Raw genomic sequence first — 127,954 nt, forward strand, 5'->3', positions numbered from 1 at the left:
CCCGTCCATGTTGCTACAAAAGTTGGATATTCATCCTTTCTGATGGAGGCGTAATAACTCCATAGTGTATATGGACCACATCTTCCTTATACCCAACTTTTGTAGCAACATGGACGGGACTGGAAGAGATTATGCTGAGTGAAGTAAGTCAAGCAGAGAGAGTCAAGTATCATATGGTTTCACTTATTTGTGGAGCATAAGGAATAACACGGAGGACAAGGGTAGATGGAAAGGAGAGGGGAGTTGAGGGAAATTGGAAGGGGAGGTGAACCATGAGAGACTATGGACTCTGAAAAACAACCTGAGGGTTTTGAAGGGGCGGGGGGTGGGAGGTTGGGGGAACCAGGTGGTGGGTATTAGGGAGGGCACGGATTGCATGGAGCACTGGGTGTGGTGCAAAAACAATGAATACTGTTAACGCTGAAAAGAAAAAAAAAAAAAGAAAACAGTTGAATAAGATTAGACGTAACTATTTTAAAGAATTGGAATCCTAACCTTGCCATTCACTAGCTATGTGACCCTGGACAAAGTTACTTAGATATTCTTTGTTTTATTTTCTGTATGCATAATTACAGTTCATAATAAACCACTTAACACAATGCCTGACATATAGTAAGTACTCAACAAACGATTAGTTATTTTAACCTGGAAGTTATTTTTAATTCAACATTTGTTCCTTCAATGTGTGAGTCACTAACATCTCCTGTCCAGATTAATACTCAAATATGGGAATTCTATGAAGATGAACACATAGATAAATGCCAACAACTAGGTAGGAGTGTTTGATTGGATTGAATGAGTAGTTTAGACTAAAGGAACACTTTAGTTTGCCCGTGAAGAGACATTACGTCTGGTTTGAAATTGGTAGATGTAAAAAGCCAGTTAGGAAATCAAGGCTTATTAATATTGTGTCTGAGCAGTCACATGTTTTGCTAAAATCCAGAGATAAGAGAAGTAGCTCTTATGCCCCATAGTCCAACACTTACTTGGGTTATTTTGCCATGTAGGAATTCAAGAATCACTCTATAATTTTGAAAGGGCAGGTTGAATATGTCCTTTGTGTATATATGTGACCATTTCTTAAATATTTTTAAATGATTGTGAAAGTATTACTTCGGCTAACAGATGTTTAAACTAACATTTCATAAAAACATACCTTATTTCATGACTTTGTAAGTCATCAATAGATGTGGTTTTAGAGGCAAGTTACTTAAACTTTATTGCCTTTGCTTAATTACCTAGAGATGAGCACAATATTACTGTAATGACAAGTACTACTACCATTACTCCTGGTCATGATACTACTTCTAATAGTACTATTAATGTAAGTTATTAGGACTAAATGAGGTAATATATATAAATATGTGTAATATATGTGAAGTGCTTAGATATGAGAGTTTGTTATGATTATTATCATTCTGGATACTTCTAATAGTCAAGGAAAAAATATAGAAGAAAAAAATAATTAATATAAACAAAGTTTTAGGAAACTGCAATTTCTACTTGTAATAACCTATACAAAATTATTATTTTTCTTGATGAGTTAATTTAGAAACACATGTTCGTTTCTCCCGCTTAGGGGTTTTCCAAAGGGCTTTTCTCAAAAGTTAAGGCATTACAAAAAAACCCCAAGGCAGACCATAAAGAGGAAACACAACATTCTAAAATGCGTCTTCCTCATGCAGACTCCTGACTGTTTGCTCCCATAGTGTCCATGTGACTCCACGGTGAGCTTCATCTATTGTGGGAGAATTTTAGAAAGCTCTGTCTGGACTGTGTGCAGGATTGGGGCACCTAGCCCATTTTTGGCTTTCTCCTTTCCCCATTTAGGCCTTCCAAAACCTATTTCATAAAACACAGATTGCAAAAGCTAGAAAGCCCTTAAGGATGATTTTGTCAGGTTTGTTCATCATACAGATGAAGAAACAAAGGTCCAGAGAAAAGGAGAGATTTGTCCAAAGTTACATAGGAAGCCGCCAAGAATATAATTTAGTTGTTCAGACTAGCAACCAGTCTAGTGCTCTTTCCACAATATATCTTTGCCTTTTTCAAAAAATATTTTTTCCTATTGTCATCTAAGAACAGCCGTTCATACATCAAGTACTCACAGGAGGAATATAATTACAAAATTATTTCTTATCTCTAGCACAAATATTGACTTATTTTTAGAATCTAAGGCACAGTGTCAAGAAATAATACATTACATATGCGATTATTATAGCTAGAAAACATACCTTCACAAAAAGCTCAATTTCAGGATCTGCCATCTTTCTGTTTTTACCACCAGTTGTCAGTCCCCTGTCTCTTGCAGAGTTCACAGTACTCGTGCACTATTTTCTTCCAGTTTTGTCCGAAGGCTCGGATAAAGCTTGTGCTTTAAGAGGAGAGTCCAGCTTGTAGTAGACTGAGTCAGAGCTGGGGCCAGTCTCTTCTCAAGAGGTGGGGTGCAGAGAATTCTAGATTGTTGAGAGCAGTTCTTGGATTTGTTTTCCTTCTTCCTCTTGACTTAACATTCGAATCAAGGAGGAGCTGAAGGGCTGTGTGTAAACTGGCTGGCTACAAAGGTGGGGGTGTTTCCAGAAAGACTTCAATGCCATGAGTCAGCATAGGAAAAACACATACACACAAATACACACATGCAGTGCTGGCTTCTATATATCAAGCAGACCAGATGTTCTCTAGAGCCTCCCTTTGAGTCCTGGGCTTCATGCCCAGAACATGGCCTCTTATTGCTGTTCCTGTAAACTGACAGCAGCAAAAAGCTTTTCCAGGAAAAGGGCCAGAAATTACTTGAGTTGTATCACTGAAAAGGATGTTTATCTAATGATATTGTCTAAAAGGGGGTTAAAAAATTGTACTTCATCAAATGTCTCCACCCCCAATTCTACTGCTCACGCAGCCAGATTTCCCTTCGGAATTATAACTTTCACTTCTCTTCTGTAACCAGGGAATCTTTGCTGGGTTTGTTGAGTCAAGGGGTGGGGAGCGGCATCCTTTGCATGCCCCATCCCATTCTCATTTCTGGGAAATCTACACTGGGACAGAGCACTTCCTGGTTTGGGTATCTGTACCAGAAGCCACAAGCCGATCTGGATCTCGCTTGTCGCCCCTGGGAGAAGCAGTAAAATACCCAGACGGACCCTTGGAGTCTGTAGTGCTGCTGGCAGCGGTACTTTTTGCCTGCGGGCATGAGGGTGGGGGCAGGGGCCGGATCGACAGGCCTCTTTGGTGCGAAAAGTCTCTCTGGGGTGGAAGCCAAAGTGAACAGAGAGATCCACCAGCTGGGTGCCATCGTGACCCTGCTTGGACGACACCAAACGGCCCCTGCGCTCGCGGGGGCCGTACAGGCTGCCACCGTGCTCCCCCAGAGGACTCGCAGGATGACAGGCTCTTGGCCAAACCCGGCCTGGGCCGCACCTGCGGGTTCCAGGCAAGGGGTGCCTGATAGGGAGGTGGGGGTCCTTCTGGGCACGGGGCCTGGTGATTTTCCAAACTGTTGACAAACTGAGAGGGAAACGGTGACACACTTCTGCCGGGCCGACCTCGAGGGTGACTTTAGGACCGGCTGTTTGGCAGGCACCGATGAATGCTCTGGCCGCGTTTCTACTCTATTCATTTATTCTCTCGCTCCAAAGACGATCAATGAGTGCTTGCCCGGTGCCAGCATGCTGATCCACTCACGGAGATTAGCGGCGAGGGAAGACAGTAAGTTTGGGAGGAGAACAGGGACTCCGCTTTAAGCACGTTGACTCGGGGGCATCTTCTCTCCTCCTGATTCCCACTAGACAGTCCGCTCAAAATCTTGCCACTTCTGCTTCCTGAATATTGTTAAACCCGTCCGCTTCTCTTGGCCCCCACTGCCACTCCAGACTTTGAGCCAGCAGCATGGTTTTGTATGCATCTACTTAAAAAGACTTTTTGTGTATCACCGAGGGGTAATTGATATACAGCCTTCTTTTCAGGCGTACACCATACTGATCGGACAATTCTGTGCTCTACTCAGTACTCACCAGGGTAAGTGGAGTCACCCACCGTCCGCCGACGCACAATGTTATTACGATATTATGGACTCTGTTCCCTGTGCTGTACTTTTCATCTCCGTGGCTTACTTGCTTCGTGATTTTAAAGAATTTTTTTTTGTTTAATTTTCAAAGATCCAAACCATTGCTTGACCCTCGGCCCTCATGGGAAAACCACCGCTCCTTATCAACACCACAGCAACCAGAACACTGCACAACAGCCCAGGGAGCTCTGTGCGATCCCTAACAAGTTGTGGAAGAGATGAGCTTCCTTTTCTTTTCTCTACTGCCCAGAGGGTCTTTAAAATTTCTTCTACTGGGACAACCTGGATGCACCTAGAGGGTATGGTGTTTACTGAAACAAGTCAGACAGAGAAAAACAAGGACTGTACAAATTCCACTTATATGTGGAAGCTAAATAAAAAAACAAAGACAAACACAAAAACACTCCTTTTAAAAGTTTTTATTTAAATTCCAGTAGATAACATCAGTGTAATACTAGATTCTCACGTACAATATAGTCATTTAATACTTACAAGGACACCCAGCAGTCATCACTAGTGCCATCCTCAATCCCCATCACCCATCCAACCCATCCCCCCAACCACCTCCCCTCTGTTAAGATCAGTTTGCTCTCTGTAGTTAAGAGTCTCTTTTTTGGGGGCGCCTAGACGGCTCAGTGAGTTGGACCTCTGCCTTCGGCTCAGGTCACGGTCTCAGGGTCCTGGGATCGAGCCCCGCATCGGGCTCTCTGCTCAGCAGGGAGCCTACTTCCCCCTCTCTCTCTGCCTGCCTTTCGGCCTACTTGTGATCTCTCTCTGTCAAATAAATAAATAAAATCTTAAAAAAAAGTTTAACGACTAAATGAAAATTTAAAGAAAACATTATAAAAATAGCTTAAAACATTAAAAAAATAATCTCTTTTTGTGGGCGCCTGGGTGGCTCAGTCCATTAAGTGTTGACTCTTGATTTCAGCATTGGAATCTATGCTGGGTGTGGAGCCTACTTAAAAAAAAAAAAGAGTCTGGGGCGCCTGGGTGGCTCTGTTGGTTAAATGACTGCCTTTCGCTTAGGTCATGATCCCAGGGTCCTGGAATCGAGCCCCGCATTGGGCTCTCTGCTCTGCAGGAAGCCTGCTTCTCCCTCTCCCACTCCCCCTGCTTGTGTTCCCTCTCTCACTGTCTCTCTCTTTCAAATAAATGGATAAAATCTTTAAAAGAAAAAAAAAGAGTCTGTTTTTTGGTTTTCCTCTGTCTTCCCTTACCCTATGATCATTTGTTTTGTTTCTTAAATTCCATATATGAATAGAATCATGTGGCATTTACCTTTCTCTGACTTATTTCATCTAGCATAATACTCACTAACTCCAACCACATTTTTGTAAATGGCAAGATTTCATTCTTTTTATGACTGAGTAATATTCCATTATATATACATACCACCTCTGCCTTATCTATTTATCAGCTGATGGACATTTGGGCTCTTTTCATAATTTGGGTACTGCTGATAATGATGCTGTAAACATTGGGGTGCATGTATACTTTAAAATCAGTATTTTGTATTATTTGGGTAAATGCTTAGTAGTGCAATTGCTGGATCATAGAATAGTTCTACTTTAAACTTTCTGAGGAACCTCCATGCTGATATCCACAGTGGCTACACCAGTTTGCACTCCCACCAACAGTGTAAGAGGGTTCCCCTTTCTCTGCATCCTTGCCAACACCTATTGTTTCTTGTGTTGTTGAGTTTAGCCATTCCAACAGGTGTGAGGTGTTATCTCATTGTGGTTTTGATTTGTATTTCCCTGGTAATGAGTAATGTTGGGCATCTTTTCATGTGTCTGTTGGCCATCTGGATGTCTCCTTTGGACATATGTCTGCTCATGTCTTCTGCCCATTTTTAAACTGGATTATTTGTTTTTTGGGTGTTTAATTTTATAAGTTCTTTATATACATATATTTTTAAAATCTTTATATATTTTTGATACTAACCCTCTATCAGAGATTCAGAGATGTCATTTGCAAACATCTTCTTCCATTCCTCAGTCTGCCTTTTAATTTTGTTGATTGTTTCCTTTGCTGGGCAGAAGTTTTTTTTTTTGTTTGTTTGTTTTTTTAAATGAAGTCCCAATAGTTTATTTTTGGTAAAAATAGTTTCTTAATTTCACTTTCAGAATAGTCACATTAGTACATAGAAATACAATTTTTTTAAGACTCAAAATTGGTCTGTTCTGATGGCACATTAGGCACTCAGCAGTGACTATATTCGCCCTGGCCTAGATGAGTGGAAATCCACATTAGTGAGCCTATGCATGAGCCCCATCACTACTTTGTTCATGAGCCTGTTGGGCAATGGTGGAGTGGCTGGGGAAAGAGGCAGACTTGTATCCACAGAACAGTTCATCGTATCCACTTGAGTATGAAAATCCTTCTCTGCTAAGGTCACCCTTTGCTGAAAATTCACATGGGGCATGGATATCATCACATCTTCCCCTGCCCATGTAGAGACGCTTATCCATATATGACTTCATCAGACTTCCTTGTCATCAATTTTATAATTGTATTCCTTAGAAATCTCTGACCATCCAGGGGCACCTGGGTCACTCATTTAGTTAAGCATCTGATTCTTGATCTCAGCTCGGGTCTTGATCTCAGGGTTGTGAGTCTGGGCCCTGTGTTGGGCTCCACTTGGCATGGAGCCTAGTTAAAAAAATAAATATTCCCTGACCACCCAGCCAAACCATTGGCCACTGCCCATGAGTCAGTATATAAATACATCTGGCCATTTCGCCCTCCAAGCAAAGTGAACGGCCAGGTGCACAGCTTTAAGCTCTGCCCACTGGGAGGATTTCCCACCATCACTGTCCTTCAGGGATGTCCCAGAGAGGGGCTGTAGTGCTGCAGCTGTCTACCTGTGGATGGCTCCTGCAGATCATATAAAACCATTTGAACACCAGGCCCAAGTCTTTTATTCCTTTGTCAACTGATCATAAGGAACTCCTGATAAAGCCATAGGTGAGGAGAGAGAAAATCATGTAGTATAAGTGGGGACCATGGGCATTTGGGTCACTTCTCTATTATCTGTGCCTTCACAGCCAACTTTGGCCCCATCTCATATATATCACTTCCATTTGATGATGGAGTGCTGTTGTGCATGCCTAACTTTACTAAAAAAAAAGGCTTGGTGTGTCAAAGGACACCCAGTTTATGATGGGCGGTTCAAACAGCATGGTAATTTGGTGGTCCATGGTTAGGCACTCAGTCTTTACCAAGGCCCAGTAACAAACCAAAAACCATTTCTCAGAAGGAAAGTCATCATCTGCAAAGAGAGAGGCTGCAGACAAAAACAATTCTGTTCATACCTTGATCTTGGACTTGTAGCCTCCAGAATTGTGAGAAAAAATTTTCTGCTGTTTAAGTCATCCAATCTGTGGTATTTTGTTATGGTAACCCTAACTAAATAATGTATCTTCTATCTACTTCACTTCTAGGAACACTGTGATCAACTAACCAACCTAGATCTCCAAGAATCAGACTATTTTGATTGCTGTTTCATCTGCTGTCCATTATAGTAACCTATCTTGCCTTTGGCTATTGAGGGCCTGCCACTTGGCCCCTGCCACCCCGGGGTCTATTTACTCCTATTGCATTTTGATTTCCCAGTTCAGTGGCAGCAATTTATACTGTTAAGTCCTGGCCTACAGATACAAGTGCTCATGATAGCCCCTCAAATATACTGGGGCTCCCTTCACAAATTGATTTCCCACAGTCATGATGAAAGGTGTGTCCTCTAAACCTTCCAAAGGTGGATGAGTAGATGTTAAATGACAAATCCACACCATATTGCAAACTCATTTAAGCTTCTGAATCATTCCTTCTATAGTATACCAAGGCAGATCTAGTATTTCAGGTTAATTTACCATGGGCCACCTTTTGGTCCATGTTTCAGCCAAATAACCAAACAAAGTGCTAGAGCCCTTTTTTTAAATTCCACAAGCTGCAGTACTGAATACAGAATCACTGTCTAGGGGGTGCATATCAATGTGTTTGGCTTAATTCAACTTTATGTTTCTTCCACCATTACGCACACTCTTAATATCCATTCCCACACACACTCCCCAGATTTGTCTGTATAAATTAGAAAAATCAAGTAGTTCTTTGGAGTGTAGCACACCTCCTCATGGATCACACTTTGTGCCTCACCTGTAGGGTTTGCTGGGACTTGAGTGTAGTTATAGGTCTAGAAACAGAAAGGGGTGGTGGAGGTCCTGTGGATAAATGGCAGTGTTTTGCAAGGCAAGTACCTCAAGGAAGGCTATTACACTTTTCCCCAGAGTGATGCAGGTTTAATCTCAGACAGGGGTAGAGAGGGTGTTTCTACTGGCAAGGAAGACATCCGAATCTAGGGGTTCAAAATCCCCAGCTTCATCAAGGTTTACCTATATACCTCCATTTCAATTTTCACCCACACTTTAACAGTTAACATTCTTCAAGTTTGGGAATTCAATTTTCATTGCAACTCAGTCACTCCCAGGATGAGTTGCTGGGTTTGGTTTTCAGTCACCTCTGTGGCTATGTGAAATAAAGGTCCCTTCAGCACAGATGGAGAAGCTTTCAGGTCAGTTATGTGACACTTGAGTTGGGAATTTGAATTCCAGAGCTCATTCATTTATTCCCCACTTTGTCTACTTACATTACACTGCCAACTCATTGTGTTCATTAGTTTGAAAAAAAGGTTCTAAACGTACATAGTCACCCAGAAACTTGCCTCTTATTAGTGTTTGATTACTAATATCCAGTGGTGATATTTTGTATATCTCTATTGGATATCATGTCATGGACCATCAGTGTTCTCTTTACTACTTGCAATAGACTCATTAGTAACTTTAAATCTAATCAGACTTCAGAACCATTTCCAGAAATGCCAGAACCAAATTAGAAAATTTATTCTTAAGATTCTGTTGCTCTAGAGCCTCTCTTAGTACCAAAATCCGTATTACTCGAAAGACACAGAAACAATGGAATGTGTGTATGTGTGTGTGTGTACAAAGCGAGGGAGAGAGAAAGAGACATTGTGAGGAATTGGTTCATAGTATTGTGGAGGATGGCAAGCTCCAAATTTTCAGGCTAGACCACCATGCTAGAGACTTAGGGAAGAGTTGATGTTGCAGTTCAGGTCCAAAGAAAGCTGATAACAAAATCTTTTCCTTGTGGGAGGACAGTTTTTTCCAAGTAAGGCCTTAAACTGATTGGATGAGAATCACCCACATTACGGGACATAATGTGTCTTACTGAAATGTTATTTATTTGTTTATTTATTTATTCACATTTTATTGGCTACAGGGGAGAGGGTGAAATTCTACTAATTTAAATGTTAATCTCTTCTAAAAATACTTCAGAAATACCTAGGAAAGTGTTTTACAAAATAACTGAGTACCATGGCATACCAAAGTTGACAGAAAAAGTTAACCACCAGAGTTCCCTAAATATGGCAGTAAAGCACAGCCACAAAAGAGGACGAGGAGGGGGGGGAGGAGGAGGAGGAAGAGGAGGGGGAAGAGGAAAAGAAGGATGAGGAGGAGGAGAGGAAGATGGGGAGGGTGTGAGGGAGGGGAGCAGGAGGGGGAGGAGAAGGAGGGGGAAGGGGAGAGGAAGGAGAGGATGAGGGGGAGAAGGAGGAGGGGGAGGGGGGCGAGAGAGAGGAGGGGGAGGAGGAAGAGGAGGAGGAGGAGGAGGAGGAGGACTTGGGGAGGGGGAGAAGGAGGAACCGTGTAGGCCGGGAAAGGCCGAAACCCCCGCCCCAGGACGGGAGAAGCATTCGGCAATCACACAGGCGACAAGGGCGTCTCCGTCCGGACGCCTAAAGAACACTTTGAACTCAGCCACCCAGAGGCGGACAGAGCCGGGCCCAGCACGGGAGCCGACAGACGTGCCTCCCACGCGCGTGCGCAGGCGCCCAGGAGGCCCGCGGAAAGCCGCCCCCCGCCGTTGGCCGTTAGGGACGTGCGAGTCCACAGCCCCGGGAGGGGCGCCTGCGTGGCCCGGCGGGTGGAGCGTGCGGACTCGGGCCCTCGGCTCAGGCCAGGCCCGTTCTCTGGGTTGTGAGACCCGGCCCCGCGTCAGGCTCCACGGCGGGCTCTGCGCCGGGCACGGAGCCTGCTTCGGCTTCTCCCTCTCTCTGCCGCCTCCTGCCCCTCCTCCACTCCCCCTCTACGAGGGCGCGGGGGGGGGGGCGACGTCACCGTGAGATGCCACTTCGCCCCCCGTAGGACGGCTCTTCTAGGCCCAAGAAAGTCCAACCAAGCGGGAAACGACCAGTCTGGACGAGGACGGGGAAGCACCGGGCCCCTGGCCCGCTGCTCCCGGGATGGGGCGGTGGTCCAGCTGCGGCGGGAGCCACCCAGGCGGCCTCTCGGGAAGTGAGCCAGGGAATGACCCTAGGACCCCGCGACCCCGCTCCTAGCTGCACAGGGCAAGGCACGGGAAACAGGGGCTCAGACAGAACCGTGCAGGCGGCCGTCCGCCGCGGCGCCGTGCCCACGGGCCCGGAGGTGGACATCACCGCGAGGCCGGTCCCCTGAGGACCGGGGTCCACGACTCGTGGTCTCGCCGTGCCGTGGCCTCCTGTCCACAGCCATCAGAAGACACCAGGTGCAGATGGGTGCCACCACATGCAGGAACCCGGGTGAAAACGTGGGTGCCGAGGGAAAGCAGCCCGACCGACCCGACCCCCCCGCCCCCGCAGCCCCAACCACCTGGTCGTCGGACGATCCCATCTCTAGGTCCGTCTCCAGAAGAGGCCAACCTGTCCGAGCAGGAAGCAGAGGAGGGGTTGCCTGCGGGGCTACGGGGGGGGGGGGGACAGGTGCGGAGGGAGGGGGGTGCCGTGGGGAGCGTCTGCCCGCCAGGTGCGGGGCTGCCTTTTGGGGGCGGGGCCCATGCTGCGGAGCGGGATGGGGTGACGGTCGCCCCACACGTCGACGGTCTGCTTGGGGCCACGAGGTCCTCCCCCGTCGGGGGTTTCTTGCGTAGGACGTGCCAGTGGGGCGGACGGTGAGCCTCCACCTCCTCTGAGAGGCGTCGTGGGAGGCCGTGGGGGGAGGGCGTCGTGGGAGGCCGTGGGGGGAGGGGGGCAGGCTCCCGCTCGCGCCATTTCTCGGCGGGCTCGAGCTCCCGGCAGGGGCCGATGGGAAAGCGGTGACCTCACCGGATCTACGTGTCCCGAAGTGTGTGGCCCCCGACCAATGACAGGGGTCGGTCCGTGGTCGCTAGGAGACGGCGGCGTAAGGGCCCGAGTCCCGAGTCCCAACCGGGTGGCTGGAGAAGTTGGGACCCGCTGAGCCCCGCTGAGCCCCGCTGAGCCCCGCTGAGCCCGCCGAGCCCCGCCGAGTCCCGCCGAGCCCCGCCGAAGCCGTCGAGCCCCGCCGAGCCCCGCTGAGCCCCGCCGAGCCCCGCTGAGCCCCGCCGAGCCCCGCCGAGCCCCGCCGAAGCCGTCGAGCCCCGCCGAGCCCCGCTGAGCCCCGCCGAGCCCCGCAGAGCCCCGCCGAGCCCCGCAGAGCACCGCCGACCTAGGCCCGTCGCCGAGCTAGAGCGCAGCCGAGGCCCAGCATGCCAGCCAAGAGGAGCGGTCGAGGGTCGTCCGGAGGCCAGAGGCAGGCCCGCTCCCGCACCGCCCGAGCCGAGCTGCTGTTCTCCGTGAGCCACGTGGAGCGTCTCCTGCGCGAGGGCCGCTACGCCCGGCGCCTGGGCTCGTCCGCACCGGTCTTCCTGGCGGCCGTCATCCAGTACCTGACGGCCACCGTCCTGGAGCTGGCGGGCAACGAGGCCCGCAACTGCGGCACGACGCGCATCACCCCGGAGCTCGTGGACATGGCGGTCCACAACAACGCGCTGCTCAGCCGCTTCTTCGAGTCCACCACCATCTCCCAGGTGGCCCCGCCCCACGACTAGCGGCCGTCCCGCGCCACCCGGCCGCTCGGCCCGCCCGCCCCAGCCGGGCCCGCTCACCGCCGGGGCGGCCCGGGACGGGCTGGGGCCTCGGGCCCAGTCCCGCCCAGTCCCGACAAGGGGCTCAAGAACCCCGTGCGTCCAAGCAATAAAAGCCAAGGAAAGAAACCCGCGCGCGCGTGTGTGTGTGCGTGCGTGCGTGCGCTTCGGTCCCTCGGTGGGCCACGTGCTTCGGGGACGTCCCTCTCGTCGGAGGGACGAGGCAGGGTCTGGCAGGGGGGCGGGGAGGGCACACAAGAGCCCTTTCTCTCGGGGACGGTGCAGGGGAGTGGCCCCGGGTGGGTGGGACAGGCTGCCTGGGGGTGGGGCGCACAGAAGAGCCGTATCTCTCGGGGACGGTGCAGGGGGGTGGCCCCGGGTGGGACAGGCTGCCTGGGGGTGGGGGGGCACACAAAAGCCATTTCTCTCGGGGACGGTGCAGGGGGGTGGCCCCGGGTGGGACACGCTGGCTGGGTTGGGGGAGGCACAGAAGAGCCGTATCTCTCGGGGGTGGTGCAGGGGCGTGGCCCTGCGTGGGACAGGCGGGATGGGGGCGGGGGTCGCTGGCGCCCCCGAGACCCCCACATGGGCGCCGAGCAAGCCAGAGCCCGGGACCGTCCCGGGAGGGACGGGGTTCCTGGGGCTGCAGCTCAAGACCAGGACCGCGGCGTCGTGGTGGGGACAACGTGCGAGGGCGATCCCCCGGGGGTGGGATGGAGGGGTGGACACACCTGTCGGCGTGGACGCTGGTAGGGCAGGGGCTTGGACCCGAAGGTTGAGGAGGGACGGTGCGGGGGTGGCGGGCGGGGAGGGGGTGGGTTGGCCACCGCGAACCGTGCAGACTTGGCGGGGTGGACACACTTGGGGCGGCGGGCGGGGAGCGGGGACTCGGCCCTCGCGAACCATGCGGACCTGGCCTTAGGGCCACGTGGCGCCGCGGCTGGAGTTCCGCTCGGCTTCCGTTTAGAGACGCTAGGGGACGCCGGTACTAGCAACCCGGGCCGGCAGGCTGTCACCTGGCAACAGCCGGCCCCTGGCCAGGCCCCGCCCCAGGACTGGCGATTTGCATAGACAACGCCCCCCCCCCCCCCCCCGCCGGCGAGGCTTCTCGCGGCGGATCCCGCGCTTTTCCTAGCGCCGGCGCGGCAGGGCGCGCGCGCACGCGCGGTGCTGCGGCCTCCCCTCCCCCCGCCTCACCTCCACGGAGCGAGCGGGGCGGAAGGCACGTCGCTTCCAGGCGCCGCCGCGCCCCACCGACTGCGTCAGCGAGCAGGCGACGAACAACATGGCGGCGTCCGCGGCCGGCCTGGGCGGCGGCGCGGGCCCGGGGCCCGAGGCCGGGGACTTCCTGGCCCGCTACCGCCAGGTGTCCAACAAGCTGAAGAAGCGGTTCCTGCGGAAGCCGAACGTGGCGGAGGCGGGCGAGCAGTTTGGCCAGTTGGGCCGCGAGCTGCGTGCCCAGGAGTGCCTGCCCTACGCGGCCTGGTGCCAGCTGGCCGTGGCGCGCTGCCAGCAGGCGCTCTTCCACGGGCCCGGGGAGGCGCTGGCGCTGACCGAGGCCGCCCGACTCTTCCTGCGGCAGGAGCGCGACGCGCGCCAGCGGCTCGTCTGCCCGGCCGCCTACGGGGAGCCGCTGCAGGCCGCGGCCAGCGCTCTGGGCGCCGCCGTGCGCCTGCACCTCGAGCTGGGCCAGCCGGCCGCCGCCGCCGCCCTCTGCCTCGAGCTGGCCGCCGCCCTGCGCGACCTGGGCCAGCCGGCCGCCGCCGCCGGCCACTTCCAGCGCGCCGCCCAGCTGCAGCTCCCGCAGCTGCCCCTGGCCGCGCTGCAGGCGCTCGGCGACGCCGCCTCCTGCCAGCTGCTGGCGCGCGACTACAACGGCGCCCTGGCCGTCTTCACGCGCATGCAGCGCCTGGCGCGGGAGCACGGCAGCCACCCGGTGCGGCCGCCCCCGCCGCCGCCGCCGCCGCCGCCGCCGCCGCCGCCCCCGCCCCCGGGGCAGCAGGTGGGCCCCGGCGCCGCCCCGGCCGTGCCCGCCGCGCTGCTCCCTCCCGGCGCCGCCTCCGCGCCCGGCGCTTCCCCCCCCGCCACGCTCGGAGCCTTCGCGGACGTGTTGGTCCGCTGCGAGGTGTCCCGCGTGCTGCTGCTGCTGCTCCTGCAGCCGCCGCCCGCCAAGCTCCTGCCGGAGCATGCCCACACCCTGGAGAAGTACTCCTGGGAGGCTTTCGACAGCCACGGGCAGGAGAGCGGGGGCCAGCTCCCCGAGGAGCTGTTCCTGCTGCTCCAGTCCCTGGTCATGGCTACCCACGAAAAGGACACGGAAGCCGTCAAGTCGCTGCAGGTGGAGATGTGGCCGCTCCTGAGTGCTGAGCAGAATCACCTCCTTCACCTCGTCCTGCAAGAAGCCGTCTCCCCCTCGGGACAGGGCATCTGACGAATCACTTCGACCAAGTGACTCTGGGCTCGTGGCAGAACGTCGTGCATCTGCCCTGGCCTTTGGGGTGAGGGGCGGGGGGGGGGGAAGGGAAGGGGGTCCGAATAAAAGACAGGAATCCTAGCAGTTCTGCCTCGATCTTATTCCTCTTGCCTCCTTAGGCATTAAGTTGACTACAAGTTACCTGTAGTCCCAGAACTTACTGCCGAGAGAGACGGTGGGAGGGAAACAACGTGATAGGATCCATGGAGGACATGGCTCTCTTCCCCCAAACTGCCCACATACAAATAAGAACCCCCTGGGGCGCCTGGGTGGCTCAGTGGGTTAAGCCACTGCCTTCGGCTCAGGTCATGATCCTGGAGTCCTGGATCGAGCCCCGCATTCGGCTCCCACCTCTGCGGGGAGTCTGCTTTGCCCTCTGACCTTCTCCCCTCTCATGCTCTCTCTGTCTCTCTCTCAAGTAAATAAACAAAATCTTTACCAAAAAAAAAAAAGACAAGTAAGAACCCCCTTTGTCCCTTACCTCTTCTTCCACCTGACACCCGCCCCCTACATCTTTGTTGCAAAGTGAAGATTGGATTTTGCACAGCGCCCAGTACTTAAGCTATAGGATTTTTTTTTTTAAATTGTGATTTGATTTCTTAGCACAGATCGGTGTCTATCCAAGTGACCACCCAAGTTCTTTGTTTCGTCCGCCCCACACCTATTCGTGGGGATGATTCGACGACCTACGCCGTTGTGGCTACGGCCCCAGGTCCCTAAGGAAGCCCTTCGGATGCTCCTAACGTGGGGTTTAGCTTTCCTTCCATCTGTAACACGGGAACAGCTTCTCCACATATCAGGAAGCAGAAAGGAGAAAAACAGATGGCTGTCTTTCAGGTCCATGAGGTAGTCATCCCTTTGACACAGACAGTGTGCCTAGTCCTCAGGCTGTGCCAGGCCAGGAATCTCCAGAGACCCTCTGCCACGTGGACCTCTCAGAGAGCTGCAAGGCCGCTGGGTCCCGGGCAAGGGGCGGGGGCGTGTTCTAACGCAGACGGGCCCAATGTGCCTTGGAATTCACCATTCCGGTTCTAGGTTCTAGCCCCAGAGGTATGCCTAGTCCACGTGACGACTTTTATTTGTAGTAGGGATCTCTCTGCAACTCTTCCTTAACACAAATGTGTGAAATCGGCATGGTTCTTTCCTATCGCGTGGTCGTGTCTATGCGGGACGGTGTCTTTGTTCCCCAAGAGCCGGAGAGCAACCCATTTCAAAATACTACATTTACAGAGATTCTTGGTCCACATGTTACATGCAAATGTTACAAACTGGGTGTTTTTAAATTCAACTTTTTTCTCTTCACAGTTGTGAGAGTGATCAGGAGAACTCTTCAGAATCTAATCTCCCTCTCCAGTCATTCAGCTTTGGGAAAATGCATCCTCTAGGCTGAAGCTGTATACAGTACTCATCTTTTGGGGTGCCATTTAAGGACACGGTTTGGCAGATTTCTGTTTTGCCTTCAGTGTGTGTGTGGGGGGAGGGGGCTATGTTGAGGGTTGTCCCCATGCCTTAAGTGCCTCAAAATGGGTGGGACTTTCAGGGTAACCTTGACTACCTCTACTTCAACCATGTGCAAGCAATAGGTAAGGGAATGCAAGCGAGGCCCGCCTGAGACAGAATCAGCTACCATTCCCATGCTCTCACTTGGCTGCCTGTGATGAGGGAGCAGGAGGCTGGCTGAGGACAAAGCAAAAGCTGGCACCTTGCACCCCCTCTCCACCCGCTCCCCTCCCCTCGGTACTATAGGTGACATTCCTCAGGCACCCCTGACTGCCATAAATGAGAAACAAATAGTTAACTTGCAGAGATCACAATCCTGCAAGGCAGGAGTCTCCCTTGGTTTACAAATGTCCTTGAGATTTACAACAAAGAAGTTACCTTATCAATAGCCCAATTTCCAGAAGCACATAACTCAGTTCCTCAAGCCCTAACATCACCCTCCCCTCCATAAAAACTGAAGGAGGCTGAGGTAGAAGGATAAGTAAATAAAGTTAAATCGCTTCTAAACCTAAATCTCACTAACAAGGACGCTTGATAGCAGGAATGCAACATTCCACCAGGAGACTCCCAATTGTCTTTATGTCAGTGCCTCATTAGAGGGAAAGCGGCCCTGACTGGATAGTAACAAGGACTTCAATATCCTGACAGTCTTCTTTACCCTGATAGCCCTTCTGAACACCCCCTTTGTCCTCACCTACCTAACTCCTGTGTATATAACCAGCCACTCCTCACATCCCCGGGGCAGCTGCATCTCTGCCTGCCCACGGGTCCTGTCCCCGTGCTTTAATAAACCACCTTTTTGCACCAGAGACGTCTTAAGAATTCTTTCTTAGCCGTCGGCTCCGAACCTCACTCCACCGAACCTGACCTAGGTTCTAGAACTTCATCACCTGGAAGGGTCTTTCGGAGCCCTAGAAGCCCTGTCTCACTTACTGCAAAAGTGGGTAGGGTGTATCCTCCTTTGTGCTTTTGCTTTTCCTGGTACACTCCTCTAAACCTGGACTGTGGGCCTGGCCACTGCCTTACTGTCTTAGGACTGGAATGCTTAGGAGTTATGGAATATGACTGGCAATATTATTTGGGTTGGGTTTAAGGAAAAGCTAGGCCTCTGTTCTAACTCCTTGTTTTGGGGACATGGAGTGGAGGGATATCAGAAAGCCTGGTGTTGGGTATATGAGCAGCATTAGAGTTCTCCAGAGAAAATCAACAGAATCTCTGTATTTGTATGTGTGTATATATTTATATGTTTGCATATACATACATATACATGTGTATGTTTATATCTACATATAGATTGATTTTAAGTTATTGGTTCACATGATTGTGGAGACTTCAACAGCCCAAAATCTGCAAGATAGGCCAGCAGCCTGGATACCCAGAAAAGAGGGGTTGGAGTACAAAGGCAGTTTGCAGGCTTAATGGCTGAATTCTCTCTTCTTCCAAGGATGTCAGCCTTTTTTAAATTAAGGCTTTTAACTGATTGCATGAGACCCATTGACATATGGTGGGGAGGGGTAATACACTTTACTCAAAGCCCACTGATTAAATATCAATCTCAATTATACAATACCGTACAGAAACACCAAGAGTAATGGGTAACCAAATGCCTAGATACAATGGCCTAACCAAGTTGGCACATAAAATTAACCATCACGGGGTGCCTGGGTGGCTCAGTGGGTTAAGCCTCTGCCTTCGGCTCGGGTCATGATCCCGGGGTCCTGGGATCGAGCCCCGCATCGGGCTCTCTGCTTGGCGGGGAGCCTGCTTCCTCCTCTCTCTCTGCCTGCCGCTCTGCCTATTTGTGATCTCTCTATCAAATAAAATCTTAAAAAAAAAATTAACCATCACAAGTACACCCTTTATCAACTTGGCACCCACACCCATCTCCTTTAAACATTCTTAAATTCCTACTAAAGATAATGACAAGGGGTGCTTGGATGATTCAGTGGGTTAAGCCTCTGCCTTCGGCTCGGGTCATGATCTCAGGGTCCTGGGATTGAGCCCCGCATCAGGCTCTCCGCTCAGCGGGGAGCCTGCTTCCCCCTCTCTCTCTGCCTGCCTCTCTGCCTACTCATGATCTCTCTCTCTGTGTCAAATAAATAAATAAGGTCTTTTTTAAAAAGTTAGTAGCAAGGTTCTACTTAGACCTAACATGGTGCAACTATCCCATGTACAACCAAGAACACCAATAACCCTTTCCCCAATAGAGGATGCATGGTCCTTAAGTAAAATTTACTCTTTTCCTTGTCATCCTGAAACTTAAATACTATGATGTAAAGTTAAGAATACTTAAATACTGGGTGCCTTAGTGGCTCAGTCAGTTAAGCGGCTGCCTTTGGCTCAGGTTATGATCTCAGGGTCCTGGGATCGAGTCCCACATTGGGCTCCCAGCTCAGTGGAGAGCCTGCTTCCCCTCTCCCTCTACCTGCTGCTCTGCCTACTTGTGCTCTCTATCTCTCTGTCAAATAAATAAATAAAATCTTTAAGAAAAAAGAATACTTAAATACTATGATATGAATTCAGTGTGCCCTATATTATATAATAAGAGGATAAAAGAGGGAAGAAAACAGATATTTTATGCACGCAAACTCACAAACATACTGATAATAAATGAAGGAAAAAATGCTCATGTCAATTACAATCCCTGTTTCTATAACTGATCACATAGCCATAGCTGGTATTCATAATCCTGCACAATTACACTTTTATGATGTATCTAAAATAGTCAAATTCATAGAATCAGAGAGTGCAATGGTAGTTGCCAGGGCCTGAGGGGAGGGCAAAATGGAAAGTCGCTAATCAATGGGCATAAAGTTTCAAATAAACAAGATAAATAAGTTCTAGAGATCTGACATAGAACATTGTACCTATAGTCCACAATAATGTATACTAAAAAATGTATTAAGAGAATAGATCTCATTTTAAGTGTTATTAAAATGCAATTAGATTTTAAAAAGAGATGCTCTTCAAATATAAAAACAGAAAAATCGGAAGTAAAAGGATGTATAAATATATATCACAAAAAGAGAAGGCATAGGGAAACTGGAATGGTTCTTTATTTTTTTTGACGATTTTATTTATTTATTTGACAGAGATCATAAGTAGGCAGAGAGAGGCAGGCAGAGAGAGAGAGGAGGAAGCAGGCTCCCTGCTGAGCAGAGAGCCCGATGCGGGGCTCGATCCCAGGACTGTGAGATCATGACCTGAGCCGAAGGCAGAGGCTTAATCCACTGAACCACCTAGGCACTCCAGGAATGGTTATTTAGATATCAGAAAAATTATAATCATGTTGGAAATTTTAACATCACTCTCTTGGAAAATTGAAATGTGCTCAATATCTTTCATCATTAGTTAATTGTAAATTATTATTTTTTCAAAGATTTTATTTATTTATTTGACAGAGAGCACAAGTAGGCAGAACAACAGGCAGAGGGAGAGGGAGAAGCAGGCTCCCGGCTGAGCAGGACCCTGGGGATCATGGCCTGAGCTGATGGCAGACGCTCCGCCAACTGAGCCACACAGGTGCCCCAGTTAATTGCAAATTACAACCACGGTGAGGTATGACTATATATCTACCCAATGTAGAATGGTTAAAACTAACCAGCTGACCACACGAAATATTGGCAAGGATATGGAACAACTGGGTCCCTCACACAGAGTGGAAGCGTAAAATGGTACAAACACTTTGGAAAATAGTTAAACAGTTTCTTATAAAGTTAGATATACAGCTAACCTATTACCTAACACTTCCACTTTAAGGAATTATCCACAGAAAATGAAAGCCATATTTGCATACAAAATCTTGAACATAAACATTTATAGTAGCTATTTTCATAATAATAAAAAACTAAAAACAGTCCAGATATCCATCAACAGTTGAATATATAAATAAAGTGTAGTTCATCAATACAGCTAAATAACACTAAATGATGAAAAAGAATGGATCAGTGATACATGCAAAAATATGGATGAATCTCAAAAAAGGCTTCACTGAAAGTACTTGCATGCCTGATTCAATTTATCTGAAGTTCTAGAACAGGCAAACTAGTATGTGGTAGGAAAAAATAAAATCAAAGTGGTTACCTGTAGGAAATGAAGATGACGTTAATTGGTAAGGGGACTGAGGGAACTTTTGATTTAATAGTTTGAATCCTTAGTATTTGCCCTAAGGAAATGAAAATTTATGTTTTTTAAAAATTCTTAAATTAACAAATAATGTATTATCAGCCCCAGGGGTACAGGTCTGTGAATCGCCAGGTTTACACACTTCACAGCACTCACCATAGCACACACCCTCCCCAGTGTCCATAACCCAACCACCCTCTCCATATCCCCTACCCCCAGCAACCCTCAGTTTGTTTTGTAAGATTAAGAGTCTCTTATGGTTTGTCTCCGTCCCGATCCCATCTTGTTTCATTTATTCTTGAAAATTTGTTTATGCAAACCCTATCCATAAATGTTTACAGCAGTATATTAAAAATTTCCAAATCGTGGAAACCAAAATGTCGTACAATATGCAAATGATTAAACAAAAGGTGTTATATCCATATAATGGAATAATACTTGCTGACAAAACATAATTATTGGGGTGCCTAGGTATAGATACAGAAAGTTTGTCAGTGTGGTTACCAGTGGTTGTGTGGAAGGAAAAAGTTGACTATGAAGGGACAGGAGGGAATTGTTTTTGCAGTGATGAACTGTGCTATCCTAGATCTTTGGGTGGTGGTTACACAGATAGATGGATTTATCAAAACGCAGAAGGATGGGCGCCTGGGTAGCTCAGTCGTTAAGCGTCTGCCTTCGGCTCAGGTCATGATCCCAGGGTGCTGGGATCGAGCCCTGAGTTGGGCTCCCTGCTCAGTGGGAAGCCTGCCTCTCCCTCTCCCCCTCCCCCTGCTTGTGTTCCCTCTCTCACTGTCTCTCCCCCCTCTGTCAAATAAATAAATAAAATCTTAAAAAAATAATAACTATTGATAAATTCTAGATGAACAATCTAGATAAACTTCAAAAGCAATATGTTGAGTAAAAGGAGTCAGTTTTAAAGGTGACATACTGGATGAGCATATTTACAAGGTATTCTGGGAAAAGCAGTTCAACAGAGATGGAGAACAGGGGCCTTACGCAGACTGTAACCTGCCCTCAAGTGCATGCCCTAGATGACAACCAGCAGAGTCCCAAGTAGGTGTAAGCACCTGATAATGACTCTCCCAGTTCCCCTGGTGTTAAACAGTCTCTCCTGCCTCCCAGCTCCTCCCTTTATGGATCCCTTAGATAGGACTCCCACAGAGCTTACCAAAACACCACTCTTTTTTGTTTGTCAACCCAGCCTTAGCCCAGAAACCCCAGAAACATTTCACCTATGAACTTTAGTAAGGCATATGCCCCAGGCCCTGCTGCCCCCTTTCTGCTTGTGCCCTGCCTTGATTTCTGCCTTGATTTCCCGATGTGTTGGTCCAGAAATGCTGAGTACCTCTCCTAGGAGGTATGAGTGATACACCTCTCTGTTTCCCTTTCTCTTTCAATCTTTGTTGAACCTTGGTTCACCATGCAACACTTTTAGCCCAGGCTCTTCTTAGAAAGTGTTAATAACCAAAAGGACCACAACTAAAAAGGGACAGGAGTACCAAACCAGAGACTTTTCTGGGATGATGGAGCTGTTCCATGTCCTGACTGTGGTGGTGGATACCCACGTCTATGCAGGTGCTAAGTTCATAGAACTGGGCTCCAAAAAGGTTGATTTTATTGGAAAATACAAAAACTAAAATAAAAAACACAAAAGAAATAAATTGCATGGACTGCATACAGTACCAATCCCGTCTAAGTAAATTCTTATTTTAGCACTATATTTTTATAATTTTAAAATGTATTTTATTTATTATACAGACATGTATGCATATAATATTTTATATATTTAATTGCTCCTTAACTCTTCTAATCACTACCTAAAATGGAGGACAGGTGTTATGTTGTCATTATAACAGGCTACGGCCATACTACACTGAACACTAGATCTCGTCTGCTCTTATTATAACAATGAAGAAATTAAAGTTTCAGTAAAACACCACTACACTAGCAGGAAATCAGTAGCCATAAAATTTCTTAATAAAAATTCAAACTACATAAGGCATAAAGAAATAACCCTAAAAAACGTAGGTCTCATACTCACTTATTACTCCCGCTTGCAGACCCTACCTCCTAGTGCAAGTTATGAATGCAAATTAAGGTTCCGGAAAAGCCTTAACAGAGACAAAGTTCATATGCAAGAAAGCTGAGACTAGAGGCCTCGCCCCGGAGGAGGGGGAAGGGGAGGGCGTGATGCCCCGGTGGTGGGGGGGCGGGGCACGACGCGGGAGGGTGGGGACGGGGGCGCACGACCGCATGTGCCTGTGCTGGCACTAGGCAAAAGCGCTGGATCCACCACGAGAGGCCTCGCGTTGTCTATGCAAATCGCCAGTCCTGGGGCGGGGCCTGGCCAGGGGCCGGCTGTTGCCAGGCGACAGCCTGCCGGCCCGGGTTGCTAGTACCGGCGTCCCCTAGCGTCTCTAAACGGAAGCCGAGCGGAACTCCAGCCGCGGCGCCACGTGGCCCTAAGGCCAGGTCCGCATGGTTCGCGAGGGCCGAGTCCCCGCTCCCCGCCCGCCGCCCCAAGTGTGTCCACCCCGCCAAGTCTGCACGGTTCGCGGTGGCCAACCCACCCCCTCCCCGCCCGCCACCCCCGCACCGTCCCTCCTCAACCTTCGGGTCCAAGCCCCTGCCCTACCAGCGTCCACGCCGACAGGTGTGTCCACCCCTCCATCCCACCCCCGGGGGATCGCCCTCGCACGTTGTCCCCACCACGACGCCGCGGTCCTGGTCTTGAGCTGCAGCCCCAGGAACCCCGTCCCTCCCGGGACGGTCCCGGGCTCTGGCTTGCTCGGCGCCCATGTGGGGGTCTCGGGGGCGCCAGCGACCCCCGCCCCCATCCCGCCTGTCCCACGCAGGGCCACGCCCCTGCACCACCCCCGAGAGATACGGCTCTTCTGTGCCTCCCCCAACCCAGCCAGCGTGTCCCACCCGGGGCCACCCCCCTGCACCGTCCCCGAGAGATACGGCTCTTCTGTGCGCCCCACCCCCAGGCAGCCTGTCCCACCCACCCGGGGCCACTCCCCTGCACCGTCCCCGAGAGAAAGGGCTCTTGTGTGCCCTCCCCGCCCCCCTGCCAGACCCTGCCTCGTCCCTCCGACGAGAGGGACGTCCCCGAAGCACGTGGCCCACCGAGGGACCGAAGCGCACGCACGCACGCACACACACACGCGCGCGCGGGTTTCTTTCCTTGGCTTTTATTGCTTGGACGCACGGGGTTCTTGAGCCCCTTGTCGGGACTGGGCGGGACTGGGCCCGAGGCCCCAGCCCGTCCCGGGCCGCCCCGGCGGTGAGCGGGCCCGGCTGGGGCGGGCGGGCCGAGCGGCCGGGTGGCGCAGGACGGCCGCTAGTCGTGGGGCGGGGCCACCTGGGAGATGGTGGTGGACTCGAAGAAGCGGCTGAGCAGCGCGTTGTTGTGGACCGCCATGTCCACGAGCTCCGGGGTGATGCGTGTCGTGCCGCAGTTGCGGGCCTCGTTGCCCGCCAGCTCCAGGACGGTGGCCGTCAGGTACTGGATGACGGCCGCCAGGAAGACCGGTGCGGACGAGCCCAGGCGCCGGGCGTAGCGGCCCTCGCGCAGGAGACGCTCCACGTGGCTCACGGAGAACAGCAGCTCGGCTCGGGCGGTGCGGGAGCGGGCCTGCCTCTGGCCTCCGGACGACCCTCGACCGCTCCTCTTGGCTGGCATGCTGGGCCTCGGCTGCGCTCTAGCTCGGCGACGGGCCTAGGTCGGCGGTGCTCTGCGGGGCTCGGCGGGGCTCTGCGGGGCTCGGCGGGGCTCAGCGGGGCTCGGCGGGGCTCGACGGCTTCGGCGGGGCTCGGCGGGGCTCGGCGGGGCTCAGCGGGGCTCGGCGGGGCTCAGCGGGGCTCGGCGGGGCTCGACGGCTTCGGCGGGGCTCGGCGGGACTCGGCGGGGCTCGGCGGGCTCAGCGGGGCTCAGCGGGGCTCAGCGGGGCTCAGCGGGTCCCAACTTCTCCAGCCACCCGGTTGGGACTCGGGACTCGGGCCCTTACGCCGCCGTCTCCTAGCGACCACGGACCGACCCCTGTCATTGGTCGGGGGCCACACACTTCGGGACACGTAGATCCGGTGAGGTCACCGCTTTCCCATCGGCCCCTGCCGGGAGCTCGAGCCCGCCGAGAAATGGCGCGAGCGGGAGCCTGCCCCCCTCCCCCCACGGCCTCCCACGACGCCCTCCCCCCACGGCCTCCCACGACGCCTCTCAGAGGAGGTGGAGGCTCACCGTCCGCCCCACTGGCACGTCCTACGCAAGAAACCCCCGACGGGGGAGGACCTCGTGGCCCCAAGCAGACCGTCGACGTGTGGGGCGACCGTCACCCCATCCCGCTCCGCAGCATGGGCCCCGCCCCCAAAAGGCAGCCCCGCACCTGGCGGGCAGACGCTCCCCACGGCACCCCCCTCCCTCCGCACCTGTCCCCCCCCCCCCCGTAGCCCCGCAGGCAACCCCTCCTCTGCTTCCTGCTCGGACAGGTTGGCCTCTTCTGGAGACGGACCTAGAGATGGGATCGTCCGACGACCAGGTGGTTGGGGCTGCGGGGGCGGGGGGGTCGGGTCGGTCGGGCTGCTTTCCCTCGGCACCCACGTTTTCACCCGGGTTCCTGCATGTGGTGGCACCCATCTGCACCTGGTGTCTTCTGATGGCTGTGGACAGGAGGCCACGGCACGGCGAGACCACGAGTCGTGGACCCCGGTCCTCAGGGGACCGGCCTCGCGGTGATGTCCACCTCCGGGCCCGTGGGCACGGCGCCGCGGCGGACGGCCGCCTGCACGGTTCTGTCTGAGCCCCTGTTTCCCGTGCCTTGCCCTGTGCAGCTAGGAGCGGGGTCGCGGGGTCCTAGGGTCATTCCCTGGCTCACTTCCCGAGAGGCCGCCTGGGTGGCTCCCGCCGCAGCTGGACCACCGCCCCATCCCGGGAGCAGCGGGCCAGGGGCCCGGTGCTTCCCCGTCCTCGTCCAGACTGGTCGTTTCCCGCTTGGTTGGACTTTCTTGGGCCTAGAAGAGCCGTCCTACGGGGGGCGAAGTGGCATCTCACGGTGACGTCGCCCCCCCCCCCGCGCCCTCGTAGAGGGGGAGTGGAGGAGGGGCAGGAGGCGGCAGAGAGAGGGAGAAGCCGAAGCAGGCTCCGTGCCCGGCGCAGAGCCCGCCGTGGAGCCTGACGCGGGGCCGGGTCTCACAACCCAGAGAACGGGCCTGGCCTGAGCCGAGGGCCCGAGTCCGCACGCTCCACCCGCCGGGCCACGCAGGCGCCCCTCCCGGGGCTGTGGACTCGCACGTCCCTAACGGCCAACGGCGGGGGGCGGCTTTCCGCGGGCCTCCTGGGCGCCTGCGCACGCGCGTGGGAGGCACGTCTGTCGGCTCCCGTGCTGGGCCCGGCTCTGTCCGCCTCTGGGTGGCTGAGTTCAAAGTGTTCTTTAGGCGTCCGGACGGAGACGCCCTTGTCGCCTGTGTGATTGCCGAATGCTTCTCCCGTCCTGGGGCGGGGGTTTCGGCCTTTCCCGGCCTACACGGTTCCTCCTTCTCCCCCTCCCCAAGTCCTCCTCCTCCTCCTCCTCCTCCTCTTCCTCCTCCCCCTCCTCTCTCTCGCCCCCCTCCCCCTCCTCCTTCTCCCCCTCATCCTCTCCTTCCTCTCCCCTTCCCCCTCCTTCTCCTCCCCCTCCTGCTCCCCTCCCTCACACCCTCCCCATCTTCCTCTCCTCCTCCTCATCCTTCTTTTCCTCTTCCCCCTCCTCTTCCTCCTCCTCCTCCCCCCCCCTTCCTCTTTTGTGGCTGTGCTTTTGCTGCCACCGTATTTAAGGAACCCTTGCATAGGGGCACCTGGGTGGCTCAGTGGGTGAAGCCTCTGTCTTCGGCTGAGGTCATGATCTCAGGGTCCTGGGATCGAGTCCCGCATCGGGTTCTCTGCTCAGCAGGGAGCCTGCTTCCCTCTCTCTCTCTGCCTGCCTCTCTGCCTACTTGTGATCACTCTCTATCAAATAAATAAATAAAATCTTTAAAACAAAAAAGGAACCCTTGCATAACCAAAGCCACCAGGATTTACATCTCTGTTTTATACCAAGGGTTTCAGAGTTTCCTCGTTTACATTCAGGCTTGTGAGCCATCTGGGGGGTTCAGCTTGGGTTTTACCCTGGACTCCACGTTCTTTCTGGTGTCTGCGGATATTCCGTTTTCCCAGCACCATTCCTGGAAGAGATTGCTCATTCCTACATTGAATGGCCTGGGCACCCTTGTTCGGTACCAACTATTCACAAATCCGTGGGTTTATTTCTCACTCTAAGTTCCTAATCGTTGACCTACATGTCTACCATTGTGTCCGTACCACACTTTTTGGGATCGCCCGCTGGAGCTCAGAAATACGTTTTGAAATTGGAAAGTGCGAGTCCTCCGACTTTGTTCTTTTTCCAGATAGATGGTTTTGGCTATCTGTGTCCCTTGCAGGACTTGGCTTTAACATTTCTGCAAAACAACTCATTGAGATTTTGATACGGGTTGTATTGAATCTCTGTATTGCCTTGGGGATTACGGCCATCTTAACAATATTACGTGTTCGGTTTACTGAGGCAGGATGACTTTCCGTTTATTTGCATCCGCTTTAATTTCTCTCAACACTATTTTCCTTTCAGCAAATACAACTCTTGCACATCTTTTGTTAAATTTATTCCTCATTGTTTTATTCTCTTTGATGATACTGTAAAAGGAATTCTTTTTTTTTTTTTGGTAAATTTTTATTTAAATTCCAGTTAGTCAATATACAGTGAAACATTAGTTTCAGGTATAGAATTTAGTCATTCAACACCTACATACACCCCCCGGTGCTCATCACAAGTGCCCTCCTTAATGCCCATCACCTATTTAACCCATTCCCCACCAACCTCTCCTCTGGTAACCATCAGTTTGTTCTCTATATTTAAGTGTCTGTTTTTTGGTTTTCCTCTCTTTTTTCCACTCTATGTTCATTCATTTTACATCTTAAATTCCACATTTGAGTAAAATCATATGGTATTTTTCTTTCTCTGACTTATTTCGCTTAGCATAATACTCTCTAGCACCATCCAATGCCATTGCAAATGGAAAGACTTTATTATTTTTGATGGTTCAGTACTATTCCATTGTATTTATATACACCATATCTTCTTAATCCATTCATCAATCCACAGACATTTGGGTACTTTCCATAATTTGGCTATTGTAAATAATGTTGCTGTAAACGTTAGGGTGCATGTATTCTTTCAATTAGTCTTTTTGTATTCTTTGGATAAATATCTAGTAGTGCAATTGCTGGATCATAGTTCTATCTGTAAATTTTTAGGACACTCCATACTGTTTTCCACAGTGGCAGCACCAGTTTGCATTCCCATCAACAAAATAAGAGGTTTCCCCTTTCTTCACATCTTCACCAACATCTGATGTTTCCTATGTTGTTCATTTTAGCCATTCTGACAGGTGTGAGGAAATACCTCACTGTAGTTTTGATTTGTATTTCCCTGATGATGAGTGATGTTGAGCGTCTTTTCATGTGTTTGTTAGCCATCTGTATGTCTTCTTTGGAGAAATGTCTATTCATGTCTCCTGTCCATTTCTTAACTGGATTGTTTGTTTTTTGGGTGTTGAGCTGTATAAGATCTTTATGCATTTTGGATATTAACCCTTTATAGGATATGTCATTTGCAAATATCTCTTTCCATTCTGTAGGTTGCCTCTTAGTTTTGTTAATTGTTTCCTTCACTGTGCAGAAGCTTTTTCCTTCAATTAGTCCCAATAATTTATTTTTGCTTTTATTTTGTTTGCCTCGACAGACATATCTGGGAAAAAGTTGCTATGGCTGATGTCAGACAGTTTACTGCCTGTATTTTCTTCTAGGATTTTTATTGTTTCAGGTCTCACATTTAGGTCTTTCATCCATTTTGAATTTATTTTTGTGTATGGTTTAAGAAAGTGGTCCAGTTTCATTCTTTTGCACGTGGCTGTCCAGGTTTCCCAACACTATTTATTGAAGAGAATGTCTTTTTCCCATTGGACATTCTTTCCTGCTTTGTCATAGATTAATTGACCATAGAGTTGTGGGTTTATTTCTGGCTTTTCTATTCTGTTCCATTGATCTATGTGTCTAGTTTTGTGCCAGTACTACAGCTTTGTAATTTAACTTCAAGTCTGGAATTGTGATGCCTCCAGCTTTTCTTTCCTTTTAAAAGGTTGTATTGGCGATTCAAGCTCTTGTGGTTCCATACAGATTTTAGTATTGTTTGTTCTCGCTCTGTGAACAATGCTGTTGGTATTTTGATAGGGATTACATTAAATGTGTAGATTGCTTTGGGCAATACAGTTTTTATTTTAATAATATCTGCTCTTCCAATCCATGAACATGGAATGTTTTTTCATTTCTTTGTGTCATCTTCAACTTTTTAATACGTGTTTTATAGTTTTCAGAGTATAGATCTATTACCTCTTTGGTTAGGTTTATTCCTAGGCATCTTATGGTTTTTGGTACAATTATAAATGGGTTTGATTCCTTAATTTCTCTTTCTGTTGCTTCATTATTAGTGTATAGAAATGGAACAGATTTCTGAATGATGACTTTGTATTCTGTGACTTTACTGAATTCATGTATCAGTTCCAGCAATTTCTGGGTTGAGTATTTCAGGTTTTCTATATAAAGTATCATGTCATCTAAAAAGAGTGAAAGTTTGGCTTTTTCCTTGCCAATTTGGATGATTTTATTTATTTTTGTTCTTTGATTGCTGTGGCTAGGTGTTTTACTACTATGTTAAATAACAATGGTGAGAGTGGACATCTGTCTTGTTCCTGACCATAGAGGAAATGCTCTTAGTTTTTCCTCATTGATTATGATATTTGCTGTGGTTGTTTCATATATGGCTTCTATTATGAGTAGGTATGTTCTTTTTAAACCTACTTAGTTGAGGATTTTTATCATGAATGGATGTTGTACTTTGTCAAATGCTTTTTCTGCATCTGTTGAAAGGATCATATGGTTCTTATCCTTTCTTTTATTCATGTAGTATATCACATTGATTGGGGAATATTGAACTACTCTTGTAGCCCAGGAGTAAATCCCACTTGATTGTGGTGAATGATTCTTTTAATGCATTTAACGGATTCGATTTTTTTAGTATTTTTATTGAGGATTTTTGCATCATGTTCATCTGGGATATTGAGCCATAGTTCTCTATTTTTGTGGAGTCTTATCTGGTATCAGGGTAATGTTGGACTCATAGAATGAATTTGGAAGTTTCCCTTACATTTTTATTTTTTGGAATAGTTGGAGAAGAATAGGTATTAACATTTCTTTAAGTGTTTGGTAGAATGCCCCTGTGTAATCATCTGACCCTGGACTTTTCTTAGATTTCTTATTATTGATTCAATTTCTTTGCTTGTTATGAGTCTGTTCAAGTTTTTCTATTTCTTCCTGTTTCAGTTTTGCTAGTTAATATGTTTCTAGAAATTTATCCATTTCTTCCAAGTTGTCCTATTTATAGGCATATGATTTTTCATAATACTCTCTTATAATTATTTGTATTTCTGTGGTGTTGGTTACTCTTTCTTGTCTCTCATTTGTGATTTCATTTATTTGGATCCTTTCTCTTTTCTTTTTGATAATTCTGGCTAGGGGATTATCAATTTTTATTAATTCTTTCAAAGAGCCAGCTCCTGGCTTCATTGATTTGTTCTATTGCTTTTTTAGTTTCTATATCATTTATTTCTGCTCTAATCTTTATTATTTCCCTTCTGCTGGCTTTAGGCTTGGTTTGTTGTTCTTTTTCTAGCTCCTTTAGGTATATGGTTAGATTTTTTTATCTCAAAATTTTCTTGCTTCTTAAGGCAGTCCTGTATTGCCATATACTTCCCTCCAAGGATAACTTTTGCTGCATCCCAAGGTTTTGGCTGTTGTGTTTTCATTATCATTTGTTTCAGTGTATTTTTAAGTTTCTTATTTCATTTTTCTGGTTGACCTATTCATTTCTTAGTAGCATGTTGTTTAACCTGCATGTATTTGTGGTTTTTCCAAATTTTTTCTTGTGGGTGACTTCAGGTTTCATAGTGCTGTGGTCAGAAAACATGCTTGCTATGATCTCAAATCTTTTTATATTCATTGAGGCCTGATCTGTGACCCAGTATGTGACCTATTCTGAAGAATGTCCCACGTGCCGTTGAAAAGAATGCATATTCTGCTGATTTAGGACGGAATGTTCCTAATATATGTTAAATTCATCTGGTCCAGTGTGTCATTGAAAGTCAGTTTTTCCTTGTTGACTTTCTGCTTAGATGATCTGTCCATTGTTAGAAGTGGGATGTTAAAGTCCCCTACTATTTTTGTATTATTATCAATGAGTTCCTTTAGGTTAGTTATTGTTTTATATATTTGGGTGCTCCCAAATTGGGTGTATAAATATTTACAATTGTTACATCTTTTTTTTTTGGATTGTCCCCTTTATTATTATGATATAGTGCCCTTCTTTATCTCTTGTTATAGTATTTGGTTTAAAGTGCAGTCTGTCTGATATAAACATTGCTACTCTGGCTTTCTACATGCATTTGCATGATAAATGTTTCTCCAGCCCCTCACTTTCAATCAGCAGATGTCTCTCAGTCTAAAAGAGTCTCTTTTTGGCAGCATATAGATGGGTCTTGCTTTTTAAAATCCATTCTGACACCCTATGTCTTTTTTTATTTATTTTCAATGTAACAGTATTCATTGTTTTTTCACCACACCCAGTGCTCCATGCAATCTGTGCCCTCCCTAATACCCACCACCTGGTTCCCCCAACCTCCCACCCCCCGCCCCTTCAAAACCCTCAGGTTGTTTTTCAGAGTCCGTAGTCTCTCATGGTTCACCTCCCCTTCCAATTTCCCTCAACTCCCTTCTCCTCTCCATCTGCCCTTGTCCTCTATATTATTTGTTATGCTCCACCAATAAGTGAAACTATATGATACTTGACTCTCTCTGTTTGACTTATTTCACTCAGCATAATCTCTTCCAGTCCTGTCCATGTTGCTACAAAAGTTGGGTATTCGTCCTTTCTGATGGAGGCATAATACTCCATAGTGTATATGGACCACATCTTCCTTATCCATTCATTCGTTAGAGGGACTTCATCGAGATCAAAAACTTCTGCACAGCAAAAGAAACAGTCAACAAAACAAAGAGGCAACCCACGGAATGGGAGAAGATATTTGCAAATGACAGTACAGACAAAAGGTTGATATCCAGGATCTATAAAGAACTCCTCAAACAACACACACAAAACAGACAATCATATTAAAAAATGGGCAGAAGATATGAACAGACACTTCTCCAATGAAGACATACAAATGGCTACCAGACACATGAAAAAATGCTCATCATCACTAGCCATCAGGGAGATTCAAATCAAAACCACATTGAGATACCACCTTACACCAGTTAGAATGGCCAAAGTTAGCAAGACAGGAAACAACGTGTGTTGGAGAGGATGTGGAGAAAGGGGAACCCTCTTCCACTGTTGGTGGGAATGCAAACTGGTGCAGCCACTTTGGAGAACAGTGTGGAGATTCTTCAGGAAATTAAAAATAGAGCTTCCCTAGGACCCTGCAATTGCACTGCTGGGTATTTACCCCAAAGATACAGATGTAGTGAAAAGAAGGGCCATCTGTACCCCAGTGTTTATAGCAGCCATGGCCACGGTCGCCAAACTGTGGAAAGAACCATGACACCCTATGTCTTTTGATTGAAACTTTAGTCCATTTACACTCAGAGTAATTTTGATAGATATGTATTTAGTGCAATTTTATTCCTTGTTTTGTCATTGTTTCTGGAGATTTTCTCTGATCATTTCTTGTCATTGTCACTTTTGGTCTCTCCTTTCCACTCAAAGCGTCCCATATGTATTTCTGCAGGGCTGCTTTAGTGGTCACTAACTCCTTAGTTTTTGTTTGTCTGGGAAACTCTTAACTTCTCCTTCTACTCTGAATGATAGCCTTCCTGGATAGAACTTCCTGGCTGCAGATTTCTCCCATTCAGCATGTTGAATATACATGCCACTTTCTCTTGGCCTGCCAAGTTCCTGTTGATAAATCTCCAGCTAGTCTTATGTGTTTCCCCTCATAAATGAAGTACTTCCTTTGTCTTGCTTTAAAATTTTTTTTCTTTATCACTAGATTTTCCACATTTAACTACAATATGCCTTGGTATTGGCCTGCTTTTGTTGATTTTGAACAGATTTCTCTGTGCTTCCTGGATCTGGCTGTCTGTTTCCTTCCCCAGATCAGGGAAATTTTCAGCTATTATTTCCTCAAATAAATGTTCTGTCCCCTTTTCTTTCCTTCTTTTGGATCTCCTATAACATGCATGCTATTATGTTTGATGGAATTACTGCTGCTGCTGCTGGACTACTTTGGGAACCACCACAACACATCACAGTTCATGTATCTTTTTTCCTTTTCACTATAGACTATACAGGTTGTGAGGTTGTGATTCACAAGCATTTGGACAAAAGTGGGAATCACTGATGAACACTAAAGAAAAAGACATTGCTAGCAGCAGGAAAATAGGGAGACCAGTAGTCCTGGTTTATGTGGGACTTTCCCAGTTTTAACACTAAGTTCTGCAGCCCAGAAAACCCCTCAGTCCTGAACACACTTGAATGGTTTGTCACTTTAGATGAGGGTAGACAAAATTCAGTGCTGGTTAACTGCTAAACACAAAAGGACATCCTTACAGAAAACATGGTAATATCTGATAAATTTGTTTGAAAAGGATTCATTATTTTATTCTTATTCTAACAAATGTGTAATGACATGACTATGTTAGGTGCTGTGCTCCTGACCTTACTGATCCCATCCCACCTTAGCAAAAGGTAAAAGTAACTCTACAACACTGAGTTTGGTAGACATGGACCCATGCTTACATATTCAGGGACACCAGAAAGAGATGTAAAAAAATTTTTTACAAAATAGTTTTCAATGCCCCATGATCAGCACTCAAATAACTCCCTTACTTCTTTATTCCTATGAAGGGAGTACATTATAGAAAAGTACGGACTGAAAATTTAGGAAACTGAGGGTGAAATAATTAATGAATCAAGGTCCCAGGGGAAACAAAAGGTAATGGTGAGGAAGAAGATTGATCTGTATCCTTATCCCTCCAGGAAACTGAATATGTCCTTTCCTTGTTATATATCAATGCTGACCACAGTTAAAATATAATTTTTCAAGGCTAAGTTATGGAAAATTTCAAGAAGGGTAAATATCCAGAGGAAGACTAATAGTGACATATTTTAGGAGTACATAACAATAGGGAGAATAGATTGCATGTTAAAATATTACTTCTGTTCTGACTGCTAATGGATATATTCTTTAAGACCTAGGCTTAATTATCAATCCTTTGACCAAGGACAACAAATTTCATGAAGACCACCAAAGATTCCTATATAGTACAAACAAAATGCAGAATTATTTTGAGTCGATAAGATGATGCATAAACTACTAAATGTGTACTAGGGACTCTTTGTGAATATCAGATTAGACTTTATTCTCTGTCAGAGTACTGACTTTGCTTTATGACTTCTAGCCTCACTAATGATGCTTTTTTCCCTCTTCTGCACATCCTGGCCTAGATTGGCTTTCATCATTCTATAGTGCTCAATGCAGTTATTGTACAGCTTCACTTTAAATGAAAGCTAGGGGAAAATAAGCCTCATACCCATCTCTCTGTCCCTGCATCCATAAATGAAGAGAGCCATTAAAAATAAAAGAAATAGGTATTATACTTAACCCAGTCAAATCTTAGCAATTAACATGTATAATATGTTTTTTAAAGATTTTATTTATTCATCTGACATAAAGATAGAGAGTACAAGTAGGCAGAGCGGCAGGCAGGAGGAGAGGGAGAAGCAGGCTCCCTGCTGAACAGGGAGCCTGATGCGGGACTCGATCCTAGGACCCTGGGATCACGACCTGAACCAAAGGCAGAGTCTTTAACCCACTGAGCCACCCAGGCGCCCCTAACATGTATAATATTTTAAGACAAGAAAAAAAAAGATTAGCAGAAATGAAGGAAATAGACTGCATCTTAAATTTCATCAAAAGCAAAAATGCAAGGTTGGATAGTAATTTCCAGTTCTTTGGAGGCACATCATTTGTCATGATGAGTTCACTGAACAGTCTTATAGACTAACCCTCTGTACTGTCTTGTGGTGTATGTGTGTGTATATGCATTATCATATGGAACCTCTGAAGTCTCTAAAATTTTCTACAATGATCCTTCACACAATTATTGAACTGATGGATTTATTCCACAGGAGCTATTGTGGCTTCCTAGTTTAACTCTTCAAGAGATGTCTTGGATGGAGATAATCCTTCTTGTAAGATAAAACACTGTTCATATTCAGTTACTATCTTATCACTAAGCTTGTGCTATCAAGCAATTTCTATAATATCTGTAGTTCTAGGACACTGTAGATATAAATCTAGGATTTCAGCTAAACTCTTTAATCCATAATCTATGTACAAGACTGTCTTAAGGTATCCTCCAGCCCAATGGTTCTTAAAGCGTGGTCTGAAAACACCTGGAGGGATCCTTGAGCCCTTTTCAGTGGGCCTGTGGGTTAAAGATATTTTTTATAATAACACCAAGATGATATTTTCCTTTTTCACTCTTAGTATCTCACAAATGTACAGAGGGCTTTTCCAAAGGCTATATGGCATGTGATGATGCCATCTCTCTGATAAGGAGGGATGTGTGAATTTTAAACATTTTTCAGTCTTAATATTTATTACAGTTAGTATCAATAGATATAACCCAAATCCAAGAACACTTTGGGGTCCTCAATGACATTTAAGAGTGTTAAGGTGTTCTAAGCACCTTGCAAACTGCTACTTTATAAAGACTTTTGTTCCTAAAATGCATTTCCTTCTAACTAGTTCTAGTTGCAACTTCTGTTTTGTGTGATGAGATAAGGAGACAATTTGAGGTAGGTTTTGACACAATATTATTTTGCTGATATGAAATTCTGGTAGCCAGGGTACCAGGTGTGTTCATAATCTTAATGCTGTCAATTTTAAGCCTGAAGCCCCAAGAGACGAGCAGTGTTTAATACATCATCCCTTGTTAAATAGCACCCACAAAGTTGGCGGTAGCCAGTGAAGGATTCCCTGCCATGTAGGACACGCCAGTTGTCTATAAATAGGACCTGTGAATGGGCGAAAAGAGAGAAAAAAAACACCATCAGAACAAAAGCAGACCAAAGGAACTCTAAATCAGAAAAGATCACTTAAAAGAAAACCTTTAGGTTGTTCTCTAGTTACATTCAATGAGGTATCTTTCTTTTTGAGATTAAACATTTGGAAATTAGGATGTACATAGCCCTGTAGTAGGCTGCATGGAAGTTACAAAGGCAATAGCAGGTAATTAGGCCCTGCACTTGAGGAGCTTATGTTTCTTGAGTAATTATTCTCATATCAAAGCAAATCAGATAACTGGCTTCATTTTCTTTTCTGCTTAATTTTTAATATATGCTTTCTCAAAGAGTTAAATTATTTCATTATGTTTTATGCTAAGCTGAAGATATTCTTCATTCAGAGGCTATAACAAGAGCAAAAAATAAGTTCAACCCCCTCATTATACATATAGAGCCATTGAGTCACTGATGCCTACATATATTGTGGGACCTGCTTCCAGATAATTCAGTGAATGGCAGGATCAGATCCAATACCTGGGACTCTTTTCACTTTACCTTTGCAAGGCTGTGATTCACATATTAAGAATTACCGATTATTCACTGCTTCAGTATAACAAGCTTACTTGACATCTTTAGCACTGGGCACCCACCCTGCCAGGCTTTAGTTTGACCCAAAACTCATTCTCAGGTCTCCTCAACTCTACTGTCAGAGTCCGGTGTGCTGCATACCAACGATGGACAACATCATAAGGTACAGTATTGATGACAGCTCTGTCATAGTTGTTGTATCTAAGATGGAATCATGAGAAGAAAAGATATCCTCAAACACATGTTAAAGACACCTGTTGCTTATTGAGCAATTTTATGTAAGGCTTTGTCTATATTCATTACTTGTCGTAGAGATAAGGTGAGAATAAGTTAATGTTCTCTTGGGAATTATAGGATTGCAGAAAGGAGCACTATTGCATGTTGACCATATATATATTTTTTCCTTTGGAGAATCTGGAGGTAGGAGATAGAAGTAAGTTCCAGCTGGTTTCTTCCATTTTAGGATATGATGTTTTATCTAAAGTACATTCTCTTTGCCAAATTTTACAAAAGTAATGGGGAAAGATCTGAGCTTTCTATTCACTAAGCTGAGGTGAGCAAGAGAGGTTATACTAACAAGGCTTTCTTTTTAGCAGAATGATTTAAAACTTCTCAGGTGTTTTCCTTTGTGGGGAAAATCCAAGCTACAGCCATACCTGACAGTTTACCCAGTGATCATCACTCATTCATTCAAATCTTACATTTACATGAGCAGCTGCTATGTGCTAGATGGTGTCAGGTGTTAAAGATACAGTGATGAACATAGCAGACATGATCCCGGCCTCTGGGGAGTTTACATTCTATTAAGAAAGACAGATGATGAACAAGTAATAAATACATATCTAGTTACAGATGTTATAAAGAAAAAATACTGTAGTGTGATAAAAAGTGACTGGGTAGTCTATTTCAGATGGAGTATGTTGAGTGAGGACTCTTTTGAAGAAGTGACATTTGAGCTGCTACCTACATGATGAGAAACCAATAATGTGACAAGCTAAGAGGAGTATTCCAGGAAAAGGGAACAGTAAGTACAAAGCATTAGGATGGAAAGGAGTTTTATTATGTTTGCAGAACAGCAAGAAGACCATGTGGCTGGAGCTGAGTAAGCGAGGGGAATAATGATAAGGAATAATGTGGAGGAAGTAGCCATGGGCCAGATCATGTATAGCCTTATAGGCCATAGTAAGGATTCTGGGTTTTATGCTGAGTACCATGGGAAATCATTGAAAAGTCTTTGCTAAGGGCTTTCTTTTCTAAAGGATTTCTTTTTTACTTAAGGTAAATTAAACTTTTATTAAAGTTTAGTACATATACAGAAAAGTACACAAATCATAAGCTTGATGTATTTTCATGATGTGAACACATCCATATCATTAGCATCCAGGCCCATAAATAGATCATTACCCACACCCTAGAACACTCCCTTTCCCCCTTTTCCATTTTGTCTTTCCCCTAACCAAGGATAACTACCATCATGACTTCTGTCACCAAAGATTAGTTCTGCTTGTTTATAAACTTTTTACAAATATTATACCACAATATATACTCATTTGTGTTTGGATTCTTTCACTTAATATTATATTTAGGAGATTAATCATTGTTGTATTATACAGATAGATTTATTCATCCATTCTACTTTTGATAGATATTTGAGTAGTTTCCAGTTTAGGACTATTACAAATAATGCTGGTGATTCTGGTCCATGATGGCAACATAGGAATCTCCCAAATTCACCTCTCCCCATGCATATACCAAATCTACAGCTACACATGGGACAATTCCCTCTGAAAGAAATCAAGAAACTAGTGGAGTGACTCCTACACGTTGGATAAATAAGAAAAAAAACCCATATCAAATGGGTAGAAAATGCTGAAACACAATCTTATCATATACCCACCCCTGGTGCAGCAATCAGAAGGAAGTTCACAACTCCAAGCTTCTCTCTGAGGAGTGAAGAGTTTGGACTCAACACTTAGTGCCCAAACTTTTAAGATGTCTGCATGAGGGGCACCTGGGTGGCTCAGTCATTAAGTCTCTGCCTTCAGCTTGGGTCATAGTCCCAGGGTCCTGGGATCAAGCCCCGTATTGGGCTCCCTGCTTGGCGGGAAGCCTGCTTCTCCCTCTCCCATTCCCCCTGCTCGTGTTCCTTCTCTCACTGTGTCTCTCTCTGTCAAGCAAATAAATAAAATATTAAAAAAAGATCTGCATGAGGGATGGGCCCCCCAAACACCTAGCTTTAGAAGACAATGAGGCTTTCATCCATGAGACCCAACTGGTTATAGAACACAAAGAAAACAGTTCATAATGGGCTTATGAAGACTCACTGTGGAAAACTCCTCAGGCCTAGTATAGAGACAGCAGACAGAAACACCCATATCTTAGTCTTTCTTTATAAAAGCCTATTTGCATACTTTAAAAGCTGCTTCCTGAAGGTCAGGCTTCTATTTTGGCACACATCTAGGGATAGACTGCACTCCTCCCTGGAGATGAAGAAAGCCAGTGGGCACCATTCCCACATTTCCCTCTGGCTTTTGTGGCTGCTGTCCAGGGGATACATCTCTTGATCACCTGGCTTCAGCAGCCAGTGGGGCTTTAGTTCCGATTCTATAGGACAGTAACAAACAAAGAAATGTTTCTTAATTGGCTATCTACCCAAGGCTCATCGCAAAGGGAGCATACAGAAATGCCCAGCTCCCAGTCTTTCCCGGAAAGAAGTCTGCTTGCATACTTTAAAAGCGTTAACCAAGGGTCTCGCTTCCAATCACCCTGCATCTAGGTGCTGACTAAGATCCTCCCCTTTGAGAGACTGACAGGTCTTGACACACCTTCAACTACTGAGAGCCACTAAAACCACAGAAAGTGGCTTAGAAAATCACAAAGGTTTGCAAGACAGCCAAGAGCTAAGGCTGAGCTGAATGATAAGGTTCATCTCCTACACAAGACTCACTATATCAAGACTGGGAGAGGTGGCTATTGTATCTACTATGCAGAAACCACACAGAGAGAAAGAAAAATGAAGAAATGGAGGAGACCAATGCATGACAAAGTGAGACTTTCAACAATGAGATAGAAAATATTAAAAAGTACCAAGCAGGAATCAGAGCTGAAAAAGACAATAACTGAGTTGAAAAACTCAATAGAGCAGACTACATAAAGTGGAAGAAAATATCAGCAAACTCAAAGACAAAAAGCAAGAATTCAATCAGAGAAGCAAAAAGAAAAAAAAGTGAAAAAGAGTGAAGATAGCTTAAGGGAATTATAAGACTCCATCAAGCAGACCGATATTCACATTATAGGGTTCCAGGAGAAGAGAGAAAGGGGCAGAAAACTTATTTGAAAAAATAACAGAAAACTACCCTAAACTAGAGAAAGAGACAGCTACATCCAGGGAGCCCATGGAGTCTCCAAAAGAGGACTCCAAAGAGACCTACCCTGAGACACAATAAAATTAAACTCTCAAAAGTTAAAGACAAGGAGATAATCTTAAAAGAAGAGAAAAACAACTTGTCATATACAAGGGAACCCCCATAAGACTACAGCAGATGTTTCAGCAAAAACTTTGCAGATCAGAAGGGAGTGGTATGATTCAAAGGGATAAAAGAAAAAAAAAAAACTTCCAACCAAGAATACCATACCCAGCAAAGTTGTTATTCAGAATTGAAGAAGAGATAAAGAGTTTTTCAGAAAAGCAAAAGCTAAAGATCATTACCACTAGACTGGTCTTATAAGAAATGTTAAAGTGACTGCTATAAGCTAAAATAGGCACTTATTAGGAACAACAAAACATGAGAAGTACAAATCTCACTGGTAATGGTAAATATATAATTAAGTTTATAATATTCTAACGTAATAGTGGTGTGTAATCACTTATAAATCTATAAATGAAGGTTAAAAGACAAAAGTAGTAAAGTCACTTATAACTATAATGATTTGTTAGTGGATACACAAGGTAAAAAGTAAACTATAGTGCAATTGCTGGATCATAGGGTAGCTCTATTTTTAACTTTTTGAGGAACCTCCATACTGTTTTGCAGAGTGGCTGCACCAGCTTGCATTCCCACTGACAGTGCAGGAGGGTTCCCCTTTCTCCGCATCCTCACAAGCATCTGTCATTTCCTGACTTGTTGATTTTAGCCCTTCTGACTAGTGTGAGGTGGGATCTCATTGTGGTTTGGATTTATATTTCCTTGATGATGAGTGAGGTTGAGCAGCTTCTTTTCATGTCTCTGTTGGTCATCTGTATATCTTCTTTGGAAAAATGTCTATGCATGTCTTCTGCCCCTGCCTTTAAAAAAACCAGATTATTTGTTTCTTGACAGTCTATGCCTTTTGATTGGAGTGCTTAGTCCACTTACATTCAAAGTAATTATTGATAGCTGTGTATTTATTGCCATTTTATTACTTGTTTTGTCATTGTTTCTGGAGAATTTCTCTGATCCTTTCTTGTCTTTGTCATTTTTGGTCTCTTCTTTCCACTCAGAGTCCCCTTTAATATTTCTTACAGGGCTGGTTTATAGGGTCACTAACTCCTTTAGTTTTTGTTTGTCTGGGAAACTCTCTCTCCTAATCTGAATGATATAGCCTTGCTAGAGAGTATTCTTGGCTGCAGATTTTCCCCAATCAGCATGTTGGATATATCATGCTACTCCTTTCTGGCTTGCCAAGTTTCTGGAGAGGTCTACAGCTAACCATACGGGTCTTCCCTTATAAATTAAGGACTTTTGTGTTGCTGCTTTAAAATTTTTTTTCTTTATTACTAGATTTGCCAAATTTAACTACAATATGCCTTGGTGTTGGTCTGCTTTTGTTGATTTTTTTTTTAGATTTTATTTATTTATTTGACAGAGAGAGAGAGAGAGAGAGATCATAAGTAGGCAGAGAGGCAGGCAGAGGGGGCGGGGAAAGCAGGCTCCCTGCGGAGCAGAGAACCCGATGCGGGGCTCAATCCCAGGACCCTGGGATCGTTACCCGAGCCAAAGGCAGAGGCTTAACCCACTGAGCCGCCCAGGCGCCCCTGCTTTTGTTGATTTTAATGGGAGTTCTCTGTGGCCCCTGGATCTGGATATCTTTTTCCTTCCCCAGAAAAGGAAGGGAAGTTTTCAGCTATTATTCCTGGGATAAAAATTATCCCCCCTTTTCTTTCTCTTCTTCTGGGATTCCTATAATATGAATGTTATTATGTTTGATGGAGTCACTGAGTTCTCTAAGTTTATTCTTGTGTTGCCTTATTCTTCATTCTCTCTTTTGTTCAGCTTCATTATTTTCCATTATTTTTTTCTTCTAGGTCACTAATTCATTCCTCTGCTTCTTTCAGCCTGCTGTTCATTGCATCAAGCCTGTTTCTAGTCTCTTTTATTGCATTCTTCATCTCTGATTGATTTTTTAAAAATTCTTTTATCTCTGTGGTAAGGGTATCAGTGAAATCTTCTAGTCTTTTCTCAAGCCTAGTGAGTATCCTTATGACTCTTGCTTAAATTCTCCATCAGATATGTTACTTATATCTGTTTTACTTATGTCTCTGACTATGGCCTTATCTTGTCCTTTAATTTGGGATAAATTCCTCCAACTTGGCATTTTTGTCTAAGTCTCTGCCTTCTTCTCTGTGTTAGAAAAGGCAGTTATGTCTCCTGCTCTTGAAAGTAATGGCCTTATGAAGAAGAGGTCATGTACTGTCCAGGCCCTGGAGCTTCAGGGATTGTCTCTGGTGTGTGTAGTGTGTGCTCTGCAGTTGTGCTTTGGCTGCTCTATCCTTCAAGCCAGTCATGTACAAAGGCTCTCCTGGCCTGCAGTGGGCGGTATTTAGTCCCTGGCCTGAACGTAGTGAATCTTAACTATGTCTGCTCTGGAGTTGGGAGATGTGGTGTGGGCAGTGCTTTGAGCTGGTCTTTTGGAGGAGGGGTCTGCCATGCTGGACTGAAACAAGCTTGACTGAGAAGGGCAGTCCTGCCAGAGTGTGGGGGCATGGGGCTTGGTATATGCAACTTAGAAGCCTGTGTCAGCACTGCACTGTTTCCCACTGGTGACTCTGTGTTTATGCTGAGGGATGGGGTTGGGCAATGGTGCCAGCCAGCTCTTTTGTTCCTAAAGAGGCATCTCCCCAAATGCTGCCTATCAGGGATGGGCTCTGAGAAGAACAAATAATCTTCCCCCCCACCTGTGTGTCCCAGGCACTCTTCAAATTGCTGTTTCCATGCTATCTGCCCCAGGTAGTCTGCCTGCCTTTTCTTTAGGAGCAGGGCTGTGCCCTCTGGGCTCTACTGTAGTCAGGCTTGCTGAACTTTAAAACTCTGGTCTTTAAGCCTTGCTGGTTGCAAGAATCATGAAATTAAGCCCGTTTCATTTTCCAAGCCAATGGCTTTGGGGAAACATTCTCCTTGTGCCTTCCCCTGTGTGCTCCTCTCTCCCACCTTTCTCCATGACCACAGCTCCCTCTCCTCCACAGTACCAATAATCCGTTTCTTCTCTAAACCACATCTCCACACTTCCTACCTTCTTCAATGTGGCCTCTGCTCTCCCTTTGGTTGTGTTGTTTGTTCTGTCAATCTTCTGGTCAATTCATGGGGATTTAGGATGATTTGATAGTTATATAGTTGTGTTTGTGGGATGAGACAAGGTTAGGGTCCTCCTAGTCTGCCACCATCTTCTTCTTCCTAGATCTGTTCTTCTTAAGATTGCTTTGGTTTTTTGGGTCTTTTGGAGTTCATTACAAATTCTAGGATTGTTTCTTTAGATTGTTTTCTGTGAAAAATACCATTGGAATTTTGATAGGGATTACACTGAGTCTGTATATTGCTGTGGCTAATATGGAAATTTAAACTATTCATTCTTCCAATCCACGAGAATGGAATATATTTCCATTATTAGTGTTTTCTTCTATTTCTCTCATCAATTTTTATAGTTTTCAGTGTATAAATCTTTTACTTTTTTGGTTAAATTTACTTCTAAGAATTTTATTGGTTTTGATACAATTTTAAATGGGGTTTTCTTAATTTCTCTTCCTGATAGTTCATTGTTAGTGTATATAAATGCAAACCAAATTTTTTATATTACTCTTGAACCATGCACCTTGAATTTGTTTATGAGTTCTAACAGTTTTTTTTGGTGGAGTCTTTAGGGGTTTCCATATATTAAATCTTGTCACCCACAAACAGCTGATTGACTTGCAGATATTGAACCATCCTTGGATCACTGGGATAAATTCCACTTGATCATAGTGTATGATTCTATTAAAATACTGTTGAATTTAATTTGCTAATATTTTGTTGAGCATTTTTAGATCTATGTTCATAGGGATACTGACCTGTAACTCCTTCCCTCCCTCCCTCCCTCCCTTCCTTCCTTCCTTCCTTCCTTCCTTTCCTTTCCTTTTTCTGATGTTTTTGTTTATTCTTTGTGTCAGGGTAATGTTGGCCTCATAAAATGAGTTTGGGAACATTCCTTCTTCAATTTCTTAGAGGAGTTTGAGGATAAATATTAAAATCTTCTTTGAAAGTTTGGTAGAATTAACCAGTGAAGCTGTCTAGTCCTGGATGTTGTTTATTGGGAGTGTCATTCATTCATTTATTTTTTAATTCTAATATAGTTAACATACAGTGTTATATTAGTTTCAGTTGTACAATACAGTGATTCAACAATTCCATACATTATCCAGTGCTCATCTTGACAAGTGTACTCCTTAATCCCCATCCCCTATTTCATTAATCCTGCCACTGACATCCACTCTAGTAACCAACAGTTTGTCCTCTATAGTTAAGAGTCTTTTTTCTTGGTTTGTCTCTCTTTCCTTTGCTTGTTTGCTTTGTTTCTTAAATTCCACGTATGAGCGAAATCATATGGTATTTGCCTTTCTCTGACTGACTTACTTTGCTTAGCATTATATTCTCTAGTTCTGTCCACGCTGTTGTAAAAGGCAAGATTTCATTCTTTTTGTGGCTGAATCATATTCCATTGTGTGTGTGTGTGTACATATATATATATATATATATATATATATATATATATATATATGTACACACACACACATATACACATACCACATCTTCTTTATCCATTCATCTATCAGTGGATACTTGGGTTGCTTCCGTAATTTGGCTATTGTGAATAATGTTGCAATAAACACTGGGATGTAAGCATCCCTCTGAATTATTATTTCTTTTTGGGGGGGGGGAGTAAATACCCAGTAGTATAGGTGCTGAATTGTAGGGTAATTCTATTTTTTCCACAGTGGCTGTAGAAGTTTGCATTCCCACCAATGGTGCAAGAGCATTCTTTTTTCTCCAAATCCTCACTAACACTTGTTTCTAATGTTTTTGATTTTAGCCATTCTGACTCATGTGAGGTGTGATACTTCATTGTAGTTTTGATTTGCATTTCTCTGATGGTGAGTGATGTTGAGCATCTTTTTATGTGTCTGTTGGCCATCTGTATGTCTTTGGAAAAATGTTTGCTCATTTCTCCTGTCCATTTAAAAATTGGATTATTTGTTTTTTTTTGGGTGTTGATTTATATAAGTTCTTCATATATTTTGGATACTAAACCTTACTGCATATGTCATTTGCAGTATCTTCTCCCATTCTGTAGGTTGCCTTTAGTTTTGTTGATTGTTTCCTTTGCTGTGCAGAAGCTTTTTATTTCGATGTATTCCCAATAGTTTATTTTTGCTTTTAATTGCCTTGCCTCAGGAGACATACCTAGAAAAATTTTGCTATGGCCAGTGTCATAGACATTACTGCCTGTGCTCTCTTCTAGGATTTTTATGGTTTCAGGTCTCACATTTAAGTCTTTAATCCATTTTGAATTTATTTTTGTGTACAGTGAAAGAAAGTGGCTGAGTTTCTTCTTCTTTTTTTTTTTTTGCATGTTGCTGTCCAGTTTTCCCAGCACCATTTGTTGAAGAGATTGTCTTCTTCCCATTGGATATTCTTTTCTGTCTTGTCAAAGATTAAGCGACTATATAATTTAGGGTTTATCTCATGGTTTTCTATTATGTTGTAGTGATCACTATTATGATCTAGTGCCTATTGTGTGCCAGTACCATACTGTTTTGATCACTATAGCTTTGTAATATAACTTGAAGTCTGGAATTGTGATGCCTCTAGCTTTTCTTTTCCTTTAAAATGTTATATTATTTGGGGTCTTTTGTAGTTCTATACAAATTTTAGGATTGGTTTGTACTAGCTCTGTGAAAAATGCTGTTAGTATTTTGAAAGGGATTGTATTAAATGTGCATATTGCTTTGGGTAGTATATTCATTTTAACAGTATCTGTTCTAATCCATGAGCATGGAATGTCTTTCCATTTCTTTATGTTGTCCTCAATTTCTCAATGCTTTATAGTTTTCAGAATACAGGTCTTTCACCTCTTGACTAGGTTTATTCCTAGGTATCTTATTATTTTTGGTGCACTTGTAAATGGGATTGTTCTCTTAATTTCTCTTTCTGCTGCTTCATTACTAGTGTATAGGAATGCAACAGATTTCTGTACATTCATTTTGTATCCTGTGAGTTTACTGAATTCCTTTATCAGTACTAGTAGTTTTTTTTTGGTGGAGTCTTTTGGGTTTTCTAATATGGAGTATTCTGTCATCTGCAAAGAGTGAAAGTTCAGCTTTTTCCTTACCAATTTGGATGCCTTTAATTTCCTTTTGTTGTTTAATTGCTGTGGCTAGGACTTCCAGTACTATGCTGACTAAAAGTGGTGAGAGTAGGCATCCCTTTCTTTTTCCTGACCTTAAGAGAAAAGCTCTGTTTATCCCCATTGAGTATGATGTTCATTGTGTGTTTTTCATATGTGACCTTTATTATGTTGAGGTAATATTCCCTCTAAACCCACTTTGTTGAGGGTTTTATCATGAATGGATGTTGTACTTTGTCAAATGCTTTTCCTGTGTCTGTCTATTGAAATGATCGTATGGTTTTTATCCTTTTTTTCATTGATATGATGTATCACTTTGATTTGTGAATATGGAACCACTCTTGCATCCCAGGACTAAATCCCACTTGACTGTGGTGAGCAATTTTTTGAATGTATTGCTGGATTATGTTTGCTAGTATTTTGTGGAGGATTTTTGCATCTATGTTCAGCAGGGATATTCACCTGTAGTTCTGTTTTTTAGTGGTGTCTTTATCTGGTTTTGGTATCACAGTAATGCTGGCCTCATAGAATGAAATTTGGAAGTTTTACTTGCTCTTCTATTTTTTGGGAATAGTTCAACTAGAATAGGTACTAACTCTTCTTTAAATGTTTGGTAGAATTTGCCTGTGAAACTGTCTGGTCCTCAACTTTTGTTCATTGGGAGTTTTTTTGATTACTGATTCAATATCCTTGCTGGTAATCAGTCTATTCAAATTTTCTACTTCTTCCTACTTCAGCTTTGGTAGGCTAAATGTTTCTAGGAATTTATCCATTTTTTCTAGGTTGTCCAGTTTATTGGTATATAGTTTTTCATAATGTTCTCTTACAATTATTTGTATTTCTGTGATGTTGTTGTTATTTCTCCTCTTTCATTTGTAATTGTATTTACTTGAGTCCTTTCTCTTTGTTTTTTGATGACTGTGCCTAGAGTTTTATGAATTGTGTTGATCTTTTCAAAGAACCAGCTCCTGGTTTCATTGATCTGTTCTATTATTTTTTTTAGTTTCTATATCATTTATTTCTGCCCTAATCTTTATTATTTCCTTCCTTCTGCTAGTTTTGCACTTAGCTTGTCTTTTTTCTATCTCCTTTAGTGTTTGAGATTTTTCTTGCTTCTGTAGGTAGGCCTGTAGTGCTATAAACTTTCCTCTTGCATCCCAAAGGTTCTGGAGTGTCGTGTTTTCATTTTAATTTGTTTCCATGTACTTTTGGATTTCTTCTTTGATTCCTTGGTTGATCCATTTATTGTTTAGTAGCATGTTATTTAACCTACATGTATTTATGCACTTTCCAGAATTTTTCTTGTAGTTGATTACTAGTTTCATAGCATTGTGGCCAGAAAAGATGCATGATGTGACTTTGATATTTATGAATTTGTGGAAACTAGCTTTGTGGCCTTATACATGATCTATTCTGAAGAATGTTCCATGTGTACTTGAAAAGAATGTGTATTCTGCCCTTTTAGGATGGAATGTTCTGGATATATTTATGTTAAATTAATCTGTTCCAGTGGCTCATTCAAAGCCATTGTTTTCTTGTTGATTTTCAGATCCCATGATCTGTCCATTAATATACATGGGGTGTTAAGTGTCCTTCCTATTATTGTATTACTATTGATTAGTTCCCTTATCTTTGTTATTAAGTATTTTATATATATGGGTGCTCCCATGTTGGGTGCATGTATAGTTACTATTATTATGTCTTCATGTTGCATTGTCCCCTTTATTACTATATAGGGACCTTCTCTGTGTCTTGTCATAGTCTTTGTTTTAAAATCTATTTTTTCCAATATAAGTTTTGTTACTCTGGCATTCTTTTGACATCCATCTGCATGATAAATATTTCTCCATGCCCTCACTTTGAATCTGCACATGTCCTTAGGTCTAAAATGAGTCTCCTGTAGGCAGCATATAGATAGGTCTTGTGTTTTTATCCACTGTGTCACCTTATGTCTTTTTAAAAATCTTATTTTATTTTTATTTTTTATTAACATATGGGGTTTTCTTTGTATGTAACTGATTAAAAACTTGAATGTAAGATCTGACACTATAAAACTTCTAGAATAAAACATAGGGGGTACACACCCTCACAATGATCTTTTTTGGATTTGACGAGTAAAGGAAAGACAACAAAAGCAAAAACAAGCAGGACTATATCGAACTAAAGAGCTTGTGCATAACAAAACATCAATAAAATGAAAAGACAACTTAAAGAATGGGAGAAAAAAAATCTAAAGTGGTCAAAATCTACCACATATATTCCATCAAAGCCAAGATGATCCAAAACAATAAAAAAGAAAGAAAAAAGAAAAGAGAGAAAAAAGGGAGAGGGGTGGGAAGAGAGAGTATAATCTCTCAGGGTGGACACAGCAGGGTGATCTGTCTGTTCCTGCTTGATTTTTGGTCTCTGTGTTAGAAGATACTAAATCCCCAAATTGCAAAGAAATCAGAACTTATGTATATATCAAGATAAAATTGAATCGAGTGGAAAATGGGTTAGTATGGGGCATAAATCTATAAAACATATATGTGAAAAAGAATAGAAGTTAAGAAACTTCAAAACATAGGTTGGGAAATACTAATCTACTTGAAATGGGAGCAGGTTAAAAAAAAAGAAAGAATAAGAAACTAAAAAAGAAACACAAAAATTTAGCTTGAAGTGTAAGCAAGTCGTGAGGGAACACCTGGAGCTCCCTATATTATTTTCTCCTGGCGCTGGAATTTTACAGCCCTATGGGAAATAAGCTTATCATTCACCTTTCCTTCCAGTCTGTCTTCTGGTGGAGGGGCCATCAACGTGGTTGGAACTGGAGCATATTATGCTGAGTGAAATGAGTCAGTCAGAGAAGGACAATCATCGTATGGTTACACTCATATGTGTACTCTAAGAAACAGTGCAGAGGATCATAGGGGAAGGGAGGGAAAAACAGAATGGAAAGAAATCAGAGAGGGAGACAAACCATGAGAGACTCTTAACTCCAGGAAACAAACTGAGTGTTGTTGGAGGGGATGTGGGGCAGATGGGGTAATTGGGTGATGGGCATTAAGGAGAGCACGGGATGTGATAAGCACTGGGTGTTATATGCAACTGATGAATTATTGAACTCTATATCTGAAACTAACGATGTACTATATGTTGGCTAATTGAATCTAAATAAAAAAATGTCATATCTGATAGGGAGTTAATATTTGAAATATATGCAGAACTTGTACAATTCAATAGCAAAAAAACACAAACAGTCTGACAAAAAATGGGCAGAGGAACTGAATGAACATTTTTCCAAAGAAGACATACAAATAGCCAACAAGTACATGAATAGGTACTTAGCATCACTAACCATCAGGGAAATACAAATTAAAACCACAATGAGATATCACCTTACACCTGCTAGAATAGCTGTCATCAACAAGATGAGAGATAACAAGTGTTATGAAGATATGAAGAAAAGGGAATCCTTGTTCACTATTGGTGGGAATGTAAATTTGCCCAGCTATTATGAAAAGCAGTGTGAATGTTCCTCAAAAAATTTAAAAAATAAAACTACTAGGGTGCCTGGGTAGCTCAGTCAGTTAAGCCACCAGCTCTTGATTTTGGCCCAGGCCATGATCTCAGAGTCATGAGACTGAGCCCAGTGTGAGGCTCTATGTTGATCATGGAGCCTGCTTAAGATTCTCTTTCTCCCTCTCCCTGCTTCTTGCCCCTGCCACTTGAACGTTCTCTCTTTCTCCCTCTCCTTCCCTCAAAATGAAATTCTTTTTTTAAAAGATTTTATTTATTTATTTATTTGACAGAGAGAGAGATCACAAGTAGGCAGAGAGGCAGGCAGAGAGAGAGGGGGAAGCAGGCTCCCCACTGAGCAGGGAGCCCGATGTGGGGCTCGATCCCAGGACCCTGAGATCATGACCTGAGGTGAAGGCAGAGGCTTAACACACTGAGCCACCCAGGTGCCCCCAAAATAAAATTCTTAAAAACTAAAACTACCATATGATCCAGAAATTCCACTTCTGACCATATGACTGAAGGAAATGAAATCACTATCTCAGAGATATATGTATTCACTGCCACATTATTTATGATGAGCCAAGACATAAAAACCTATTTATCCATCAATAGATGAATGGATAAAGAAAATGGAACACTATTCAGCCATAAAAAGAAAGAAAATCTTGCAATTTGTGGCAACATGGATGGACCTCGAGGGCACTACGGTAAGTGAAATAAGTCAGACAGAGAAAGACAGTACTGTATGATTCCACTTATATGTGGGATCTAAACAAACAAACAAACAAACTAAAAAAACCCCCAAACCTGAACTCATTAAAACAGAACAGACTGGTGGTTCCCAGAGGTGGGGATGCGGGCACGTAAGAAATAGGTGATGGTCAAGAGGCACAAACTTCCAGTTATAAAATAAGTAAGTTCTGGGGATGTAATGTACAGCATTGTGAATATAGTTAACAATACTACATTGCATATTTGAAAGTTGATAATAGAGTAGATTGTAAAAGTTGTCATGACAAAAAATAAAAAATTGTAACTATGTGGTGATGGGTATTAACTAAACTTACTGTGGTAATCATTTCACAATATATACATATACAAAAGCATTATGTAGTACAACTTAATCTAATACAATGTTTTATGTCAACTATCTGTCAATCAAACTGGAAAAAATAAATAGTGCGGCTAGGGACATTCTATTACTCGTCTTTTGGTGAATATATATAGTCATTTATAATACAAACTTAAGGATGGAATTTCTGGGTCATAAGGTATGTGTACTCTCTGCTTTAATAGATACTGCCAAAGGTATTCTTTTAAAGAGAAATAAATATTTAATGGTATCCTTTTTGGACATCAGATAGTATTCATTACTGTTAGGACATGGCACAATTACAGCCAATGTTCTTAGTTTTCTCATGTTTAAAATGAGCATAATATCTGTTTACCTTATCTCACAGAGCTATTTTAAGAATCAAATGAAAGCATGCATATAACAGTCCATTATCCCAGGCTTCAAGGAGACATGATGGGGAAATGGGGTTAGGAAGCATATTTACCAGGGTCTTGACATTGTCACTTCTAGGAACCCTCAATGGTATGTTACTTGCACGTACACAAAGCTATTTTACTTAATCCTTAATCCTTTCATCACTCTAGAAGGGAAAGTTGTTTAGCAGAGATTAAACCTGACACACAGTTTATAAGCAGCAGAGTGGTTTTGAAATCTGATAATCCTATGAGGTAAGTATTACACAGCTATCAATTATTATCTTACTTTATAGATAATAAACATAAAACAATAAGGAACTGTGATTTGTCCATGGTCACATGGGATATGGTATCCACTATATTAGATGATGTTGTTTTCTAAGGCATTACAATAGCAGAAAGCAGCAGAAAAAGTTTATTACAGATTAGTAAAATGGATTTGTGATGCTCTTCTGATTAGAATAAAATGATTTCTGGATTTTTGCACAAGGTGACATTATTATATTATTGTGCAATTTTAAATTTTTTTCTTCTTTGATACGATGCAAGAAAGACCTGGAAGTACAGGAGAGCAAATAACGCTGATACTTTTTTGATAAAATAAGCCAGGAAGGGTTAATGAAGCTATTCCTATTATGACTTGACAAATATTTTGCAAGTAAAGAGAGCTCAGTGATTGAATGGAAAATGCATTTGATGGATTTCAGTACTGTGGTATAAGTGAAAGATGATGGGTACTGTAGTCAGATAGATCACTGTTACAATCCCAGTTCAAATGTGTGACTTAAAGAAGTTATTTGTTCTCTTTGATCCTCAGTTTCCTCATCTGAAAACTGAGAATAACAACAACAATCTTATGTAGTTATCAGGATTATATAAAACAGCATTAACAGTGTGCCTGACACACAGAAGGTCTATAATGTTAGCTAAAATAAACACTATTTAGCTCTCTCAAACTATAAAAACAAGCCCTAGAAACCATAAAAGTCTTGACAGTGAGTTAGCTATATTCAGACTTGGAGGAAAGGGTTAGACTAAGCTTTAAATAATAACGGCTGAAGGACAGGCAAATAGTTCTATCTAAATATTTGTATTTTAATATCCTTTGTTCTGAAGTTTAATAAATTTTAAAATTTGAATAGTCATTGCATCTGTTACAATATCCCATTTATAGAAAAAGCTTACTTATATACGAAGCATGCTATATTTTTATTTTGTTAAACAATACTGAGCACTGTGTTCTGCTTCTGGTAATGGCTAAGTAAACTAGTAAACTCCTATTGGATCAGCCCTTTCCTTTCACAGGTGACAATTAAAAACTCTGGATTAAATACAAAAAATATCTACCTGAAGGTACTGTAGAAGTAGACTCTGGAGTTGAGTTGACACTTAGAAGGAAGGAACTGTACTGGGTAAGTTTCCCATTTTCATGACATCTAGCCTGAGGGCATGCCACAGCCTGCACCATATTGGGCAGCTGAAACCCCAAAAGAATGCTCAGTTTTTCTGGCCTGAAAAACCAGAGGATAGGTTTGGTGCAACCACAGCCACCAAAAAGTGAAGAAAAAATCCTGGAAAGGAATCAGAGAAGGAGAGCACCAAACTCTATGTTTAAATAAACTCTGCTCAAATACCTGAATGGATAACCCCCTAAATTCCAGAATTTGAGCTATCAAAAACAGAGTTTGAATTTTGAGTACAACTAAATTAATTGCCTAATTTTTAAAATTTTGTTTAGTTAGTCACCATACAGTAGATCAGTTTTTGATGCAGTGTTCCAAGATTCATTGTTTACCTATAACACCCATTGCTCCATGTAATATGTGTCCTCCTTAATCCCACCACCAGGCTCACCTAATCTCCCACCCCTGCCCCTCCAAACCCTCAGATTGTTCCTCAGAGTCCACAGTCTCTCATGGTTCATCTCCCTCTCCAATTTCCCCCAACTCACTTCTCTTCTCCATCTCCCCATGTCCTCCATGATATTCCTTATGCTCCACAAGTAAGTGAAACCATATGATAATTGACTCTCTCTGCTTGACTTATTTCACTCTGCATCATCTCTTCCAGTCCCGTCCATGTTGATACAAAAGTTGGGTATTCATCCTTTCTGATGGAGGCATAACACTCCATAGTGTATATGGACCACATCTTCCTTATCCATTCGTCCGTTGAAGGGCATCTTGGTTCTTTCCACAGTTTGGTGACTGTGGCCATTGATTCTATGAACATTGGGGTACAGATGGCCCTTCTTTTCACTACATCTGTATCTTTGAGGTAAATACCCAGTATTTTTTTTTTAAATACAAAAGTCAACATTCTTTGGAGAAATAGAACAGAATCTAGAGTCTCAATATAATATTCACATTCTCCAAATTACATTTCAAAATTTTTCAATGTAACAAGAACCAGAAAAATGTGACCTCTTATGAAGGGAAAAGACAACAAAGATCAATCCTGAGATGTCTCATATGTTGGAATTATCAGACAAGGATTTTAAAGCAGGTATTTTTACCAAATCAATGGGGTAAAGAAAAATATGCTTGTAATGAAGGGATAGAAACTTTTAACAATGAAATAAAAGGTATAAAAATGAATTGTAAATTTTAGAAATGAAAAATACAATATCTGAATTAAAACATTTACTAGATAGGCTTAACAATAACAGATTAATGTTAACAGCTAAAGATATGTTAATTTGGAAATAGTAATTTCATCTGATCTATCTAAAGATAGAAAAACATTTGAAAAGAAACTGAACAGAACATCAGGGACCTGTGGGACAATATTAAAAGGTCTGACATGTATATAACTGGAGTTCTGGAAATAGAAGAGAAAAAAATGGGACAGAAAAAATTTTTGAAATTAAAAAGACCAAAATTTGGTGAAAGACATAAATTTACAGATTCAAGAAGCTCAGAGAAAATTCCTATTAGGATGAATACAAAAAGAACCATACCTAGGAATATTACAGTCAAATTGTTGCAAACCAAACATAAAGAGAAAATCCTGAAAGCTGCCAGAAAAAAAGGTATGTGGGGTATGTGGTGCATAAACGAAAATATATTAAAGCAATCCATAAGAAGATAGGAAAGGGGGGCGCCTGGGTGGCTCAGTGGGTTAAAGCCTCTGCCTTCGGCTCAGGTCATGATCCTGGGGTCCTGGGATTAAGCCCCGCATAGGGCTCTCTGCTCAGCAGAGAACCTGCTTCCCTTCCTCTCTCTCTCTGCCTGCCTCTCTGCCTACTTGTGATCTCTGTCTGTCAAATAAATAAATAAAATCTTAAAAAAAAAGAAGATATGAAAGGAGGAACAGAGAAAATAAACGGATCAGGCAATGAGAAAACAAAACATAACATATAAAAATATATTTATATTAAATGTTACTGGAGCAGGAGTAAGGAGAGACATTATGTTAATATTATAGTATTGAGAATCAGAAATAAGCCCATATAGCTACATACTGTGTTTTTTAATAAAAGCACCAAGACTGGTCAACAAAGGAAAGAATAATCTCTTCAACAATACTGCCAGGACAAATGAACATCCATATACAAAAAAATGAGGCTGGGCCTTACCTTACACCATAAACAAACAAAAATTAACTAAACATTTAGATAAATAAATGTAAGAGCTGAAACTATAAAACTCTTAGTATAGATCATAGGAGTAAATCTTCATGATCTTGGATTAGGCAAAGCCTTCTTAGATACAAAATAAAAAGCATAAGCAGCAAAAAAATACAGATAATTTGGGTTTCATCAAAATTTAAAACTTTTAGCACATCAAAGGACACACTCAAGAAAGTAAAAAGACAAGCCATAGAAAGGGAGAAAAATACTTGCAAATAATATATCCAATTAGGAACTTGTATTCAGAATATTTAAAAAACTCAAAACCAACAAGACAAATGATATCATTTAAAAATAGGCAAAAGATTTGACAAGTGGTCAAGAGCGTATGAAAAGATGCTCAACGTCATTAGTCATCAGGGAACTGCAAATCAAAACCACAACAAGATACTACCTCATATGCACTAGGATGGCTATAATAAAAAAGACAGATAATGACAAGTGTTGGTGAGTATGTATAGAAACTGAAGTCCTCATACATTACTAGCAGGAATGTAAACTGGTGTATCCGTTGTAGAAAAGTCTGGCAGTTCCTCAAAGGTATAAACATAGATTTAATATATGAATTAGCAATTACATTCCTAGAAATCTACGAAAGAGAAATGAAAACATGTCTATATAAAGATGTACACAAATCTTCATGGCAGCATTATTAGTGATATCTCAAACCAGAAATAACCTAAATATTACTTATTGTGGAATGTATAAACAAAATGTGATATATTTATAATGAAATTCTACTCAGCAACTAAACTGATACATATTACAACATGGATGCTAAGTCAAAGAAAGCTGGCATGAAAGGCCATATATTGTATGATTCTATTTATATGAAAAGTCTAAAATCTAAATTAAAATTTAGAATTTAAATTAGTAACTATCAAAGGCTTTGTATGTGGTGGGGCTCAGGAATGGGGAGTGACTGCTTAAAGGGCATGAGGAAATTTCTAGGGTGATAGAAATGGCCAAAAACTGGATTGTGATGATGGTTCCATGACTTTGTAGGTATACTAATAATTACTGAATTGTCCACTTAAAACATTATTTTATGGTATAGAAATAAAAACTTTAAAAATGTTTTAAAGCTTTAAAAATGCTAATGCACTAAATATCTCAATTCAAAGAGATTGTCAGACAGGATAAAAAAGCAAGACTAAAGTATATGATATTTACAAAGCCATGCTTTAAATATAAAACTACAGATAAGTTAGAAAAAAAGAATGGAACATTAACTAGAATGCAAAAAGTAAGCCTAAGAAGGTTAAAGTGGATACATTAATTTCAGATAAAACAGACTGCAAAACAAAGTTAAAAAGGGACATTTCATGACGACAAAATGTTATTTCATCAGGTATAAAATAATAAATAAGTATGTGCTTGATAACAGGTATTCAAATTATATGAAGCAAGAACTGATGGAATTAAAGGGAGAAATAGAAAAAAAATTCCAGTATTATTTGTGTATTTTAATGTTGTTCTCTTAGCACTTGACAGAACAATTAGATAAAAACTTAGAAAGGACACAGAATATCAAATAATACTATCAAATACTTTGACTTAATTTATAGTTATAAAATAGTACACCAAGAAATGCAGAACATATGCACATGCTCTTCAAGTGCACGTGGTATGTTCACCAAGAAAGACCATCTGCTAGGCCAAAAACTAAGTCACAATAAAATTCTGAAAGTTCAAGTCTATAGAATGTTTTCTGGAGATGATAGAATTGAATTAGAATTAATATTAAGATACCTACAAAAACCCTGGATACTTGAAAATTAAAGGACATAATTCTGCTAACACATGGTTAAAAACAGAAAACACATGGGAAGTTAGAAAATGTGTTGTACTTCATGATCACGAAAACAAAATATCAATATTTGTGTGATATAGCAAAAAAGGCTTAGAGGCAAAACTATAGCTTTAAATGATTATAAAAGACTAAATGTAAAACTGCTGGTTGCCAGAGGGGCAGGGGTTTGGGGATGGGCAAAATGGGTGAAGGAGAGTGGGACATACCGGCTCCCAGTTATGGGATGAATTTAAGTCCCATGGATGGAAGGCACAGCATAGGGGAACAAAGTCCGTGGTACTGTAACAGCATGGTATGGTGACAGACGGCCGCTATGCCTGTGCTGAGCACGGCATAACCCAAAGACTGGTCCATCACTATGTTATATACCCGAAACTAATGGAACACTGGGCCAACTATACTTGGATAAAACAATTAAAAGGGAACAATAATTAAAAAAGACTAAATGTATAAAATCAATGACCTTAAGTTTTACCTTAGGCAACTAGAAAAACGAGAATTAAACCAAAAGTACGTAAAAATAAGAGAAAAATGAAGATAAGAACATAAATCAATAAGGTCGAAAACAATGGAGAAAATGAACAAACCACTAAGATGGCTTATTGAAAGGAACCAATAAAATTGTTAAACTCCTGGACTCAACAAGAAAAAAAGAGAGCAATTATTACCAATACCAAGCATCTGATATCACCAGAGCCTACAGACTTTAGAAGAACAGAAGAATTGAAGAATGTTAGGAATGACTTTATGACTACAGATTTGACAACTTAAGTAAAATGTACAATTTCTTGAAAGAAACACTAAAGAGGAAACAGAATCTTACTTAGCTCTATATCTACAACAAACACTGAATATTCAAAACCATCCCATAGAATAAACTCCATCTGCAGACAGGTTTCCTAGTAAATTCTAGCAAACATTTAAGATGGAAATAACACTAATATTATACAGATTCATTGCTAAACCAGTTTTACAAAGACAGTATATACCAAAATATTCAATAAGTTACCAAAAAAGAAAATTGCAGTACAATGTCCCTCTCGAACCTAGATGAAATACTTTTCAACCTGATATTATTAAGCCAAAACCAGCCGTGAATGTGTTAGCTACCTATTTACTGCTTCTTAGTTCCAAAAGCATCTTTCCATATATAGTATAAGGATCCTTTTAAGTGTTTCTTCTTTAGAGTGAGCACAATATTTAAACTTTCTCAGTAGAGGTCGCTAGAGGGACAGGAGAAAGAGGTTCTCTTGCTAGTCTCTCTGGACCTGGCCAGGAGTCTACTGCATAGATGTGAAGATATCAGGTAGTGTCAGCCCCTTGGGGCCCAGGATTTGGTACCTCTGTGGCCTTGCAGCCTCAGCCTGGTGATAACCCTTCCACAACCCTCACAACACGGGGCTCCCAAATGACCTGCAGGTAGCCAGCCACATGTGTTCCATAGACACTAAACAGTCATCCTGCAAAAGCTCCCATCCGCCACTTTCATCTTGTTTTTCCTCCTTTCACTGGCGCCCAGCGTTCTTTCGGGTATTCACAACCCCTCGCTGGCTGACTGCTCCCCTGCTTGTGCTCTGAAACGTGGCCTGTTGTTTGCTCAGCAACTCTAGGCCGGTTCCCACCTAACCAAACCAGCAAACTTCTCTGATATCAGGGGGCTGAACCATGCTTTCTTTGAGGTCTGAGCCCCTACTAGGTTTATTTATCCTTAGATATTCTGCCTCAGACCTAGGGTACTATACTGAATTTCCTTATATCTTATAATTATTCTTTTATTATAACCCTACAATTCCTTATATTAAGCTACTGTGCGGCAGTCAGCTGGGAAGATGTAGGAGTAGGAAGAGCCTAAGATTGTCTCCTCCCAGGGATACAACTAGATAACAATTACATCAGTGTAAATAACCTAGAAAATGGATCTGAAGACTGGCATAACAAACTCCATAATTACAGATTTTACTTTAATTATTTGACAGAGAGAGACACAGCTAGAGAGGGAACACAAACAGGGGGGATGGGAGAGGGTGAGCAGGCTGAGCAGGGAGCCCGACGTGGGGCTCGAGCCCAGGACCCTGGGATCATGACCTGAGGCGAAGGCAGACGCTCAATGACAGAACCACCCAGGCATCCCATCCATAATTAAAGATAGAGAGGAGGCCACACTGAAGAGGGTAGGAAGGGTGGAGATACCGTAGGGAGCAAAACAGGCCACAGTCATCTGTGGTGGGAAGGGAGCCAATGGCCAGCAGAAGGGCAAAAAACAGACTTCATACTGGAAAGCCCACACAGGGAAGATGAATCTCCATAACACTTGGCTTTGGAAATGAGAAGGGCTCAATTTCATGAGTTCATATAACCAGCGGGACTTAAAGTGTGGAATTTTAAAAACTGGAAAGCCCAGAGGGTGTAAACAATTAACTTTACACTTAAACAATTAACTTTACACTTAAAGGAGCTAGAAATACAAGAACAAACAAAACTCAAAACCAGCAGAAGGAACGAAACAATAAAAATTAGAGCAGAAATAAATGATATGGAAACTTAAAAAAAAAAAAACAACAGAACAAATCAATGAACCCAGAGCTCTTCTTTGAAAAGATAACAAAATTGATAAACCTCTCGCTAGACTCATCAAAAAAAGGGAGAGGATCCAAGTAAACAAAATCACAAAGAGGAGAAATAAAAACCAACATCACAGAAATACAATTATAAGAGAATGTTATTCTCGGGGTGCCTGGGTGGCTCAGTGGGTTAAAGCCTCTGCCTTCTGCTCAGGTCATGATCTCGGGGTCCTGGCATCGAGCCCCACATCGGGCTCTCTGCTCGGCAGGGAGCCTGCTTCCCCCACACTCTCTCTGCCTGCCTCTCTGCCTACTTGTGACCTCTGCCTGTCAAATAAATAAATAAAATCTTTACAAAAGAGAGAGAGAATGTTATTCTCTTGTATGTATGCCATACAAATTGTATAACGTTGAAGAAATGGATAAATTCCTAGAAACATATAAACTAAAACTGAAACAGGAAGACAGAAAACTTGAACAGATGGATAAGCAGCAAAAAAATTGAGTCAGTAATCAAAAACTAACAAACAAAACTCCAGGGCAGGTGGTTTCCTAGGGGACTTCTACCAAACATTTAAAAAAGAGTTAATACCCGTTCTTCTCAAAATTTTCAAAAAACTAGAAATGGAAGGCAAACTTGCAAATTCATTCTATGAGGTGAATATCACCCTGATACCAAAGCCAGATAAAGATACCACAAAAAAGGGGAACTACTGGCCAATATCTCTGATGAACATAGATGCAAAAATCCTCAACTAAACACTAGCAAACCAAATCCAACAGTACATTTAAAAAATCATTCACTACACACAAGTGGGATTTATTCCCAGGATGCAGTGGTGGTTCAATATTTGCAAATCAATCAGTGTGACACATCACATCAGTAAGAGAAAGGATAAGAACCATATGATCATTTCAATAGATGTAGAAAGAGCCTCTGACAAAGTACAATATCCATCCATGATAAAAACTCTCAACAAAATAGGTCTAGAAGGAACACACCTCAAAATAATAAAGGTCACATTTGAAAAACCCACAGCTAACATCATACACAATGGTGAAAAACTGAGAGCTTTTCTCCTAAGCTCAGGAATAAGACAAGGATGTCCACTTTTTACCACTTTTATATAACATAGCACTCTAACAAACTGGGATTATGGACAGGATAGGGGCTGGGAGGATTGGGTGAGCCTGGTGGTGGGTATTGTGGAGGGCACGTATTGCATGAGCACTGGGTGTGGTGCATAAACAATGAATCTTGGAACACTGAAAAAATGCAGTAAGATGTTAAAAAAAAATTTAAGAAAAATAAAACCAAACACCCCCCCCCCCGCAATCCCTAAAGATGCCACTAAAAAACTACTAGAAATGAAAGAGGAGTTCAGTAAAGTTGCAGGATACAAAATCTATGTATAAATATCTGTTGCATTCCTATACACTATTAATGAAGCGGCAGAAAGTGAAATGAAGAAAACAATCCCAGAGATAGTCCAAGACGGCAGAGGAGTAGGAGACCCTAGTTCCATCTGGTCCCGGGAATTCAGCTAGACAGCTGTCAAATCATTCTCAACACCTGCAAACTCAACGGGAGAGGTAAGAAAAGAATAGCCGTAACTCTACAAATAGAAAGCATAGAATAGAAAAGAAAAGAATAGCTGTAACTTCTACAGATAGAAAAGCGATCACATTCTGCAAGGTAGGTGGTGTGGAGAAATGAATCCAAGGTGATATATGGGAAGATAAACTGCAGGGGAGGGAGCCTCCATCACCCAGCTACCAGAAAGTGATAGAGCAGTGGAGAGCAAAATCAGAACTTTTAGAAGTCTGTCCCAGTGAGGGACAACCCTGCCTGAAAGGTGCTCAGGTGGTGACGTGGGGTGGAATCCTAGGTGGGACAGTGTGGTTTCAGGATCCCCGGGGTCACGGGAAGACTAGGGTGCCTGAATGCAGTGGCTTCCAGGCATCAGAGCAGGAAAGCTGGCTGCACAGTGACCCCAAGAGTGAGCTCTCAGCTCAGGGTTGCCATAAACTGGAAACCACAGCAGTCAGGTGACTGTTCCCTGCATAGGGGCACAGCAAGTGGTAGAACCATGGCAGGACACCCCCTTCCTCACCCAGGAGGAGTGCCTCGGGTGCACGCCATAGAAGTTTGCAGTTTGTAGACTTGAAAGGGGGTCATGTGCCCGAGATAGAAAGACTCTATCACAGGCTGGGTAAGCAAGGAGCGCAGAGACCAGGGAGAGAGGAGTGATGGCCTGCTTTTCCCTGAGGGTGCACTGAGGAGTGGGGCCAGAGCTTTTGGCTCAGGGGCTGGAGATTGGGAGATCGCCATTTTCATTCTCATCCTCTAAAGCAGCGTGGAAAGCCTTCAGGGAACAAAAGCCTCAGACAGCAATCCTGCTTACTTAACCTGGCCCCTGGCAAGGGTGGTGCAATCCCGCCCAGGGCAAAGACACCTAAGAATCAACGAGACAGTCCCCTTGCCCAGATCAGCAAGAACATCCATCTAAGACCAGTTTACCGATCATAGAGAACTACAAAACTCTAGCACTAGGGGAAAATAGTATACAGAATTCACGTTTTCCCCCCCATGATTCTTTAGTCTTTCAATTTTAATTTTTTTCTCTTTCCTTTTTCAAACAATTTCTTATTTTATCATCTGTTTTTTAAAAAATATTTTTTAATTTTCATTTTTATAATTACAACCTATCCTTTCATTGTACTTAATTAAATATTAAAAAATATATTTTCATTCTTTACAATTTTAAGATTAGTTTCTTCTAACAAACAGACCAAAAATACACTCAGAATCTAGTGTATGGCTCTGTTCTCGTCACTTGCCTAATCATATTGTCTCTCTTTTTTCTTCTAATTTTTTGTTAAAGTCTTTTTAAATTTTCATCTTTACAGCTACATTCTATCCTTTCAATGTACTGAAAGGATATTCAATGTTATTTTTGTATATATGCAAGTTTTTCTTTCTTTACAATCTTGGGATGTAGTTTCTTCTAACAAACAGACCAAAATACACCCAGGATATAGTTTATTGCCGTGTTCTGTTCACCTGTTTATATTCCTTCTTTTTTCCCCTTTTTTGTCTTTTAATTTTCATTTCTAGAGTTACAGTCTATCTTTTCATTGTATTTAATTTTATTTTTGGACATACATCAGTTTTTCTCTTTACAATTTTGGGATCTAGTTTTCTAACAAACAGACCAAGATACACACAGGATCCAATGTATTGCTCTGTTCTGTTCACCTCTCTGATTACATTCTCTCTTTTTTTTAATTAATTTTTTTTTCCATTTGGAGGCTTTTCTGTTTTTGTTTTTTTTTTAGTGTATATTTCTCTGGGGTCATTGTTACCATTTTAGTACTTTGTTCTCTCATTCATCTATTCTTCTCTGGACAGAATGACAAGATGGAAAAATTCACCTCAAAAAAGAGAACAAGAGGCAGTACTGACTGCCAGGGACCTAATCAGTATGGACATAAGTAAGAAGTCAGAAGTAGAGTTCAGAATAATCATTATAAAGATACTAGCTGGGCTTGAAAAAAGGATAAAAGACACTAGAGAGTCCTTCCCTGGAGAAATAAAAGAATGAAAATCTGGTCAAATCAAAATTTTAAAAAGGCTATTATGAGATGCAATAAAAAATGGAGGCTCTAACTGCTAGGATAAATGAGGCAGAAGAGAGAATTCGTGATATAGAAGACCAAATGATGGAGAATAAAGAAGCTGAGAAAAAGAGAGGCAAACAATTACTGGATCATGAAGGGAGAATCTGAGATATAAGTGATACCATAAAGCAAAACAATATTAGAAAAATTGGGATCCCAGAAGGACAGGGAAAGAGAGAGAGAGAGAGAGAGGCAGAAGGTATAGGATTCAAGTCCAGGAGGCACAGAGAACCCCCTTCAAAATCAATAAAACCAGGTCAACAAGCTGACATGTAATAGTGAATCTTGCAAATCTCAGAGACAAAAAGAAAATCTTAAAAGTAGCTTAAGACAAGAGATCCTTAACCTCTAAGGGTAGAAACATTAGATTGTCAGCAGACCTATTCACAGAGACCTGGCAGGCCAGAAAGGACTGGCATGATATATTCAGTGTGCTAAATGAGAAAAATATTCAACCAAGAATACTTTATCCAGCTAGAATAGAAGGAAAGCGATAGAAGGAAAGATAAATAGAAGGAAAAATAAAAAGCTTCAAAATAGGCTTCCAGGACAAACAGAAACTAAAAGAATTTGTGATCACTAAACCAGCCCTGCAAGAAATAATAAAACGGATCCTATAAGCAAAGAGGGAGCCCAAAAGTAACATATAACAGAAAGGAACAGAGACAATATACAGAAACAGTGACTTTACAGGTAATACAATGGCACTAAATTCATATCTTTCCATAGTTATTCTGAAAGTAAATGGGCTAAATGCCCCAATCAAAAGACAGAGGGTATCAGATTTGATTTAAAAAAAAAACCCAAGACCCATTGATATGCTGTCTGCAAGAGACTCATTTTAGATCCAAAGACACCTCCAGATTGAAAGTAAGGGGGTGGAAAGCCATTTATCATGCTAATAGATATGAAGAGAGAAATTATATCTTAAACCAAAGACTGTAGTAAAAGATGAGGAAGGATGGGGTGCCTGGGTGGCTCAGTAGGTTAAAGCCTCTGCCTTCGGCTCGGGTCATGATCCCAGGGTCCTGGGATCGAGCCCCGCATCGGGCTCTCCGCTCGGCGGGGAGCCTGCTTCCCTCTCTCTCTGCCTGCTTCTCTGCCTACTTGTGATCTCCGTCTGTCAAAGAAATAAATACAATCTTTAAAAAAAAAGATGAGGAAGGATACTATATCATAATTAAAGGGTCTATCCAACAAGAAGATCTAAAAATTGGAACTATTTCTGCCCCTAACATGGGAGCAGCCAATTATATAAACCAATTAATAATACAATTAAAGAAACTCATTGATAATAATACAGTAATAGTAGGGGACTTCAACACCCCATTCACTGCAATGGACAGATCATCTAAGCAGAAGATCAACAAAGAAACAAGGGCTTCGAATGACACACTGGACCAGATGGACTTCACAGATACATTCAGAGCATTCCATCCTAAAGCAACAGAATACACATTCTTCTCGAGTGCACATGGAACATTCTCCAGAATAGATCACATCCTGGGTCATAAATCAGGTCTCAACCGGTACCAAAAGACTGGGATCATTCCCTGCATATTTTCTGACCACAATGCTCTGAAGCTAGAACTCAATCACAAGAGGACATTTGGGAGGAACTCAAATACAGGGAGACTAAAGAGCATCTTACTAAAGAATGAATGGGTCAACCAGGAAATTAAAGAATTTAAAGAAATTCATGAAAACAAATGAAAATGAAAACACAACTGTTCAAAACCTTTGGGATGCAGCAAAAGTGGTCCTAAGAGGGAGTACATAGCAATACAAGTTTTTCTCAAGAAACAAAAAAGGTCTCAAATACACAAACTAACCTTACACCTAAAAGAGCTGGAGAAAGAGCAGCAAATAAATCCTAAACCCAGCAGAAGAAGAGAAATAATAAAGATCAGAGCAGATAATAATGAAATAGAAACCAAAAGAACAGTAAAATTAGGAACTGGTTCTTTGAAAGAATTAATAAGATTGATAAACCCCTTGCCAGACTTATCAAAAAGAAAAGAGAAAGGACCTAAATTAATAAATCATGAATGAAAGGGGAGAGGTCCCAAACAACACTGAAAAAATACAAATAATTTTAGGAACATATTATGAGCAACTATATGCCAATAAATTAGGCAACGTGGAAGAAATGGATGTATTCCTAGAGATGTATAAACTACCAAACTGAAACAGGAAGAAATAGAAAACCATAAACAGACCCATAACAAGCAAAGAAACTGAAGTAATAATAAAAATAAGCTGAAGTAATAATAAAAATCTCCCACCAAACAAGAGTCAGGGCCAGATGGCTTCCCAGGGGAATTTTACCAAACATTTAAAGAAGAATTAATACCTATTCTTCTGAAGCTGTTTCAAAAATAGAAAGGGAAGGAAAACTTCCCAAGCCTTTCTATTAGGCCAGCATTACCTTGATCCCCAAAACAGACAAAGGCCCCACCAAAAAGGAGAATTACAGACCAATATCCCTGATCAACATGTAGGCAAAAATGCTCACCAAGATACTGGCTAACAGGGGCGCCTGGGTGGCTCAGCGGGTTAAGCCTCTGCCTTCGGCCCAGGTCATGATCTCAGGGTCCTGGGATCGAGCCCCACATCGGGCTCTCTGCTTGGCAGGAAGCCTGCTTCCTCCTCTCTCTCTGCCTGCCTCTCTGCCTACTTGTGATCTCTCTCTCTGTGTCAAATAAATAAATAAATAATCTTTAAAAAAAAAAAAAGATACTGGCTAACAGGATCCAACTGTACATTAAAAGGATTATTCACCACGACCAAGTGGGACTTATTCCTGGGTTGCAAGGGTGTCCAACATCTGCAAATCAATCAATGTGATACACTAACTTAATAAAAGAAAGGACAAGAACCATATGATTCTCTCAATAGTTGCAAAAAAAGCATTTAACAAAGTACAGCATCCTTTTTTGACTAAAACTCTTCACAGTGCAGGGATAAAGGGAACATACCTCAGTATCATAAAAGCCATCTATGAAAAGGCCACAGTGAATATCATTCTCAATGGGGGAAACACTGAGAGCTTTTCCCCTAAGGTCAGGAACACAGCAGGGATGTCCACTATCATCACTGCTATTCAACACAGTACTAGAAGTCCTAGCCTCAGCAATCAGACAACTAAAAGAAATAAAAGGCATCCAAATCAGCAAAGAGGAAGTCAAACTCTCACTCTTCGCAGATAACATGATACTCTATGTGGAAAACCCAAAATACTCCAACCCAAAATTGCTAGAACTGATATAGGAATTCAGCAAAGTGGCAGGGTATAAAGTAAACACACAAGTCTGTTGCATTTCTACACACCAATAATGAAGCAGCAGAAATAGAAATCAAGGAATCAGTCCCATTTACAATTGCCCCAAAATGGTAAGACACCTAGGAATAAACCTAACCAAAGGGGGAAAGGATCTGTACTCAGTAAACTATAGAACACTCATTGAAATTGAGGAAGGTACAAAGAAATGGAAAGACATTCCATGCTCATGGATTGGAAGAACAAATGTTAAAAATGTTTATGCTACCTAGAGGAATCTACACATTCAATGAAATCCCTATCAAAATACCATCAGCTTTTTTCACAGAGCTGGAACAAATAATCCTAAAATTTGTATGGAATCAGAAAAGACCCTGAATAGCCAAAGCAATGTTAAAAAGAAAAGCAAAGTGGGAGGCATCACAATTCCGGACTTCAAGCTGTATCACAAAGTTGTAATCATCAAGACAGTATGGTACTGGCCCAAGAACAGACACATAGACCAGTGGAACAGAATAGAGAGCCCAGAAATGGACCCTCAACTCTATGATCAACTAATCTTTGACAAAACGGGACAGAACATCTAGTTTAAAAAAGACAGTCTCTTCAACAAATGGTGTTAAGAAAACTGGACAGTCACATGCAGAAGAATGAAACTGGAGAACCTTCTTACACTATACACAAAAATAAATGCAAAATGGATTAAAGACCTAAATGTGAGACCTGAGACCATATAAATCCTAGCACAGAGCACAGGTAATAATTTCTATGGCATCAGTGGTAGGAACATTTTTCCCCTCTTTTAAAAGTTTTTATTTAAATTCCAGTTAGTTATACAGTATAATATCAGCTTCAGGTATACAATATAGTGATTCAACATTTCCATACAACACCCAATTCTCATCATAACAAGTGCACTCCTTAATCCTAATTACCTATTTCACCCATCCCTCCAACCACCACCCCTCTGGTAATCGTCAGTTTGTTCTCTATAATTACGAGTCTGTTTCTTGGTCTTCCTCTCTCTTTTTCCCCCATGATCATTTGTTTTGTTTCTTTAAATCACATAGAGGTGAAATCATATGCTATTTCTCTTTCATGTCTTATTTGTTTCACTTAGAATAATACTCTCTAGCACCATCTACATCATTGCAAATGGCAAGATTTCATTTTTTTAATGGCTGAGTAATATTCTATTGCATACACATACCACACTTTATCTATTCATCAGTTGATGGACAGACATTTGGGCTCTCCATAATCTGGCTATTGTAAATAATGTTGCTATAAACATTGGTGTGCATGTATCCCTTTGAAGTAGTATTTTTGTATTCTTTGGGTAAATACCTACTTGTGTAATTGCTGCATCATACAATAGATCTATTTTTATTTTTTCAGGAACCTCCATACTGTTTTCCAGAGTGGCTGCACCAGTTTGCATTCCCACCAACAGTGTGAGGGTTCCCTTTTCTCCACATCCTCACCAAGGCTTGTCTCCTGTGTTGTTAATTTTAGCCAGTTCTGACTGGTATGAGGTGATATGTCCTTGTAGTTTTGAGTTGTATTTCCCTGATGATGAGCACTGAGTAATTTATAGAACTGTTGAAGCTCTATATTGTAAACCTAAAACTAATATAACACCATATGTTATTCTGCAGTTAAATTTTAAAAATTAACAAAAAGAAACTACTGTGTGATATTTATCTCTTGATTGGACCCACACTATTAACACACACACACACACACACAAACACACATACAGACACACACACACACACACATACACTGTGTGTGTTTAGTAATAAATCATGATCAAGTACAGTTTATTCTCAGAGTACAAGGTTGGCTTAACATTTGAAATTAATGTAATTAATGTATTAACAGAATAAAGAAGATAAATGACATAATTGTTTTTACTGATAATTGACATTATCAAAATTCGATACCCATTTGTGATTCAAAAAAAAAATCTCAGGGAACCGGGAAGGGAAATTCATCCAGCAGATAAAAGACATCACCAACACTCTTTAAAAAAGATTCATTTTATTTATTTTATAGAGAGAGCACATAAGCAGGGGGAGGGACAAAGAGAGAGGACGAGGGAGAGAATCTCAAGCAGACGCCATGCTCAATGAGGAGCCTGACATGGGGCTAGATCTCAGGACCCGGAGACATGATCTGAGCTAAAATCAAGAGTTGGCTGCTTAACCAACTGAGCCACCTAAGTGCCCCACCAACACTCTTATAGCTAATATGCTACCTGGCAAAATACTGAACACTTTCATCCTAAGGATGTCTGCTCTTACCACTCTTATTTAAGATCATATTGGAGGCATTAGCCAGTATAGTAAGGTAAGAAAAACAAATGAATAGATATACAGATTGGAAAGGAAAAAAAGAAAACTATCCTTACAACATGATTTTCTATATAGAAAATCCTAAGAAATCCAAAAAGCAAAACTTGGAACTAATGAATTACTTTAGCAAGGTTATAGGATACAATGCTAAATTTAAAAAAGAATCAATTTTTTAATATAATGGCAGCAAATAATTGGAAAATAGTATTAAAATTTTATTTTATAATACCATCAAAATATAAAAATACTTAGGAATAAAAGTAACAAAAGATATATAAGATCTGTATCTTCAATACTACAAAACACTGCTAAGAGAAATTAAAGACTTAAATAAATAGAAAGATAGATTAGGTTCATGGGTTGGAAGACTCAAAACTCTTAGTTTGTTAGTTATCACCAAAATGATCTCCAGATTGAAAGCAATACCAATCATAACCCTACAGACTTTTTTCCTAAAAATTGACAAGTTGATTTTAAAATCTATATAAAAATATAAAGAATCTAGAACCAGGACTGGCACACTATGGTCTGTGGACCAAATCCAGCCCACTGCCCATTTTTGTAAATAATATTTACTGGAATGCAGGCCCACTCATTCATTTAGATATTGTTTAGGGCTACTGTTGTGCTTCCACAACAGTACAGAGTAGATGTGATAGAGACCATATGACTAGGGTGCCTGGGTGGCTCAGTCAGTTAAGTGTCTGCCTTTGGCTCAGGTCATGATCCCAGGGTCCTGGGATGGAGCCCCGCATCCGGCTCCCTGCAGAGCTTCTGCTTCTCCCTCTGCCTGTTGCTCTGCCTACTTGTGCTCTCTCTGTGTCAAATAAATAAATAAAATCTTTAAAAAAGACCATGTGACGCACAAGCCTAAGATATTTACCATCTAGCCCTTTACAGAAAAATCTGTAGACCCCTAATCTAGAATATCTACAATAATCTTGAAAAAGAACAAAGCTGACAAACATATTATCTGACTTCAAAAATTACTGTAAACCTGCAGTAGCCAAGAGAGTATGAAACTTCAATAAGGAACCACAAATAGATAATGGAATCAAATAGAGCTCCCAGAGACAAACCCGCATTTATATGGACATTTAATTTTTTAAAAAGGTTTATTTATGTATTTATGTATTTATTTAAGAGAGAGAGAGAGAGAGTGCGTGCGTGAGAGAGTGAGCTAGCAAAAGCAGGGAGATGGGTAGAGGGGGAGGGAGAAAGAATCCACAAGCAGACTCCCTGATGAGTACAGAGCCTGATGTGGGGCTTGATCCTGTGACCCTGAGCTCATGACCTAGGCTGAAATCAAGAGTCAGCTGCTCAACTGATGAGCCACCCAGGTGCCCCTGGTCATTTTATTTTTTGACAGAGTTGCAAAGGCAATTCAATGGGGGAAAAGAAGGTCGTTTCAACAAATGAGGCTATAATATCTGGATATCCACATATAAAAAATATGAACTTCTACCCATACCTCATAACACAGAAAAAAATTAAGTTGATATAGATCACAGATTTAGATGTAAAAAATAGAAGTATAACACCTTTGGAAAACACAGAATGTCATCATGTCATGGGGGCAGTCAAAGATTCCTTTTACAGGTCATAGAAACAATAATCATTAAAGAAAAAACTACTCAATTAAATTGCATTAAAATTAAAAATTTCTGCTCATAAAAACATATTGTTAAAAAGAAATAGGTAAGCTACAGATTAGAAAATAATAGTCCTAAGACATATATCAGGTAAGAAATAGTGACCGGGGTATATAAAGAACTCCTAGAACTCAATAATAACAACCCAATAAAAAATGGGCAAAAGATTAAACCAGATACTTCAGAAAAGAAGATATATAAATAGCCAGTAAGCATACAGAAAGATGCTCAACATCATCGATCATCAAAAAAAAAAAAAAAATGCAAATTAACTCCCAAAGAGACAACTACTATAATGGCTAAAACTAATAAGACTGACAGCACAAAGTATTAGCAACAACATGGAGCAGCTATAACTTTTATACACTGTTGATGACAATGTAAAATGAAACAACTACTTTAGTAAAAGTTCCAGTAGCTGTTTTATGACAAATACTCACCTATTTCATGACTCAGAAGTTCCACTCCTAGCTATTTACCTGAGTGAAATGAAAACACGTATCTACAAAAATACTTTTCTCTATGAATGCTCATGGCAGTTTTTTTCATAATAACCCCAAATTAGAAAGAGCCCAGGTGTTTATTAATAAAAAATGGATTTATTCTATGGTATGAATTTCTAGAACAGGAAAACTAATTTACGGTGGCAAAAATCAAATAGTGATTTCCTCTGGGGTGAGTGTACATGTTGGACTGGGAAAGGGTACAAGGGGACTTTCTGCAGTGATGGTAATAGTCTATACCTTGATAGGGGTGTAGGTTATATAGGTCTATGCATTTATCAAAACTCAACTAATATATTTGATATTTTAAAAAGTAATTGCATGTAAATTTAATTTCAAATTTAAACATTTGTAAACAGATACTGAACTCTACTTAAAGATATAAATATTGAAGTATTTAGGGGGACATGTAGTCATAGCTACAATGTATTTCATATAATCGTACAATGTACAATTTTGAAACGCATCAAAAATAAGATTAAATAAATAGATAGGTAGATAAGTAGATAGGTAATAAAACAAGCATAGTAATACCTTCCTGGTGGAATCTAGGTGGTAGGTCTATGGGTTTTACTGTAAATGCTTTTAACTTTTTGATACGTTTAAAGCGTTTATAATCAAATGTTGGAAAAAATACTGAATATCTACTCACTGTTCTAGGCAATGGAGATACAAGAGATGACTAAGGCAGAGTTTTTTAGAGAAGGTTATCCAGTGGAAGGGAATTAGTATTTGCGTAGTTCATATTACAATCCTGGGGCATAGGCAGGGGCAACAATTTATTTTTATCCTCGCAACTGGGTGTGCAGAAGCAGGCTTGAAATGAGTGAAGATGATGAGTTCAATTTTGAATATGATGTGCTTTATGATCCTACAAGACATTTAAGTGCAACATCTGGTAGACTATTAGATATACAGGCCAGGAGATTTGCATAAATCTGGGCTACAAATGTTGTGGTTTTCATGCCTTTGGGTACTCTACCTGTTTGGTCAGTGAGCACAGTTTAATAACTGTTTGTGGTTTCAATAGTGCTTTCATTTTAAAATACTATCTCAAACATCTGTTCCCTCCAAATCTAATATTATTTACCTGTTGGCCTATTTATTTTTCCATGGGAAGTATAATAGAACAGAAATTATACTAATAAAGGCTATGAAATAGCAAGATTAAAATGTGGGCAATACAAGGATTTTAGGCATTTTCATTAAGCTAATCGTTTGAAGGCTAATAATTGGTAAATACATTGTACCGGCAGGTGGTTCTTTGGTACTCACCTGATCAAATACAGCTCTTTATTCCAAGGGTAGATATTTAAGACGGGCCCAACCCCAATCATGTGGTTGTGACATTCTCCAACAGTTTCAATATACTCATGCTTCAGTGGCACTTCGGTGAGGAGTTCGAATTCCTCAGGTGCCTTTTGAAGTACCTGTTCCGCTGCATAGAATCCATCTACCAGCAGTGTCCTGCCACCTGTTCCTTCGTGCTTAAGACAGTGAAACACTTGAATGCTAAACAGGGAAAAAATTAAATTTTTCTGTTTAGTGCAGAAAAGAGAATATATTGGAATATTAGAAAATTATATGTGAACTAATAATTGAATCTATTTATATCATTTTCATTTCCAAGTTAATTGTTTTTCCTTATACTCAGTTATACTTTTGTGCTTTGAAACATTAATTCCACTACAGGTTTCTTCTAAACATATTCAATATGAATTAAAATATGTACAAGCAGACCCTGGGAATAAAGGCATGAATAAGATATAGTCTCTGTTTTAAAAAAGCCCACAGTCTAGCAGGTAAACATGAAGGAAATAAATACCAGTAACATATGATAGGCACTATAATAAAGCTGTATGCACGATACAGAGAGGCCACAATTTACAAAATATATTTAAGGAAGAGAGAAAGAAGCGCCTGTCAGCATAGCACAGAGAATCATGAAAGGATTTTAAACTGGGAAACTCTATGGTCACATTAACATTTTTTAAGACTAGATTATGATGACAGTATGGGAGATGGACTGGTGGGAAGGAAGATGATAAAAAATGTAGAAGACAACGTGATAGCTGAAATAGACAAAAGTACTGAGGGTTTGAGCTTAGAGAAGGGTGTTATTAAAAAAGACACACCAAAGAGATACCATAGGAGTAGAACTGACAAGATTTGATAACTGATTAAATGTAGTAGAGGAAGAAGGAGCAAATCTAGAATGATTTCGGGTTCTTCACTTGGACAACTTGTCATTTGCTGGGATGGAGAATGCAGACAAAAGTGTAATTGATCTTAATGAGGGGGTGTGAAGGTTTGAGGAAGAAGTTCAGTTTAGGGGCTGTGTTGAAATAGTTGAGTCATATGTGGCTGAAAATGTTAACAGAGGAACAGGGGAAAGGGGATTTAAAAGGCTGGAAAACTACAGCAGAAGTTTCAAATTAACAAGGGGAAAATAAAATTAATAGTAATTTAGAAAAAAATAGAAGTAAATAACAAAGTAAAATAAGTAAAAAAAATGAATGCAGAGAGAAGGAATAAAATCAAGGAGAACCTAATATAAATACAATTAAAATGAGAAACATCAGTTCTGGACTGTTGAGTTTTCTGTGAAACTTCTCGGTCAAGACTTTTTAACCCAGAAGACAGGTGGATTTTGTAGTTTGTAGGTGATAGCTCAAGCCAAGAGCATGGAAAAAGTCATTTGGAGAGATCATTTCAAGTAAGAAAAGAATGACAAACAGGAAATCTTGAGGAACAACAATATCTAGGACATGGACAGAGGAAAATAAGCGAGCACTGGATGCTTAAGAAAAGTGGTCAGAGATCTAGGAGGAAAACTAAAAAAGAAAGGATATTTAAGAACAGCTAGTGGTTAATAGCATGCCCCAGGGGTCAAGTAAGAGGAAGACTGAAAGGTACACACTGAGTATGGCAGTAAGTTAGTTGCTGGTGACTTTAGAGAGAATGATTTTATCTTTGTTTTATCTATCTATCTATCTATCTATCTATTTAAGAGTGAGCATATGGTAGGAGAAGGGCAGAGGGAGAGGGTACAGAAAATCTCAAGCAGACTCCCTGCTAAGTACAGAACCCAAGTGGGGCTTGATCAAAATCAAGAGTTGGATATTTGATCCACCGAGCCACCCAGATGACCTTAAAGAAAGTAATTTTAATTGGAAGGGGTTGGATAAACTAGCTGACTATGGATTGTGGTATGAATGGGAAGTGATAATGAAGACACTAAATGTAGATGATTCTTTTAATAAGTTTAGCTGAGAAGGGGAGGAATAAAGCAAGACTACAGCTAGAAGGAGAAAGAGTCCAAAGAAGATATGAGAAGCTGATAGGAAGGAGTCAATAGGTATGAAAGGGTGAAGAGGTAGGAGAGAGCAATCTCCAACGATGCCGGAGAAGATGAGATCCAGGCAAAGATAACTTTTGAAAGGACAAGGCATATAACAATGTTGATGACGATGATGATAATGGCTAAAGTGATGATAATAATAGTAATAGCTAGCATTTTTTGAGCACTTATTATGTGTCAGGCAGTATGCTTTAAATATGCTTTAAATACATCATGTAATGTAATCCCTAAGTAATACTAATGAATAGGTCTTATTACTAGTCCCATTTCACAAATGAAGAAACTGAGGCATAGAGAAATTAAGTTACTTGTCCAAGATCACAAAGCTAATATATGTTACAGCTGGGATACAGATCCAGATCTCTTAATGACATGGCCTGAGCTCTTAACCACTCTTGCTATATTGCTCATGTACTTACTTGGTCCTTGTCATTGATCAGAAAGGTTTAAATTAAAGGCAAAGACAACTTAACTGCTTATCTTTGGTAGTGGTCAAAGAGGAAAGAATACTCAAAATTTGAATGTCAACCTCTGTCCAGATGCTTCCCATCCCATTTCCTCTTTCTTCCTTCTGCACTCCCTAGAATGAGGATGGAGGGCTGTTGGGAGCTTCATATACTGATAACATTGACAAGGATCTCTAAAACCTGCTTTAGTCTTCCTCTCATGAACCAAATACTCTTTAAGTTCCAAACCCTTAATTTTTATTTTTTTTATAAACATATAATGTATTATTAGCCCCAGGGGTACAGGTCTGTGAATTGCCACGTTTACACACTTCACAGCACTCACCATAGCACATACCTTCCCCAATGTCCATAACCCAACACCCTCACCCTACACCCCTCCCCCGCCCCGGCCAGCCTCAGTTTGTTTTGTGACATTAAGAGTCTCTTTTGGTTTGTCTCCCTCCTGATGCCATCTTGTTTCATCTATTCTTTTCCTACCCTACTCCCTAACCCCGCCTCCCTGTTCCAAACCCTTAAAGAAAATTAATGTAATCACAATCAATTGCATATTATCACCCTCTCATACTGTCTTTACAAAACCATACGTATACTCACTTTAATAATATCTTTGTGCCTCAGGCTCATCGTCTAAAGGCAGAAGCAAGATCAATAACAAAATAACTACAGGTATCTCTAGTAAGTGGTAAACAGTAGGTGAGTATGGTATTTATCCGTTGTGTCTCATAATTATCTTCATTTTTGTGGGGAGTCATTTAAGATCTATTTTCTGTTCGCTATGGTGGTAATAATAATATATAACCATTGTACACATTAACTTTATATAATGTTATATGTCAATTACATATTAATAAAGCTGGGGAAAAATATGGATAGCTTTGGCTCAGCAGCTTCTGATTCCATGTGAAAAAAGGTTTTTTTCACTAATTCCTCCTCTCCAACTTCTTACAATCTGGATTCAAATTCCTGTTAATACCGACCCAAAGAAGCTGTGTTTAAAAGACTGACCCCTTTGCAATATAACTAAATATAAGAAAATTGTACAATTCCAAAATTAACGATTACACTTTTTTGGTAAGTTGTTGGTAATTACTTTGACAAAAATGCAAATTAAACAAAATTAAGATCCATTTATATAGTAAGGTGTATTCTCAATCATTTCAAAAACATTCATTCTTATAAGTCCAAAGAAGACTGAGCTAAAGATTTTCAAAATGATCATCCTTCTAAGAGAAGAAAAAGAAATAGTCACACATATCAGTAGCAGCAGATATTATCTTGGTTCAAATAGAAGACAGAAATTATTCATTAAGGAGGGCACGTGATATGATGAGCACTGGGTGTTATATGCAACTGATAAATTATTGAATACTACATCTGAATCTAATGATGTCCCATATGTTGGCTAATAGAATTTAAGAAAATAAAGAAATTATTCAAGGCCATCACATGTAAAGACCCTAATATGGAAAATTCTACTTCACTTACCCGCAGGGCTCTTGAAAATAGGTAGTGTCAGTGTGCCGGTCCAAAGCCAGCTTGGTGTATGCAGTGTCGCCCCTGGAGAAGTCTGAAGTAAAATACCACATCCTCCCGTAGATGGTTTCTCTGTCAAATCAAATGAAGGAAGACTTAACTAATTGAAAGTTTTATTCTTGTCTTTCACAACTTGAATAACTTCTTTAACTATTCACAAGTCACAACAGATTTTTTTGGCTCCAGATTTCCATCTATAAGTTGTAGATGATAGTTGAACATCCCACCAGTCTTAACAATTCTGTCACTGATTAATATCCTAGGAAGTTGGGGGAAAACTGCAAGTAGAGTTGACTCCTGAACAACACAGGTTTGAACTGCATGGATCCACTCATACATGGATTTTTTTCTCAATAAATACAATTATAAATATATTTTCTCTTCCTTATGATTTTCTTTTTTTTTCTTCCTTATGATTTTCTTAATAACATTTTCTTTTCTCTAGCTTACTTTATGGTAAGAAAACAGCAGAGAATACATACAACATATAGAATACGTGCTAGTTGACTCTGTTATTGGTAAAGCTTCTAGTCAACAGTAGGCTATTACTAATTAAGTTCTGGGGAGTCAAAAGTTATATATGAATTTTCAACTGTGTGGGGGTGGGAGAGGTCAGTTCCCCTAATGCCCCCATTGTTCAAAGGTCAACTGTATAATGTAGTCTGAAAGCTTAGGGAATTATCCCCCTCTGTTTATGTGCCTACTTTTAATAGCTTTCACATTCATGTTTTTTTCCTGTGCTCACCTTCCTTGCATAGAAAAAGATGCCTTTATGCAGATGCTTTTAGAAGTGATTAATGTAGATCCTCACCCATCTTTTGGACATGGAAGAATAAGAAAAAGAGAAAAGGATAGTTTATGTTAGCAAGTATTTAATGAGATGCTGTATCACTGTCGTATCTCTCTTTAAGGTATACATCATAGATTTTTATTTTATACTTATTTTCCTGGTGGCTCAGATCTGACCAAGGGTCACTTTAATTCTTTAGCTTTCAGAGTTCATCTTATTTTCCAAACCCTCAAAGTCCAAACAGGAAATGGTTTTCCTCATGAACTATAATCTCTAAAGCCCTCTCAACTGATTGCTTACCAGCACTTGAAAGTTCTTAAAACCTGTTTGAGACTGAATGGTACAAAATGTTGATTATGCTGTACCAGGATAAGGCAAATGACCCAGCATTCTATTTGCTATACAATGAGCTATATCTGGCCCTTATTAAGTAAAAGGAAAGTATTGAAACCTGAGCTATCTGAATCCTAGTTCTTTTTTTTTTTAATTTTTAAAAAAGATTTATTTATTTATTTTAGAGAGAGAGAGATGGAGGGTGGAGGGGGAGAGGGAGAGGAAGAGAGAATCTGAAGCCGACTCCGTGCCCGGTGCACAGCCTGACACAGGGCTCCGATCATGACCTGGGATGAAACCAAGAGTTAAATGCTTTAACTGACTGAGCCACCCAGGCATTCCTCCTTTTCCCTAACTGAACATTTTACTAGTGAACATCTTCCGTTAGTGCTGTTATACGTACCACACCATTAAAATTTTTTTGATCAATTTTTTGAGAGACAGAGAGACAGCATGAGCAGGGGAAGAGGCAGAGGGGGAAGCAGACTCCCTGATGAGCAGGAAGCCCACCATGGGGGAACTTGATCCCAGGACCCTGAGATGGTGACCTGAGCCAAAACCAAGAGTCAGACGCTTAACTGACTGAGCCACTCAGGTACCCCTACACCACACTGTTTGTTAAAAAATTTTAAAGTATTTATTTAAGGGGCACCTGGGTGGCTCAGTGGGTTAAGCCTCTGCCTTCAGCTCAGGTCATGACTTCAGGGTCCTGGGTTTGAGCCCTGCATTGGGCTCTCTGCTCAGCGGGGAGCCTGCTTTCCTCTCTCTCTCTCCTTGGCTCTCTGCCTACTTGTGATTTCTCTCTCTGTCAAACTATAAAGTATTTATTTAAATTCCAGTTAGATAACATACATTTTAATATTAGTTTCAGGTGTACAGTATAGTGATTCAACACTTCCATACAACACCCAGTGCTCATCACAAGTGCCCTCCTTAACATCCATCACCTATTTCACCCATCCCCCCATCCACCTCCCTTCTGGTAACCATCAGTGCCTTCTCTATAGTTGAATCTGTTTCTTGGTTTGTCTCCCTTTCGCCCACTTTGCTCATTTGTTTTGTTTCTTAAATTCCACAACTGATCGAAATCATATGGTACTTTTATTTCTCTGACTGATTTTGCTTAGCATACTACTTTCTAGCTCCATCCACGTCATTGCAAATGGCAATATTTCATTCTTTTTTATAGCTGAGTAAAATTCCACTGTGTATATATACATATTTTCATTCATTCATCAATGGACATCTGGGCTCTTTCCATAATTTGGCTATTGTTGATAATGCTATTGTAAATATTGAGGTGCATGTATTCTTTTGAATTAGTACTTTTGTATTCTATGTGTAAGTACTTAGTAGTGCAAATTGCTGGGCAGTTCTATTTTACACTTTTTTTTAAAAGATTTTATTTATTTATTTGACAGACAGAGATCACAAGTAGGTGGAGAGGCAGGCAGAGAGAGGCGGGGTGGGGGGGGAAGCAGGCTCCCTGCTGAGCAGAGAGCCCAATGCGGGGCTCGATCCCAGGACCCTGGGATCATGACCTGAGCTGAATTCAGAGGCTTTAACCCACTGAGCCACCCAGGCGCCCCAGTAGTTCTATTTTAACTTTCTGAGGAACCTCCATACTGTTTTCCAGAGTGGCTGCACCATCTTGCATTCCCACCAACAGTGCAAGACAGTTCGCCTTTTCCACATCCTCACCAACACCTGTTCTTTCCTGTGTTGCTTTTAGCTATTCTGACTGGTGTGAGGTGATAACTCACTGTAGTTTTGATTTGTATTTCCCTGATGATAAGTGATGTTGAGCATCTTTTCATATGTCTGCTGACCATCTGTACGTCTTTGGAAAAATGTCTATTAATGTCTTCTGCCCATTTCTTAAATGGATTATTTGTTTTTTCAGTGTGGAGTTTGACAATTCTTTGTAGATTTTGGATACTAATCCTCTATCAGAGACGTCATTTGCAAATATCTTCTCCCATTCTGAATGCTGACTTTTAGTTTTGTTGATTGTTTCCCTTGCTCTGCAGAAGGTTTTATCCTGGTGAAGTCCCAATAGTTCGTTTTTGCTTTTGTTTCCCTTGCCTCTGGCGATTTGTCTAGTAAGAAGTTGCTATGGTCAATGTCAAAGAGGTTACTGCCTGTGTTGTCTCTAAGATTTTAATGGTTTCTTGTTTCACATTTAGAACTTTCATCCATTTTCAATTTATTTTTGTGTATGGTGTAAGAAAGTGGTCCAGTTTCATTCTTTTGCATGGGTCTGTCCAGCTTTCCCAACACCATCTGTTGAGGAGACTGCCTTTTCTCCATCAGATATTCTTTCCTGCTTTGTCAAAGATTACTTGACAACTGAGAGAGTTGTCGGTTCAATTCTGTTTTTTTTTTTTTTTAAAACAGTATGTCAGAAAGGGAATTCAGGGTAACAATTATCAAGGCAATGGCTAGGTTGGAAAAAACCATTAACGACAACATGGAATCAATTAGGGCAGAAGTGAAAGCCACCAGAGATGATGTTAACAACGCTCTCAATGAGTTCCAATCTAATCTAAATTCTCTAACAGCTAGGGTAACTGAGGCAGAAGATAGAATTAGTGATCTAGAGGACAAACTGATAGAGAAAAAGGATTAGGAGGTGGTCTGGAACAAACAGCTTAGAAGCCATGAAAACAGAATGAGGGAAATAAACGACACCAGGAAACATTCCAACGTCAGAATTATTGGAATCCCTGAGGGGGAGGAGAAAGAAAGACAGACTAGAAGATATAGTTGAACAAATTCTCCATGAAAATCTTCCCAATCTGGTGAATGGAACCAGCGTTCGAGTCCTAGAGGCAGAAAGGTCTCCCCCCAAGATCATAGCATCTAGAAAGACCTTGAGACACCTGATTGTGAAAATGATGAATCATTTCTGGGTTTTCAATTTTGTTCCATTTATCTCTGTGTCTACTTTGTGCCAGTACCATACCATGTTGATCACTATAGCTTTGTAATACAACTCAAGTCCAGAATTATGATGCTTCCAGCTTTTCTTTTTCAAGAATGCTTTGGCTATTCAGGGTCTTTCATGGTTCCATACAAATTTTGTGAAAATTTGATAGGGATTGCATTAAATGTGTACACTGCTTTGAGATAATATAGACATTTTAACAATGTTTTCAAAATCCATGAGCCTGGAATGTTTTTCCATTTCTTTGTGTCATCTTCAATTTCTTTCATCAGTGTTTTATTGTTTTCAGAATACAGATCTTTTACCTCACTGGTTAGGTTTATTATTAGGTACATTACTGTTTTTGGTACAATTATAAATGGAACTGATCCCCTGATTTCTCTTTCTGCTGCTTCATTATTAGGGTGTAGAAATGCAACAGATTTCTGTATGTTGCTTTTGTACCCTGCAATTTTATAATTCGTGTATCAGTTCTAGCAATTTTTTGGTGGAATCTTTTGGGTTTTCTACATAGCACATCACATCATCTACAAATAGTGAAAGTATGACTTCTTCCTTTCTGATTTGGATGCCTTTTATTTCTTTTTGTTGTTTGATTGCTGTGGTTAGGACTTACTTCCAGTATTATGTTAAATAACAGTGGTCAGAGTGACCATCTCTGTCTTCTTCCTGACTAGAGAAGAAGCTCTCAGTTTTGCTCCTTTTGAGGATATTTTCTGTGGGTTTTTCATATATGGGCTTTATTATGATGAGGTATGTTCCCTCTCTCCCTACTTTGTTGGGGGTTTTTAATCAAGAATGGATGCTGTACTTTGTCAGATGCTTTTTCTACATCTATTGAATGGATCATATGGTCCTTATCCTTTCTTTTTATTAATGTGGTATATGACATTGGTTGATTTGTGAATACTGAACCACACTTGCAACCCAGGAATAAATGCCACTTGATTGTGGTAAATGATTCTTTTAATGTACTGTTGGATTGAGTTTGCTAGTATTTTATTGAGAATATTTGCATCCATGTTCATCAGGGATATTGGTCTATAATTCTGTTTTTAGTAGAGTGTGTCTGGTTTTGAATTCAGAGTAATGCTGGTCTCATAAAATGAGTTTGGAAGTTTCCCTTCCATTTCTATTTTTTGGAATAGTTTGAGAAGAACAGGTATTAACTCTTCTTTAAATGTTTGGTAGAATTTCCCCGGGAAGCCGTCTGGCCCTGGACTTTTGTTTGTTTGGAGATTTTGATTACTGATTCAGTTTCAGTTTCTTTGCTCATTATCAGTCTGTTTAAATTTTCTATTTCTTCCTGTTTCAGTTTTGGTAGTTTATATGTTTCTAGGAATTTATCCATTTCCTTGAGGGTGTCCAATTTGTTGGCATATAATTTTTCATAATATTCTCTTATAATTGTTTGTATATCTGTGGTGTTGGTTGTGATTTCTCCTCTCTCATTTGTGATTTTATTTATTTATTTGGGTCATTTCTCTTTTCTTTCTGTTAAGTTTGGTTAGGGATTTATCAATTGTATTAATTTTTCTTTTTCTTTTTATAATTTTTTAATTATGTTATGTTAGTCACCATACAGTACATCATTAGTTTTTGATGTAGTGTTCTATGATTGTGGATAACTCCATGCAATCTGTGCCCTCCTTAATACCCGTCACTGGGCTCACCTATCCCCCCACCCCCTCCCCTCTAAAACCCTCAGTTTGATTCCCAGAGTCCACAGTCTCTCATGGTTTGTCTCTCCCTCTGATTACCCGCCCTTCATTTTCCCCTTCCTTCTCCTAATGTCCTCCATGCTATTCCTTACGTTCCACAAGTAAGTGAAACCATATGATAATTGACTTTCTCTGCTTATTTCACTCAGCATAATCTCCTCCAGTCCCATGTCAATGCAAATGTTGGGTATTCATCCTTTCTGATGGCTGAGTAATATTCCATTGTATATATGAACCACATCTTCTTCATTCATCTGTTGAAGGACATCTCAGCTCCTTCCAGTTTGGCTATTGTGGACATTGCTGCTATGAACATTGGGGAGCATATGGCCCTTATTTTCATGTATTAATTTTTCAAAGAACCAGATCCATTATCATTGATTTCTTCTATTGTTTTAGTTTCTGTATCATTTATTTCTGTTCTTATTTCCCTCATTCTGCTGGTATTAGGCTTCATTTGTTTCCCTTTTTCTAACTCCTTTAGGTATAAGGTTGTTTATTTGATACTTTTCTTGCTTGTTAAGGTAGTCTATAATGCAATGTATATCCCCCTTATGACCACTTTTGCTTTATCTGAATGGTTTTGGACTATCATGTTTTCATTTTCATTTGTCCAGTTATTTTTAAAAATTTCTTCTTTGATGTCCTGGTTGACTCATTATTTAGTAGCATGTTGTTTAATCTGCATGTATTTGTGGTCTTTCCAAATTCTTTCTTGTGGTTGACTTAAAGTTTCATAGTGTTGTGGTCAGAAAACATGCATGGTATGATCTCAATCTTTTTGTATTTGTTGAGGCCTGATTTCTGACCTAGTATGTGATCTATTCTGGAGAAGGTCCCATGTGCATGTGAAAAGAATATGTATTCTGCTGCTTTAGGATAGAATGTTCCTAATACATCTGTTAAGTCCATCTGGTCCAGCGTGTCATTCAAAGCCCTGGTTTCCTTGTTGATTTTCTGTTTAGATGATTTTGTCACTACTGTAAGTGGGTGTTCAAGTCCCCTACTATTACTGCATTATTATCAATGAGTTCCTTCATGTTTGTTATTAATTGTTTTCTACATTTGGATGCTCTCAAGTTAGGCAAATAAATATTTACAATTGTTAGATCTTCTTGTTGGGTAGTCCCCTTTATTATGATAGAGTGTCCTTCTTCATCTCTTGTTACAGTCTGGTTTAAAGTGTAGTTTTTGTGATATAAGTACTGCTAGTCTACCTTTCTTTTCATGTCTGTTAGCATGATAAATGGTTCTCCATCCCCCCACTTTCAATCTGCAGGTGTCTTTAAGTCTAAAATGAGTCTTGTTGGCAGCATATAGATGGGTCTTGCTTTTTTTTAAAAAATCCATTCTGACACTCTATGTCTTTTGACTGGAGCATTTATTTAGTTAACTTACATCCAAGGTAATTATCAATAGATATGTATCAAATACATATCTATTAATAGATATGCATTTATTGCCATTTTATTACTTGTTTTATCATTGTTTCTGGAGATTTTCTCTGATCCTTTCCTGTCTTTGTCACTTTTGGAGTCTCCTGATATTTCTTACAGGGTTGGTTTAGTGGCCACTAATTCTTTTGGTTTTCATTTGTTTGGGAAACCATCTCTCCTATTCTGAATGATAGCCTTGCTGGATAGAGTAATCTTGGTTGCTGGTTTTCCCCATTCAACACACTGAATACATCACACCACTCTCTTCTGGCTTGCTAAACTTCTGTGGAGAGATTGCCAACTAACCTTATGGGTCTTCCTTTGTAAGTTAAGGACTTCTTTTGTTTTGCTGCTTTTAAGATTTTTTTTCTTTATTACTACATTTTCCAAATGTAACTACAGTATGCCTTGGTATTGGGGTGCTCTTGTTGATTTTGACTGGAATTCTCTGTGCCTCCTGGATCTGGATGTCTCTTTCCTTCCCCAGATTGGGGAAATTTTCAGCTATTATTTCCTCTTCTGCTCCCTTTTTTCTCCTTCTTCTGGGCCTCCTATGATACAAATATTATTACATGATGGAATCACTGAGTTCCCTAAATCTATTCTTCTATTCCATAATTCTTCTTTCTCTCTTTTGTTCAGCTCCATTATTTTTCATTATTTTGTGTTCTTTAAAAACATTTCTAGATGGAAAAGAAAGAGACAGAGAGAGAGAGAGAGAGAGAGAGAAATAGACATATAGATACATAGATATGGGGGAGAGGCAGAGGCAGAGGGAGAGAGAGAGAATCTTAAGCAGGCTCTACTCCCAGCAAGGAGCCCAATGCAGGGCTCAATCTCATGACCCTGAGATCATGACCTGAGCTGAAAACAAGAGTTGAATGTTTAACCACTGGAGCCATCCAGGTGCCCCATTATTTTGTCTTCTATATCATTATTCATTCTTCTGCTTCTTCCATCCTTGTGGTCATTACATCCAGTTTTGAATCTCAGTTATTGCATTTTTCATTCCTCACTGGTTGCTTTTTAACTCTTTTATCTCTGTGGTAAGGGCCTCCCTGAAGTCTTCCAATCTTTTCTACGATTTTTGTTTTAAATTCTCCATCAGGCATGTTATTGATATGTATCTCACTTGGATGTCTGGCTGTGACATTTTCTTGTTCTTTTTTGGGGATGAATTCCTCTGTCTTGGCATTTTGTCTAGGTCTTTGTCTTCTTCTCTGCTAGGAAGGCCTGTTATGTTTCCTGCTCTTGAGAGTAATGGCTTTATGAAGAAGAGGTCATATATTGTTCAGGGCTGGGTGTTTTAGGGAATATCTCTGGTTTGTGCTGTATGCACTCTGCTACTGTGTTTTGGCTGCTCTATCCCTCAGGTCAGTCTTCTGCAGAGCTTCTCCTTATCTGTAGTTGGCAGTGTTTGGACCTTGACCAGAATGTGTGAGTTTTAACTAGGTGTGTTCTGGTCTGCTTGTTAAATGAGACCTGATACCACTTCCACTAGAACTGAAGCCCTGCAGAACTGTCTGGTTGGTAGACATGGTACATGCCGGGGTTTCTGCTGGTCTTCTGGGGAAGGGGCCTGCTGTACTGGTCTTTAGGCACGCTTGCAGGAGAAAAGCAATACCAGCAGATTGCAGGGGTGGGGGTGTGGGATGTAGGGTAAGCAGGTCAGGAAGCCAGTGTGTGGGCACTGGGCTGTTTACTGAAGTTGGTTTACGTGGAGGGGTGGGAGAGGGAAATGGTGCTAGCCAGCTCCTTTGTCCTCGAAGACAGGAATCCATGCTCTCAGGGAAGCACTACTAGAAGAGTGAATAATTTACCCTCAAGTGTTCTAGGTATTTTTCAGATCGGTGTTTTTACACTGTCCCTGGGTTCCTTGCCTGCCTGGAGCAGCATAGTGCACTTTGGGCTCTATACCAGCCAAGCCTACTGACTTGTTAAAACTCCAATCTTTAGGGACCAGGTGTGGTGGGGATCTGAGCTGGTCTTTTGGGGGACGGTCTCGCCATACTGGGACTGATGTAGGTTTGACCCAGAAGGGCAGTCATGCCAGAGCACAGGGGCATGGAATTTGGAGTAAAGCAGATTAAACAGCCAGTGTCTGGATTAGCTGCCTTCAGCAGGTGTCTCTGGGCCTATGGTGAGGTGTGGGGGAGAGAAATGATGACTGTGGCTCTTTTGTCCCCAGAGTAGCAAAGCCACCTCTCCCAGATATGCTCCAAGAAGAGCGAACAGTCTCTTCCTGTGTGCCTTAGGCATTGCACTGTCTGCTCTGGTGTTTGCCTGCCTTCTCTCCAGGAGCAGTGCCTTTGGGTCTGTAGCCCAGTCAAGCCTGTGGACCTCTAAAACAAGTCTTTGAGACCTGCTGGTTGCAGAAACTCACGAAAACTGGCCCCTCTTGTTTTCCCAGCCAGTGGCTTTGGGGAACTATTCTCCTCGTGCTTATCCTTGTGCACTCCGCTTCCCTTGCTTTTCTCCACAACCAGGGCTCCCGCCCCTCCATAGCACTCACTATTCATTTCTCCCCCAAATCATGTCTCTTTACTTCCTATCTTCCTCGATGTGGCCTCTTTTCTCCCTCTACTTGTGCAGTTTGTTCTATCAGTTCTCAGGTCAATTTCTTGGGTATTCAGAATGAATTGATAGTTAATTAGCTGTGTTTGAGGGATGAGGCAAGCTTAGGATCCTCCTACTATACCACTATCTTAGGTCCCTGGTGAATCCCAGTTCTACTTCTTACTAGCAGAGCAATCCTGGGCAAGCCACTTCCGTATTACATGTGTCTCAAGTGGCTCATCAGCAGAACAGGGAATAAAATACGGGTGTGAATATGTTGGTTAAATGCTCTATAGTGTAAGGCAATATTATTAACAACTAGTGTCTGAATCAAGCCTTGGGAATCATAATAGGTCAAAACTGGATGATCTTTAGACACCATCTTATTCAACCCTCTTACTGATCAGATGGGAAAATTGAGGCCAGGGCTGCAGGTGGAGGGTACAGGTATGTATGTAATGGAGTTGTCTATGTTCACACAACTGCTTGAGGGTAGAACTTAGACTACTACCTGGTTCTGTTTACTCAAAGTCAGTGCTAGTCATGAGTGTACAATGATACCTGGTACTTTGAGGACCGCTAGGCACAAAAAAATATACCAATGACTTTGAAGTCATATTTAACATGTAGGTGTCTTTAGAGATTAGAAATCTGGGCCTCAAATAAAGCACTGCAAGTGGGAATCCCCTTATTCAGGACACAAAATATTCTGGATTAAAAACAGGGTGACCATACCCTGTTAACTTATTTTACTGGTGTTGATGCTCTACAAATCAATTACCATAGATATCAGAAACTAAGAAATTACCTGATCAAGCTGATCCTTTCTGCCAACTTCTCTGTGTGTTCTTGAGTGGGAGGGACATTTTCTACGAATGCAATTCCATACAGCAGAAAGTTTTGCAGAAAGTTCTTCAATCCCTCATTGGTTTCTAAGAAGCTTTGGAAATCTACAGATGGAACTTGGGCTCGCTGATAGATTTCAGCATTCCATAAGATTCTAGGTTGGATGACCTTTTGTTTCTGCCCTTCATAGCTGTTTCTCACCAGCCAATCCAAATCATATTTAGTCACATGACCATCTGGCCCTTTAAAGGGAAAAATAAAAGGCATTAAAGTAATAGTTATAATTACTGCCAATAATTTTACAGTTAAGGAAGTCATTTTTAGCAACCAGTTATTCAGTGCTATATTGTTTATGAAATGAAATTAAAATGAGTGCCTATAATATTCCTGAAACAGAAATATTTGTAAGTTGAGTAGTATGTACTAATAAATGAATCAATGAACAAATAAATCTCACCAACTAGAAGGGACTAAATGAACTGGGGCAGTTTGACCTAATGAAATGACATCAATAAACATGATAAAGTGATTTCATAAGTGACTGTTCACAGTGCCAAAAAAAAAGTAAAAAAAAAAAATCCCCCCTCTAAAATAACATTAGAAAATCTTCAGGATAAGCAAAGGATATAGCAAGGGGAGTGAAAAGCTTTGCTGGCATCTTATCTCTTCTTTCACTTTTTACTTTTCTGTCTCTGTTTTGGCTTCCTACTCCTTGACAATGAAAGTATCATAAGTAATTTATAAAGCATAAAAAAGTATGAGGATATTTTTAAAATTATTTTTATGTTCAGTTAGCCACTGTATAGTACATCATTAGTTTTTGATGTAGTTTTCAATGATTCATTAATTAAGTATATCACCCAGTGCTCATCACAACACGTGCCCTCCTTAGTAAGATTTATTTTAGAGAAAGAGAGAGCGAGTGCACAAGTGGGGGGAGGGGCCAAGCATGGAGCCTGATGTGGGGCTTGATCTCACTGCCATGAGATCATGACCTGAGTCAAAATCAAGAACCAGATGTTTAACTGAATGAGCCACCCAGCCACCCTAGTATGAGGAAGTTTTTAAAAATCACATATATTTACCATTCTATCACACAGATGAAACCCTTATTAATAGTTTGGCATCATTCCCTCCACTTGTTTCCATGCATTCTTTTACTGTAGAAGTTTGTATCCTGCCTTTGTCACTTAACATTTTAAGAGTCATTATATCATTAAAAAAATTAAATCTTCACCTATGATCACTTGTTTTATTTCCTAAATTCACAGTCTTTTAACTATAGAGAACATACTGATGGTTACCAGTATAGAGGTGAGTGGTGGGTGGGTGAAATAGGGGATGGGTATTAAGGAGGACACTTGTGATGAGTACCAGGTGTTGTATGCAACTTTAAATCACTAAATTCTACACCAGCATCTAATGTTACACTATACGTTAACCAACTGGAATTTAAAGCTTAAAAAAATTAAATCTTCATAAACATTAATTCTTATAATTTACAGAATATGGACTACCAAGATTTACCTAACCAGGATGTTCTGGGGCAAGCAGCATTATTTTTTAAAATTTCCTTATTGTTTAATAGTGATCATACTTGTCTATATTTCTTTTCTTTTTAAAAAAGATTTATTTATTTATTTATTTTAGAGAGAGAGAACATGCAAGTGGGAGAGGGACAGAGGGAGAGAATCTCAGGCAGATTCTGTGGTGAGCACAGAGCCCCATGTGGGGCTTGATCTCACAACCCTGAGATCACAAACTGAGCCGAAATCAAGAGTTGGATGCTGCCCCTCTTTTCTTTAAGATTCTTTTTAGATTATTTATTTATTTATTTGATAGACAGAGATCACAAGTAGGCAGAGAGGCAGGCAGAGAGAAAGAGGGGGAAGCAGGCCCCCTGCCGAGCAGAGAGCCTGATGCAGGGCTTGATCCCAGGACCCTGGGATCATGACCCGAGCCAAGGGCAGAGGCTTTAACCCACTGAGCCACCCAGGCGCCCCTTTAAGATTTTTTTTAAGAGAGGTAGATCTCAGCAGGGAGGGGCAGAGGGAGAGGGAAAGAGAGTCCAAAGTAGACTCTGTATTCAGCGTAGAGCCAGATGCAGGGCTCAATCTCATGACCCTGAGACCATGATCTGAGCCCAAACCAAAAGCCAGACACTCAACTGACTGAGTCACCCAGGTACTCCACTTTTCTACATTTCTGATAATTTTCTTAAAATAGAAACATAGAAGGTGGGATTGTTAAACCCAGAGACATCAACTTTTTTTTAACTTTAAAAAATTTTTTATTTTTTATTAACATATAATGTATTATCAGCCCCAGGGGTACACGTTTGTGAATCACCAGGTTTACACACTTCACAGCACTCACCATAGCACATACCTTCCCCAGTGTCCATAGCCCCACCACCCTCTCCCTACCCCCCTCCCCCTGGCAACCCTCAGTTTGTTTTGTGAGATTAAGAGTCTCTTATGATTTGTCTCCCTCCTGATCCCATCTTGTTTCATTTATTCTTTTCCTACCCCCAAACCCCCCATGTCAGAGACATAAAATTTTAAGAGTCTTGATGCATTTAGCTAAATTACTTTTTTAGAAAGTCTATCAATTTTTATTCTCTCCAACAATGTATGTGTGCTGATCAAAACTGAGTATTCTTTTTTTTTAAATATGTATTTCCCAATTTGGTAAGTAAAACTTCTCTTATTGTAATAATTTTAATTTAGTCACTTACTAATAAGCTAATAACATTTGTTAGACATTTATATTTGTTAGACATGTTTTTTATTTTTACTATTTTTTTGTTTCAAGTTTTTATTTATATTCCAGTTAGTTAACATATAGTGTAATAGTAGGTTCAGGTGGAGGATTCAGTGATTCATCACTCATATAGAACACCCAGTGCTCATCACGTTTCCTCCTTAATACTCACCACCCATTTAACCCATCTCCCTATCACTTCTACTCCAGCAATTCTGTTTGTACTCTATAGTTAGGAGTCTGTTTTATGGTTTATCTCTCTGTTTTTTCCCTTCCCCTATGTTCATTTGTTTTATTTCTTAAATTCCACATATCAGTGAAATCATATGGTATTTGTCTTTTTCTGACAGACTTATTTCACTTAGCATAATACCCACTAGTGCCATCCACATCGTTGCAAATGGCAAGATTTCATTTTTTGATGGCTGCATAGTATTCCATTATATATATACATCTTTTCATTCATGTATCCATGGACATCTGGTTCTTTCCATAGTTTGACTATTGTTGATAATGCTGTTATGAACATTGGGGTGCACATGTCCCTTCGGATGACTATGTTTGTATCCTTTGGGGTAAATACCTAGTAGTGTGATTGCTGGGTCATAGGATACTTCTATTTTTAACATCTTGAGGAACCTCTATACTGTTTTCCAGAGTAACTGCACCAGCTTGCATTCCCACCAACAGTGCAAGAGGGTTCCCTTTTCTCCACATCCTCACCAACACATGTTGTTTCCTGTGTTGTTGATTTTAGCTATTCTGACTGGTGTGAGGTGGTATCTCTTTGTGGTTTTGATTTGTATTTCCCCGATGATCAGTGATGTTGAGCATTTTTCATGTGTCTCTTAGCCACACAGACATACGTTTTTTAAATTCAAGGATTACCAAACTATGGCCCATGTGCCAAATCTGCCTGGCAGCTGTCTTTGTGACACCTGTTTTGGAACACATGATACCCACCTGGTTACTTATTGTCTATGTCTACTTTCACCCTACCACTGAAGAACTGAACAGTTGAACAGTTGTGATAGGGGCTGTACAGCCAGCAAAACCTGAAAATCTTTACTATCTGGCTCTCTACAGAATATTTGCTAACTCATGCTTTAATGATCTGCTTGTTCACTACTTTTTCATATTTTTCTACTGAAAAACTAGTAGTTTTTGGAGGGGGAGATGAACCATGAGAGACTGTGGACTTTGAGAGACAAACTGAGGTTTTTGGAGGGGTGGGAGGTGGGAGGTTGGGTGAGCCTGGTGGTGGGTATTGTGGAGGGCACGGATTGCATGGAGCACTGGGTGTGGTGCATAAACAATGAATTCTGGAACACTGAAAAGAAATTTAAAAAAAATAAAAATTAAAATAAAAACCCAAAACTAGTGCTTCTTTAAAAAATAAACTGGCAATAATACCTTATATATTAATGGTTTTTAGTCTTTGTCATACATTTTTCAAATATTTTGTCAAATTGGTTATTTTTTAAATAAACCGTTCTATGGTATATGTTTTTTTACTGTAGAGAAATCAGTAGTCAAATGTTTCAATTGTAAATATTTTTTCCTCCAATGATTTTTCTTTAAACTTTTATTTTGAAATAAATGTACATACACAGGGAGTTGCAAAAAAATGGATTTATTCAATAAAGCCAGCAGTTGCAGGATACAAAATTAATATACAGAAATCTATTGTGTATCTATACACTAGTAATGAAGTAGCGGAAAGAGAAATGAAGAAAACAACCCCATTTATAACTGAACCAAAAAGAATGAAATACCTAGGAATAAATTTAACCAAGAAGATTAAAGACCTATACCCTGAAAATTATAAGACATTCATGAAAGAAATTAAAGACAACACAAAAAAATGGAAAGAAATCTAATACTCATGGATTAGAAGAATTAATATTGTTAAAATTGTTCATACTACCCAAACCAATCTATAAATTCAATGCAAACTCTAACAAAACACCAACAGCATTTTTCACAGAACTAAAACAATTAATCCTAAAATCTATATGAAACCTCAAAAGACTCTGAATAGCCATAGCAATCCTGAGAAAAAAGAGGAAACCTGGAGTTATCACCATTCCAGATTTCAAGATATACTACAGTGTTGTAATAATGAAAATGATGTGGTATTGGTAAAAAACAGATACATAGATCAATGGAAGAGAATAGAGAACCCAGATGTGGACCCTCAACTCTACAGTCAACTAATCTTTGACAAATCAGGAAAGACTGTCCAGTGGGAAAGAGTCTCTTCAACAAATGGTGTTGGGAAAACTGGACAGACACATGCAAAAGAATGAAACTGGACCACTTTCTTACATGCTACACAAATAATCTCACAATGGATTAAAGGCCTAAGTGTGAGACCTTAAACCATAAAAATCCTAGAAGAGAAATATAAAAATCCTAGCAAGTTCTTTGTAGATATGTCTCCTGAGGTGAGGGAAACAAAAACAAACATAAACTATTGGAAGTACATCAAATGAAACACTTCTGCACAGCAAAGGAAAACATCAATAAAGCAAAAAGGCAATCCAGTGAATAGGAGAAGATATTTGCAAATGATATATCCAATAAAGAGCTAATATTAAAAATATATTAACAACTTGCACAACTCAATATGGAAGAAAACCAAATAAGCTGATTAGAAATGGGCAGAGAACCCAAATAAACATTTTTCCAAAGAAGACATTGAGATGGCCAACAGACACATGAAAAGATGCTCATCATCAGTCATTATTAGGGAAATGCAGATCAAAACCACAATGAGATATCACCTTACATGTGAGAATGGCTAGTATCAGAAAGACAAGAAATAACAAGTTGCTGAGGATGTGGAAAAGGGATCACTTATGTACTATGGGTGGGAATATTAATTTGTGCAGCCAAAACAGTATGAAGGTTCCTAAAAACACAAAAATAGAAATAATATAAGATCCCAAAATTCCACTATTGGGTATTTACCCAAAGGAAATACTTATTTGAAAAGATATATGCACCACTATGTTTACTGCAGCTTTACAACAGCCAAGATATGGAAGCAACCCAATCTATCTATCTATCTATCTATCTACCTATCTTTCCATAGATAGATAAAGAAGATATGGTATGTATACACAATGGAATATTACACATCCATAAAAAAGAATGAGATCTTGCCATGTGCTACAATATGGACAGGCCTAGAAGGTATCTGTTAAGTGAAATGAGTCAGACAGAAAAACAAGTACCACGTGATTTCACTTATATGTAGAATCCAAAAAAAAAAAAACCAAAAAAACCCCCAAATGAACAAACAAAAAACCAGAATCTAAAATAAGAGAGCAAACTGGTGGCTTCTGTGGTGGGGAAGGAGGGACATAACAGGTGAAGGGGATAAGAGGTACAAGTTTCCAGTTATAAAATTAAGTCACAGAGATAAAAGGTGTCGAATAGGGAATACCTAGTTAGTAATATTGTAATAACACTGTATGGTCATAGATGGTGACTACACTTACCATTATGAGCACTGAGTAATGTATAGAATTGTCAAATCAATGTTATACACCTAAAACTAATAAAATATTGTACGTTAATTATACCTCAATAAAGAAAACCAGAATCCCCTATTCTGGAATGGGGCAAACCAGTTTTTGCAAAAATGATTGTTCTTTAGAAGAGTAACCCAACCGAGACCAAGTCCCTTGTCTACTCACAAGTGAAAAAGAGTGTGGTCTCATCCAGACGAATGGTCTTTGGCTTGATGCATAAATCCACACTGGCAGTATCCAGGCTGCGCTGGTGAGTCTTAGAGTTGTAGCAAGATGCTGAGCGGCAGTGATCTCGAAGCCAGACATAATCAAAGCGCATCACGGTGTTAGCATATTGCAGTTCTAGGGAAAAGCATTCTTTCATATTATTTAGGATATTATTTTACATGATTAATTTTATAGAAGTAAATAAATATTTATTTAGGGAAACTTAAAAACAATCACTAATCAGAAAATTTCCTTCAAAAAATACAAATTTGGAGATGTATTTGGAGGTAGAGGGTGCTAAGCTAAGTGAAATAAGTCAGTCAGAGAAAGACAAATACCGTTTGATTTCACTCATATGTAGACTTTAAGAAACAAAACAGATGAACATAGGGGAAAGGGAAAAAAGAGAGGGGGGCAACACATAAAAGACTTAATGATAGAGAACAAACTGAGGGTTGAGGAGGGAGGTGGTTGGGGATGGGATAGATGGGTGATGGGTATTAAGGAGGGATCTTGTGATGAGCACTGGGTGTTCTATGTAAGTGATGAATCATTAAATTCTACTCTTGAAACTAACATTAGACTATGTTAATGAAAATTTAAATAAAAACTTGAAATATTAAAATAAATAAAATATAAAAAATAAAACTATTACACATTGGGGCATCTGGGTGGCTCAGTCAGTTAAGCGTCTGCCTTTGGCTCAGGTCATGATCTCAGGGTCCTGGGATAAGTCCTTGCTCAGCGGGAAACCTGCTTCTCCCTCTGCCTCCCACTCCCCATGCTATGCTCCCTCTTGCTTGCTCTTTCTCTCTGATAAATAAATAAATAAATAATCTTTCAAAAAATTCTAGTCAGTTAACATATAATCTAACATTGGTTTCAGGAGTAGAATTTAGTGCTTCATCACCTGCATAAAACACCCAGTGCTCATCACAAGTGCCCTCCCTAGTACCCATCACTCATTTAGCCCCCCACCCACGTCCCTCCGTCAACCCTCAGTTTGTTCTCTATAGTTAAAAGAGTCTCTTATGCATTGTGCTCCTCTCTTTTTTCCCTTTCCCCTGCGCTCATCTGTTTTGTTTCTTAAATTCCACAGATGAGTGAAATCATATGGTATTTGTCCTTCTCTGACAGACTTCCCTCACTTAGCATAATCCAATCTAGCTCCATCCACATGGTTGCAAACTGCAAGATTTCATTCTTTTCGATGACTGAGTAATATTCCTGTGTGTGTGTGTGTGTGTGTGTGTGTGTGTGTGTGTACCACATCTTCTTTATCCATTCATTTGTTGAAGGGCATCTGGGCTCTTTCTATAGTTTGGCTATTGTGGACATCACTGCTATCAAGACTGGGGTGCACGTGCCCCTTCGGATCACGACATTTGCATCTTTTTTTTTTTTAATGACATTTGTATCTTTAGGGTAAATACCCAGTAGTGTGATTGCTGGGTCATAGGGTAGCTCTATTTCCAACTTTTTGAGGAACCTCCATGCTGTTTTCCAGAGTGGTTGTACCAACTTGCATCCCCACCAACAGTGCAGGAGGGTGCCCCTTTCTCTGCAACCGCACCAACATCTGTCATTTTCCTGACTTGTTAATTTTAGCCATTCTGACTGGTGTGAGGTGGTAGCTCATTGTGGTTTTGATCTGTATTTCCCTGATGCCGAGTGATGTGGAGCACTTTTTCGTGTATCTGGATGTCTTCTTTGGAAAAATGTCTATTCTGCCCCTTTCTTAACTGGATCAATTGGTTTTTGAGTGTTGAGCTGTATTAGTTCTTTATAGATTTTGGATACTAACCAAAATCTATAAGGAGATTTTTAAAATCAGAGCCATGATTCAGATTGTATTTTAGAAAGAGTGTTCTAGATTTTGGACCATCAGCAGGGCAAGACAATGCTACAGTATACTGTTAGGATAGTTGTCTCCTTGCTCCTCTAAAGCTCATGCTGTCCTATAACTCTACCCTTCTTCATTACTCTAAACAAATATCTGGTGTGCCACCCTATTTTTAAAAAAGTAAATAAAGATCAATTTACTGTCATCCCTCCCTGTCAGCATACTTAGCAATGTCAACAACGTTAATCGCAATACCTTTATAATTTTCATTTCAAACATCCTATACTACTCCTTGTTCCCTTTTCAGTTCAATTATTTGTGCACTCCTCACTCCAATAATCCTTCGCCTGCACAAAGAGCTCTAATCCCATCATCTTGTCTCCTTTAATGTCTTCATTTTTCTCATGGGGCCCAGCTTGTATGGCCCATCATTTTAATCCATTCCTTGAAAACACCCTTAACTCCCTTGCTCCTCTCTCTCCCCCTGACATACTTCCCTGAAAAGCTCCACTCCTAATAAACTCAAGTCCCCACTTCATCTGTGCCTGCAGCCAAGCAGCTAAGCAGCAGAATATTGCTAGAGAAAATCTTTTAAACTGCAATGGCCATTCTTATTTTAAAATCGTCACCAAAAGTCTCAAATGAGTACTCACCACTGCCAAACATTCTGCATAATTTCCTGGTAAAATCACTCACTCACTTTCCAAGAAGACTATTTCACACTGTCTCCTATCTCCTCAAACTGTATATGTATGGTTCCTTTTGTCTTCAGCCTTATGGTTTCCAGTAAAAACATTGTTTTCCAATGCTATGTATGCCGGCACCTTTCCCTCCATTCCCTTCAGCTGGATTCATGTATCACAGGCTGCATTCCATCCTCAGATCTGACCTCCTGGTTGATTTTTAAAAATCTGTATATATTTAAATCTATATACTTTCACTTTTTGCTATAAAGTTCTATAGTTTTTTTTCCCAAATGCAGTTATTAGTTACTACATTACCATACAGATTGCATCTACCATCCTTTAAAAAACCCTGTTAGAGACTGCTTCTACCATCCTATAAAAACCCGTGTTATACTACCCCCTCCCAAACCCCTGGCAACCACTGATTTCTTTTCTGTCCCTACAGTTTTGCCTTTAACAGAATGTTATACGAATGAAATCATATAGTATGTAGCTTTTGATGGTTAGGCTTCTTTCATTTAGCAAAATGCATTTAAGATTTGTTGCCATTGTGTGAGTCAACAGTTCATTCCTTCTTATCGATGAATAGTGTTCCATTGTATGGTTATACTAGTTTATTAATTAACCTTTTGAAGGATATCTTGGCAGTTTCCCATTTTTGACAAGTATAAATAAAGTATAAATAAAACAAGTATAAATAAAGCTGTTATTCATGTGTGGGTTTTTGCTGTGGACATAAGTTTATAAATCAGTACTATTTTTGCATTATCACCAGTAACACAAAGGAATTTCTGGTGCTCTGCATCCTTGCAGGAATTCAGTATTGTCAGTTCTGGGGAGGATTTTAGTCATTCTAATAGGTGTGTATGATATCTCATTTTGGCTTTAATTTTGCATTTCCCTAAGGAAAATGATGTTGAGCATCTTTTCATATGCTTATTTGCCATCTAAACATGTCTGTTTAGATCTTTCCACTCTTAAAAACTGGGTAGTTTTCTTATTTTTAGAGAGAGGGAGGGAGGAAGGGAGAGAGAGAACAAGAGACAGAGGGAGAGAAAGAGAGAGGATGGGGGGAGGGGCAGAGGGAGAGGGAAAGAACTCCAAGGAGGCTCCATGCTGAGCATGGAGCCCAACGTGGGGCTCAATCTCATGACCCTGAGATCACAACCAAAGCTGAGATCAAGAGCCAGACTTTCAATCCACTGAGCCACCCAGGCGCCCCTTGTTTTCTTAAGTTTTAAGAGGTCTTTATATATTCTGCATACAAGTCTTTACTCAGATATGTAGTTTGCAAAAATTTTCTCCAAGTCTATGGCTTTTCTTTTCATTCTCTTAACAGTACCTGTCACACAGAAAATGTTTTGAATTTTGATAGTTCAATTTATCCTTTTTTCCTTTATGGATTATGCTTTTGAAGTTGTATCTAATAATTTTTTGCTTAATCAAAGGTAACAAACAGTTTGTCCTGTTTTCTTACACAACTTATGTAGTTTTGCATTTTCATAGGAATATAATCAACTCTGAGTTAATAATTACACATAGTATGAGGTGTCAATGTTTTGTTTTGTTTTGTTTTTGCATATAGATAGCCAATTGTTCTGTATCACTTTTTGAAAACAAAATCTTCAGAAGAATTTACTTTGAATTTTTTTTGAAGATTTATTTATTTGACACAGAAAGAGAGACCGTGAGAGAGGGAACACAAGTAGAGGGAGTGGGAGAGGGAGAAGCAGGCTTCCTGCTGAGCAGGGTTGATCCCAGGTTCCTGGGATCATGACCTGAGTCAAAAGCAGATGCGTTTAACAACTGAGCCACCCAGGAGCCCCTTGACTTGGAATTTTTGCCAAAAGTCAGTTGACTATATTTGTAAAAGTCTATTTTTGGCCTCTCAATTTTGTTCCACTGCTCTATGTGTCTATCCTTTTGCTAGCACCAGACTGTTTTGATTACTGTAACTTTACCGTAAGTCCTAAAATCAGGTAGTTTGAGTCCTCTGACTTTTTTCAGAATTGTATTGGCTAGTCTATACATAGTTTTTCATATAAACTTTATCTTTATTTTATTTTTACTTTTTAAAAAGATTTTACTTATTTATTTAAGAGAGAGAGAGAGCGAGAGCATGCAGGACTGGGGGGTGGTGCAGAGGGAGAAGGAGAAGCAAGCTCCCCGCTGAGCAGGGATCTCAATGTGGGGTTCAATTCCAGGACCGAGACCATGACCTGAGCTGAAGGCAGACACTCAACCAATGCCAACAACTTACATTTTAGAATCAGTTTGTTGATACCTACAAAAAAGCTTCCTGGGATTTTGAGTGGGATTGCATTGAATCTACAGATCATATTGAGAATTCACATTTTAACAATACCGAGTCTTCTAATCCATGATCATGAAATGTCTTTCCAATTATTTAGTTCTTTCATTTCTTCCATCAGTGTTTTGCAGTTTTCTATGTACAGATTCCAAAATATTTAACTACTTAAGCTAAGTACTTATTTTTTGGTGTTATTGCTTTCTTAATTTCAAATTCCAGTTGTTAGTTGTTACTATATAGGAAAGCAAACGACTTTTGTTTATTAACCTTGTAAAATGCAACTTTCATGAGTTTTTGTAGATCTTTAGGGAGATCTATATAGATAATCTTACCATTTATGAAAAAGTTGTATTTCTTCCTTTCTAATTTGCATGTCTTTATTTTTCTTGCTTTACTGCCCTAGTTAGGATTTCCAAAACAATGTCGAACACACGTGGTGAGAAAGGGAGATCCTTGTTTTATTCCTGATCTTAGGAAGAAAGCATTTCGTCTCCCGACATTAAGTATGATGCTTATTGTATAATTTTCAAATATGTCCTTTATTAGGTTAAGAAAGTCCCCTTCTATTCCCAATTTTTTTAGCTTTTGTAATAAATGGGTACTGAATTTTGCTAAATTGTTTTTCTAAACCTAATGAGATGATCATATGGCATTTCTTAGTCTATTCATATGGTGGACCGCACTGATTTTTTTTTTTTTTTTGATGTTTAAAAAGCCTTGTATTCCTGGGATTAACCCTATTGGGTCTGGATGTATTATCCTTTTTAAATATTGTTGGATTCCATTTCTTAATATTCTGGCATGGATTTTTGTGTTTATGTTCATGAAATACTGCTCTATAGTTTTCCTTTCTTTTACTGTTTTTGTCTAAATTTGGCATTAGGTAATGATGATGTCAAAAAATAAGTTGGGAGGGGCGCCTGGGTGGCTTAGTGGGTTAAAGCCTCTACCTTCGGCTCAGGTCATGATCCCAGGGTCCTGGGATCGAGCCCCACATCGGGCTCTCTGCTCCGCGGCGAGCCTGCTTCCTCCTCTCTCTGCCTGCCTCCCTGCCTACTTGTGATCTCTCTCTCTCTGTAAATAAACAAATAAAATCTTTAAAAAAAATAATAAGTTGGAAAGTGTCCCTCATTATTTGATTTTATGGAACAGAATGTATAGAATTGATGATATTTCTTTCTTAAATGTTTGGTAGAATTCATGAGCGAAACCATCTTGGCTAGGTGTTTTTTTTTTTAATTTTTTTTTACTACTATTTCTTTAATAGATTTGGGACTATTCACATTATTTACTTTTTCTTGAGTAAGTTTTGGTAGTTTGTGTCTGTCTTATTCTGCTCAGCCCGCCATTACAAAATGCCATAGACAGGGTGGCTTAAACAATGGAAATCTATTTTCTCACAGTTCTGGGGGCTAGAAGTCCAAGAGCATGGCAGCAACCACTTCAGTTCCTGCTGAGAACTCTTTTCTTGGTTTGTAGAAGGCCACCTTCTCACTATGTCCTCATGAGAGAAAGAGGGCTGGGGGTTGGGAGCTATCACTGGAAATTATCACTACTCTTCCTCTTTTATAAGGACACCAATTCATTTGGGCCAGGGCTCTATCCCTATGACATCATTTAATCACCTCCTTACAGACCCTATCTGCAATACAGTAATATGGGGGGGGGTTAGGGCTTCAGTATGAATTTGGGGGGAACAATTCAGTCTACAGTAGCATATTTGTAGGAATTGGTCCATTTCATCTAAATTATCAAATTTATGGGCATAAAGTTGTTTCTGGTACTCCTCTTATTGTCCTTTTAGTATCTGTAGAATCAGTGGTAAAAATTCTTGACACTGGTAATTTGTCTCTTTTCCCTTCTTTCCTTGGTTAGTCTGGCTGGAGGCTTATCAATTTTATTGATATTTTTAAATAAACAGCTTTGAGTTTATTGATATTCTTGTTTTTTTCTTCCCCATTTTTAATATCATGGATTTCTGCTCTAATATTTACTATTTCCTTCTTTTCGCTTGCTCTTCTTTATCTAATTTCCCAATGGAGAAGTATAGGTTATTGATTTTAGACCTTTATTCTTTTCTAATAAATGCATTTATTGCTACATATTTCCCTCCATCTGCTGCTTTAGCTGCTTACCATAAATTTTGATAAGCCGTATATTCATTTTCATTTAGTTCAAAATATTTTTAACTTTGAGACTTTATACCTATACATTTTTTGGAAGTATATAGTTTAATCTCCAAATATTGGAGACTTTTGTAACTATTTTTCTATTATTGATTTCTAGTTGATTCCCTTGTGGTCAGAGTACATATTCTATGTTTTAGATTCTTTTAAGTTTGTTGAGCCTTTTTTAATGGCCCCAAATGTGGTCTATCTTGGTGGATATTTCATTTATATTTCAGAACAATGTGTACTTTAGTTCTGCTGGATGGATTGTTCTATAAATGTCAATTAGGTCAAGTTGGTTGATAGTGCTGTTCAGGTTATTTATGTCCTTACTGATTTTCTGCCTTCTTAATTTATCAATGACTGAGAGAGAGGTTTTAAAGTCTCCAAGGACAATTGTGGATTTTTTATTTCCACTTTCATCTCTATCAGTTTGTGCTTTATGTAATATGATGGTCTGTTCTTAGGTGCTATATTTTTAGGATTGTTACATGTTCCATTAAATAACTGACCCCTTTATCACTCGGTTCATATGCCTCTTTATCCCTAATAATCTTCCTTGTTCTGAAGACTGCTTTGTCTGAAATATAGCTACGCCTGGTTTGATTATTTGCATGGTGTTTCTATCTCTATCCCTTGGTATTGCCCCACAGTTTCTGAATACTGCATATATTTTTGTTTTCTGTTTATCTCTCTCTCTTGCATTTCAGTTTGGGTAATTCCTATTGACCTATCCTTTACATTTACTTATTCTATCCTTGAATGTGTCAAGTCTACTGCTAAGCCCATCAAAGTCATTCTTTAAATTTGTTGCTGTGATTTTGATTTTAAAAAATTCTTAGTGTTTTATCACTCTGCTGACATTATCCATCTGGTCTTTCATTTTGTCTACCTTCTCCATTAGAGTCCTTAACATATTAATCACAGCAATTTTAATTTTCTGACCAATATTTTCCACAACTGTGTCACATGTGAGTCTAGTTCTGATGGTGCTTTGTCTCTTCAAATTGTTATTTGTTGCTTTTTAGCATGCTTTGTAATTTTGCTGTTGTTAAAAGTCACCCATGTTGTATAAAGCAGTAGACACTGAGGTAAACAGGACTTTAGGGTGAGTATTTATACCAATCTGGCCAAGAGAAGGGTTACGTCTAATGTTTCTTGTCTCTATGGATACCAAAGGCATCAATTCCTCTAGTGACCTTGTTTTTGTCTCCCCTCTTGGCCTTGGCTCTTCTCTTCGTGCTGCACCTCAGAAACAGTCTGTCTCTTGCAGCTCTCCCAGTTGCAATGTGCTGATACTTTAACTGGAGGTGTATTAGCTGGTTAGGGCATTATCTAATATTTGGATTAAATCTCAGTCTTTGGAGTGAACAGTGGGACTATGTCTGTCTTTGGATTGTAACCTTCACAATTGTTTTTGTCCCTTTCCAGGGTTATGGGTTGAACTGTATTCCCCCAAAAGATGTTGAAGTCCTGATCTCTAGTATCTGTGAATGAGACTTTATTTGGAAAGAGGGTCTTTGAAGATAATCAAGATCAGATGAAGTCCTACTGGCCTAGAGTGGGCCCTAAACCTGACAACTGGTGTCCTTACAAAGAAAGATATGTGAGAAGACACAGGGAAGAAGCCATGTGACAACGAGCAGAGAGTGGATGATGTTGCCACAAGTCAAGGATTGTTAGCAACTGTCAGAATCTAGAAGGGGACAAAAAGAGCCTTTGGAGGGAGTATATCCCTGGCAATGCCTTTATTTCAGACTTCTAGTTTCCAGAACTGTGAAAAAAATAAATTTCTGTTGTTTTAAGCCAACTAGTTTATGGTAATTGGTTATAGCAGTTTTAGGAAACTTATACACAGGCATAAAGCTTTTTTCTGCCCCTTCTGCTACCTAATACTTTACCTGGCTGTATCATTCACAGTCTATGCCTTTGCAACCCACCTCCCTATGTAATGAGGCTTTCTTTTATTTCTTTTTTTCCCCTTATATGAGATAGAGAGACAGAGAGGAACTGGAGTAGAGCAATGCTCCCTTCCCCTTGCTGAGATGAGATTATACTGTCGCCTTAATATTATTTTTGTCTTTCTTGCAACCCGTAGGATAATCTTGGAGATAAACAGCTAGAGGTCCTCCAGATTTCAGAGAAAGTATGTTCAGTCCACATAATCAGTAACTGATATTGCACAACAATATAAATATAATTACCACCTGAACGGTACACTTAGGAAATAGGTAAGATGGGGCGCCTGGGTGGCTCAGTCGGTTAAGCGGCCGACTCTTGCTTTTAGCGCAGGTCATGAACTCAGGCTCTGTGCCCAGCAGGGAATCTGCTTGAGGATTCTCTCTCCAGCTCCCCCCCTCCCCTTACTCTCTCTCTTTCAACTAAATAAATCTTTTAAAGGGTAAATGGGTAAGATGTTAAATTTCATTTATGTGGCATATACATAATGGACTATTAATCGGCCATGAAAAAGAATGAAATCTTGCTATTTGCAATGACATGGATGGAGCTATAGCGTATTATGCTAAGCGAAGTAAGTCAGAGAAAGACAAATACCTTATGATTTCAGTCATATGTGGAATTTAAGAAACAAAACAAATGAGCAAATGGGGAAAAAAACAGAGAGGCAAACCAAGAAATAGACTCTTAACTATAGAGAAGACACTGATAGTCACCAGAGGGGAGGTGCTGGGGGGATGCGGGAAATAGGGGATGGGGATTAAACAGTGCACTTGTGATGAGCACCAGGTGTTGCATGGAAGTGCTGAATCACTATACTGTGCACCAGAATCTAATACTACACTATCTGTTAACTAACTGAAATTAAAACAAAGTTAAAAAAATAAAGTATCTATCTCCACATATCTTACCAAAATGATCTTCATGTTGCTGCCAAGCACAATTCAGAGACTCAGAGGCTGTATGGTGCCAATGGATGGCTAATGGAAATAAGCTTTTGAAGTTGGGCTGTTGGAAGGCCCAGCATGTGACTCCTCTCCTCAGCAGGTTCTGGAGACTGCTTTGTAGGTGGGACAACCTGTGGCACCACATCCTAGAAAATTTGACAATAAGGAGAGAGAGTTAGTAACATTAAAGAACTTTTATGAGGTTGCAGGAATAACACTACAGATGTAACTATATAAAAGAATATAATTAATTACCTCAACCACAGAGAATTAAACAAAAGAAAAATTCTGAAACGTTGAGCATAAGTGGTCTATAACCATTACTTCCATTTTCTCACCAGCTACTTCTATTTATGCCTTATAATCTTGCTTCTATCATACTATTTAATTGAAGTGGTTCTTTCAAAATTCACTAATTTTAACCTTCCAACCACATAGAAGAATTGCTTTTCAGAATTTATCCTCCTGGGCCTCTCTACTTGTGACACCCTCACATGACTTCTTGAAACTTTTTTCCACTGATGAAGTATGACTGTGAACAAGTTACTTAAACTCTCAGTGACTCTGGTTTCCTGTTTTGTAAATGAGAATAATAATAATACTTATTTCATGGGTTTAGTATGAAGACTAAAGTACTTAAACTGTGTCTGCCCTATAGTAAGTCCTATATATGTCAGCTACTATCATTCTAATTATTATAATACTTAATGCTAGGGATAAAATATATCTGTTGGTAAAAGTACCTTGATAAACCTGCTTAGAGTTGGTGACTCCCTCAGTGTTATGGCTTCAGGAAAATTAACTTAAAAACTTCATTTGCATAATACCTTTAAAATAATTAATTTGTCCTGTGGGAAAAGACGGAGAAAGGCATGCAACTGTATAGAAGCTATATGATGCTTGATGTGAATAACCCTGTAAGGTCACTAAACCCATAAAAGGCTTATTTTCAGTGCGTGTGTGTGTGTGTGTGTGTGTGTGTGTGTGTGTACGCTGATGAAAGGACTGAATTTCATGTTGATGTGGGATGATACCAATTATATATACAAAGGCCATAGCTAGAGATGTAACAGAGTATGCTGATGACCTGGGGAGGGTTCCAAATAACAGAGCTAAAGTCAAATTTATTGAAATTTTATGGGTACAAGCAAGGAGCAGAGCATAAGCAGGCTGTGCTGTTATCTGGGTTACATATATGTATTCTATTGCGTCCTGTTTCCAAACTTCCTACGTATAGTTATCATCTAAGACAGAGGCTGGAAAATTATGGCCCATGCCTCTTTTTATATAGTCCACAAGCTAAGAACAGATATTTTTAAAGGGTTGTAAATAAAACCAAAAAGGAATATGAAGCCAAGACCATATGTGGCCTGCAAAGTCTACAATATTTGCAATTTGGTCCTTCAAAGTATAATCTTTCCAACCCCTGGTCTAAAGCTCAATTCTTAATCAAATACTCTTCTCACTCTTCTCCCTTACGTTGGATTACTCCCCCCAAAAACCACTCTGAAGCAAGTATATTTATTCATTCCTTCATTATTTCACCCAACAAATATTACTGAGCATGCGTATAACAGGTACTTTCTTAAGTACCAGGAAAATAAACATAAATAATTCTGCAATCCCAGCCACCATTTAAGAAGCTACCACTACTTATGATATTTTCAAACACAGAGTGCAAAGGAGAAAGCAGTTAACTATGCCTGGTAAAACTGGGCAGACTCCCACATAATGTTTGTTATCTGTAGAAGTGTTTCATTGTTTTGTATTCATTTACAAAATAATATTTGTTCATGTATATAAAGAAAAAAAGGAAAGAAAAATCAAATCAACACAGAAATATGTAACATGAAAAGTGAAAGCCTCCTTTCCTCAATATTTGTCATTCTCATTCAACTTCCAGATCGCACACAGTTGAAATCTCCAACCTTCCATATGCACATACAAAAATACATTTTTGGGGGCACCTGGGTGGCTCAGTGGGTTAAGCCTCTGCTTTCGGCTTAGGTCACAATCCTGGGGTCCTGGGATTGAGCCCCACATTGGGCTCTCTGCTCAGCGCAGAGCCTGCTTCCCTCTCTCTCTGCCTGCCTCTCTGCCTACTTGTGATCTCCCTCTCTGTCAAATAAATAAATAAAATCTTTTAAAAAAATACATTTTTCCATTTAGTAGATTTCAGATCACGTGGGTATACATATTTAAGAGCGTTACTGATGGGTCACATGCTAAATCTATATGTAACATTATAAGAAAGTCTGAAACTGTCATCCACAGCAGCCGGATGATCCTGTATTCCATCAGCAATGAACCAGAAGTCCTGTTCTGTGCATCCTTGCTCTGCGTTGGTATAGTCAGTTTTTAAAATTTAGGCATTCTAATAGTTGTGCATGATACTTCAGTATTTTAATTTGCATTTCCCTAGTTATATATTATGTTGTACATCTTTTCATAGTCTTAATTACCATCTGTATCTTTTCTTTGGCCAAGTATCTGTTCAGCTCTTTTGCCCACTAAACATTTCTTTAATTAAGATTTTATTTCTTCAGAGAAGTCTTTTTCACAGCAAAATTGAGGGTGAGATAAGAGATTTCTCATATAATCCCTTTCTCCCAACCCTAACCCTAACAGCATGCCTCACCACATTTGTTACATTTGTCACAACTGATGAACCTGTGCTGACACATGTTTGTCACCCAACGACCGCAGTTTACATTACGGTTCACTCTACATTCTATGGCTTTGGACAGACAGCCATCGTCACAGGTTCACACAGCCTATTCTCACTTTTTGACTGCCATAAAAATTCTTCCGGCCATGAATTTTGATACGAAATATTGCCATTCTTCAGTCAGTTTAAAATATTTTCTAATTTACATCGTGATTTTTACAGTGTGACCTGCAGGTCATTTAAAAGTGTACTACACATTTTAGGGAGATTTTCTAGCTTCCTCATTACTATTTTCTAATTTCATTTCACTGTGGCCAAAGAAAAACAAAAAACCAGTGTAGCTTTTGTTTGAGGTTTCTGGGACTTGCTTTATGGCCCAGGATACCATCTAGTTTTCTGTGTCCACAAAATGGGTATGACACAACACACCTCTGTCTAGTAAAGACTCCTACACTTTAGCCTGAGATTTCCACAGTGGTTCGATATTTGAATTTAGGCATATCCCGCGCTGCAAACGGTGACCACGGGGGTGGGCGGGTAGGAGAGCTAGGCCTGCTGAGGCCAGTTCTCCCGTGCCCTGTCGCCCTCTGGTTAATGGCCCACTAGGGTCCGCGGTATCAGTCCCGTACACAGCTCCCGGCTGCCCCTCACGTGACCACGCTCTGGAGCTGTTTTTCCCTCCGCATACTTTACATTCCACGATAATACAGCCGAGAGCCCAGTGGACCGGACCTTCGCCCTGGCGCCTGCCCTTCTTGCTAGTGCTACGGGGTGCAGCCCCTTCGGGCCTCCCTTTGTTCCAAATTACTGGACTCAGCAACCATTTCATCTCTTGACAAGCGCGCTACACAGCGCCAGGTGGCACAGGAAAGACCCCGGAAAGGGGAATGGGGTAGCGGTACCCCTTTTCCCAGTCGTTACTGTATCTACTTCTGTTGATTTTTGGATACCGTTCACATACTACACTTCTTACACCCTTTTACTTTCAATCTTGCTATATTTTTACATGTAACTCCCTTTTTTTTATAAGTAACACGGTTATATTTTCTTTTTATAAACAGTTTAATAATTGTTGTCATTTCATTAATCAGTTCATTTACTTTGAACAGAATCATTATTTTTTTAAGTTTTTAATTATTTATTTGAGAGAGAAAAACAGACACAGCAACAGACAGCACGAGCCAGGAGAGGGAGAAGAGGGTCCCATGAGCAGGGAGCCTAAAGAGGGACTTGATCCCAAAACCCCGGGAACATGGCATGAGCTGAAGGCAGATGCTTCAACAACGTAGCCACACAGTCACCTCTAGGTGCTAAAATTCTAAAGAAAAATGAGGAAATGACGATGATAACAGCTAAGTCAGGAGTCACAGCTGACGGCTGAGAAAGGACACCTGGCGATGTGGATTCAGAATGGCCCCTTAAACTGTATAACATACTTCATGCACTTTGTTTCAAACAGCTTTTTTAAAAAAGGACTTTATTAATTTATTTGACAGAGAGAGCAGCTGCCACAGGGAGAAGCACACTCCCCGCTGAGCAGGGAGCCCAATGCCAGGATGGATCCCAGGACCCAAGACTTAACTAACCAAACACGGGTGCTTCACGGACTGAGCCACCCAGGAAGCCCTTAACATAATTATTGATATATTTGAGTTTAACTCTCCTATATCAATGTTTTCTTTCCGTTTATCTTGCCGGTTTTGTCACCTTTCCTATCTTGCTTTGTTCTGCACTGATTAGGTAATTTGTATTACCATTTCCTCCTTTGTTTATTTGTTAATTATACATTCTTTTACTGGCTTTTAAAAAGGACTTATTCTACAGCTTACAACATGCATCTTTGATTTATTAAATTATAATGAAAATTAGAAAATTTATATTGGCTCCATTTCTGCTCTTTCCACAACTATAGTCTGTTGTGTATTTTAATTAACATACACATATCCCACACAACATGACATTATTATCTTTGTTTTATATAATCAATGGACATTCAGATCTACCCACATATTTAACCTTACCATTGTACTACTTTCCATCATATAGCTCCAAGCTTTTATTTGGGATCATTTTGCTTCTGCTTGAAGATCATTAATATGTCCTTTGGAGTTTAGCGGCAGATTCCCTAAGTTTTGGACCATGTAAAAACACCACATTACCTTTTTTCCCCCACTGTTCCAAAATCCATTGTTTATGCACCACACCCAGTGCTCCATGCAATCCGTGCCCTCCTTAATACCCACCACCAGGCTCCCCCAACCTCCCACCTCTCTTCCAAAACCCTCAGTTTGTTTCTCAGAGTCCACAGTCTCTCTCACACAGACTGTGTTTGTTTTTCAAAGATATTTTCACTGGATATAGAAATTTGGATTGGCAGTTACCCCGTCCAGCATTTTGAAAATATCATTCTAGTATCTTCATCTTGTTTTTGTTGGGAAGTCAATGCCAATCTAATTGCTGCTCCTTGTAAAGTAATACATCTTTTTTCTCCAACTGCTTTTCTGTTTTCTTCTTTTTATTTTTTAGCAGTTTTTACAAAATACAGCTAGATTAGGTATTCTTTGTATTATTCTTCTTTGAATTACAGGACGTTTTGAATCTATGACTTGATGATTATGATAAGCATAATTCTAAAATGACATCTGGTGACCCTTGCCAAATTATAATCCCTTCCCCTAGAGTATGAATATGATGAGATTTCACTTGAGTGATTAGGCAATGTATAAACACAGAGGACTTTAAGAAAGATCCTTAGCTAGGCTGACCTACACCAGCAATCCCTTGAAATGAACAGGCCCTTTCTGGTAAAAGAGATTTGAAGCCAGAGAGGGATGTGCTGTGAAGGAGATTCTCAATTGGCTTTGAAAGTGGAGGGGACTATAAGACAAGTAATGCATGTAGTCTCAAGGAGATGAGAGTGACGGCCAGATGATGTGTGAGAGGGAAACAGCAGCCTCAGTTCCACAGCCATGTGGAACTGGATTCGGCCAACAATCTGAATGAAGCTAAATGTGTGGATTCTTAGCCAGACCCTCCAGAAAAGAAGGCAAGAAATGGGGAGAAGACAGGAACACACACTTATCCAAACGAGACACACAAATGGCCAACAGACACTTGAAAAAAGACTCCACATCACTCGGCATCAGGGAAATACACATCAAAACCACAATGAGATCCCACCTCACACCAGTCAGAATGGCTAAAATTAACAGTCAGGAAATGACAGATGTTGGCGAGGATGTGGAGAAAGGAGAACCCTCCTACACGGTTGGTGGGAATGCAAGCTGGTGCAACCACTCTGGAAAACAGCATGGAGGTTCCTCAAAAAGTTGAAAATAGAGCTACCCTATGACCCAGCAATCACACTACTGGGTACTTAATCCAAAGTTACAAATGTAGTGATGTAAAGGGGCACGTGCACCCGAATGTTTATAGCAGCAATGTCCACAACAGCCAAACTACGGAAAGATCCTAGATGTCCATTAACAGATGAATGATAAAGAAGATGTGGTTCATGCAGCCATCAAAAACCCCAAACTCGGGGCGCCTGAGTGGCTCAGCGGGTTAAGCCTCTGCCTTTGGCTCAAGTCATGACCCCAGGGTCCTGGGATCGAGCCCCACATCGGGCTCTTTGCTCAGTGGGAAGCCTACTTCCCCCTCTCTCTCTGCCCGCCTCTCTGCCTACTTGTGCACTCTCTCTGTCAAATCAATAAATAAAATCTTTAAAAAAAAAAAAAAAGAGCCACAAAAAACCCCAAACTCTTGCCATTTGCAATGACATGGATGGGACTAGAGGGTATTATGCTTCGTGAAATAAGTCAATCAGAAAAAGGCAGTTATCATATGATCTCCCTGATATGAAGAATTTGAGAGGCAATGTGGGTGGTTTGGGGGGTACGGAAGGAAAAAATGAAACAAGATGGGATCGGGAGGGAGACAAACCATAAGAGACTCTTAATCTCAGGAAACAAACTGAGGGTTGCTGGGGGGTGAGGGGGAGGGATAGGATGGTTGGGTTATGGACATTGGGGAGGACATGTGCTAAGGTGAGTGCTGTGGAGTGTGTAAGACTGATGATTGACAGACCTGCACCCCTGGGGCAAATAATACATTATATGTTAATAAAAAAAAAGGTTTGTTAAAGTCTTGATGAAATTTCATTCATTCATTTAATGTACATTATGTTTGCCATATTTCCATAAATTACCTCTAATAATATTTTTAAAAATAAAATTACATTTTTGTGGAATGTCTTTGCTGATAACACTTTGTAATTTTCTAAGTACACACTTTCTTGAAATCTGTTCTAGGATCTAGCCCCAGAGATATTTAGTTTACGGATTAGCAGACTGAAAATTCTCCCTTAGAAGTTTTACATAAATCCAGTCATAAAGCACTTCTCTTATCCTCCTTAATTCCTTTGATCATTGAAGTGTAGTCTAATGATATCATCTGAGTTATAGCTTACCCACGCAAGGACACATATACTTTTTCTTTCTGAGAACACAAGCAGAATGTTGTTCTTGTTGTCTTTGCAAATATGTGTTTCTATAAGCCTGAGGTAATTTTGGGCCTTATGCTTCCAAATACTAATCCTTTAGGCACATGTCACCTGTTATATTCCTCCTTCTTTTCCATCTTTTGTATTAGTATTCTTTTAAAATAGGAACTATGAGCTCATTGTAAAACTTCCTATGTAGTCCCATGGTTTCCCTCATTTCTCCCTTAATAAAATAATTTGCTGTTTCATGGTCAAAATTATGTTTTTGAGAGCTTCCCAACCTTTAGAGTCTAAAATCATCTTAATGTAAATTAAGGTCCAACAAGTATCAATCACAATAACAGTAACTTTTGGAGAATAGCCATAGCTAGAAATTCTAGTCAGAGTAGGCAATTACATAATAGGTCAATTTGAATCTTTTCATGGTTATTACTAAGGAAGAAGCATTACCTCCTGAAAGGCTTAAAGCCAAGAATCCATTTAGCTCCCGTCAATTTTTCCTTCCAAATGTGTCTCAGATTTGTCCTTCTTTTTCCATTCCTATAGATGCCTTCATCACCTCATACCTGGACTACTGCCATAGACTAGATGGTTTCCTTGCCTCTGGTCCATCCATATTCCAATCTATTTTCCATACTATTGCCAGATTAATCTTCTTAAAACACTTTCATCATGTCACTCTCTGGCCTGAGACCTAGCACGAATGTCACCTTTTTTGGTAAAATCTTCCTAAATGTCCTCAGAAGAGTTAATAGCTGCCTAGTCAATGTTTTCACCATTCTTTGTGCATACCCTTATTAGTGCATTTACAGCATGTGTAATAATCACCTGTTTAGTTATTTTTTCCTCCCCATTTGCTGAGAGCTCCTTGAGGGCAGGCAAAAGGACTGAGTCATCTCTTTACAAAGGCTTTGCATGACTGGCTCCATCTCGCCATCCCGCGACCTCAGGATCTTTACATGTATTGTTTCCTCTGCCTACCATGTTTTCCCTCTTATTCTTTCTACTCATTGTTCAGGTCTAAGATTAAAAAATCAAACCACTGTAGAAAACTTCCCTGACACTCTTAACTAATTAGTTAATCAACTCATTTAAAAAATCTTTATTGGGTGCCAACTTTCTGCCAGGCAGTATTTTAGGTACTCAGGATATATAAGTGAACAAAAAAGACAAAAAAATCCTGCTTTCATGGAGTGTATCTTCTAGTGACAGGAGACATATGATTAAAGAGAAAAATAATTCATAAGTAAATTACATAATATATTATAAGATGATAAGAGCTATTTAAAAAAATCCAGCAGGAAAAAGAGGTATGCTGGAGGTAGTAGGAGTTTTAAATATGCTGGTAAGGGTAAATCTCTTTGAGAAAGATGACTTTTGACCAATGAGGGACTTAGTCATGAAGATACCTGGTGTAAAGTAGGCCAGTGCAAAGGTTCTAAGCTGGGACTGTATCAGATATAATTTTATCCTCCTTTTAAAGGTAACTTGCTATTGCTGTCCTTCATGAGCCATAATGAAATTTCCTAGTATTCTCTTTTTGCCTCTCCTTCTTTCTGACCCAGCCTCTAATTTAAACCTGTATTTTCTTTTTTTAAAAAAAAATTATTTATTTATTTGAGAAAGAGAGCAAGCGAGCACATGAGTCGGGGGGAGGGGCATAGAGAGAGGGAAAAGCACTACCCACTGAGCCAGGGAGCCCAATGCATGACTTGATCCCAGGACCCTGGGATCATAATCTGAGCTGAAGGCTGACACAACCAACTGAGCCACCCAGGCGCCCTAAACTTCTATCTTCTTACTCCTAGTTAATATCTATGATGTTATCTTCCTTCTACACCCACTTTTGTTGCTTGTGTAATATCTACATTTCAGAGTATAAAATATTTGCCTCTCTTCTGTTATTTCATCACCATCATTTCTTCTTTTTTTTTTTAAAGATTTTATTTATTTATTTGACAGACAGAGATTGCAAGTAGGCAGAGAGGCAGGCAGAGAGAGAGAGAGAGGAGGAAGCAGGCTCCCTGCTGAGCAGAGAGCCCGATGCGGGACTCGATCCCAGGACCCTGGGATCATGACCTGAGCCGAAGGCAGAGGCTTTAACCCACTGAGCCACCCAGGCGCCCCACCATCATTTATTCTTAGCTTTACAGGTAAACACAGCTACAGATCACCATCAAATGTACGCCAAATGTCTCCTATGATTTGTTGGTTATCTGAAGCTTTTTTATTTTCATTAAATTCTTTAGTGAGGCATCATGGGAATAATATTTCCTGAGTCTTACATATTCACTAAGGCTTGAATTTATGCATCTTCCTGTTGTTGAGCCCATCTCATTTATAACAAGTAGTTTTCTGCCAGCATTACCTTGATCCCCAAACCAGGCAAAAACCCCACCAAAAAGGAGAATTTCAGACCAATATCCCTGATGAATATAGATGCTAAGATTCTCAACAAGATCCTCGTTAATAGGATCCAACAGTACATTAAAAAGATTATCCACCATGACCAGGTGGGATTTACCCCTGGGTTGCAAGAGTGGTTCAACATTGGCAAATCAATCAATGTGACAGAACAAATCAATAAGAGAAGAGAGAAGAACCACATGGTCCTCTCAATTGATGCAGAAAACGCATTTGACAAGATCCAGCATCCGTTCCTGATTAAAACGATTCAAAGTATAGGGACAGAGGGTACATTCCTCAACTTCATAAAATCTATCTATGAAAAATCCACAGCAAATATCATCCTCGATGGGGAAAAGCTGACAGCCTTCCCTTTGAGATCAGGAACACGACAAGGATGCCCACTCTCACCACTCTTGTTCAACATAGTACTAGAATTCCTAGCAACAGCAATCAGACAACAAAAGGAAATAAAAGGTATTCAAATTCTCAACGAAGTCAAATTCTCTCTCTTCACAGATGACATGATACTTTATATGGAAAACCCAAGACTCCACCCCCAAACTACTAGAACTCATACAGCAATTCAGTAACGTGGCAGGATACAAAGTCAATGTACAGAAATCAGTGGCTTTCTTATACACTAACAATGGAAATACAGAAAGGGAAATTAGAGAATCGATTCCATTTACTATAGCACCAAGAACCATAAGATACCTGGGAATAAACCCAACCAAAGAGGTAAAGGATCTGTACTCAAGGAACTACAGAATACTCATGAAAGAAACTGAAGAAGACACAAAAAGATGGAAAAGCATTCCATGCTCATGGATCGGAAGAATAAACATTGTTAAAATGTCTGTACTACCCAGAGCAATCTGTACTTTCAATGCCATCCTGATCAAAATTCCACTGGCATTTTTCAAAGAGCTGGAGCAAACAATCCTAAAATTTGTATGGAACCAGAAGAGACCCCAAATTGTTAAGGAAATGTTGAAAAAGAAAAACAAAACCGGGGGCATCACGTTGCCTGATTTCAAGCTTTACTACAAAGCTCTGATCACCAAGACAGCATGGTACCGGCACAAAACAGACACACAGACCAGTGGAACAGTATAGAGAGTCCAGATATGGACCCTCAACTCTGTGGTCAACTAATCTTTGTCAAAACGGGAAAGAACAACCACTTGAAAAAAGACAGTCTCTTCAACAAATGGTGTTGAGAAAACTGGACAGCCACATGCAGAAGAATGAAACTGGACCATTTCCTTACACCAAACACAAAAAGAGACTCCAAATGGATGAAAGATCTCAACGTGAGACAGGAATCCATCAAAATCCTTGAGGAGAACACAGGCAGCAACCTCTTCGACCTCAGCCGCAGCAACTTCTTTCTAGGAACATCACCAAAGGCAAGGGAAGCAAGGGCAAAAATGAACTATTGCAGATTGCATGGAGCGCTGGGTGTGGTGAAAAAAACAATGAATACTGTTATGCTGAAAATAAATTACAAAAATGAACTATTGGGACTTCATCAAGATCAAAAAAGTTTTTGCACAGCAAAGGAAACGGTCAACAAAACCAAAAGACAACTGACAGAATGGGAGAAGATATTCCCAAATGACATATCAGATAAAGGGCTAGTATCCAAAATCTATAAAGAACTTATCAAATTCAACACACCCCCCAAAAAATCCAGTCAAAAAATGGGCAGAAGACATGAACAGACATTTCTCCAAAGACATCCAAATGGCCAACAGACACAGGAAGAAGTGCTCAACATTTCAGGGCATCAGGGAAATACAAATCAAAACCACAATGAGATACCACCTCTCACCAGTCAGAATGGCTAAAATTAACAAGTCAGGAAAGAACAAATGTTGGAGAGGATGTGGAGAAAGGGGACCCTCTTACACTGTTGGTGGGAATGCAAGCTGGTGCAGCCACTCTGGAAAACAGTATGGAGGTTCCTGAAAAAGTTGAAGATAGAGCTACCCTATGACCCAGCAATTACACTACTGGGTATTTACCCAAAGGATACAAACAGATACATGCACCCCAATGTTTATAGCAGCATTATACACAACAGCCAAACCATGGAAAAAGTCCAGATGTCTCTCGAATGCTGAAGGGATAAAGAAGTGAGATATATAGATAGATATCTATCCATCTATATATATATATAATGGAATATTAGCCATCAAAAAATTGAAATCTTGCCATTTGCAACGACGTGGATGGAAGTAGCGAGTATTATGCTAAGTGAAATAAGTCAGTCGGAAAAAGACAAATGCCATATGATTTCACACATTTGTGGAGTTTAAGAAACAAAACAGATGAACACAGGCAAAGGGAAGGAAAAATAAAACAAGATGAAAATTGACAGGGAGGCTAACCGTAAGAGACGCTGAACTCGAGGAAGCAAACTGAGGGTTGCTGGAAGGGAGGTTGGAGGGGGAGGGATAATTGGGTGATGGGCATTAAGGAGGGCACTTGATGTAATGGGCACTGGTTGTATTATGCAATGGATGAATCGCTAAATTCTACCTGTGAAACTACAAAAAAAATAAGAAGAAATTTTAAAAAGTGTAGGAGAATCAAAGATTGTCTCAGACAAACAAAAACTGAGGGAATTCAATCACCAGCAGTTTATGTCCTGCAATAAATATTAAATGAAGTTTTTCAGGGAGAGGAAAGTGATATATATCAGAAACTTGTGTCTCCATTCAGAGGCAAAGGGCATCAGGAAAGGAATAAATAAACGTAAAAATATTTTAGGTGTTTTTATTCCTAATTGTTCTAAAAAATAATAGTTTTAAGTAATAAAAGCAACAACGTGATGGGTAATTACAGCATATAAAAATTTAATGCTTAGAAGAAAAATCATGGCTTTCTTATACACTAACAATGAAAATACAGAAAGGAAAATTAGAGGAAAGAATTAGGAGTATTCTGTTATAAGGTTTATGCACGACATGTGAAGCAGAATAGTCTTATTTGGAAGTGGACTCAGATTAGTAAAAAATATGTGTATCATAAACTCTGGGCAAGCACTAAAGAAAACTTGAAAAAGTGTAATTGAAATTTTGAGAAAGGAGATAAAAATGGAATCACATAAAATGTACAAGTAAAACAAGAGAAGGCGGAAAAGGGGCACCTGGGTGGCTCAGTGGGTTAAGCCTCTGCCTTCGGCTCAGGTCATGATCTCGGGGTCCTGGGATCAAGCCCCGCATCGGGCTCTCTGCTCAGTGGGGAGCCTGCTTCCCCCTCTCTCTCTGCCTGCCTCTCTGCCTACTTGTGATCTCTGCCTGTCAAATACATAAATAAATAATCTTAAAAAAAAAGGAGAAGGCAGAAAAAGAGGGCAAAAGGAAACAAAGAAGAAATGTGACATATGGACATATTACCAAAATGGTAAATATAAATCTAAAAATATCAATAGTCACTTTATATATAAATGGTCTAAATACACCAATTACAAAAAAAGATTGTCAGTGTGAACTTAAAAAATGAAGATCCAACTTTATGTTTTCTCTGAGAAAGTGGGGTGTAGGGAGAATGGGTGAGCCTGGTGGTGGGTATTAAGGAGGAAACGTATAGCATGGAGCACTGGGTGTCATACGTAAACAATGAATCATGGAACACTGCATCAAAAACTAATGATGCGGGGCACCTGGGTGGCTCAGTGGGTTAAAGCCTCTGCCTTCGGCTCAGGTCATGATCTCAGGGTCCTGGGATCGAGCCCCGCGTCGGGCTCTCTGCTCAGCAGGGAGCCTACTTCCTCCTCTCTCTCTCCCTGCCTCTCTGCCTACTTGTGATCTCTGTCTGTCAAATAAATAAATAAACATCTTAAAAAAAAAAACTAATGTTGTACTGTATGGTGACTACTAGTTAAAAAAAGAAAAAAATTTAAAAAATAAAAACTCTATTGTTGGGCTTGCAATTTATTAAGATGTAAATCCTATTACATTAATAGGACAGAGGATGGAGGAGCAAAGCTTCCCTGTGTTACTAGAATTAAATTATTAATTTAAAATAGATTACATTACACTGATTACATATTGTAATTCCCAGGGTAGTTAATAAAAAATAACTCCAGAAATTACTGTAAAAAACATCAAAAGTTCAATCACAGTAAGTTAACGTAATTACAGTAATTTTAATGATGATAAATGTAAACAGATCAAACAGTCCAATCAAAAGACAATGACTGTGAGACTTGATAAAAGAACAGAATCCAAGTATATGCCTTCCACATTATACCCCGTTTAGATGTGAAGAAATAAATAGGTTGAAGGAATAAGAGGGTGAAAAAGATGTATACAGTGCAAATGGTAACCATAAAAGAGTTGAAGTAGTTATGCTTAGAAAAAGGACATTTCATAATGATGGAAGGGTCAATTCATCAGGAAGAGATAATAAGTAGAAACGCGTAAAATACACATTAACACAAGAAACTCTTCTCAACTCATTCTATGAGACTGGTATCTTACATCAAACAAGACAAATACATCCTAAGGAAAGAAAGTGCACTACAGTGCAACGTCTTGAATGAATATAGATGCAAAATTCCTCAACAAAATGTTGGCCAACCAAACCTACCAATACGGGCATTTTATTCCACTTCTCTTTATTGTGCTTCACAGATACTGCATTTTTTTTAAATTGAAGGTTTGTGGCTAACCCGGCATTAAGCTATTTTTCCAACAGCAGTTGTTCACTTCATGTCTCTGTGTCACTCACAATAGTTCAAACTTTTTCATTATTATTATATATGTTATGATTTGTGATCAATGATATTTAATGTTACTACCGTAACTGTTTTGGTACACCATGAACTGTACCCACAGAAGACAGTGAATTTAATAAATGTGTGTTCTGACTGCTCCCCTGACCAAGCATTCCCCCATCTCTCTCTCTCACCTTGGGCCTCCCCATTCCCTGAGACACAATAATACTGAAATCAGGCCTATGAATAACCCTACGATGGCTTCTAAGCACTCAAGCGAAAGGAAGAGTTTCATGTCTCTCACTTTAAATCAAGAGCCAAAAATGGCTGAGCTTAGTGAGGCATGCTGAAAGCTGAGACAGGTAGAAAGTTGGGCCTCTTGTGTCAAACAGATATCAAGTAGTAAAGGCAAATAAGCAGTTCTTGGAAGACCCTGCAAGTGCCACTCCAGTGAACACACAAATGATAAGAAAGCAAAAGAGTCTTATTGCTGATATGGAGAAAGTTTTAGTCATCTTCAAAGACGATCGAACCAGCCACAACATTTCCTTCAGCCAAAGCCTAACCCAGAGCAAGGCCTTAACTCTCTTCAGTTCTGTAAAGGCTGAGGAAGGTGAGAAGGCTGCAGAAGAAAACGTGAAGTTAGCAGAGCTTCGTTCATGAGGCTTAAGGAAAGAAGCGGGTCCGTAACATACAAGTGCAAAGTGAAGCAGCAAGGGATCCTGAGGCTCGAGCTCAGATCATTAATAAAGGTGGTTACACTGAACAACAGATTTCAGTGTAGATGGAGAGCAAGTCCATTCCTACGTATCCACCTAAGACGACTGAAAACATGTCCAAAACTTGTGGTTCGATGCCCAGAGCAGCCTTCTTCATGACTGCCAAAAGGTGGGAATAAACCAAATGTATATAAACTGATAAATGAATACATAAAATGCAGTATATACATAGAGTAGCACATTATCCACCCATCAAAAGTAATGAAGTAGTGATTCATGCCACAGTATGAATGAACCTTGAAAACATCATGCTCAGAATCAAGATGCAAAAAACCACAGTGTATGATTCCATTTATATGAAATGTCTGAGAATAGGCAAATTCACGGGCACACAAAAGGATTATATTGCCCAATGCTAGGGGCAGTAACAAGGATTAACTGCAAATGGGCAATGGACATGTTATTGAGGTGATGGAAATGTCAAAAACTGGATTACAGTGATGTTTGTGACAATGAATAAATCTACTAAAAATTCTTGAAGTTTACACTTAAAATGGGTCAATTTTATGGTATGTAAATTATACCTCAATACAATTTCTTCCCATTTTGCCAATACCCCTCCCCTCCACTTCCCCTCTGGCAACCACCAGTTTGTCCTGCATTTAACAGTCTATTTTTGTGTTTGTCTTTTTTTTTTAATTTAGATTTCACATATAAGTGGAATCTGTTTCCACTCAAATTCCACATATAAGTGGAATTTGTACGGTCCTTGTTTTTCTCTGTCTGACTTGTTTCAGTAAACACCATACCCTCTAGGTGCATCCAGGTTGTCCCAATAGAAGAAATTTTAAAGACCCTCTGGGCAGTAGAGGAAAGAAAAGGAAGCTCATCTCTTCCACAACTTGTTAGGGATCGCACAGAGCTCCCTGGGCTGTTGTGCAGTGTTCTGGTTGCTGTGGTGTTGATAAGGAGCGGTGGTTTTCCCATGAGGGCCGAGGGTCAAGCAATGGTTTGGATCTTTGAAAATTAAACAAAAAAAAATTCTTTAAAATCACGAAGCAAGTAAGCCACGGAGATGAAAAGTACAGCACAGGGAACAGAGTCCATAATATCGTAATAACATTGTGCGTCGGCGGACGGTGGGTGACTCCACTTACCCTGGTGAGTACTGAGTAGAGCACAGAATTGTCCGATCAGTATGGTGTACGCCTGAAAAGAAGGCTGTATATCAATTACCCCTCGGTGATACACAAAAAGTCTTTTTAAGTAGATGCATACAAAACCATGCTGCTGGCTCAAAGTCTGGAGTGGCAGTGGGGGCCAAGAGAAGCGGACGGGTTTAACAATATTCAGGAAGCAGAAGTGGCAAGATTTTGAGCGGACTGTCTAGTGGGAATCAGGAGGAGAGAAGATGCCCCCGAGTCAACGTGCTTAAAGCGGAGTCCCTGTTCTCCTCCCAAACTTACTGTCTTCCCTCGCCGCTAATCTCCGTGAGTGGATCAGCATGCTGGCACCGGGCAAGCACTCATTGATCGTCTTTGGAGCGAGAGAATAAATGAATAGAGTAGAAACGCGGCCAGAGCATTCATCGGTGCCTGCCAAACAGCCGGTCCTAAAGTCACCCTCGAGGTCGGCCCGGCAGAAGTGTGTCACCGTTTCCCTCTCAGTTTGTCAACAGTTTGGAAAATCACCAGGCCCCGTGCCCAGAAGGACCCCCACCTCCCTATCAGGCACCCCTTGCCTGGAACCCGCAGGTGCGGCCCAGGCCGGGTTTGGCCAAGAGCCTGTCATCCTGCGAGTCCTCTGGGGGAGCACGGTGGCAGCCTGTACGGCCCCCGCGAGCGCAGGGGCCGTTTGGTGTCGTCCAAGCAGGGTCACGATGGCACCCAGCTGGTGGATCTCTCTGTTCACTTTGGCTTCCACCCCAGAGAGACTTTTCGCACCAAAGAGGCCTGTCGATCCGGCCCCTGCCCCCACCCTCATGCCCGCAGGCAAAAAGTACCGCTGCCAGCAGCACTACAGACTCCAAGGGTCCGTCTGGGTATTTTACTGCTTCTCCCAGGGGCGACAAGCGAGATCCAGATCGGCTTGTGGCTTCTGGTACAGATACCCAAACCAGGAAGTGCTCTGTCCCAGTGTAGATTTCCCAGAAATGAGAATGGGATGGGGCATGCAAAGGATGCCACTTCCCACCCCATCAGTTCTGGACTCAAATCAACCCATCAAAGATTACCTTCATCATACTAGTTACCAGGTAGAGTATGAGTTCTTTCAGTATGATGACAAATAAACACACTGACCTCTCCTGGCTGTGAAGATGACAGTGTTTTGCATAAGACAGGGTTGTCATTACCACTTTAAGCAGTTCCTTGAGGTGAAACTGCAACGACAAAATGTTGGTCCATAGTGTTTATAATTCTTTGTCTTTATAGTTACTGTAAAGTAAACCGTAGTTTTTACTATAGAGATTCCTGAGAAGACAAGCCAGCTAAGAAATATGGGAATGGATTATGCAAGTGTTCCTACATATGAAGGCTCGTTTTTCCTCCAGCCATTGGTTAACAGTTAAATCACACAAGTCTTTTATGATGAGACTTTTGCTGGACAGCGTACTGTATTCACTCAACACAATGTTTCCGTTAACCATCTGGTTAAAATCTTTAATAGTAAAGAATTCATCAAAGCAGTCGTGGGAGCACGGTAACGGACGCTCTTTTCCCAGCTTTCGGGTCAGTCCGTCGTTAAAACTGTTCACAAGGGTTTTCGGAGGGGCTTTCGTAATCGAGAGCACTTCCTCGACTAAGTTTCCCAGTGCGCTGCCCGGCCGCTCCCGACTCTTGCTGGGCACGGTCGCCCGGGAGGGGCAGACAAAGGGTAAAATCCGGGCGGAGGACACTAGTGGATCTTAGAACGAGAGAAAGTCAGTGCCGCAGACTGCCGAGTGCCGCCTTCTACTCCGCCGTCAAGCCGGGAAGCTGGAGCAGGTCAGTCCCCCCCGCGCAGCTGGAGCCCCCCAGTCGGCGTCGGAGCCTGCGCGGGGCGGTCCGTGGAGCTCGGAACGAGGCCGGCTGGGCGTCGGCCCCGCCGCGGGTTCGCTCCGGCGCCTGCCGCCCGGGCCGGGAGCTAGGCCCCTCCGGCCCCGCGCTCAGCCGCGGGCCGCTCTCGCCGCGCACCTGGCATGGAAACCGTGACGACGGCCCTGCGGCAAGGCGCGAGCGGCCTTCTCCTCCACGGGGGTGAAGGTAAGTACCACCGTCCCGGGGCCGAGCGCACGGGGTGGGAGCCGCCCCCCGCGCCCCCCGCGCCCCCCGCGCCCCCCGCGCCCCCCGCGCCCCCCGCGCCCCCCGCGCCCCCCGCGCCCCCCGCGCCCCCCGCGCCCCCCGCGCCCCCCGCGCCAGGCCTTAAGGCGAGTGTCCGGGCAAACCCAACCACCGCAGCCGCCAAAGACACCCCCTTCCCGATCGGTGGAACAGGACCCACCTGCGCCGGAGGTCGCGACTCCCAACTCAGCCAAACGGGAGGAACTGCAAGCAAAGAGAGCCTCGGGACGCAGCCTCGCGCCCGCCTTTTGCTTTTTCCTGGAGACGATCGGTCCCGCGCTCCCCTCCCCCCAAGGCGCTGGGGCCCGGTCGCCGAGAGGCCCCGCCCCGCTCCTTCCGGCCGAGTGCCGGGGGCGCCGCGTACGCCTGGGACCGCGGCCTCTTCGGGGGCGCACTGGGAGCCGGGCTCCGGAGGGGTGCGGTCGGGTGCTCCGGTCGTCTTCGTTTACCAGCTTTGGAGTTAGGGTTAGGGTTAGGGTGCAGAGAGGAAAACGGACGGACCCACAAAAATCCACTGCGTGTGACGCCTGGCTCTCCTTGTTTGCCTGTTCAGTTAGGGTTGTTCACGAGGTTGCTTACTGAGATCTTCTGGAACAAACCTAATTATAACTACTTATTGAGGTTCTCTGAAACAAGAATTCTTCCACTTCTTTGCACCACTTTCTTGAACTTGAGTCACATACTGCTCAGGGCTGGACTCCCACCAATTCGTTCCAGGTCCTTCGATCCAGCATCCACATACCGTGCTTAAACCAGTACACGCTAACAGGGAACGAGTCATGAGAACGCACATCTTAATGCACGTACAAATTCAAGAACGACACCTAATACCAAAAGGACCAAAACCCACAACGAAACGGTATGTACAATGGAAATCCAAGGCAGAGGGGAAAAAAATCTAGAGCGAAAACAAACGAATACACTGTACAGACATTGAAAAATGGGAAACAGCACTATTGCAGTTATTAGAGATGAAAAGTAATTACTGTAATGTCAGACGGTGATGATAAAGGAAACGATGTGTGGAAGTCAGGATCAACAAAAGAAGCAAATGCCTTCATGCTTTTGCCTTGGAATGCTTTCTGTCAGACGCTCTACCCCTACTTGTTCTTTCGCGAAACTGCTATGCGTTATTTAGATACTACCTGCTCTGTGAATCATTCTCTATTTTCCAGAATTAGTTGCTGTTCTTTTCCGTAAATTCAATATGCTCAGTGGGTCTAGAACTGGCCTCCGGTGTAGCAATTATCATTCGGGGTTATAACTTCTCCCTTTACATGCTTGTATCCCTCAATGAACAAGTGGTCTCTTGAGATCAGAAAAAAAAAAAACAAAAACCCGTTTTTCAAATTTCTTCTCCAAGACCCTAGCACAGAGCCGACTATGGACGCCAGGTGCTGGATTCAACTCCGAGTATAAAATGGTAAACAAAAAGCAGACAGAGTCAACGCCCTTAGGGAACTTAAAGAACTGATAGGAATTGGCCGCGCAAACAGGAAAAGGGACATTCCACACACAAAGACCATGATCAAAAGGCATGACCAACAGTCCTGGGATACGAAGGACCATGACAGTAGCAATTAGAGTGAATAAGATCAATAAAGATAAAGTGAAATCAACAGATAAAAACTATCCATAAAGAGGCAAGAGATTGATAGATAAAACTTGTAAAGGGTTGGAAAAAGAAGCCAGTTGCTTTAGTAATAGTAAGTAACATTTATTAAACCTGCCTGATAGGCCAAATGCTGGCGTAAGGGCTTTATACCAAACACTCGAGGTAACTGATATTATTATCCTTCCTTTAAGGATAAGGAAACTGGGCCACAGATAAGTTGAGCAATTTTACCAGGATCCCAGAGCAGTTAACTTTCAGACCTGAGATTCAAACCTAGGTAATCTGGCTCCAAACCTGAAGACAGGAGCTATAATGGAAGCACAACCAAAAACGACAAAGAAGGGGCACCTGGGTGGCTCAGTCAGTTAAAGCCTCTGCCTTCGGCTCGAGCCCCGCATGGGGCTCTCTGCTCGGCGGGAAGCCTGCTTCCCTTCCTCTCTCTCTCTGCCTGCCTCTCTGCCTACTTGTGGTCTCTGTCTGTCAAATAAATAAATAAAAATCTTAAAAAAAAACCACGACAAAGAAGTCTTTCACAAAATATGTTCATTGTTCCCAGATATTTGGTATCAATGAGAAACAACACTAAGAGCTTCAAGAAACAACACCCTGGAGTCAAACTGTAATGCCCTAGACGGAAGACTTTGGTTGGTATTGGCAGTAATAGTAGTGCCTTTGGTAGGTGATACCATCAAGCGGTGATGAGCATAACATGAGGGATCAGCAGCCAGAGTACATGAGGAAGAAAATAAATGTCTTCAGTGCGACTTTGTGAGACTTCGGGCAAAGGACTTTACCTCTCTGACCCTCAATTTCTGATTTCACAAATGGACATAATGATAGTATCTATATTATAGGTTGTGATGGTTAAGTGAGACAATGTGTACAAAGTAGCTAGTATAAAGTATATATTAAACATTATAAGATGATAGGAGCTATTTAAAAAATCCAGCAGGAAAAGGGCATGCTGGAGGTATGACGAGTTTTAAATATTCTGGTAAGGGTAAATCTCATTGAGAAACATGTGTATAAAGTACCTAGCCAGGGGCGCCTGGGTGGTTCGGTGGGTTAGAGCCTCTGCCTTGGGCTCGGGTCATGATCCCAGGGTCCTGGGAATGAGCCCCGCATCAGGCTCTCTGCTCAGTGGGGAGCCTGCTTCCTCCTCTCTCTCTGCCTGCCTCTCTGCCTACTTGTGCTCTCTCTCTGTGTCAAATAAATAAATAAAATCTTTGAAAAAAAAGTACCTAGCCATGTCTGTAAATGTTCAACAAGTACTGGCTGCTGTGATTACAATGATGAATACCATGATGATGCATTTTAGTGACTGAAGGGAGGGAAGCATGACCAACCAGACAAGATGTGGTTCAGGTGCGGCTGGAGGAAGGTACCAGGAAATAGCAGATAAATATATAAATGTAAATATATAAATGTATATAATAATTATATATTTTAAATATAAATATCTGCTATTTCCTATTAATATTATTATTATATATAAATATATAAATATAAATATATAGTAATTTCCTCCACATGGCACCAGGCACTTACTATTCTGTGTTAAACTGTTTACTTGTTGATTCCCCTTATTACAATCCGTATGTGCTTGTGTGTGTGAAGTAGCTAACACTGTCTACCACAGAGTGGGAACTTGAAAAACATTTGTTGAATGAATGAATTAATGTCTGAATAAAAATCAATAGGCACTAATGTGCTAAAAAAAAAAAAGGCTGGTAGTATCTGGGTCTTTTTATGTTTTAGCCACACAGTCCTTATGATCCTAGAATACACCAGGCTTGTTCCTGCTCTACTTCCAAAAATATAATCTGCTCATGTATTTGTCTCCACCTGCGATGATACCACTTGAGGCCAAGGGTTGGCAATTTTTTTCTGTAAAGGGTCAGATAGTAAATATTTTAGGCATATAGTCTCTGCCTGTCACTACTTGATTCTGTGTTCATTGAGCAAAAGCGACCACAGACAGCACTGAAATTATGAGTGGGAGTGTACTCCGTTACACTTTACTTACAAAAACAGGCAAGAGGTAGACTTTGACCTGTGGACTGTAAGTTGCCAACCCTGCCCTAGACCAAATTAACACCATTCCTGTCAGACTGATGTGTAGGAGCTCTCATCTTTGGCCAACATCTGTATCTTGGTTTTATCAGTATCTTAAGAAAGAAAAAAAGATTCATATTAAAAGTAACCTTCATTATATAACTAAAAGTGACTTTTAATCAGAAAATAAATATTCTGGGCATGGTGCAATGTTGAATTTGGCTGAGGCTTTGGTCTATGACAACAATTCTATAGATTCTATACAGAAATAAATAAATGGGGACGCCTGGGTGGCTCAGTCGGTTAAGCGGCTGTCTTCAGCTCAGGTCATGATCCCAGCGTCCTGGGATCGAGTCCCACATCAGGCTCCTTGCTCGGCGGGGAGCCTTGCTTTGCTCTCTGCCTCTGCCTGCCTCTCTGCCTGTGCTCACGCTCTCTCTCTCTCTCTGACTAATAAATAAATAAAATCTTAAAAAGAAAAAGAGAAAGAAAGAAAGAAAGAAATGCTAAAACTCAAAAATTATGTAGGCCATGCAAAATTCTCTGCATCTACTAAAGGACAAAAATTTGGTAAAAACTGAAAAGTATGTTATTTTGCATCTGAGGCTATGAACATGGTATGAACATTTCTGACTAAACAGAAATATGACTCTGCACAAACTCAGTAGCCTGTACACTAATTTTTGCAGTGAAGAGGTATTTCGGTAGTTGAACGGGACAAAAACCTACCTGAAACTAATTTAAGTGAGAGAGAGAAGTTTGTGGAAAGATCATTGCGTGTCTCACAAAATTTAAGGAGTGGAGCAATCAAAATTTGGAAACGGCAAGGTACAGATAGTCCTCAAGAATGCCCAAAACCAAGTATTCAAATGCCATTATGGCTCTATCATAATTTTATCAGTTAGGGTTATGCCTGTGCATTTGGGCCTGCTCTTGCTCTTTCTCCCTCTGTCTCTCCTCTTTCTCTCTCTCTCTCCCTTTCTTTCTCTCTCCTCCCCCACCCCCCACAACCTCCTTTGTTTCTCATGTCCATCCAATAGGAAGTATGGTTATTGACAACTTCCTAAATTTTCATCTTACAGCTTCAACCACTGGACAGAGACACTATGCCCCATTGGGTCCTCTGAAAAGCAGATGCCAAGATGGAGTTACAAGTCCGGAGATTTATTGTGGGTGATGATTACGAAGATAAAGAGGAAGAGCAGGAGTAGGCAGGGCTAGAATTCAGACCACATTACAGGTCTGATGCTTGTTAAAGGAGAAGAAATTTAGGAGAAATGGGTAGGAAGTGCCCCAGCTTACAGTGCAACTCTATGGAAGTCCCAGCCAGCCTAACTGGGAACCTAAAGCAAAAATCGCTACTTATAAGAATCCCACATTGGGCCTAAATGGTCCTAGTATCCCCTTTGTGCTCAGAAATCGCCTGTAAATGCGTAGGATGGGAATGGCCTTGCATCAAATGATACAAAAATATCCCCAAAGTGCCATACCTGGAGGCTATTGTCTCACTTCGCTACTCACAGCAGGTTTTTTTTTTTTTTAGAGTTTTTATATATTTATTTGACAGACAGAGATCACAAGTAGGCAGAGAGGCAGTCAGAGAGAGAGGGGGAAGCAGGCTCCCCGCTGAGCAGACGCGGGACTCCATCCCAGGACCTCGAGATCATGACCCGAGCCAAAGGCAGAGGCTTAACCTACTGAACCACCCAGGCACCCCGCAGGTTTTCTTTTGAAAGAAAATCTGGAAGGCACCTGCCATAGACACTATGGTCCCATATCCATAAATATGGGAGAGGGATTCATCACTGAAGTTTAAGTCTGGTGCCCATCCAAGGCCAATTAATTGTAGCTAAGTGGGTGATGCCACGTTATAATAAAAGGTGACCAACCATCCAGTTTTGCCTGAGACTGAGAGATTCCCTAGGATGTGAGACTTTTCTCAAACTGGGATACACTAGGTTAAGCTGGGAAGGTTGGTTATCTTAGTGGTATCGATGTTAACTGGCATGGGAAAAGCATTTAAGACAATCCTATAGGATTGTGTACTCTATAAACAATTATATTTTACTGCATTTATGGAGGAAATTCAATGGTGTAGTGGTTTTATTGCATTAGGAAAATTTATTAAGGTCTCAGAACTATTCCCTTGACAATGCCAAAGATTTCAACTTTATTTCTTGTCATGTTCACTCTCTTGTGCATTTATACATGCTTCATCCATCTAGACTACTTTTCTCACTGAAACCTGCTTATCGTTCTTACCACTGTTAGAGAGAGATGCCTCTTCCCCATTGCTTTGGTTTCTACAGGAAGGAGTTCTGTAAATGAAGATTAGGTCATATAATAAATGCTAAGCTCCTATCGTGAGCCTGACATAAAGTAAGAGCTTGCATTAGTCAGGGCTCTTAGTTGCGTGCAACAGAAGCTGAATCTCCATGATTTAAGTGAAAAAAAAGTTAAATAAATCTATATTGTTAATGTCACTAGACTTGCACCCGTGCTATTACAAAAATCATGAAATTTCATAAAATACGCAAGGAGACTGTTTACAGGTATTGAACAATAGTCAGCACACAACTGTGACCTGTAGTAGAAGAGAAACTCACAACGTAAGCCCCCAGCATCACCCCATTGCTCGCCTGGTGTCAATTTTCTGACCCCAACATATAGATGAGCTTGGCAGTCTCACTAAGCTCAGGAGGCACAGATCAGAGCTCAGAGTAGCAGCTGAAATCTGTGGAAACAGTCAGTAGGGTTAGGGTTAGGGTTAGGGTTAGTCAGTTAGTTAGTTAGTTAGGGTTAGTTATATGTTGGGTTAGGGTAAATACATGTCTTGAGGTTTATAACAAATCTTTAAAAATAGGGAAAAGGGTATAGGATTTAGACTTCTTGGTTTCAAGACTTACTGTAAAGCTACACTTACCAAAACTGTGATACTGGAGTAAGAAACAAATAAGTGAATGGAACAGGTTAGAATCCAGTAGTACACCTACACATAGGTGGTCATTTATTATTATTATTATTTTTGGTTTGTTCAACCATTAACACATCAAAGAACATTCAGGCTGTTTCCAGTATTTTTCTTTTTTTTAATATCTTATTTATTTATTTGACAAAGAGAGAGAGAGAGAGAGAGAGAACACAAGCAGGGGGAGTGGGAGAGGGAGAAGCAGGCTTCTGGCTGAGCAGGGAGCCCCATGCAGGGCTCCATCCCAGGACCCTGGGATCATGACCGGAGCCGAAGGCAGATGCTGAAACAACTGAGCCATGCAGGAGCCCCTCTAGGATTTTTCTACTGTGAATAAAGTTGCTATGAACATTCATATACAGGTTTCTGGGTAAACACAAGTTTTAATAATTCTGGGCTAAATGCCTAGGAGTATAATTGTTGGATTATACAGTAGTTACATGTTTAATATATTAAGAAACTACCAAAGTGTTTTCCAGAGTGGCTAAAACATTTTACATTCTCACCAGCAATGTATGAGATATCAATTTTGTATGCAATCTTTCCAACATTTTGTATTGCCAATATTTTTTTTTT

The 127,954-nt window shown here is 41.2% G+C and overlaps 5 protein-coding genes across 5 annotated transcripts in view; 2 read left to right on the forward strand and 3 right to left on the reverse strand.

Annotated features, from left to right (window-relative positions):
• Positions 1–2,671, reverse strand: part of CLIC2 (chloride intracellular channel 2) — a 20,232-nt gene extending 17,561 nt beyond the window's left edge. The window contains exon 1 of the mRNA XM_080831306.1: positions 2,235–2,671. Within this exon, the coding sequence (XP_080687432.1) occupies positions 2,235–2,267 (33 nt within the window). The 5' untranslated portion in view covers positions 2,268–2,671. The remainder of the gene's footprint in view (positions 1–2,234) is intronic.
• Positions 2,672–11,626: 8,955 nt separating this feature from the next.
• On the forward strand, positions 11,627–11,968 carry H2AB2 (H2A.B variant histone 2; the record flags this gene model as incomplete). The annotated part of the gene is made up of 1 exon (XM_080795323.1): positions 11,627–11,968. The coding sequence occupies one exon, from the start codon at positions 11,627–11,629 to the stop codon at positions 11,966–11,968; it is 342 nt and encodes a 113-aa protein (XP_080651449.1).
• A 1,253-nt stretch (positions 11,969–13,221) lies between these two features.
• LOC308337205 (40-kDa huntingtin-associated protein-like) lies at positions 13,222–14,484 on the forward strand. Its single transcript, XM_080795322.1, has one exon. It carries the CDS (start codon positions 13,290–13,292, stop codon positions 14,433–14,435), a length of 1,146 nt encoding a protein of 381 aa, XP_080651448.1. The 5' UTR covers positions 13,222–13,289; the 3' UTR covers positions 14,436–14,484.
• Positions 14,485–23,445: 8,961 nt separating this feature from the next.
• LOC308337274 (histone H2A-Bbd type 2/3-like) lies at positions 23,446–23,787 on the reverse strand (the record flags this gene model as incomplete). Its single annotated transcript, XM_080795416.1, has 1 exon — positions 23,446–23,787. One exon carries the CDS (start codon positions 23,785–23,787, stop codon positions 23,446–23,448), a length of 342 nt encoding a protein of 113 aa, XP_080651542.1.
• A 10,131-nt stretch (positions 23,788–33,918) lies between these two features.
• On the reverse strand, positions 33,919–121,032 carry TMLHE (trimethyllysine hydroxylase, epsilon). The gene is made up of 8 exons (XM_080831256.1): positions 120,901–121,032; positions 102,362–102,543; positions 92,442–92,618; positions 85,937–86,216; positions 75,298–75,417; positions 71,257–71,493; positions 35,941–36,079; positions 33,919–35,302 (listed from the first exon to the last, which is right to left on the reverse strand). Exons 2-8 carry the CDS (start codon positions 102,540–102,542, stop codon positions 35,171–35,173), a joined length of 1,266 nt encoding a protein of 421 aa, XP_080687382.1. The 5' UTR covers position 102,543; positions 120,901–121,032; the 3' UTR covers positions 33,919–35,170.
• Positions 121,033–127,954: the final 6,922 nt, after the last annotated feature.

This window comes from Martes martes (assembly GCF_963455335.1).
Source record: "Martes martes genome assembly, chromosome: X".
Classification (NCBI taxonomy): Eukaryota; Metazoa; Chordata; class Mammalia; order Carnivora; family Mustelidae; genus Martes; species Martes martes.

What these genes read in the sequence shown, in the direction of transcription:
- TMLHE (XM_080831256.1), bottom strand. Translation starts at nt 102,542, where the DNA reads ATGTGGTGCCACAGGTTGTCCCACCTACAAAGCAGTCTCCAGAACCTG. An exon ending in GCAACATGAAGATCATTTTG is followed by an intron (nt 92,619 to 102,361) that starts GTAAGATATGTG and finishes GCTTTTCCCTAG; the next exon opens with AACTGCAATATGCTAACACC. An exon ending in TATTTTCAAGAGCCCTGCGG is followed by an intron (nt 71,494 to 75,297) that starts GTAAGTGAAGTA and finishes TTCCCTGTTTAG; the next exon opens with CATTCAAGTGTTTCACTGTC.
- LOC308337205 (XM_080795322.1), top strand. Translation starts at nt 13,290, where the DNA reads ATGGCGGCGTCCGCGGCCGGCCTGGGCGGCGGCGCGGGCCCGGGGCCC.